General features: G+C 41.8%; 3 protein-coding genes across 5 annotated transcripts; 1 reads left to right on the top strand and 2 right to left on the bottom strand.

Moving 5' to 3' along the window:
• Positions 1-248: 248 nt before the first annotated feature.
• On the top strand, positions 249-38,563 carry LOC147222778 (tyrosine-protein phosphatase non-receptor type 14-like). The gene is made up of 20 exons (XM_086167551.1): positions 249-553; positions 10,445-10,830; positions 12,399-12,574; positions 21,684-21,781; positions 22,797-22,864; positions 23,342-23,412; positions 23,507-23,594; positions 24,456-24,544; positions 24,652-24,739; positions 24,928-25,010; positions 25,221-25,281; positions 25,874-25,952; positions 27,319-27,788; positions 27,882-29,198; positions 30,684-30,824; positions 31,684-31,902; positions 34,632-34,760; positions 34,916-35,150; positions 35,674-35,837; positions 36,528-38,563. Exons 2-20 carry the CDS (start codon positions 10,660-10,662, stop codon positions 36,654-36,656), a joined length of 3,876 nt encoding a protein of 1,291 aa, XP_086023677.1. The 5' UTR covers positions 249-553; positions 10,445-10,659; the 3' UTR covers positions 36,657-38,563.
• A 293-nt stretch (positions 38,564-38,856) lies between these two features.
• Positions 38,857-49,886, bottom strand: LOC147222777 (N-lysine methyltransferase SMYD2-B-like). The gene is made up of 12 exons (XM_086167550.1): positions 49,674-49,886; positions 46,451-46,514; positions 45,097-45,207; positions 44,961-45,021; positions 44,251-44,375; positions 43,507-43,574; positions 42,203-42,305; positions 41,647-41,757; positions 41,419-41,539; positions 40,931-41,105; positions 39,429-39,537; positions 38,857-39,199 (listed from the first exon to the last, which is right to left on the bottom strand). Exons 1-12 carry the CDS (start codon positions 49,841-49,843, stop codon positions 39,116-39,118), a joined length of 1,302 nt encoding a protein of 433 aa, XP_086023676.1. The 5' UTR covers positions 49,844-49,886; the 3' UTR covers positions 38,857-39,115.
• Positions 49,887-73,559: 23,673 nt separating this feature from the next.
• On the bottom strand, positions 73,560-104,732 carry LOC147222776 (prospero homeobox protein 1-like). 3 transcript variants are annotated; one of them, XM_086167163.1, is made up of 5 exons: positions 104,463-104,732; positions 97,751-99,811; positions 93,918-94,025; positions 88,505-88,699; positions 73,560-76,673 (listed from the first exon to the last, which is right to left on the bottom strand). In XM_086167163.1, the coding sequence occupies exons 2-5, from the start codon at positions 99,743-99,745 to the stop codon at positions 76,488-76,490; spliced, it is 2,484 nt and encodes an 827-aa protein (XP_086023289.1). In that variant the 5' UTR covers positions 99,746-99,811; positions 104,463-104,732; the 3' UTR covers positions 73,560-76,487. The 3 variants fall into 3 exon arrangements, with proteins under 3 accessions (XP_086023289.1, XP_086023287.1, XP_086023288.1); XM_086167161.1 differs by lacking the exon at positions 104,463-104,732 and adding an exon at positions 103,015-103,176; XM_086167162.1 differs by lacking the exon at positions 104,463-104,732 and adding an exon at positions 102,716-102,770.
• Between the last annotated feature and the right edge of the window lie 38,613 nt (positions 104,733-143,345).

Below are 143,345 nucleotides of genomic sequence, written 5' to 3'. Positions count from 1 at the left end.
CAGTCTCTTCAATGAAAAGCAACGCGAGATTTTAACGATTGTTAGATTTCCCACAGACTCTGAACGCAGCATGTCCTCCCCTTTCCGCTCGTCCTGAACGCCTCCGTTGAAACAGAGGGGCCACTACATACCAGGCGTCCCTGCGAGAGAGAGAGAGAGAAAGAGAGATAGAAAGAGAGAGAGAGAGAAAGAGAAAGAGAGAGACCACGTCGTTGTTATTCACGGCCAACTTGGACGACTGTTGCGACTCTTCATTTTATTTTTTTGTCGGTTCATGCTAACGCAGATAAATCACCGAGTCAGCGCCGGAGAACAAACGGGACCCAGTTCGCTGCGACGTTTCCTACTTTTTCCTCTCAGAAAAGCTGTTTTCATATGACTGAAGAGTCCCTCAGGGGTTTATTCTGTTATTTTTTTGTTTCATTTTTGTGGGGAATTGCTCTTATTCGCCGCTCCATGGGGATTATTACTTTGCTGTGAACTTCATCTCGTTGGATGGAAGAGGAGTTTTTTCGGCGGACGGTGCAGCTCGGCATGTAGCGCAGCACCGTGGGTGAGTTTCTCAGGCAAAATATTTCGAGTGATTATTATTTTTTTTTTGTCTTTCCATCACCCCCACTATTTTGCTTCAACACCATCAAAGTTATCTAGATTTGTGTTAAAACAAGTTTTAATGGGGAGGGCTGGCGTCCCAAACGTTTTTTTTTTTTTTTTTGTGCAAAGCCCCCACCCCCTCTCTTCCAAATACACAATCCCAAATCCACATCCCACTGTTTGCTGAGATGTGGAAAAGGTGATCTTCAGTAAAAGAGAGGAAAAGTAACTTTGCAGAGTTTCGAGTTGAGGCACATGTCGAATATTACTGGCCACGATCTGCGATAAGGATGCACTTTTCTCTGGACTACTATGTAAACAAACAAACCGTCAAACTTGCATGTTGCAGCTTAACCTCATGGATTCCTCCCTTATCTTATCAATAATTCATAGAACTTCTGCACTTATATCCATTGAAACTGGGAGCAGACACGCTTTATTCCTGTGATTTGTTGTTTGCTGCCTCCCAACACACTCACACACACAGTGCGTCCAAACCTGTTTGTGTGAGTGTAAAAGAAGTGTTTGGACATGTGCCAACACTGTTTAAAAAGGTGTGTGTGTGTGTGTGTGTGTGTGTGTGTGTGTGTGTGTGTGTGTGTGTGTGTGTGTGTGTGTGTGTGTGTGTGTGGTGGGGGTCCATAAAGGCCAATATAGCATCGCTTTCTGGAGGCGTAGGCCTTACACACATCTGGCTGTCTTTATATGCTCAAAGGCATACTGTGTAAATTACATGGTGCCTGAGCAAGCGGTTTGGGAATACACTGCAGTTCTAGAACATGGTTGGGGAATTTAAAGCACCAAAAGTCATGGTAGTAGGCTGCTGTGCCACCCCCCTCACTAACAGCACCACCTCCACTCCACATACACCCTTTCCCAATCTCTCCTTAAAAAACAGGCATGACCATGAGGTGGCTGGAGGTGATAGCAGCTCTGTTTGTGGCTCCTTCCACTGAGGTTGTTTGCCTTTTTGGTTCATCCTGTCATATTTCACAACAAAAGGGATGTTTTCTGGGCTAGCGGTATGTTTTCTTTTTTAAGGTCATCCCTGTAAGACTATAATAGGTGTTTAGTGCGTGATGTGAGCCTCTTGAGTGTAAAACGGAAAAGTGGCTTTTGTTTGCGTTGCCAGTGGTCATCTGTGTCTTAAGGCCATCTGATGGCTATGTGAGACTCCCATACCTGTAATTTTGGTCAGGAAGGGAGGGAGAAGAAAAAGGACAGCAGTAGTTATTGTTGTAGCACTTTAACTGAAAGCCAGGAAATGTAGAGAATCACTTTTCATTTAATTGGAACAGAGCGGTGTGCTCAGTAGAGGTTTTATTGCTGTACTACTCCACTGATGTCCCAAGCTGGGCTTCTACATCATAAATACCACAATACACTAAAAATATGGGAATCCAATAAAGTACACATAGCAAAAAAACCACAAGACACCAATACACATTCTTTGTGACAGAGGTAATTTTGAAAACGATGATTTATAAATGAGTGCAACTGTGGGATGTTTTTAGTCAGAATTTACTCTTTATGAAATATTTTAGATTTCAGATACATCAGACCTCAGTTGGTGTTTTCACAGTTTTCTTTCTGTGAAGGCTGAACATGTTAACCAAATCTAGTTCGATCATCTGGTATTATTTGCCTTTCAACATTCATACATATTAAGAGGTTCTTATTTAAAAGCTAATTTGTTTTAAAAAAAGTGTAATGACTGGGCCAGCTGGGTGTTTCACTCAAAAATCTAATCCTTTTGTTATTATCATAAAATCTCTGTAAACTTTGATTTTACTTTTTCAATGTTTGTTTTTGCATCATAGTAAACAGATACAGATTGCAGATAAAATGAGCTTTGGGAAGTTTTAGATTTGAATATACAGTACATGAAACTAGACAGTTACTGAAATATGCAAAAGAGGGCTATAGAATGTTTCTGACAGAGTACAAACGTCCATTCGACACCAACAAAGAAAGTCAGACGTATTATGTACTACCAGAAAGGCTCTTCATGGAACCAATCACATCTTAACTTTTTATTAAGATAGATCAGCATTATAGCCTCAACATCAGATATTATCAATTTAAATATGTCGATCTAACTCGGGATATGCCGCAACGTCTTTGGACTATTACCCCCTCCCTTCCCGCCCATCAAGATGAATTTGATTTATCTTTCTACTTTATGCAAAATGGTTTTGCCCTTAAAAAACATAAGGAATGAAAACCATAAGCTTTTTGGCAGTGGTCATAATGTTGACATTGTATGTGTGTTTGTGTGCCTTGTACATTCACTCATTCTCTGAGAGATGCTTACATTTGAGTAGCCCTGAATTGTGCAAGTGTGCTTTCTGGCAACCTGGCAAACAACAGATATGAGAACGTGCTGCAACCTGTCCATCTCTCCCACACTCCACCTTCCAGTTACAATGGACCAGCTGTCGATCACCGCAGGGCCCTGCCTCCTGTGGCAGGTCAGACCTTTTCTGGCTCCTGTGGCCCACATCTAAACCTGACAGTACATGTGAAGCATTTTTCTGGAATACTTTGAAAGGAATGTATGCATTTGTGTTGCATGGTATTTTGAAAGAAAAATTTTTATGCTTGATGTCAAATTTGAAATATGACGGTGTGCCCTTCCCTCACACTAATTATCTGTGTTACATGGAGGCGGATGTTGGCAGTAACACGACAAAACCAATGTGTTACTGTTTCATCAGCTTGTAAACCTAACACCAGTAACTGCTGTTAGAGAACAGACCTTGCTTTTTGGTGACTGGCTGTAGTATTTGTGTACATGGCTTTTGTGAGGGTCTTGATGTGGTTCCCTGGAAGAAAAGGGGGGCGTTGATGGAAAATGTGAACAGCATCGTTATTTTGCTGGAACAGACACGGTGGCTAATGGGCTCATGTTTTAGTTGTGGAAGTAGAGACCCACTATCAGCCTCACTGTCCATGTTTACTCACTCTTTCCCTCTATCCTGAACTGTTTTCTCATCCTGCCTCTCCTTTTCTCTCAGCCACTGAAACAACATGATAAGAGCATGAGAAAGTAAGATGTCGCATCTCTTTCCAGTCAGCTCAGCCCTACACATTCTCGCTTATCTCCTCTGTAATTCAGATGCTGGGAATACCTAACATTTTCTACCTATTTTGATGACATTCTCACATATGAAGAAACAAGATCTTGTTTAATAATTCTTCAGTCATGCAATATTGCATTTTTTTTTGTTATCATTAACAACTTTTGGTCAATTTAAGCTGTTTTCTTGCTTTTGCCCCCCCCCCCCCCCCCCCCCCCCCCCCCACACACACACACACACACATGCATAGAAGATGTCTTTTTTGATAATTTGGTTAACTCCCAGATTTGTGCAAAAACATCTGTGGATATCTGCAAAATCCACACCAATAGAATTATAATCCATTATTCTATTTTGTCTTTCTAATCTACTTTTGGGCATTTATCATTCCAAAACATTGTGAATTGGAAAACTCTGCTTGGACTGTTTCTCTTTGACTGCTCGATTCCGATTTGCCCGGATGGATTTAAACATTAATTTCTGAAATTCCACATGAGAAAATGAACAATGGTTTCTGAGTTTGATTTTAAAAGGGGACTGGCCATCTTTTGTATTTTTTGAAGAACTTTATTACATATATGAGGATTCCTTTTTTAAAATTCTGTGTTGATTTTAATGCATTTTGCAGTTCCTTGATGATTATTGCAAAGGGAATGACTTGTAATAAAATTCCTGCATCTAGTAGTGTTGTCATCAGAGCACAGACACTAATATGAGGAGGATGCAATGAAATGGTGCTTGATGGAATCATTTTACTTGAAAAAAGACAGCTTGATAGGTGTTTTTTAAGATGACTCCTTAAAACCACTGATGTATTTGGAATTTTTTGTTTCTCATCAGGCATGCATTTAAGCCTGTCGTCATCTTCCTGGGTCCATATTCCATGAAATCAGCAAGTAAACAGTGGAAGTGAAAGATTTTTTTTTTCTGCTTCAACGAAACAAGTTTTCAGTTATGTTCCTGTGCACAAAGATTAATTCAGAAATGATTCCAATATTTTACACAAATGAACTTTTGTTTTGAAATACTTGATCAAATTAAAAGTCTATTGGTCCAACTGTAGTCCAAGTGGCAGGCAGGAAGTGCGTGCCAGTCAGTATGAAACTATGGACAAGCCTCCGCAGCTGTCTGGATGTCACCTCTGTGCCAATAGTCTGCTCTGTGTGTTTGTCACTGTGTTCTCATGTAGTAGAGAGACTGTGTGTGTGTGTGTGTGTGTGTGTGTGTGTGTGTGTGTGTGTGTGTGTGTGTGTGTGTGTGTGTGTGTGTGTGTGTGTGTCTGAGGTGGAGTGAGAGAGTGAAAGAGCAGATGCACTTATAAAAAACATACTGTCTGGCCTCCTGGCTTCACCATCTGCTAGTAGCTGTGTGTGTGTTTGTGTCTGTGTGAGGGAGTATTTATTTTTATGTCGTGCAATGCGTATGTAAATTCTTTCTGGAGAGCAAAATTGTCTTCTGTCTTTTTGTACAGATGCATGAGTGCGCAACATGAATACAGACCATGGTGCAGTGCAATGTAGTGGCTTTGTTACCAAATACATCATTTATGACCTACAGTTCCATAGATACATAGATCATTAACAGCAAGGACATAGACACACACACAAAGTTTAGACAAAAACCATGACAGATAGCAAAGAGGACCTTGGAGGGTTGCCCTGCTGTCCCTTAGAAGATAATCAGCTCCTGGGAGAGCCAGATTTCTGATGTATACTGCTTGCATTGGCACATCTGCTTGTGCGTATAGTACAGTTGCAAAAGGACTGTAAAACTAGTCTTTCAGTTTTTGGAATCACACAATCTGGCTATGTCTATGCCAAACCTCTTAATGTGTGTGGACTTCTGAACCATGTTTTCTTCAATTCCTTAGTCAACAGGTAGTTCTGTATTTTATTTTTTTATAGACAACTCTGTGCATCAAATAATAAAATGTTGAAAACACTGTCTCCCTGTGTGTAGGTGATTATTTATGGTAGTGGGTTGTCAGTCTAATGCTTAGATTTGGAATTTTACTATTTGTAAATGATTTAGCCGCTATGAAATCCATAAGAACCTGTGTGCGTGCGTGTGTGTGTGTTTTAGATACATCTACTAATGCAACTTTTGGCCATCTTAGGCTACATCCGGAGCAAGAGCCAGCAAGAGTTAATGGTTTATGATATCAGAACTTCTAAAAAATCAAAAATCTGTAGCTTGAATACTTCATCCAAACCCTGGTCAGAGAGGACTGTAAAAGGAGGACGCTGGAAGAAGAATGGTTGTAGGTTGTGAAGCACTTAACCCATTTGTTTTGCGACAGCGCTCATGTGTAACAGGAGGGGAGGGGGGTTGGTGGCATTTGAGACGGAGACAAGCAACACAGATCAGATTGATTGAGTTACACATGCTACACTTGCGTCCTCAGCTCTTGGCAGCCTGTGTCTAATGGTCTTAGCAGTAGGCGACAAAGTGCTGTTTTGTTCCCTCTATTGTGTGCATGTGTATGGGGCAGAGCAACGGACTGACTGCCCTGAGAGTGTGTGTGTATGTGTGTTTGGAGGGGGGGCATCAAAGAAACCAGCTCAGCAGCTCTGTGCTGACAGCTCTACATTTGCACGATGAAATTGTTATATTCATAATAAATACTTTTATTGCCTGCAATTACCAAAGAAATCAGTCATGTCTGCATTAAGTCACTGGGACTGCTGGGCTGTTCAGACAGCCAGTAAACAGCTAATTGGAAGAGTCTGGTTTTGTGTTTGTTCTTCATCCTGCCCAACAGGCCAGATTGGTTGAAACAGCATATTTTAGGTGAAACTGCTGGTGAATTCTCAGATGGCACCTCAGTGGCACAGAAGTGACTACCTGAAAAACATCACACCCTGTTGGGGGGACTGTGTCAACATTTTTTGTAGCCCATATATATCCTTTTGCCAGCTGTTAACACACAGCATCAATTGACCCCCCCCACCCAACCCCGCTAGCTAACACTGCTTTACTTGTCAAGCTCACTGTTCCCGCGAAACACACACCTTATATGGAGTTTACAGCCGCACTGCTTTGATGCAAAGGAATGTAATTCTTTGTCAATTTCGAAAGAATGATTTCTAATTCAAACAGGAGTAGTAATAATAACAGTAAATACTTTATTAATCCCTTGTGGGAAATTCCTTCTCTGCATTTAACCCATCATGGATGAACCATGAGCAGTTGGCTGCCATCTAGCAGCGCCAGGGGAGTGGTTAGAGGTTCAGTGTCTTACCCAACAACACACTTCGACAAACTAGGAGCTGTGAATTGAAAGAGAAATGTTCAGGTCCAGGGATGATTGCTCTACACCTTGTACCACACCACCCATTACCAAACTCACTGCTAATTGGGTTAACATGGGTTATATCCCAGGCAGGTTAATTTTTTGAAACTATTAATACTATCTTAAATTTCAAAATGACAACAGCATGTTCAATAAAAGCAACATAGCTTTTCGGATTGACTTATTGTGGATGTGCTATTCAGGAATAAGTCTTTCATGACAACAGAGGAAAGTGATAGAACATATATAATAACATTTGTATGGCATATACCACATTTTTTTGATTCATTAAAATGTATCCTTTTATGACACACAGCGCAACATAGTTATTTACATGCAGGAGCACTGTATTAGTGTAGTTTGACACCAGAGTATCCACCATCCATTGTCTACCGCTTATCCTACTCAGAATGCTGGGGCCTTTCTGAGCTACCATTGAGCCAGAAGTGGGATACACCCCGAACTGGTTGCCAGTCAATCGCAGGGCCACATAAAGAGACAGACAACCATTCGCTCTCTCCTATGCACATCTGGGCAATTTTTCCAATTAACCTGCTACATGTTTTTGGAGGAAACCGGAAACCTATGCAAGGATCACTCAAAATCAAACTGAATCGAACCAAGCGCTAACCACTGCATCACTGTCACATCTTGTCATCTTGATGGCCTCTGCATTGATAAGAATTATACTCTTGAGTCTTACAAATTTAAAAAAATGATGCCAATGTAAAAAGCCAGAACTGCAAGCCATTCAGCCCAAATCTCTCTTTTTTTTTTTTTTTAGGCCCACAGGATTTTGCACTTTGCCACACTTGTCTGGAATATGAATAAAAACACATGAGATGGCAACAGTTTCATATATATTTAGCCCGAAAAAGGAAAAGCAACTCCTTTCTGTCCGTTTTCCCCTGTCGCTGTCCCCCTCCTGGGCCGCAAAATTACACTGTGCAAATTCATAAACGTATATGCTGTTTTTGCACACTAGAAATAAACATGACTTTTGAGAGGGAATGTTGCTGCAGAGCTGTAGTGGCATGGCAGCCACATTTTTTTCATCAAGGAATAGTTTTTGTCCCAACCTATTGTCTGTCTGTCTGTCTGTCTTTCTAAACCACATACTCCCAGCTGTGCCACTGATTACTAGTTTAAAGTTCCACTAACTGCTGTCTGGTCCTTTGGCTAACCTCTGAAGAACCTGGTGGGTGTGTTGTGATCTTGTGTGTGTTTGCGGTGTGCCCCTGTTCATGCCTGTCTATGTTTGTACACTAGACAGTGAAAGTATCCTCTTTGTTTGTGTCTATGTGTATTTGTTGTTGTCTGTAAACTTGTTGACAGCAATCTCGAAGCCCTGTGAACATTTTATGAGGGCTTTTGAGGTTATACTTTGCTGTGATTCTGTGATGTCACTTCCTTTAAGCCAGTGGCGGAGAGATGGGTCAGAGTGGCTGCCGTTTAGGTCAGGTAAGGGCTCGTGCCGGGTGAATGTCCCAAATCGGAGAGGCACGGCTCATGGCAGTCCGATTATTCACTCGAGTAAAATATCAAAGTAATTAGCCAATGCCACCTCTTAGAGCAGATACTTTCAGAGGTGAGGAATTTGCAAAACGGCCTCCAAATGGGGCTGTAGTGTAAAAACAAATGGGGAGTAAGCGCGATGCAGATTGTACAGAACAACACAACTTCAAGTCAGCAGTTTGCAGCTTTTTGCCCTCTTTCATTCAAGAGCCACTCAGCCTTGACAGACAGACATACGCAAACAGACACACACACACACACATGCACAAGCACACACGCAAGCACACACACACACACACGTATGTTGTGCATTCTTGTGTCAGGTGTGCACTGTTTTTCCAGTCCGGAGAGAGAGGAATCTGGGCTGGGGTCCAAGCTGACTATCAACAGCATATTGCAGGAGCCTGAGACAAGAAGCAACACATCCACTCTATCTGTACTCCTTTTCCTTCCCATCCTTTATTACTCCTCCCCCTATTTTCTCCACTTTTGATCACTTAGAGCGCTGTTGTTGCGCAGTCTGAGCATTTCCCTTTCTGGTCTTTGCTTTTTCTCAAATTCACTTTCCTTCATTCAAATCAGCATTCACACATTTTTCCTGCTCCTTCCCAATAGGGTTTTTATTGATTTTCATCTTTTTTATCAGTGGAAAGATGAGGGGGGAGGAAAGTGTTTGGGTTTCATGGTCTAGTTCCGTGAAAAAGCAAGGCTCACAAGCTGGCCACCACCCTTGAAATGTTTGTCGCTATGGGGAAACTGTACGCCTATGCACTTGTGTCAAAGATCAGTTAATAATCTTATTACCTTTTGGGTGAGGTTCTCATTCAAATATGTACAAAGGCTGTGAATCAATAAATGATCTAGTGACTTATACCAACTGAAAAAAAAATGTTTTTATTTCCTTGGAGTTTGAATATGTTGCTATATATTGTGATTTATGGCATCATGCTTGTTTTCCCTCATGCACATTTCTGCTATTTTGGAAAAAAACAAAAAAGCTATAAATAATGCACTTAACTTTAACAACAGGCACAATTAGTGGCTACAATATGTATGATACATTTAAAGAAGTACTTAGTTTTGCATATTGGCACCATTTCATCAAGTAAAATTAGTACATTTCAGGTGTAAATATGTGTCTTCCTGTCTAAGTGTTCTACTCAATAGCTGGACGTGGATGCTGAGAAATGATGCCTAAACGGTTCTGTTCAGTGATACCTCGAAATCAAGGCTCAGTGTTAAAAAGAGAGTATGTGTCTGTGATATGTGGTATAAACAGATTCTTTTTTGTCTACGGGTTGCACTCAGTTTCTTTTTCTATGGCCGCAATTGACAAAGTGTATATTCCTGTGGAAGCATTATGCCACAACGCCATGTGTGTGATCTTTTACACAACTACACTGTGTGCTACAACTTCTGGCGCTGAGCTGCTGTTGTGCAGAGAGACGGTGATAAAAAGGAAAGGCCTCCCACACAGGCAGATATGAGTCTTAGAAGCTCTATTAGTTCCTCAAAGCCAGCTGCTGGGTTCAGATGGATGTCTGAGCTGTGCTGTTTGATGTTCATTCATCCATAGCCTTACATCTCTGCCTCTGTCTCCCAGCTTTGCCGACACTGGGCCCCATGGGGCTAGAGAGAGCACAGCTGCCATAACTGCAGGATAAAGCTGTCTGCTACTGTGCCATTCCTGCCGCAGCCGCTGTTATCACTGGTGATTGTGCTGGCTCTGTCTGTTTTTGGGGTCTGCGGAGTGTTTTATGAGTGAGGTGTGGTTAGTGAGGTTTCATAGTGAGGGGGATTTTGATGTAGAAAGGATTCATTTGAGCAATGTTCCCTGATCTGAACACTATGTAGTCTGTCTTCCAAGGGGCTTAAATGAAGAGATAAAGTTTTAAAGAATTAAATTTTTTTTCTTGCTGATACCTTTCAGTTATATGTCATTGTTCTTCATCTCTCATTGCAGCACTCCTCCCCTCCCTCTTCTCTGGACCTCTTTGGGAATGGGCCAGCGCCTTGCCAGGGCGCATCTCTCCACCCGGTGGTGTGCCTGGCGTCGTGCGAGAGTGAGGAGGGCAGTGGCCAGGTCATAGAACTGGCCCACCCCTCTCTCTCCGCTTGCGTCTTCCAAAGTGACCTTTAACCTTTGACTCAGCCGTGACCTGTGTCCCACTGCCAGCGATGCCCTTCCGGCTGAAACTGCGGCGCACGCGGCGCTACAATGTCAGCAAGAATTACTTTGTGACAAGGATTCGCCTGCTTGACAACAATGTACTTGAATGCACTCTATCAGTGGAGAGTACAGGACAGGAGTGTCTGGAGGCGGTGGCTCAAAGGCTGGAGCTGCGGGAGGTGAGGAAATATCTTTTTTTTTATATCACAGTATATTATTGCTGTATTATTGAATTACACAAGTACATGTCTGGATCTTCTATATAAAAGTATAAAATGTCCAGTGCAGCTGTTTAATTTTATTTTGTCTTCTTACTGTCCTCCTCTCAAATTGGGCACAGAAATTAATTTGAAATTTCTCCAGGATATTTTCTAGTACACGCTTTAATGGTATTTTGTTCTCAGTCTGTATCAATTGTAAACATGATCAGTCCATCTTTTGTGTGGTGTGTATCATTATTTCTGCAAAAAGATTGTAATATGATTGAATATCTTCCGATGACAATTATTTTTTCTTGACTATCGGGGATCAATAAAGTATTATCTTAATTTATTCCGGTTAAATATAAACCCTCCTTTACTTCATTTTACTACACTCTGAGGTTTGCGTTTTTTTTTCTTCACTTCTGTCATCACAAGCTAGACTGAAGTGGAAGAATGGCATGGTGTGTATTGTTTGTATTCATTCAAGCAGTGGGGAAGTTATTGTGTGAGGAGGCAGTTTGTGCAGTGATCAGAGGAAGAATGTATGCCCTTTGTCGAGGGATGATTGACTTTGATGAATACGCGTGTCCAACTGTGTGTCTGCATCCGCTGTGACCACTAACTAAGTGATACGAATGGGCGGTGACATTGTGCGTACTCACACTGTGTTGTGGAATTTGACAGGTGTCAGTGATGTTATAAATCTGCAGATGTGACGCCTCTGCTATCTATCCAATGCGTGCATGCTGCCTCAGCAGTCTTTGTGCGTGCGTGGGTGTCAGTCTGAAATTGTTGTTTTCATTGTTACCTGAGGCTCTGATTTTGTGCCAGTGTGTCGTTGCGTGTGACTAATGAGTTACTGTTTTTTTTTCTGTGTGTTTTTATGTACCTTTTAAAACCTTTCACAGCTGTACTCACACTTAGATCAAACAGGTTGTATCAGACTTACATACAGTGTATTACAAGTGAGATACACAATATGAAGCCATGAGTTCTGCGTTGCTTTTCCCAATTTATTATTGGGCATATTACTGTTAGTTAAAACCCAAAATAGGTTATTTAGTGCTGTAGTGGAGAATTCAATGTATTCTATTATAAAACAGGACAAGCTTGATTTATCTTTATTTTCAGATACTTTATTTTTAATTTAAGGGGAAAATATATTAACATAAAACATGGTCGGGCAAATATTGTGTGTTCACATTGTCCAGCACTGAGTCTGTTGTATACCTCAAGGGTAATGACTCCAGCCTGTTTTTCTTTGACTTAGCTGCTCTGCCGATGTCAAGGTTTGATTATATTTAGAAGAAAACTAGATGCTAGTTGTCTGTCAGCAGCCTATTAATCTCACTTTTTTTTCCATTTGCCCTTCCTCTGTCTCTCTCAACTCTCCATGTACCTTCTTCCATTGATTTATCTTTCATTCCATCTTGTCTACACAAGGCATCTTTTCTTTGCTTCCTCCTTGTCTTATTTGTTCTTTATTAAATTACCATAATTTGTGATTTGCCCTGACCCTGTCTGCTTTCCTGCCCCTGCTCTAGACCCATTACTTTGGTCTGTGGTTCCAAGGAAAGACCCAGGCCCCGGCACAACGCTGGGTTGAGTTGGAGAAGCCCCTCAAGAAGCAGTTGGACAAGTTTGGCAATGAGCCACTGCTGTTCTTCGGAGTCATGTTCTATGTGCCCAGTGTCTCCCGCTTGGAGCAAGAGGCAACAAGGTACAACACAACATTTAAACCATCACTGCTGATTTTACATGCCAAAATACTGCTGCTTCTTTTTTTGCCTTTTTGTTCCTTGTTTTCATTGTATCTTATTGCTTTGTTAAAAAGAAGGTTTATAGATTGGTAAGCATAGGAATGCAATGGCATTTATACTGACATGAAATATGAAAAAGGGTGCAGCTGTCTTCCTTCTGCCTACTATTTTTTTTTTAATTCCTCATTGTCATGATTCCTTGGTTAAAACCCTTAGCCAGCTAATGTGGCCAAACTATCCATTTTGTGCCCAGGGTACTTGCGAGAGCACAGAAGCCATGGTCACTGACCAAAAGACCAACACTGTCATCACATTAAGGCTGAAGTATGTTTGGGCTTGATGACGCAATATAGAAAGGGGACATATAATTATGTTGTTTTTAGATGAAGGATCTGGCATTTCTTTTTATTTATCTTTTCATTGTGATCGTTAATTCTGCAAACAATATGTCAAAGGACCTTGTCATGAACAGCTTAAAAGGCCTTTTTACTTTATATTTACCATTATCATTTATTCTATAATTACCAGTTTACCTTAAAGTATGACTGCGCTATGGCTGCACAACATTATTGATGTAGCAGTGTTGCATCTTTATTGCATACCTTCCAATACCTGTACTTGTCTGCCCCGGCATCTTAATGTGTTTTGAGATTTCCTTGAACCAGCAAAGTCGGCTTTAGAACTCTTTATGACACAGACATTTGATGTTCGTTTGTGTTGAAATGTTGAGATTTAGATATAACAAAAAAAAGGCAAGTTTTGACATGACAATAATGTATTCAGGGAAAAAGGGCACATTGCAGAGACAGAATATGTTTGAAATCTGTTTGGAGTATTGCAACATATTGCAATTTGGGGGTGGAGGCGCAGGAGGTATCATCCTTGGAACATTCCTGGTTTGATTCCTGGCTCCTCCTTGCGTGTTGAGGTGTTGTTGAGTAAGATACTGAACCCCTAACTGCTCCCCTGGCACTGGTCAACGGTATGCCTACTGCTCATGGTTCATCCATGATGGGTTAATTGCAGAGAACGAATTACCCCACAGGGATTAATAAAGGATAAATTATTATTATTATTATTATTATTATTATTATTATTATTATTATTATTATTAATTAGTAAAGTACCATAATTCCACATGTGAAATTGATACTCTACGATTGCTTTCAATATGTTTTGTATTGTGAGATCTTAGCCTATATCTAAATCCAGTAAATTCCTAAGTTTGACTCACTGGCAAGTCTAATAACTGAGAAATGACCTTTAAAAATGTAGTCATGCAAGTTTAGTCTTAACCTATTCTGGATGAATATTGAGATTAAGGTAATTCCACGTTTTCTACATTTCTTGCCCCCCCAAAATTTTCAGATGAGATTTTTTGAGAGGTGACTTTGTGTCTTTGTGTGATCCATCACTTTTTGGCTGAATATGACATTTAACGTATTAGTGTTGAATCAAATGTGTGATAAACTGGCTTATTTTCATCATCAGCATCCATCTTTCCCAAACCACAGGCTGTTTTAGTGTGGCCGCCATTTAACTAGCATGCTGTCTGGACCTGAAAAGGGCATCTATGGGTCAGTGTGTAGTGGATGGTCGGTCTTTTCATATTACCTCTCATTCCTGGGTACACACATGCACAAACATACACAAACACACTCCAGGTTTGGCTAGCACTGAGCTGGTGAATTTGCGGTTTCAGCTTGGCTGGATGTGGGAAAAGTCGATTGCAGGTCACAGCTTGAAGTTTTGATGTTTAACTTATATTTTTGCTCAAGTGTTTTTTTTCTTGATTGTGTGTGCCAGTTACGTTGCAGAAATGAGTCAGTATTTTGGCAAGCTGGAGTAGACATTTTCAGTACCTCCAGTAAGATAAACCAAATCAAAATTATCAGTTGGGCTGACACACGCTCAGTGTGTGGGGTGAGGCAGGCAAGTGTATGTCCGCAGGTTCATTATACAGAGCCCAGAATCTACACTGGTCAGGGGATGGTATTCCAGGAATCCCCTGCGGGCTTTTATGGTGTGTGTATGGGGGTTATGGGGTTGTAGGGGTTATGATGGGGCCTTAGGAGCAATTTACTGAACAATAGTCCCCTCTTTTTTCATGCTCCCTCTCTTTCTCTTACTATCCTTGAATCAATAGTGTCACCCTTATCCCATTTTTTACTGAGAGGCAGATATTCACATCACGTCTTTTGCCATCTTCCTCACAGTCCTTCACCCCTCTTTCATTCAGCGTCTTTCTTTTTCTTCTCCTGAAAGTAAGGAATGTTGGCACAGCCGTCCAGCGTAGGAGGTGGACCACGCATTCCTCCAAGCAGAAGTGCTGGGGGTAAAAGGAGAGGTGGGGGATGTCTGGCTCACAAAACACATACACACATGCACACATGCTCACTCACCTCACACACCTCACACACTCTCAAAAGAATGCTCTCAGAAGCCAGCTGCAGTGCTGTCAGAAAAGTTAGTCACAACACACCACAGTGAAGAACACAAACGCACCCCAAAGCAAGATTCTAAAAGCCTCGTCCTTTTTCACGTGAAGTTGAAAGCAAACTTTTTTAAATGCGTCAACTCTTTTCATCCAGGCCTGATCACAGGACTTACCAAATGAAGACCCTTTCTTTAAATTTGAATCACCAGCAGAACCTTTTCATTCAAGAACCATCAATCAGTGTAGGAATGAATATTTTTTATGGCTGGCAGTTCTCTCTTTCAATAGGCAATGAAATGACTGGAATTAGATTTTGCTAATATCCAATCTAGGCTGTTTCTTCAAGTGTATCTATATATGGATGGTAACCTTTGTTACCTTGGCTTTGTGCATTTATTTTTAAATGGGTTTTAGCTCATTGTTTAAGTATGTCTGAAGAATTTACCCATCTTGAGATGATGGGATTGCAAAGCGTTTGTAAAATTAAATATTCATTTTACTCCTTATTTCCAAGATTATAATCATTCTGGAGTATCTTTACGATTCTGAAAGACAGTTGACCAACTTTAAAAGTAACTGAAAACGAATGGAAAATTAAACAATCACATGATAACATTAGTTAAGTATATATACTATTACTCCGTAAGCAAAATTCAGCTTACTCAATAAATCAGGGAGATGATTACTAAAATACAGAGGACAGGATAATTAGTATTACTGAGGACAGCTGACTGCTGCTAATCAACTCCACTTTGGTCACTGAATAAGTCCCAGAAAGTTATTTTCCGATAATCTAGTAAACTAAATGTGCCCTTAATCTTACCTAGATCAAACCTTTATGTATTATAAATACCATGTTGCTCTTGCAGGATTGGTCAAATACCTGTAGGCTTGCAACTGATAAATAATGGGGAAAAGACATAAACAACTCATTAAGTAACAATGGAGTCATATTCTAGAGATAAATGCATTTGTTTTTTGATGCCAGAGAGAAGAGAGGTATTCTCTCCTGAAAGAGATTTACTTAAAAAGTAATTTGAGTTTTATAATGTGGTCAGCTCTTTGAAGTTCAGGGTTCGACTGATGAGTAACTTGATACTAGAGCTCCTTCTCTTCTCATCATCCATCCATCTGTTTCTCCTTCCCACATCTACTTACTTCATGCAGCTGTGAAAATCGCCCATTTTGTGTAGTGAGTATGTATGCTCTGGCTACAACCAATGATCCAGTTATATGATGAAGACAGTCATTCAATAATGTAAAAGCCCCCCCCCTTATAAACTTTGTACTGCAGTTAAATGATTGTAGTTGTTGCAGACACAACAAATCAGATAGAAAGATAATTTGCCATCTCTACTGTCTTATTCTTTAGAGGTGAAGTAAAATAGCGTAACATTAAAAAGGGCTAAAGACACAACAGGCATGAATCATTTCTTAAACAAGACCAGCTCTGCTGCAAAATATAAGGAATGCACTGACTAGACCTGCTGGACAGAGCAAGAAAACCTACAAGATCCATAAAGTAAGCTCTGGTTGAACTGCTTAGAAAATTTAGGGCCTAAATCCTTAACCCCTGAATTTTAGGGGTTAAGGATTTGAATGTTTCTGTTTAAAGAGTTGACCAATTCAAGATGGTAACAGTTAACCCTATTACAGTGTTTTTTTTTGTGTCAGTTGATTTCGACACAATCCATAACTTTCTGCACTTTCGTTGATTCCTTGTGAAAACCTGTATAAAATGTAAAAAAAACAAAAACAAAAAAAAAAACATGTCATATTTTCAGTATTACCACTATCATTTTAAAACCAGAAAGTGAGAAAAAACTTTGAGGTTCAAGTAAATTGTGATTGATCCTGATTTTATAGCAAAGGTGAATGACCTAGATATGATTATGGGGATTATATATGAATCCAACAAACTAATTGTTGTGGTGGTAGTAAGCAAAATAAAAAGAGAAAAATAAACTATTTACCCATCATTGGAATATAATTGTATTACTTCCACAGTCTTTGCCCCATAATGCAGAACATTTCCTTAAAACCCAAACTGAATGTGTCTAATACTTTTTTTTTCTAGCAGCGCAAACAGTCATAAATCTTGTGGCGTTCGTGTTTGTCACCAGTCAAAAACTAAAAACTGGTTGGAAATATCATGATGACAAATTGTCTGTTAATTTCTACATAGATTTGACCCTTTTTCCCTTTTTTCATGGAAGGACATGCAAGTCATCCCCAAATGACTGACTGTCCCTCTCACAGTATCTCCCGATTATCAATTTAAGCATTTTATTTAAAGTTTGTGGAGATTCTCAGTCATCCAGGTCACGGGCAATTCTTGTCAGTCCTCTTCTCGTAGGAACTGGACTTGATTTTCTTTCCTTGAAGACGATTTTTCCTTCATGATTCATTCACTCATTCATTCATACGTAAACTTGCTGAATAGTTTTACAAATTTTAACTTTCTTGAAGTAAATGATAATAGCCATTAAATTGTTTAACCCATGATTATATGGAAGTGAGGTGTTAGTCATCAAGTTCTCAGATGACTTCTAAACTATAACTAGTTGTTGACACTATGTGGCTCACAGCAGGTGATATGCAAAGGGCACGGATGGAACTTTCTTTATCACCGATGTGAGGGAGGGGCAGAGTGCCTCAGAAAGGGAAAGTGGGGAACCTAAACAGAGGGCTGTTGACAGGGAGTGGGGCCAGCTGGCCTCAACAGCCCCCAAGGCTAACAGCACCAATAGCCTTGAAATCCTAGCTTTGTTCAGCTAGTTATCGCTCTGTCTCTCTCTCTCTCTCTCACACACACACAGACACACACACACACACACACACACACACACACACACACACACAGCTGTAGTCTGTTCTGCCCCTTGCTGATTCAACACATTTCAAAGTGAAACCCTCTTGCCTCCCACACAAGCCGTATGGTCTCCACAGGGTTGAAGGGGTGGTTAGGGTCATACCACTGAAGAGGTGAAAGGGTGAATGTGCACACATGCACACATTTGTGCATGCATGCAGACATGCTCGTAAGCTTGTCGTAAGGGCCACTTGGACATCTGGCAACGTGTCTTGAGCCGAGCTGGAACATGCATGGGTGCATAAAGGGCTCTTTGTGCCTGTGTGATTGCCTGGAGAGCCAACAGAACACTCTGCCATGGTGGAAGTCACCAATAACTTGTAGTAGGGAAAGCTTTAGCTAATGTCTATCAGTGTATACGAACCTCGTATTACACCATGGTGATGTCATTCTAATGTATATGGATGCCAGGTGTGGGGTTCTCTAAGGACGTCTTTGTGCAAATGAATGTGGCACCAGCACTGCTCTACAAGTGCGGACACAGAAATCCTGGAAGACATTTATTTTGACTTTGTTTAGATACATAGTTCAAAGACTTTATGGATTGTGAAGGTAAATTAAATCAATTAAATTAAATAATGATTTTTTTTTTTTTTGTCCATGGCTAAATGATACAGCATGTAGATGTTGTGCCAACTTATATTAACTGGAATATTATTTCATTCTGTTGGTAACATTAAAAATGTGTTTTTAAATGTCATCTTTTAAACCATAAAACATAATTAACAATGTTTTCAAGCAGTTTCGATTCCTCGACATAAGGTTTATATTAGGATTGAAACTATAGTCGAGAAAAAATTGTTATCGTACCATCGTACATTCTTGCAATAATGCTCTGATTGCATTTTGTTATGAAAATTCATTCTTTCTTTTGAAAGACAGCATGATAATCCTTTCATGGAAACCTGAACTCGCTTGGGACAAAATAATAGCTTTTGATAAAAGCAAAGCAAGCAAATAGTGATTATGAGTTTTTGCTAAGGCTGAGCACCCCTAATTGTGCAATGAATTAATAGTCTGGATGTAATAGTTCAAAGACCCTGTTAATTGCATATAACCTATGTAAAAATAGAAATACTGATCATACCCGGATTCCCTTTTGAAGCTCTGAGCTATAAACTTCAAGTGAATGCTCTGTAAATAAGGCTCTTTTTTAAAACTTATTGATCTTAATGACAGAAATTTGCCCAATGTCAGCTACTTTGTTGCCATACATTTGTAGTTTTGTACAAAAAACTTTTGTTCTGTAAGAAGTGATTCAAACAAATCTGAAGTTTGTTAATTTTCTTCTTCCCTAGTACATAATAACAGACAAAAACATAAAAAGCAAACACACCAGATACACTGTTTTATGCTTTTCTCTCATTTGTAGGATATCATATGAAGTATACAATAAGTGGGCCTCGAACCATCTTTAGAAAAATTGATGGAGAATGATTATCTGTTTTTAACTGAAGCTTGCACAGAGGGGTCAAAGGTTTCTTCTAAGGGAACTCACAAGTTTTGTTTTTGTGGCTCTTTTGTGTAGTTTGGGCTCTCCCGTGGGCACACAGTCAGACCGCTCTTTGCTGCTTTTCACCGTCATGCTTTCACTTGCTCATAGTTATTTCAACAGTTTGCTGTCCGCCTTTCCACCGCTAGCCTTATGTTGTTACCATTGAACCCCAGAATGTGAATCAACCACTGTCATCCTCCACATTTCTCCAGACCCCATACGAAGAGTGTTGGAAAAACAAGGAGCGTTTGTAAAAACAAAGTCTACGATCATTTGAAGGTTTTGTGTCCCGCAAGGCTCCTCCCCTCCAAACCGCATCAAGCGCCGCCCCGTGCTGTAACATTGATGGTTGGGGTTGGCTAATTAGAGGGTTGCCACGGGAACGGAATGGCAGCTCAGCCAGCGGGTGTAATGACAGGGTGAGGGAGGAGGGCAGGGTCAGATTATAGGCCCGGGAATATGTGCAAGAGGGAAGCTCAAAAAAGAAGTGAACAAGCAGAGGAATAAAAGAATAAGGGAGAGGGGTGAAAATAAAAATATGAGATGAAAAATGGAGGAGGTATAGATGGAACGACACAGCTGAAAACAGATAGATATGACAGTGAAATTACAGAAGATGGAGTGAATGACTGAGCATTTATACCTCAGTAGACATTTGTTTACCCTGGCATGACGGGTCTTGATGCATGCTTCTTCTCAAGACTCTGGTGTGTGTGTGTGTGTGTGTGGATGTCAGGAAACTTGTCTCACAGCCCACATTGGAAAGAGTCAGCCTGTGGTCACCATGGCAACAAACAGGAAACGGTGTGCAAGTTTTATGCAGCTGAGCCCAGTCACCCAGACCGTTTCTCTCTCTTTCCTCCTGTGTGGCCACTCTTTTCTTCAAAAGACAAACATCTAGCTGGACCGGGGCTAAAAGTGGACAAAAGGAGCTCAGAAATTTAAGGAGCCCTGTGTATTTCAGCCTCTTGGCTTTGGAACTTAAACCACATTGTGTGAAGGCTGCTGTAGCCTCAACAATCTGAACAGTGTCATCATATCATCTTACACTCAGCAAAACCACCAGGCCCAGAACCGCAATGCTCTGAGTCCTGGTTTGCCTCACATTTGCACAGCAATTATGATGCTTTTCTCTTGTTTAGTTTGTATTACTCTACCTACATCTAAACGTATTTCTTGTTAACATCAACCCAGCCTCTGGCTGCAGGTGAAACACTCACTGTTCACTGAAACTTTGCACATTTGCAATGCCCAGTTGCCCAGCTGCGTGCATTTGGCATTCTTCTTGAGTCAAAAGTGAGTCATTTGCATTTCAAATAGGGATGATTCACTCATTCCTCTCTGGAATTCTGCAAAAAGATTCTCTGGCAATGCATTAACCAACAAATGTTGTTGTTACTACTGTCATGACGCATATTTTCTGTGGCATAAACTTTATGTGGCGTCTCTGTAGATATTTGCAAGTGTTCCATTGCTTAAGTGCAACGCTTGAAGCTCTCCTTACATTCATTTGACAAACATTGTGACCTGACACCCGCATCATTTTTTCCAATTCAATTTTATAGAAGTGGTTTTCAGAAACATTGTGGATGTTCGGATGGGGGGGGGGCTTTTACCCACATTTGAGTTCTGGGGAGTTTCTGAAAGCTAATAAGAGTGCCTTGCTACCACCCACTTAGAGGTTTTGTGCAGTTAAGCTGGCTGAAGGGCTGCGGTGCAGTCTGATATGTAAAATACAAGACTAAGAGTCTACAGGACTTTTGCCGTGATGTTTTAAGCTAACACCCACAGTGACAATGAAAATGAAAATGACAATGACAATGAAAATTTATGTTTATCAGGTATAGCTTTGCGCTAGTATTTAAGTGTACATATACTTACATATGAAAATGCAGCTATGCATAAAAACAGCCAAAGCTAAAGGGATTGTTATTTGCGTTGCAAGTTCTTCGCCTTCAACATGGGGATAAATTGACTACCTTTACCAAGGTTAGACAATTTATTTGCAAGTTTATGCAAGGGCTACCTGGGAGTTTCTTACTTAACCAAATTCCTGATGCAGGAATGTGAAAAACTGTATTTATTTATTTACAAATTACCATTGTGTTCTTTTTCCATCAAACTGATATAGAGACTGTCAGACCAATATGATCGCAAAATTGGGGGAGATGTGGAGCAAGGAGCCAAGGAAAAAAATCTAAACAGAAATGAAAAGAGTACATCTGACTATATTGTTCTTTTCTCATCTCCCTTTTAACATTTTAGGTATCAGTATTACTTGCAGTTGAAGAAAGAATTGTTGGATGGACGTATCCAGTGCAGAGTGGAGCAGGGGATCAGACTAGCTGGTCTAGCAGTACAAGGTACGACACAAATACATACACAGACATGCACACACACAAGAACAGCTCATGCAAATAATCTAGCAGAGGGAGACAGACAGCACAAGTGAGAGTGAGAGAGCACAAACTCACACTTTCTCAGGTCATCCTGACTTCCCTACCTAATATGGCTGCATACCACAGGGAGAGCCCCGTCCACTTAAGTTCCGATGATATCAGTCACACACATACACACACAACTTAACTTCTCCCTGGTCTTGCTCCTGGATGCTGTCTGCGTCTTGGGGGGAATGTAAACAAACAGTTAGCTTATCACCAACTCCAAGGTTAGGCTTATTGCATCAGGAAGACCCTGATCAGTCAGGAGGCGAGGATCCTCCGCTGCACCTCTTTTGGTCCGACAGACACCAGAGTTGTACTTACATGTTATGGAGGGAGTATGGGTATAAGTTCTATTGCTGTTTTGTAAGCACTGAAGGAGGGAGGGAAAACAAGCAAGTCTAACAAGTTAATATTTAGCTCCTGATATGCCCCTGAATGAATGTCTGTACTAATTGGAATGCTCAAAAAGCTGCTATGTTTATAAACCTTTAACCATAAGCAATATTTTACAAATCTACATTTAAAACAGTTGAAGAAACAGATGCTTCTTTTAACGTAATGCAGCAATCGCATTTTTTTATGAAAGCTGTGCAAAGTTTTTAGCATCAGTGATCATTCACAATCTAGAAATAACATATACACAGGATAAAGCATGCTTTCGTTTTGTATTGTTTTAAAACAGGAGTTATTGTTGTATGATGAACAAGACGTTTCACACAATTATCATGGGAAATGCATACATTGCTGGTGTACTGGGACATGTGAGTGAAGCTGTTTCAGTTCACAAATTCTATTTACAAATGACAAGACATGTCTTCCAATGTCCGTGTGAGAGTTTAATCAATACAAATAAAATCTGCCACTTCTCAGCCAGAGCTTGTTAACTCGCAGTGTATGTTTCCAACAGATTAAAAATGCATGTTTCTGTTTTCAGCTGACTTTGGGGACTTCACACAATTTATGTCTCAGGACTTCCTCAGGGAGTATGTGCTCTTTCCTGTGGTGAGTAAAGAAAATTGATTGATGTGTGCGTGTGTGTGCGCGCGTGTGTTCGTGTGTGTGCGCGCGTGTGTTCGTGTGTGTGCGTGCTTGTGTGGTGTGTGTGTGTGTGTGTGTGTGTGTGTGTGTGTGTGTGTAAATGTACAAACTCTTGTTTCAAATGCGCACCTCAGTTCCCCTGTATTCCTAATCAGAAAAAGTAGAAGAATATCAGTCCCATGATAGAAAAGAAGGATAAAGTAATACATTCAATTTAACATAATTTACTCTGTAAAAAAAATAACAAATTTTTTCTGTGAAATGCAAAGTATACACGGGTTATTTCACTTCTTCATCAAGTCACACTTTTGACACTTCCCAAATTGTCTTTTTGTCAATTCTGTAATGTACCTCCCCACTTAAATCTTCCGCCTTCTATCAGTACCCCTTTTCCGGACATATTGCCTAATAGTTTGTTCCTTCTTGTTTGATATCCATCAGAACTGGCCAAATGGAGATGAGGTGTTAGACGAGTGGACTCAAAAAGTTGCAGAGGAGCACAAGAGCCACTGGTACTGAGATCTTGTCTACACTTTTACCGAATGTGTGTGTGCTTTAGTCAAATGATGTTTAACACAACAAGTTTCTGGTACCATATTTTTGCAGTCGAATGCAGACCGCTGAAGCGGAGCTGCTATACATCAAGGAAGTTGAGAAACTGGATGGTTTTGGCCAGGAGAGTTTCCCTGCTAAGGTAGATTAATCACACAACCCTCCTCCTCCACATACCTTCACTTATCATGTGTACAGAGAGCTGGAAAATTGTTCCCAATCGTGAACAGTCACTTCGAAGAGTGTTTAGATGGCAACAACATGGCAAAATCCTCACTGCTAGGAAAGTAGCCCCGTCTTCACTGTCAGAATAAAGAATAGTGACAAAAAAATCCCATCGTCACATGTTTAAACCAATACAGGGGTTAAAGAAAGCCGATGGGTTAATATCTTAACCGTTTTCCACGACAGTTTTGTTAGTGCTGTACATTGAGAAGAAGGCTAACATTATATTTCGCAGCGTAAACAAATTACTGAGTAAATGATTGCTGTCGCCTACACAATGAATGCCTTGTTTCTACAAAATGCTTCGTGAAGCTGCTGCAATAAACAAGAAATTCCAGTTCGACAGTTACTCACATTAAAAGGATTTAATATAAGATACTGTTTTCAAATAAATTGTGAATGCATTAAACCTTGTGAGTTGATTTATATTGCTTTACTTCCATTTAGAAAGTAGAAGTGGCAAAACATTTTTGTGACCACAGACCACCCAAACACTCTTAACACAAGGGTGAGGTGTAGCTAAGGATACCCTAATCTGAAATCTGTCATTTATATCATTGCATTAGTACCGATGGTTAAATTTTTACAAGATATAATTGTTTGTTCTTGGAACTTCTCACACTCCTTGCAGGACAGCAAGGAGTGCATTTGTGCCCTCCCCCACTGATGTAGATGGAAATTTAAAATGCTTTCCAGCAGTATTGAACATGTATTATAACTGAAATGTCTTTTATTATGACCTTGCTCCCTTCCACACATTTTTGTTCATACTTCACAGGACAACTACACCAACGATATTTTCATTGGTGTGTCCTTCATTGGTGTATTTGTCAAGCATAGAAATGGCAGATCCATAATGCTTCACAGGCAAGTTTTATTTTTCTTTTCCTTGCTAGCCTTCTTTTTCCTTACTTGCCTGAACTTAAAACTCTAAATTTGGAAAATGTGGGAAAATGTGTGTTTTTGTTTGACAGGTGGAAGGACATTGGTACCATAGCACACAACAAGTCAGCCATCACAGTGGAGATAACGAGCAGAGATGACACCATAATTTTTCACATGGTGAGTGTTATGTCTGTAAGGGGACACGAGGCACACATAAACACACATGCAGTATTTTTCAGGCAAAAAGGAAAAATATTCCTGGATATCTCTGAAAGCAGACAGAACATGGGAAAAGACAACCGTTAATCCAGCTGCTGTGCTAATTCAGTATATCTATATTTTCCTTTCTTTGTTTGGCTGTGCAGGAGGATATGGAAATGGCCAAGTACATTGCTCGTCTTTTCACGGCCAGACACAAGTTCTACAAACAGAACAAGATCTGTGCAGAGTGAGTCTTGAGGCCAACCAGACAATGACTGAAGGCCATGGGAGCATTTAAATTGAGTATATTCTTTACATTAATAATGTGGAAATTATAGTTCATCTACTTTTGGTAGGCTATGAAGTCACTGGTATTTTGATATAAAGCCATATTTACTGAAAAATACTAGTTTTCTGATTTTTCAGATGTGTTCCTTCATGTATATTTTCTCTATAGACCCACTCACTCACCTGCGCCAATTAGGAGGAGACCCACTTGGACTCACCGCCTCTCTTTGGTACAAATAGCCTTTCCCATTTCCCTGCTGGTTCTGAGTGGTTTTTATAGTACTTGTTAATTCTCATTTATTTGTTCAGATTTCTTCCTTTGGGTTTCAGAAAGTTGGAAGACAGAGTGAGAATTTGGGCTAAGAGAAAAAAAAATCTGTGGTTAGAGATCCCGCTACTCCCACTAAGAGCAGCACTAAATGTGCCATGGAGTCTTAATTTTAATGTGCGTTGGTGGTGTTGGAAAGTGTGCATGGGTGTTGCTTGGTCTGATTTCCGGTGCGACAATGGAGGCAGTGATTTGTGCGCCTCCATCTATGCTGCCAAACAATGGCTTGGCTAAATGTGGCACAATAGCTGTTCAGTCAGTTGGCTACTTGTTGCCAACTCAATAACCTTTAAACAGGTTAGAGCTGGTCACAATCTCCTTTTGTGAGGATGACTAGAGCAAGATAAGACATAAATCCAGACAGAATAATGTAAATGACAATATACTTTGAGGTTCCCTCAACCAGCCAGGAAATGGAATTATATGACTGCAAAATATTATCTGCTTGTCTTCTCTGTATAACGTGTTGCATCTTTCTATATACCATCACATAGCCACGGCCCCAGTCCTGTAACTTCCAAACAATGCATTCCCAGTATGTGGAGCAGTATCAAGACACTCAGAGCTCTCAAGGTACGTTCAATTCACAAAAAGCACAGAACCCCTCTCTGGGGTGAAATATCTTAAGTGTGATTCAATGTTTCATTATCCCCGATAAAAGCTGCCATTGTTCTCCCCAGATGTGCAGGTTTCTATTTTTATAATTTCCCAACCAGTTTGTCACCATCTGGGGGGCTGAATAGGTGACCTCACTCTTACTCTGGGTTTGTCACATACTTAGTCTGCCTTTAGTCCTAACAAATTAACTCATATTGGCTTGACACTAAAATGGATTAAAAAAAAACTTTCTGGGTGTGTGACTAAGTGTGGTTGTGAGATCAATCTGGAGAGGCACCCCTGGCATCAAAGGTCTTTTGAAATTATGTATGTTTTTCTGCATGTGTGAAAAATTAGATGGGAGAATACTGAATTTGTTGGAAAAACACACACCCGTCTTTTATTTAAGTCTACCAATTAATTTAATTGAATTATATGTTAATTTGTTTTGCTGACTGTCACTGTCCTTTTAGGACAATGTCCCTTTAGGACTCATTGTGAACTGATTTAGAGTACTTCATGCCTCATTGCAGAGATTTTTCCACACCCATCGAAAATATTGGAAAGATAGGGAGGATTGTTAGAAAAATGAAGAATAAAAAATCAAAGCAGTGTTTGAAATTCATATTTCAAAATGTCTCACATCAGTAAAAAAATAAAAAAAACAGAATTGAACAAAATAAGTCACTTGGACCATTCCACAGATAGCCTGTGTCTTCTCATTGTACAAAACTCTTAAATGCCTTAAATATATTCCTTCATCAGCAATTTTATATTCATTGGTCTTGTTTGAATGTGCAATGTTGTTTCTGTTCTTTTCATGCTACAATTATTTGAACTCAGTACTTTTTACTTATACTAACTTGTCATCATAATAGAGATTAATCCACAAACCCCCAGCATGGCATTATGTCAAAATAGCCACCTCACTGTGCAGATAACTCTTTAATTTTAAAGGTAACTTTAAAATAAGAATGATATTTTGAATTTCCTAACTCTCCAAGCTCACCAAATGGATGGCGCAGGGTTGTCAGATTCTGGGCACAATCACCCTTGGCTTTGTGGTGGATCTGAGGTGTAGCCGACAAATTCTGATTTGACGACCTAAGAGACACCCAGACAGAACTTGAATAGGCAATTGATGTCTTTCGATTCAATTTCTTCAAGAAATTAAAAAGATTATTACTCCACTACAATTAATGTAGTAAAGTCACTGTGACATGTGATCTAAAAACCTAGTTGGATCTGGTTAAAACCTGGTTGGATCTGAAAAATCTTGTTGAAGGGCATAGTTGACACTAATTTTATTTGATTTTGTTTGCCTCCCTTTTCTGCTCTTTAGATAGCATCTTCCATGATGACCCATACTACAAGTCGCAGACCAGTTTGGACCGCTGTCAAGTTGACTTTCCTTATCGCAATGGTACTGTGCCCAATGGGAGCATGTACAGCAGCCCAAGCCTCAGCTCCCTTAATCATTCCCAGACATTTGTCCCACCTTCGCCCATGTCCTCCAACCTCAGCATACCTGGCAGTGAGCTTATGCGCCCAGACTATATCCCTAGCCATCGCCACAGTGCCATCATTGCTCCGTCCTACCGGCCCACTCCGGAGTATGATGCTGTTATGCGGCAGAAGCGGCGTATGCTCCCTGCTCACCATGACCTCCACAGTCAGTCACTGCGCAGTCTCAACATTAGCAATGCCTGTGCTTACCGCCAACCTGAGGCTCTGGTGTATAGCCAGCCAGAAATGAGGGAGAGAAGTCTTTATCATGGCCTTGGGCCCAGCCCAGGACCCTATACTCCACAGGTATTGGTGGATGTTCTTGATAGATGTGAATCACCTTTTTTTCTACTGTCTGCTCAAACTTTCAAGTTAAACTGCTTTTTCTTCCCTTTGCAGATTAGTTACAGTAAACCAGTCTCCCATGGACCCCATCAGGGAGGCCCCGCCAGCAACCAGGGACCCTGTCATTCACCGTGCATAAATGGAAGTGGAGGCAGTGGGGGTGGTGGAGTTGTAGGAAGCTCGATCTCCCACACTGTTAGTACACCTGAGCTGGCAAATACCAAACAACAAGGGACAAATGCAGGAAACTATGTAGCTACTGCTAACATGTTAAGAAATCATATGTCACGACCTCCCCCGCCTTACCCCTCCAATTCCTTTCGACCTGCCACCAGCACACCAGACCTTGCAAGCCACCGTCACAGGTGCATCGGGGGCAGTAGTCCAGAGCTGGTTACTCGAATGGTGCAGCTGCAGGTCAAGACCTTCCAGCCAGACAGCTCAGCTGTGGTTCACCAGTCCTTGCAGGAGGTTAGTGAACCACTGACTGCTGCAGCAAAGCACCGTTCCACCTTAGGTAAGAGGCACAGTATGGAAGTGATCAGTAGCATGAGAGGAGGAGGTGGAATGGAGGGCATGGTGATAAAGGGCATGAACACTCAGCTTCATCGAAGGAATACACTAAGAGAACATGTAATGCCCCCTCAGCCTCAGTCCATTTCTCAGACTCAATCCCAAACCCCCCAATCACAACCCCAGCCCCAGCCTCAGCCCCCATCTCAGCAACCAAAGGAGTTGCCGATGCAGATGCCAGTCCAGAAAGCACAAGAAAGCGCTGTAACACCACCAGGGCCACTATCCTACCAGCATCAGAAAACTCTATCTAACGCTACCATGCTAATCCACAGTAGTGAGAGTGAGGAGGAAGAGGAGGAGGAAGAAGAGGAGAGGCCAGAGTTGGATGTTCAAATACCTGGTCTCAACGAAGACATTAGCATTAGCGCCCAGTTGCAGGCTGCTTTGGCCAAGCTGCCAAACAAGCCCCCTCCAGAGTACCCTGGTCCTCCTAGACCCCCTAGTAATGCTCAGATTCACAATCATACTCACACTCACCACCACAACCACAACCAGGGACCACAGAGCAACCACGGACCAATGGACCCAATCCAAGCCCAGAGTCGGGAGGCCAAACCGGGCCAGAGTCAGGCTGGTGTTGGTCCTGGAGCTGGCGGAGGTGGTGCAGGTGCTTCTGGAACTTTGACCAGAGGGGACCAAGGTGGGGTGAATGGAGCAGTTTTAGGCCCATCTATTTCAGAACCAGACCTGACCAGTGTTAAAGAGAGGGTGAGGAAGGAGCCAGTGAAAGAGAGGCCAGTTTCAGAGATGTTCTCCTTGGAAGACAGCATAGTGGAGAGAGAAATAGCCCAGAGGGTAAGACAATAATTTAATAATTCACCTTAAATACACATTGACTTTGAAATGAAACGTAACTATCAATACATCCACCATAAATCAATGAATTTAATTCATTATGCAGCGTTCCTATCAGATGTTATGAAGAAAATAGTTTAACACCAGTTTCCTCTATCACAGATGCTTACAATCTATGACAGGGTTTTATTTTTTACTGCTGTTATGAGGACAGTCTCAACAAAATGCTCACTTTACAAAATGCAAAACAGATTTGTCATATTGCTCCCTGTAGATCAAATGAGAAGATGAGATTGTATGCTGAAATGTTGTTTTAGGTGCCACAGTTGAAGTCTTTCAGCTGAGAGCCAGGCTTGATAGTGCACTCTATTCCTAATCAGTCAGATGTGACTGTCCTAGTCTTTATAAGAAAATGATACAACTGACTCATAAGAATATATTGATACTAATAACAGACCAGAACATGTTATTCTGTGCAGCTCCACCCATTAACCCAAGCTGAATTTAAATCATCATCATGAAATCCTGAAATATACCAGTAATATTGCAAGAAGAATGTGAAAGAACTTGAAAGAAACCCTATGCTGGTCCACTTTAGAACTTCAACCCGTTGTTTTTTAGCTAGTTTCTCAGTTCCCGATTAGTAGTAATCCGGGTTTCAGCACCTGAGAAGGTAGCACTAGGCTCTGAGTCCCGCCAGGCTGCTAAAACCTCTATAAATCCTCCAGATTATGCTTCAGGCTGGTTGTTTTGGTGTAGGTTGAAACTCTGTTAAGGCAAAAACATTTGACACTGAGTCCAGGTATAAGTTAAATCATATAATCGCCTTGTGATACCAGGGATAGGGAATCACTGTTTATGTGTGACCTGATGTAGATGTGTGATTCAAACACATTGCAACTCAATGGGTTTGTGACTGAAGCATGTATCACTTATTCCAACCATCTGGTTTATCTCCTACCAGAAGGGGACCCTTGGTGACTCCCAAGCTGTTGTTTTGACTGTCCCATAGGAATTGAATAAGGTGGAAAGGGGAAGGGAGGAGCTGCCCTGGAGGTTTTAATAGCATCAGAGATTAGGAGAGGTAATCCCTGGAGGAAGGAGGGACCAAGGCATGTGGGTCAGAGTTTGGCTGCCATAATAGAAAAAAAAGTCAGTGGAAGAAGGTGTTCTGTAAGAGAAAGACGACTAAAGAGGTAGGTTGGAATAAAGGAAGGATATAAAATAAAGGAAAAGAGACTTAACAACAAATGACTAAGGAAGTAAGATTTATAGGACGCTGTAAAACTACTTTTGATACATTTGGCATCTTTGGACGGAAAGACCCAAGTTTTCCACGCACGCGCATTTAACTTTCTCCACCCATTTCTACAAATGCACATAACACCAAAGCAAATGTTGCACTCAGGCCATGGGAGGCCAGGTAATCTTGCAATGCTGCAGGCACCTGTAACAATGACAGCGGGATTTTCCTCTCTCTTGAAGACACTCGAGCGGCAGAAGATGTCCGTAGACTCCATGAAGCGACCGCTGATGATGGCTGCCCTAAATGGTCTCTATGTGGCGCGAATGCCTGTTCCAGAGTGTCCTACAGAAGAAGGTGCCAAGGCTGCTACTGACGAAAGGGTAAGGGAAAATTTTATTGGTTTCTTGATTATTGCATGAAGTAAAATCTCAATCAAAATTTTCCCAAGATTTTGATAATCTTGTATCTGTTCTTTAGGTTAAAAATGTTGGTTTATTAATATTGATATATATTTTTGTGATTTGGGAAGTAAAATACAGATAAAATAGCAAGCTTCTTGGAGTTTTTAATTCATCAAAATAGAAACACATTGGTTAATTAAAAAATGGAAAATTGTCAGTGCCAAACACTCATGAAATGAGCCATAGCAGTATGACCTCCCAAGCAGCGTTGTATGGACTGCTGTCAAAGAAAGCTTGTTTTAACCAATTTAACTACTGGTCTCATATTGTCACATCAATGTAATACATTCCTCTTCCCCATAATTGTTTATTTGCCTGTACCCAGCCTTTGTTCAGACTGTTGCTAAGCTAACGGGGACAAGCCCTAAGTGGGCTGTGGAACGCGTGGCATGGTGGTGCTTATCGCCTGTGGGCCCACTGGTATGTTGAGAATGTGACCCGGGAGGGAGAGAACCAGCAGCAGAAAAAAAAAAACCTGACAGAAAGAGAGACTGACATAGATGTTGCCCCCCAGGGATTCTTTTCATGTTTTTTTTCTTTTTTTATCTATATTTCTGCATTATTACATACTTACTAACACAGTTGTAAACTATGACGATGGCTTAGAAATGTGATTGTAAGATTCTGTGCTCTTGTTGTCTGAATGATCTCTTTGTTAATGTCCAACACAAATGAATTGGTTATTCAGGACCTAAAAAAGAAGTCCCTCTGAATGCTGTAGATTACAATTCAGTGACTAACGTTCTTCCCTCATTGTTTCCCTGCCTCTGTCTCACAGTGTAAGACCTTGGAGTTGAAGCTGGAAGAAGAGCGGGTGTTTACTGAGTATGAGCAGGTGCCCAAAAAGAGGGCAGACTGTGTTCTCACAACAGCCACGCTTCCAGAAAACTCAGAGCGCAATCGCTTCCGTGATGTTGTCCCATATGAAGAGAACCGAGTGGAACTTGTACCAAACAAGGAGAACAACACAGGTTACATCAATGCGTCACACATCAAGGTGCGCTCAGGGGGCTAAAGGGCAAAACTCTTTATTTTTTGCCTGTGACCCAAATACTGAAGTAAATTATTAGAATGATTAAATACATTATTTTTGCTGTAAATGTTCAAATGATGTTTGCTGGCAGTTGCAGAAAATGGTAAAAATTGTTGATCAGTGCTCCCAAGTGCCCAACATGGTAACCACTGCCACATTGTATTCTTACTATCATAGGAAGGCAAAGAATGTATTTACAATTGATCATCTGGAAATACAAATACAGAATTTCTACCTTTGTCCTTTATTTTGACATAGACTACTTTGTTTATCACAGAAATAAATGAATATTACTTGAATAATAGTTAAGAAAATATTTTGAAACTAATCAAATTAAGCGGTCCTCTGTTTTAAGCTGTGCAAAAAAAACAAGCTCTTTGTTTAGTTCCTGTTTTTATTTCAGTCTTGACATTGAACATGCAATGTTATGCACTACAACCATTATATACATTAATATTTGATAACAGCACCAAATTATGTTGACAAAGTCAATACATGGAAATGGATGGACCAAAAAAGACAAAAAAGACAAAGATGGTATCAGTAGGTATTAGTAATTGCTGAATATATTATTGGTTTACGATCAAGCTGTTGCCTTCTGTTAATCTGGTAGCAATACATGTATGGCAATGTTGGATCAAAATTATGAAAAAATGAATATGTATGGTGGTAATTAGATTTAATTAGACAAAATAAATCTTTAACTGCTAAATATGAACTCACAATGTGCATCATGTGTTTACTGACTTTCATGAATTAAAACCATGGTGCTTTATCCCCAGCTATGTCCTGCCCCTAAAAGAACGTTTTTTACAGAAAGTAAAATTCTCCCACAAATAAAGTGCAAATGTAATGCTTAAGTGTAACTACATAAAAAAAACAAAAAAAAAAAACGACATGGAGTACATTCAGGCAAAAGTAGTCCATAAACACTGTTTCATTATCACAGACTGTGCAAATTATATTCTTTGCAAGCTCTCTTAGGCCACATGAAATGATGTGCCATGCCTGATTTGTCCCCTGGGCCTCAGGTTTGACACATGTTTATTAGAGTCACAAGTCTGTTCGTGTTGCTCTTAATTATAGTTTCAGACTCAAACTGCTCTCAAACAGCCACATCATACAACTGAAATGAAGAGCACAAACCTAAAGAGTCCGCTCTCCTCTCATCTTTGTTGTGGTCATTTTCTAAGCGAGGAATGGCTGAGAGGATGAAAGCGTCTATTGAAGGCTGTTTGGAGCTTGTGGAATTCAGAAGGAATGTGTTCCAAACGCCAAACCCTCTTAAGTCAACCTGAGCTGCTCTCACTAGCCCTCTATTCTTTCTCCGTTGCGAGCAGAGTAAGCACACAAGCGCTCATGTATGCATGAGTTTGCCTTTCTTGTGTATGCCTAATTGCGGCATGCGAGTGTGATCGTCGCCCTGAATCGCTGCCTATCACGGTATAACCCTCTTACTTCCCCGTCATTTAAGGTAGCTGCCGCGGAACAAAAAGGCCTTGTTTATTCCTCATCCATCGCTTAATACAGTGTTTACAGTCACGAGGCGGCCTTAGCAATCAGCAAGGACATGCTCATTATGCAATGACACTCCCTAGTCACTGCGATCCTTCTGTGAGTGTTTTGGTACTGTGTGTGGCCTTATGGTTGTTAATGATGGAAAGTAAGAAAACTGGAGTGGAGTTGTTGAAGTTTGTAATTAGAATAAACGTAAGGGGGTCTCTTGCTGAGAACAATTTAGGGTTGTTTACACCGCCGTCTTGTGGGTGAGTTAATGTGTTTTTTTCTGAATTTTGAACATATTTATTCTGGTTAATATGTGAGTTTTAAAAAGGACACAGGTTGGCTTACTCACAGTTATCTGCATTGTTTATCATTAACTCATGTAATAATTAACAAGAAATTACAATTTTGCTTGGTTTTCTTTAGTTGTTTTTTATGGCTATTTTTTTTTTATGGCTAACCTGCCGCTGGTGGGCAGCGGCAGGTTAGCGCCTCACAGTAGTAATGTCTCTGGTTGGATTCTGAAAGATTTTCTGTGTGGAGTCTGCATGTTCTCCCCTTTCCTCCTGCTTCTCTGGTGTCCTCCCAAAGTAAAAAACATGCAGTTTGTTCATTGGAGACCCTAAAGGTGACCTAGACTGAGTGAAAGATTGAATGGTTGTTTCTATTTGTGTTGCTGCGATTGACTGGTGATGGGGCCAGGAAGAACCCAATTGCCCAATGACAACTGGGATAGGCTCCAGTACCCCTGTGACCCTGAATCCAAATTAAGCAGTAGAGATACTGACAGAATAAATAATGAATTGGTGGTTTGTTAGGGTGAACCTCGCTTGGTGCTGAAGGCCAGTTGTCACTGGCTGCAAACCTCCTGCAACCCTGTGGTACAGGATGAGGGTTATCGATTTTAAATGAATTAAACTCCTAAAGGACTCCGTTTCTCAAGAAGTGAGAAAACACTCAAGTCAGGAATCTTAAAACTTCATTCCTATTCTCAAAATGTTAATGTAAAATTTTTGATTGCAGAAAAGTAAAATATTAATTGACCCATTTTTGTGCAATTTTTGTGTAAATAAATTCTTTAATGACTTCCAGGTATAAATGTTTTAGAACTACTGGTCTAATCATTGTGTGTGTGTGTGTGTGTGTGTGTGTGTGTGTGTGTGTGTGTGTGTGTGTGTGTGTTACCCCAGGTGATGATCAGAGGGGAGGAGTGGCACTACATTGCCACCCAGGGCCCGTTAGCCAACACCTGTGCCGACTTTTGGCAGATGGTGTGGGAGCAGGGAGTCAACGTCATAGCCATGGTTACTGCTGAGGAGGTAGGCACGCATGGCATCCACAGATGTGCTTTTTATCCCCAGCTGTTAGCTGGGTCCAGTTTTTGTGTGACAAATAGGGCACAATTGTTTCATTGCATTTGTGCTTCACTCACACCTAGTCTCTCATCTCTTCATTCATTCTCTGTTCTAACCAGGAGGGCGGCAGGTCCAAGAGTCACCGCTATTGGCCCAAACTGGGCTCTAAACACAACTCAGCCACTCACGGAAAGTTTAAAGTGACCACAAAGTTTCGTACCGACTCGGGCTGCTATGCCACCACAGGGTTAAAGGTCAAACATCTGCTGTCTGGTCAGGAGAGGACGGTCTGGCACCTACAGTACACTGACTGGCCTGAGCAGGGCTGTCCTGAATATGTTCAGGGGTTCCTCTGTAAGTCTCTTTTCCTCTGCTCTTTCCTCTTCGTCTTGCCTCTTCTTGCTTATCAATAATCTCAAACACTGATAATTCATAATACATTCTATTAGTTTTCCTCAAATGAGTGAATTTCTCTTGAGCCAAATTTGCCCAGTATTGTGTCACATATTAAACTCAAGTGCCTTTGCTCAGCCAGCCACTGCGCCCCCTAGTGGTCATAGTGACAGTGGAAGGAATATCAGGCCAAAATTGTCAAATGTCACTTATAATGTCCACAGTTGCCATTTGACAAAAATATTTTGTGTTTTGTACCAACACTAAAACATGTGCTGTAATGCTGTGCCACTGTTACTTCTTTATAAAGGACAAACTAAATTTGTGACTGATTATCATCAAAAAAAAAGTCAAACTTACAGGTTGCTGTCTTGATCATGGAACCCATGAGAAATTTCACCCATCCTTAAAGTTCTAACTGGGTTTTTAATCTGCGTTCTGCTTTCTTCCCTGATCTTCTCTTTCGCTCATTCTCCCCCTGCAGCCTATCTGGAGGAGATTCAGTCTGTTAGGAGACACACCAATTCCATGTTGGACACATCGAAGAGCCTCAATCCTCCTGTAGTGGTTCACTGTAGTGCCGGGGTGGGTCGCACTGGAGTGGTCATCCTTACTGAACTCATGATCAGCTGCCTGGAGCACAATGAGGTTCGTGGTTGGAATTTTTAGCTCATGGAAATTTTAATCCTGAACATGCACTTTAGATAAATGTGTAAGGGGATATATTGCATCAACAACAGTGGGAAAAGACTCAGAGAGGTCCAATTCCACCCAGGTGCAAGATTATACGAATAACAATAAGAACAACTTTATTTATCCCAGAGGAAATTGTTGAAGCCAATACAGTTTCTGATTTAAAATTAATCAATGACTCTTGTCTCATTTTGTATTTTGGCAGTCATCTCTGTATGACTGAATTTGTTCGTCTGTATGTTTTCATTGCTCAGAAGCTGTTGATGATATTGTTGTTGATAGTCATTACTTGAGTCATTCCCCACTTTCTGGTGTCATTTATAAACTTCTGTTTCATCTCTGGCTCATCCAAATCTGTGGCACTTATATTTCAATAACCAAACACCCATCAAGACTAGCATACCTAATCGACTCCTTAACACTGAGAAGTTCTAGTGATCTGACAGATTCATTTTTCTATGTAAACAAACTGCCTGAGATTGTTGTCGATCAGTAGGTTGTCTTCAGTAAATGGAGAGATCATTGTCAGCTTTTTTACTGTTAATGCTATACATTTGCAGTGACCCCCTTTGCTTCTTTTCACTTCGCCTTTTCCCTGTATTCTGTCTGTGATTGCATTCCAATGTCTTTATCTCTCTTCCACAGCCAGTAGAGGTTCCCACCATGTTGTCAGGCCTGAGGCAGCAGAGGATGCTAATGGTACAGACCATCTCACAATACAAGTTTGTCTACCAGGTCCTCATCCAGTTCCTCAAGAACTCACGCCTTATCTGAACCCAGACTCGTAACTGTTGGCTTTGCATTATGTGGTAGAATGGCAACAGATGACCACAATGGTACTTAATATATGCAGGAGAACTTTAGAAATGCTATTTTATAATTAATATCTAGTGGGAAGAAGGTGCAGAGTAAAAAGTCAGCAGCCCCTGATATCAGAAATCCCTGAGGATTTGTATGCAAACTCACCCCACAGGAGGGAAGGATTAGTGTTTATCAAACGAGAGCCATTTCTCCTCATGTGTTTATTCAAATGTGTGTTTTTTCCCTTAATTTTTAATCCTGGATCAATGTCTGATTATGCGGATCACGCACGTCATGTCTGCGTGTTTCCATGCAGTTTAAGTGAACAAGCAGCCTGTGCTGCCCGCAGACATGGATATGTTTTTGAACTCTCTGTTGGCTTTTGAGATTTTAGTGACAAACGAAATCTCGGTAAAACTTTGAATGAACTGCCTGCCTGTCACGCTTCATCAATATTTCAGCCATTATTAGAAATGGCACTTTGCTGTATGAACAGTAGGTGGCAGCAGTATTATTAGTGTACTCTATACTCTGAAAGAGTATGCCAAACAAAGGTATTCTTTAGGTCACTGTTCTAAAATAGACATTTATTTTGTATTAAGTATTGCTTTATTCAGCAAATATTTACTTCAACATTGTGTCAAATGTTGTTTTTTTAATTTATTTATCTTGAGATTGTGGTCACCTTTACCACTGAACGAAATATTGGACAGGCATGTTAATCCTTACCTGGTCAAGTTTGGTTTTTCACCTTTTGAGCATTTCTTGATTTGTACAATGTTTTTTTTCCATTATTTTTTCAAGTTGCCTCATAAACTCCATGTCTTTTAAAATCTCCCTCATGTAAAAAAAAAGCTTAAAAACACACATGTTCACAATGTACATTTTAATTACTACTTTTTAATTCACCGTTGCTTGTTTGCAGTGTGTCCATCACATCTCATTCACACAGATGATTTCAAATTCTTAATGTTTGTCCAGTGAATTTATGCTTTGCCATTCAAGCAGAATTTGAGGTTTTGATGTTTACATGTGCAGTCAGTAGATAACTGTGTTTTACAACAAACACTGTATATAGTGTAACATTGTGCCTTATTGACATATAAGACAAGGAAAAGCTGCTGGCTGATAATTCTATCCTTGTTTTTCATTCTGAATGGATTTTATTTTATTTCATTTTTTCTTACCTCCAAAGATTTAATCTTTGATTAAATATGATGTTTTGCCATAAGAACAACTTCAACATTTCAAGTAGTTTACCTTACTCTCAGGTAAGAAAACCCTAATGTCTTGGTTTTGTTTTTGTAGATAAATGAAATTAGAGAGATGCAAGTGCTAAACAACTGATTCTGAATCTGTTGCTGTTTTTACGATTACATTCTGAAGAATCTCCATTTGCATGTAACCCTACATATTCTCTTTTATCATTCTGAACCATGATGCAAATCCAGCCATGTCCATGTTAACTTTGTATATACAGTCATGGACATGTAAGAAAACAAATATTCAAATGTTTTATAGTTTCTTTTTGACTTGGTACCCAGAAAATACCGCAACAAAATAAACTATGCATGCGTTTTTATATTTTAATGTACATATATATTCGCAGATAAGTATAAGCTCTTCGCTCTCTTTACATATAGGTGTTTGTTGCACTTCTGTTGTCTTCGTGACAGTATTTTCTCAAACGGCATTCCACTGTTTGTTCATATTTAATCCCCCAAATCCCTTTTTTTAGGCAAAACCCCCAAATCCTTCAAAATATGTGTACATATGTTTTGTATATGCGTTTTCAGTCTATTAAGTCTGTTTTTTTCTCCCCAGACATGTATGAAACTGTCAAACTTGCTTATTATGCAATAAAGCCTTATTTTCTTTAAGACCGGTCGCGATGCAATTGATTTAAGAGTTTTGGTCCCTCTTCAATCTGTTGATATTTTACACAGAGAGGATTTCTCTCCATTCACAAGGGTGCAGAATTTAATTATTGAAGAGGATTTGCACAGTTTGCAGATGAATAAGCTGCTGTATCAAAGCTGCACAATCTGCAGCTTTAATAGGCTGTTTAGCAGATACTTTCTTGTACTGATATACACATTATGTCTTAAAATGGATGTCTGGTTCACTGTTGTGTCACTGGCTAATGCTAAACAGTAAGCCAAGACAAATCAAGTTTTCATTAAGAATTTAATTAATACAATTTACAAAAAGAAAAACATTTGTGTTTTTTTTTATTCTGCATGTCATACAGTACATAACAGGAAAAGATTTACAAGTGTCCAAAATCAATTCCTGCATGAAATACCAGTATAAAAATACAGTTGCATAGTTTTCTTTCAACACCCAATACATTTGAAACTACCAACAGTTACATAAAACTCCTAACCCAAGAACTGTAGGCAGATCCTATTGATCAATGTTTCTACATGTTATCATAAATTTTGTGTCATCTCTTTTTGTAGATCTCTCAAATAGGTGTGCTCTTTGCCGTGAGCCACTTCCATTATGGCCATCGCCTGGAAAAACACAAAAATACACATTTTATGAAATATGTAAAAATCTGTGGGCTTGATTGGTGGGACAAGTTTGCTAAATTTCTTCATTTATATTTCATTGAAGTGATGCTGTGTTATAAACTGGTTTCTTTATGCTTTTGAGGGTTTAAACAGTTTTTTTTTTTTTTTTAACTTTGCCCCTGTATTTATGAATATGAGTCGAATCCTGGAGATCTGCAAAACACATCACCTTCTTCAAGACACTGAGGCCCATGGAATGCCTATCCATGTGATTGTAGAGTCTGCCCATCTTCAGATACAGGGATGAGATGTTCAAGGAGTAGGCAGGATATAGCTTGCTGTATTTGAAAGGAACATTGAATTGGTTAATTTGCTCAAAAGTATTTTGATGGACATATATTGAAAAGAGAAAATTATTTGTAATTCTCTTTGTCCTGTAAAGGGATATGGCCTTATACTGGTTAAAGCCTTGAACTAGAATTGAAGGGATATATATTTAGGTTGCTTGTCAACTTGAGCACCAGAAAAAAAATCATGAACAAGAGACAGTGCTTTTGTGATTTATTGACACTCAAGGATGTCAAAATGGTCAAGGTTGAATGGCATCTTGGGTTTTATGTGCTCATTGTATGGTTAATACGAGTCTTCCCATCCGCTAAATGGACCTCTTAAAAAATACAAAACAACTTCTTTTCGTCTCAGTGCTGACTGGACTTTGGAGATGACTTAATTAATCTGAGACAGCTTTAAAAACCATATAAACTGGATAAAGCATGGATAAAAAGCGCTGAAGGGAAATCACAATGTCCAGATGCAAGTTCATTTTCTTTTTTTCTCTATGTAATTATAGGATGTTGGGGTTATTTCATAATTAAAATTGACACAAGTTATTGAATCGAGAGTGAATATGTGAAGCAACTGGAACAGCAAGGCTGGAAAGCACTTCCTTTGCTGCAAAACCAACACTTTCAAAAGTCCGTCATTATTTTCAAGATAACGTTATGTAGCAAACTTGAAGAAAACAGTACAAATCGTACAGCTATAGGCAAGCTCTCTCAATCAGACAATATCCCCCCCCAAAAAACGAAAAAAGTGAAACTGAAGTTGTTCCAATCCAACGATAACATGGTATGTCGGTATGTCTGACACAGCTCCTCCTACCTGCATCCATTCCCTCTATTCCAGGAAATGAGAAATATGCTGCAATAATGTTGTGGACATTTATATTGAGGGACACTAGCCAAAAAAGGTGAATCAAATATGGATATAAATGGTATTTTGCTTTAAATTGAGCTGTATGCCACTAAACACTGAGTTTAGGTTTGGTGGGGACTATTTTGTTAAATACCCCTGGCTCTTTAACTGTCTGCGTGCAGGTGTTTTCAAGGTACAAGTCGTCACAAGTTTTGACAAAAACTTGGATCCAGGATTAAGGCAGGTCTGTTCAGCTTCTAGGTCAGTATAAACAGTTGTCATTGTAAAAGTGTACATTTTGACATTAGCTTGCAATATTAAGTCTCCTGCAAGTCCGGTTGAAAGTCACTTCTATGTCTCAAAATGATTTTAAGGTAATTTATTAAATCTAGAACCTATACCTAGAATACAAGTTTTTTGTAATAGACATCGAACTTTATTTAAACTAATAATGTGAATGTGAAACTGTAGTCCAAAATACTGGCACTTATTGGCAATTCTGTCAGAGATAAGAATGCATGTTGTTTTTTAATGTACCTGTAAGGTTTTAGGAGCTTCTCGCCATATCTGATGGCTCCATCGATGTCTCCCATGAAGATACAAACACCCATGGCCTGGTAAATCATGTGGAGCATGTAAACATTGGAGTCGTCGAACACAGATCCCATCTCATCCAGACTCTGCTCACACATCTCCAGTAACTCACTAGGGGGTGCCACAGAGTCAAGGCCTTCTCCACACTGGATGGCATCAAACAGACTTTCAAACATTTTCACCGATTAAATTTGTGATGGTCTAATGAGAGACTCCTTTTGAGTTTTAATTTTCAGACTATTCTTTCTTCAGATGAAGCAATCAAATCTTAACTGTAGATTATAAATTACTATAAGGTCGTAAAACAGGAAAAAATCACATTCACCTTATAATCAATGTAAAATATATGCTAAGCTAATGCAAATGCTCTTTCTTGGTTCTCTCTAGGAACTGATAAACAGACAATGCTAGCCAATGACAGTGAAGGATATTTTTAGTGCGTTTGAGGGTCCCAAACTCTCGGATGGTCTTCCTGGCATAGCGCACCATGCCGCTGACGACCTCGGGCTCTACGGGGTCACTCCGCTTACGCAATTTTAGCTTAGACTTGTCCTAGAGCCAAAGACAGAAAGTTGGATCTGCAGGTCAACCAAGCTGTGAGCTGAACTTACATCTGCATTCAAGTGTCTGTCAGTCCCAGCGCAGACATACGATCTTACTTTGGAACTGCATTTACATTCCTTGCAGTCACATGTGAAATAATAGGACTCTCTCAGCCTGCTGTTGCGGTCCTCTGTCGGATAGAGGAGGTCTATGTAGCTGATGAGGACCTGGACACAAACGCATAAACATTATGATCCTAAATTAATAAATGCTTGCTTTTGTTTTGTTTTGTTTTGAAGGAATTTTTCTCAGATAGTTCTCAAACCATTTGACCAAATGAGACTCTTGAAAGAGTTGCAGCATTGACCATAATTCTTACAAAACACACACACACACACACACACACACACACACGAGGATGTCTTCTTAAAAGAGGTATGCATAATACACCCCAAGGACTTCAACCACTTGACCAATCCAGCAAAATGTGTTGAGATTTTTTTTTCACATTTCCCGATGTAAACATAAATAAATCACATTGATCAATTACAAACGGACCGAATGTGATTAGTGAACAAATCAAAATCTTGTTTGAAAGTTAACCCCCCCCTACCCGCAAACTTGATAACAAAGACCCAACCCCCTCTGTTGGCAGCTGTCCCCTCTCCTCACTTCATCTCCAGGCCTCATGTCCTTCACTGCTCTGATCTCGGCCGTCGTCCCGTTATATGTGACGATGACACTTGGGAGACAGCTGTGGTTTATCAGCGCCACGCTGTGAGGACAAACAGGAGCAAAGATCGACAGAGGGATGGAATAAAAATTCAGCCATTCACTTTTTCCTTCATTTACAGAGAAGAGTGTGGAGGGTCCGTCGTTGGCATTATGACATAACAGCAACCCTAATATAAGATTCTATTTATAATACAACTGCACATACAGAGGATTGAGTGTCTTAAGTCTTCAGATGCATGTTGGTGACACTGGTCTTGCCCAGTCAGATGATTTGAAATATCTCAAAAAGAAGCTGACGCAAACATTTTGGTCCCTGACGGCAAGGATAGAGAAGATTTCCCCATTTAACTCTGCAACTAAAGTAAACTGGGAGAATATTTCTTCTCCAAGTACAAAATGTCAACAACTATAGCAGTAGTATGAGGAGTCTATTCTGAATCACAATAATTTTATTCTCATCTGAGCACAAATTTTACATACCTACTTTGTGATTTGGACAATTTTACATTGATCTTAGGGATCCCTGGGATTTTAGCATATTGGAATAAATCTTAACCCCCCCCCCCCCCCCCTCCAAAAAACTGGAAAAAATGTTATTGTCAAAACCAGCAGGAGGGACGTTACCACTGGTTGGGCCAGGAGCCGCTCACTTTAATTAATGACAAGAGGTTGAACACTGCATCAATTTTGTCAATTAAGGGAAAAAAAAATCACAATTTGATTTGCTTTATGTTCATCTGTAGGCATCCTGGACGGATGGTCATGTGTCATAACTCGAACCAGAAATTACCTTGGTGTCAAATACAAAGCTAATGGTCCTGCTGAAGCAGCCTGTTCCCTGGGTAGGACAGATGTGAGGGTTCATCGAGATCAAGTATGAGTGGTCGGTAAGAGAATGCTGATGCAGGAGATGGTAGATATAATCTGACCATGTCAAGGACACCGGAGGGGGTTTTACAGGTCATTCTCTCCGGGGTTTAATGAAGAGATGAGGAGTGTGGGACTGCCTAGAAGTACAACCATCAAGAGAGGGCATTCAGGTGGCTGTGTGAGAATGGGCTCTTTCACTTGATCACACATGCTACTTAAAGACAAGTCCAGTCCTGTTAACCTTGAGGAAACATCAGGTGACCTTGGTACATTACTGGTGATGTGTGTCCAAGTTGCATTGAAGGGTGCCATGTGTGCCAGACTCACTAAAAAAGGGCTTGTATGTGTCTTGCATGAGTTTTCTCCCTTACTCTGGGTAGACGGCAGTGCCCAGTTGGGACAGCTCATCATCTTCGATGGTGAAACCATTACAGGCAACCTGTTATTATAGAAAGAATAGAGATAATAAAAAAAAAAAAATATTTAAAAATTAATTATTAATTTAAAAACGAAATAACGTTTCTATTTAATGGGTTGCAAAATACTCAGTCATAGATTTGAACAAGGACTCACAGGAACACAAATGTGGCACTAATTTATTCTAAAATATTGCACTTTAATATATTTTTTTTGACATTTAGTTACAATGTACAAATATTTCTTTCAGTATACTGGACTGTCTCAGAAAATTAGAATATTGTGATAAAGTTCTCTATCTTCTGTGGTGCAATTAAAAAAACAAAAAATACTTTTTTATGATATTCTAATATTTTGAGATAGGATTTTTGAGTTTTCTTAAGATGTAAGCCTTAATCAGCAATATTAAAATAATAAAAGGCTTGCAATATTTCAGTTGATTTGTAATGAATCTAGAATTTATGACATTTTTGTTTTTGTGATTGCATTACAGAAGATAAAGAACTTTATAACAATATTCTAATTTTCTGAGACAGTCCTGTATATGGATCCCAATCATTGCACAGGTAGACATTAATATGTTCAAGAACATAGCCAGAGGAATCAACAATTGCCTTACTGGGACGGTTAACAAATTAAACTATCCAACCATTGATGGACAAAATATCGCCATCTCCACAATCATTTCAGAGGTATACCTGAGAAAAGACCGAGAGCAAGTGTTTGTGTTCGGGAAAGTCCAGGTGTTTGGAGTAGAAATGATGCAGGGCCGCAATGTCCGACTCGTGCATCTCCCTTCTCTCATTATCTAGATCATCCACATCTACAGACAGAGGGACCTTGTTATTTGAATTGCAATTTTTGTTTGAATTGCAATCTTTGTTTGAATTACAATTTTTGTAAGTTGTTTTGGATAAATGACTGTAACGCAATTGTAATGTAATGTATTTGATGAATCAACCATTGCTTATCAAACATAGTTTTCATTGGTATCTTCTGTCCATTATAACGAATTATGGAAATAAGCTACTCAGTTTGGCTGTTATTAAGTCATAAATGTTGACATCATCACATTGTTTCGCACTTAAAACACAGCACATGCATAGTGTAAGTCATCTAAGATAATAATACCAAGATTAAATTTGTTACCAACAGTTATATAATCAGCCCATGTGTACCAGCTCAAGTGCTCCATCTTATTTAACTTTGTTGTGTTCTCTCAAGTCCAGTTCACCCCTATCTATATGGTATATACATTTGTATGTATATATTTAAAAAAAAAAATAATAAAAAAAAAAAAATATATATATATATATATATATATATATATAGAGAGAGAGAGAGAGAGAGAGAGAGATAAGAGAAAGAGAGAGAGGTGCAAGCTTGTACATGGGTGCTTGTCACTTACGAGACTGCATTTCTTCTAGCAGCAAAATCTTCTCAGACGTACATCTGTCCTTCTGCGTTTTCTGAGGAGGGATATTAATCCTGATTTACAGAAATGTCATCAAACATGTGCATTGTGTTAATTTTAACTCTCAAACCTTCTTTGCAAGGATTCGAGCTACCACGCGGCATATCTCTGATGGACACCACTTCTCCCCAAAGGCAGTCATTGCTGAGCATTCCAGTTTGTGCGCGGCCCAGTCTCCTTTCTAAAATCACAGATGTAGTGTAGTCACATGCTATTTGGAAATAATTCTGCAATACTTAAGGACAATCACATAGCAACAAGAGGCACATAGTGTTGAACCCTAAAACGAGGTGTGTGGAGGAAAGCGACACAACTTCAGAGTATCCCATACCCTTTCTCTTATCCTTTGTATAATTTCACTATATCACTCAACCTTGGGTTTTGCTCATCAAATAAGGGTTGTTTTATTGAAATAACACATGTAAGCGTCACCAGATTCAATTGAAATGTTGTATATCAAATTAGACTCAATGAACAATTGGACCTCCGGAGTAGAATTGCATGTGTGTGTTCATCCAGAAGTAAGTCAATAGAAAAGCAGAAAAAGCGATCAGATAAAAACTCTGCGATAGATGATTATTTATCACTCTTGTAGCAAAAATACAGTTCACCTTAAGCAGGATGCAAGAGGAATGATGTTAAACAAAACACAAAACCCCTTTTCCCTGCTTTATACTATATGACCTGCTAACTTTGATTTGAGCTGCATCGAAATGTTAACATAACAGGCCACTATTTAGCTTGCCAAGGTTTATCATGGCTCCATGCTTCTCGTGTTAATGAGTTACGATACAGCTCCGAGAAGCCGCCGTTGAATAACTTGATTGTGAAAGGAGATTGGATTACAAACTGTAATAGAGCTGAGATACAACTGGCTGGGTGAAGAGTCAGGAACTCAGAACAATTAGAATTCATCCCTTGGGGTATTTTAATATCGGTCCAAATGTCATGTCAGGTTATTTATTCTTTATCATATGTCCCCGTGGACTCAAGTGTCAGACTGACAAAATAACTGACCAATGTTCCAGACATGTGTGACCCTACACTGGACCTCAACATGGAGGCATTCATTTTGCACTGTGCTTTTTTCAGACCATTGATGGTATACAGGACTGTCTCAGAAAATTAGAATATTGTGATAAAATTCTTTATCTTCTGTAATGCAATTACAAAAACAATACATTCTGGATTCATTACAAATCAACTGAAATATTGCAAGCCTTTTATTATTTTAATATTGCTGATTATGGCTTGAATCTTAAGAAAAGTCAAAAATCCTATCTCAAAATATTAGAATATCATGAAAAATAAATTTTTGTTTTTTCAATTGCATTACAAAAGAAAAAGAACTTTATCACAATATTCTAATTTTCTGAGACAGTCTTGTAAATTCAGGTGGAGTCAGAGTTGAGATTGATTCCTACCTGGCACTTTGCATTGCAATAAAAGGCTTTCTTGCACTTCCCACATCTTGCAAGACCATCTTTTCTATAAGCAAAAAAAGAAGAGTTTATTATAGTATGTGATACAGCAATTTAAAAAAAAAAAAACATTGATGAACTTAAGAAATAGCAGGAACCAGAACTTGTTGGCGGTCAAGACCACACATCATCAAGTATCGCCGACTTGAATTTTCAACTACTTGGGCAAGTATCTAGTTGCTTGAGTTTGGAAGTGAATGTTTTAACATCACCCCTCCGCCCCCTCTTAGTCGCAGACAGGAAGAGACAGATGCTGGTGGGCTGTCGTAACTGATAGCAACGTAGGGCTTTAAAACATTCTGTGGTATTAATAGAGCTGACCTTATAAAGGGCCAGCTGTCGCTCCAGTACATTGACTCAGCAAAGTAGTTTAGAAGTTAACCTGCGTGGTTTCGGGCTGATAAGTGTGGGGTGGGTGGTCACAAGTACATCGAGCTGCTTAGCGAGAGATTTAAAGGGAGTCGTGAGAACACTGGTAAAAAGCTGGAAAACATTACATGATACGAAGTGCATCATTTCTTAATTGTTCCATCCCCAAGAGTACACCGTGTAATGGTACCATCAGAAGATACTAGCAAGCAGATTCATCTTGACCATGATCAAAAAAGATGTTCAGTGTATCTTGATCTCCTTATGTTTCAGTTATATTGTAATCTATAACTGTAACTGTTCCGAACCGTGGCGAGATTTCGTTCAAATGGACCAATATTTGAACAGCGTCACAAATCAATCAACTGTGAAAAAAATGAAAAAAATGAAGAAGAAACAAAATAGGAAATTTTCACTTACATACGATGGGCATTAAAGAAACTGTACAGCTTTTGCAACTACCGGTATTCATTTTAGTTTACAGGACTAGTATTGTTTGAGTAAGATCCAACTCCAGCAGCTCTATCAATTTAATGGTAGTGTTGTAAACATTTACAGCTGTCCCACTGAATACTACAGAGTTTGTAAATATACTTCAAATAATGTGTATACATTTAGTTCCAAGTCTTTTTGAATGGAGACCTGATAAGTTTGCTGATATATCCAGCTAATATGGGCAAAACAGAGACGTATCAGAGGGATGTAGATTGGATCGGGTCATCTGGATGGCATGGGTAGGCATAATGTGACCCAATTACATCAATGAAAGTTTTATTTTTACACCGATACAAAAAATAGCACAGTAAATCTAGAGGCAGATGCTTCTATTTTGTTCAAGATTCATCATAAATTCAACACACATCTGCATCGTCACTTCCAAGATAATGCAGATGATTTTCAGACCGCAGTGTCCAACTTATTCTGAAATTCACTTTGATCAGCTGCTGTTGAATTAACTCAGTTCAGTTTTGTTGCCTTGGTCATTAAAAGTCTTTATAAGTTTGAAGTGACACTGGGCTTTTCATGTTTGGTCATTCTAATGACCGTTTATTTTACTAGGTAGAAACTTTCAGTCTATATCGATGCAATATAAATCCCCTGCATTTGGACCGTCACAAATGCAACTACTGTTATATCGTCTTTGAAATCAAGTCTCTGACTTTTGAACTTCCACAGTGATATTTTTCTGTTCAAGGTTTAATATTTAGTTTAAAAAAAAAAAAGTAATTCCTTTCTTTGTAAAACCATCCCGTATTCTAAAATGCTCAACTGCAGCATAAAACTCTTAGGATGGTACAAACCCTATGGATGCTTATTGGATCAGTACTTCAGAGCACAAAACCACATTCTTTCAGAGTTATATTTATGAATTATTGAATGAATGGATGAATGTGTGTGTCTGGTTATCCATATGAGTCTTTCTCAAATTGAATTATTTAGGCGCGATAATTCAGCACAACAAAGCAATTGTTCTGGCACATACATGCAGCGCCGTCTAATAGCTGGACGCATAAATCCGAACATAAGCCTCATCAAAACACATTGACACATAAATCTGCAAATGCATGGATACACCCCGCACACATGGAGGAACAGAAACAAATTCAAACTGGGCCAAAAGTGGATCCGTGTCCACTGGTGCCAGTCTCATTCATCACAGTGGTCAATAATAACCAAGTGGGAGGAGATTCCTTTTTTCGACCTCACTTCTTGGTTGTGGTCAATTGTCACGGACTCAAAATAATTGTCACAAAGCACTCTAATTAAGCACTCAGTCCAAAACCAGTGTCGTAAATTTTTAAAAAACAATACATTAACCTTGAATTTTTAAAAACAATATATTAACCTGGAATTTTTAAAAACAATATATTAACCTGGAATTTTTAAAAACAATAAATTAACCTTGAATTTTTAAAAACATTATATTAACCTGGAATTTTTAAAAACAATAAAATAACCTTGAATTCCCATCTTGATCTTTATTATTTCATTGCCAATCACACCCCTGTGTGTTTCACCCTCAATATCAAGAGATCATGACAAATCATGTCAGATTTTTAAGATATTTATACTGAATAAGAAATAAGCTCACAATGGTAGTTTCAGATAGGTATGACAAGACTTATTGTTATTCACAACTTCCATGATATGAAAAGACAGTCAGGTAAAGGTACTTTAACCCTTGTGTTGTCTTGCGGGTCAAAAGTGACCCACTACCATGTTAAGCTGTAGAAAAAACACCTAAACCTATTTTTTTCCAACTTGAAATTTCATGACTTTTCCTAAAGAGACCCCATAATTAGAAAAAGTGATACTTCTTATTTGTTTATGTTTCCATGTGGGCTGTACACCACTATGGTACAAAAAATTGACTTATTGGTCATTTTTGAGCCTTAGGACAAGGGGGGTAAACACAATGTTAAGATCGCACGAGGGTTAAATAACACAGAAGGCTTATGAACTAGAGAAAAAAAACAAAAAAAAGCAAAACAAATGCAGGATTCAAATTTAACTTGATCATTTTTAACAAATGTTTAATATCATATTCAATCCAGGGAGTCTCAAATGGTGTCACAACGCAATTGGATTCCGAACTATAGCATTAAAAATGAATGCACAGAACCATTTTTAGGTGAAATGTGCCTTTATCTATCTGCGCGTCAGGTCTCTGTGACCACAGTGTGCAGGATGAAGCGTGACCGTGGAGAAGGACAGCCGGCTGACAGATCCCTGCAGGCGTGCAGGTAAAGGCCGGAGCTCCGGCCGCGCCGCAGAGGGACGCACCTTCGGACGTTACCTGGTGAAACAAAACTCGCAGTAGGCGCCTCTTTCCTTCACCGACAGCACGGAGGTAAAGGCCGGGCAGGAGAAGAGCAGCTCCCCGACTCCGACGGCACGGGTTACCCGCAGCCCTCGCCCTTTGCCCGGGCTGTTGAACCTCTCGATCCCGTCGATGCTGCCCGTCATCGCGCCTCCTCCTGCGGGAGATCCCAATCCGGAATGACGGGCCCCGCGGCGGGTTGGCGGGGGAGGTGGGGTGGGACCTCCGGGGCGTCGACCTGGCAACGGTGGGTTTCTGCCCACTCACCAGGCCCGGCTCCATATGGGGGCGCAGCGCAGAGGTGATGGCTGGAAATGCTCAGCTTGAGGATGACATGTTGAAGTGAGAGACAGAGATTGCTCTATTAAAAAAAAAAAAATTTAAATTAAGCATAAATCACAATTATTTATTTGTGTGTGACACACTCACAATGTCATTGTTCAGTTGATCAAAATAGGAAATATACAATTGAAACAGAAGTCCTGGAAGAACAACTGATGAATGTTGGGAACTGGATGAATAGGCTTGTATTCTGTGAAAGATGCAAGTAGATTTATTCCGGTAATATCAGTGCATAGCGGTTTAGTCAGGGAAAACATCCAGTTGACGGTAAAAAGTCCGTTCAATGTGCAATAGCTGTTGTTGGGCACAGCCACGCAACACAAGACTGCAATACAACTGTTCCAGGTAAAAAAAATAGATTAAAAAAAACAGAACAGAATTCCTTGCTCCCCAAACCACACCCACAACATTCCCAGCAATTCCCCAAAATTACACAGAAAACAAGCATCAACATAAACCCCAACATTCGTGACTCGCTACAAGTGACACAACACAAGCTTTTAAAATCCAGATGTTGGGTTTCATTTACTCAACAAGCTTACTGTTGATTTATTGTGTTAGATTGAATGGATGTTTAAAACATGCATTTTTTTTTTCCTTTTTGGTCATACATTTTGTAGTCATCCAGTATTTTTCACTCAGCACATCTGTGGGCAGGGTTTTCCATGCACCGCCACACATCACGTGCGCAGTAAAGGTCTGCTGCACTACACTGAAACTGTTTATATGGGCTTTGGTATCAGATTCAACAAACTATCCAGGTTTAAAATGGGTGGTTCCCTTCACTTGAAGCAGACAATGAGCTGCCGTGTAGATGTGTTACAATACAGATCATCTGTTGTGGAGAGTGACATTATTAATCATTACATAACTTTGAAACAACATAAAATATCCGTTTTATCTAACTCATCTCTACGGGACAATGCTGCCTCTTTCTCATGCCTGTGTAACTTGAGCTCCCAACTAGTGTTTAATATTTTTTTGTCACGTCACCCATCTTTGCTTTACTCATCTGTGGCAGGGTTGAGTTTTACTCCAGAGGATTCATTTCGAATGGTGTTTTTTGAGCCACAGGACGAGTCAGTTTTAACTTGGAGACCACAAATGGAAATCACTACAAGTTGATTTCAGCTTTTGATTTGCATCTTTCCTAGGATAATGTGAGGAAAAGACAGAAACCAGAGCTGGTGGTTGCAGAGAGGAATATGCTGAGGTTCTATTTTGAAGCGACAATGACAGATTGGATTAGAAATGAGCCCAGCAGAGGTGGAGAAGAGGGTTTGGACATGTACAGAGGAGGGATAGGAAATATATTGGTAGAAGGATGTCATGGTTGGAACAGCCGGACAGGAAGACTGAAGATGAGATTTATGGACGGAGCAAAAGTGGACATGAAGTTAGTTGGTGTGAGTGAAGAGGATACAGAGAACAGGGTTAGATGGAGGAAGATGATTGGCTGTGGCGACCCTTGAAGGGAGCAGCCTGAGAGGAATCGTTCCTAAAGATTGTCCATTCATTTATTGTCATATACACTGTGGATCGTGCATTGGTCAGATCTTAATATTATCAGATTTTTACCTCGACTTACTGTCGCGCCGAGTGATATTACCTGCACAACTAATGAATGTTCTCTGAATTTGCTATCCAAAAAGGAACGCAGATGGCAAAAATAAACCAAAATCTGCATGAGCTAACCATTGTCACCCCTCTCTTGCTCAGTTTTGTCTTAGAAAAGTTTCAAAATTAGAATTTGTATGATGAAAAAAACAGCGCCATATTAAAAAACATCATCATACTATTGAGAATAATGAGAACACCTTGTATCTTTTATCTTAATGAAATTTCCTGCTGGTGTTGTTGCTCATCACGGATCAATTCAAGTGGTTTCTCGCAGGTTGATCTTGATTGTTGATTCAGCTTGAATACGAAGGAGACACCCTGCAACAGGCAGGCAAATGTCAGGAGGCTTTACTGGCAGCACAGACGGCAAGGTATTTTTCTTTTCAATATTTTTTAAACCTTTAAAACTTAATTTTTCAGTTCCAAACATACTGTACACATACATATTGGCTCTGCTGAAAGAATCCTCATGTTATTGGTGTGTTGGAAAGTAGGTTAATGAGGCCACCTGGTGTCAAAAACCAAAATTGCTAATTGTGACTTGGAGGTGTATTTTGTATTGGTTTAAGTTTGTCTCCGTCCCCCTGAATGTTGGAGCCTGAAATACAGAAGATCTGGATTACGTTCAATTGACTCTTTAGAATTACGTAAATAAGAAAAGTGCAATGATGCAACTTTTTAATTACCAAAAAATAGAGAGAGAGAGATCTACCAGAAAATCCGCTTTAATTTCTTTCTCTTCTTAAGTTGCAATTAATGCTCAGAATTTGAGGAGAGAAAAATCAAGAAGTAACTAATAGACAAAATTGAAAGATTTTTCTTTTTTTCTCTACTTATTAGATCATATATTTGTGACATATAATTATTTTTTGCACTTTTACAAAATTGAAATTAAAGTAGACCTCATGATATATATTAGGTTTTCCAACTTTAAAGTTCAAATTCAGCCGGATTTAAAATTTCTATGAATTTCAAGAAGGTGTTTGTACTTTTTCTCCTCCTCTTTTTTTATAGGAATGTTCACAGTAATCATTCTTTTCCTTTTCATCGTGAATAAATTCAATACTGCTCATGAAAGCACTGGTCCTGGATACCCGCAGACACTGGCGTCGTCCTGAAGCCTCCTTCTGTCACTACCTCTGTCACATTCTGCCCTCAAGTGGGAATCAATGCGACTGCACCTTCAAATGATTTGACACCAGACGAAGATGCTTCACGTTAATATTCATGCGGAAAACCAATATGACAAGGGTGAGATTCGCCAGCAGTTGTTTTGAGTTTTGCTAAGGGACTTGCTATCGAGTTACGCAAAATATTTCATTTTCATCCCTGCAAATACATTAAATAGGTGTGTCTGCTCAGTCTTCCTCTCACAGACGTATAAACACATAGAAACATAAACCACTTATTTTAAAGACTTGTCTCTCATCTGTATCGAAAGGCTTTATCTTACCTTGGCCTCGTTTCCCTTGATTTAGTATAATTCCATTTTTCCAGTCTTTCAATCTAAAGATTTGTTCCTCTTCATTTTTAATATTGTTCAAGCAAGAGAAGCATGTCCCTGGGAGATTATTTCATCGTCTTTGGCGTCTCGTCTTGATTACATCAGAGAAACCTGATTTGATTTGGAAGAAACCCCCTGTTCTGGGACTCGATCTCTTTAGACCTCCCTACTGTGCTGATTTCTTGCTTTGTCAGAGGGGATGATCTTGATGAATATGATCTGAGCGCGGGAGGGAGAGGGGGATTAGGTGAAGGGATTATAATTTCCGATGATGAGAAATAATAAGAAACAATAAATCCTAAAGTAGATTTAGTTCTCAAGGAAAACCTGTTAGGGAAAACAGAATAAGAGACGGCACAGGAAAGAGACTGGGGAATTAAATAGACGGAGAATAGGCCTGACCTGTTTAACCTAAACTGCAATTTGTCTCACAAGCCAGAATTTAGAATGCTCCACCGAAAAAAAAAAAAAAAAAAAGCATTAGTTTTTAATAGCTACTTTGCATGACAGCACATTTTAAAACATCCAGCCCTTCAGTATCAAATAGAGACAGGAATTCACAATAATGCTTCTATTATTGGTAAACTCCACTGGCATTCTCATGGGATCTGTATCCAGACTTAAAATATACTATTTAGTATTTTAGAATTTGAACAGAGAATCAAATTTTTATTATGTTTCAGTACTAAGAAACCAATAATCAATAGCTCCTGGTGGATAATTGAACCATTTTTTCTTATCTTTGTTTAAGGTTACTGTTTATATTGTATATCCATAAAAAAATACCCTTGTTAATGAACATGGTCACATCAACTCCCACAATGACTCCCAAAATGACATGGGTCTTAGTATGTGTGAAGAAACCAGAGGCACAGCCGTGACATACATACCATTACTAACCCATGTTTTCTGAATAAGGTGAACCTGTGGATTATATTCAGGAACAGCTTTGACATTAGGCGTTGCTTATTTTTTACCTGGACAATATATCCTGTATTTATCCCCACTTTCTTAAAGTGGCATAGCTTATCTTCAACCATATACTTCAGATTTTGGAGGATGTAAGTTTTACTGGAGCTTTTAGGACACTGTGAAGGTGATGACAGTGAGAAAAAAAAAATAATTACAGTACAGTTAAGGAAACTATACACGTAATGAAATGTCATTTAATGCCTTGTTATGAAAAAAATATGTTGAGCTTCGCCAGTTTTCATTTTAACTGTTTGGATTCCACTTGTGCTCTCAAGTCCCAGTGTCTGTATATACAGAGGCAAAGTGGAGTGAAGTCAAAACTAACCTTTACGTCCAAGCATTGGCATAAATGTCTTTGTCTGATCACTAAGGGAAAATAAAAAAATGGAAAAAAATCACAGTAGTCAATAGTCACAACTGAAGCAGCTGTATGTTGCAAATTTCCTCCATGTTGTGCACACTGATTAGCAAGCACTTCAGACCACCTGCCTTTCACAGTGCAGCTCCAGGACCAAGGGAGCTGTGCTGTGGTTTCTGGGATCAGGATGTTTGCTGCAGAGTCTTATAGCCCTGTCAGCTCTCAGGTAAGGCCTGTGTGGAGGGAACTTGTTTGTCCAGCACAACTAATCTAACCTTTTTTAGAATGACATCTGGTACGTTTGGTTGCCAATCTACACCCTTATCCTGGTGTGCTCTACAAACTATCGCTGAACCAATACAGCAGATTTGTTGGAAACATTGTCTGACTGAATAAAAACACCGCCATGAGGGACTATTATTCTCATGAATGGGTGTGATCAGTCTGTTGTTTAGGTATGTTGTACTTGTCAAAGTAACAACTACTTGGTTGTCTTCTTCTCTCTATCCTGAAAAGTGACTTTTCAAGCAATTTAAACTCAGCTCATCTGCTGGATTGGACCACATGTGTTACTGGTTCACCAGTCTTCTGCTGTTGAACCCCTTTGGTAGGTAACAATCACTGTTGGCTGGTGTCTTACAACAAAATCTACAGCAGGGGCCTCAGACTAGCGGCCCGCAGGCCAAATGCGGCCCTTAGAACAATATTTGTAGCCCCCTGCCTGAAATCAAATCTTTTTGTTAGCGCCGCCTGTGCGTTTTTTTCTCACCTGCATCTGGGAGTTTTATACAGTGGGTTTAAATCAAAAAGTAACTTTGCAATGTATTTTTTGTTCCAAAATTTGTCAACAAAATGATTTTTTGATGAGAAAACATTGAGTTAAAACAATCTTTTCTTTTTTTATTAAAAAAAAAAACACACAAAAACTAAAGCATAAAAAATGGGCAAAATTAAAAAGATTGATTTAATAACCAGAATAGCCACCATTGTCCTTGTAAACATTATACCTCCTCTTATACATGCTAGCAATCAATTTTCTAATAAATTCCAGTGGCAAATTTTCCCACAGGGACAAGATTTTCTCTTTTAACTCAACAATATTTTTAGTGTGTAATTTCAGCAATCCTTTTTTAATATTCATTTTCAATATTCATATTTCATTGTATTTCTTATTCTTCCTCCTTTCTTCTATTATCTATTACTGTTATGTTTTTTTACTTGAAACTCTGGCACAACAATTTCCTTCGGGATTAATAGTTGTTCTCGTCTCATCACTCAATATTAATTAGTCATGTATTTTTTTGAGGAACAGTTCATTACATATAAGGATTTTTTATAATTTACCTGTTTACCTCCTTTACACTAAAACAAAGGAAAACTTTGGACTTAGTGTTACTTCTAGGTAATGATTCTACCGGTCCGGCCCCCTTGACATCAAATTAGGCCGTATGTGGCCCCCGGACCAATATGAGTTTGACACCCCTGATCTACAGCTTAAAGATGCACCAAGCAGTTAAAGTTGGCCTTTGTCAAAGTCACTCACATCCCAGGCTTGCCCAATTTTCTTGCTTCCGATAAATCAACTCTGAGAACAAAATTCTCACCCGCGACTTAACATAACCCACGCAGTGGTATCATCATCACACATCATATCATGTCATGTCCACAATAAGAATAAGAATAAGAACAAGAATAAGAATAACTTTATTTATCCCGAAGACATAAAAGAACAAAAAGAACAACAATGACAATATACAATATTATATACAATATAATCCATTGACTATTGTGGTTCCCTTTACATTGTTAAAATTGGTTCTGAATGCAGATTTAAGTTCACATCCTAAAAGGTAAAGTGACATGTAGAAGTATGACAGTAAATAATATTAAGTAGAAGCCTGCTGTCCAGGTGTCATCGGAGTGTGAGGTTCTCGACCTAAATTGGAAAGGAAAACTGATGCTGACATTTTATACCGTGTTAAAAAAAGATCCATAAAATGACCCTCAAAAAAGGGAGCACTATATTCTGATGTTTTATTACATCTTATCAAGAAAACAATGGTAAGGATAAAATGTTAGTGATTGAGATTTGCAGTACAATTAATTGTTTTTAATAAAGGGGGCAGCAACACAGCACTGGCTGATGTCTTTTAAATTTATATCAGCGCTGTCTTCACTCCCTTCAAGGGTCACACATCATAAGCAGCCTGTTTTTACACCCTTCGAAGACACCTTATGTATAAATCACAACCAACTGTTGATGGACACACTAGGCATTGTCACATTGGGGACCTCGTAAAATGACAGCTGCTAATGCCTCGGTGCCACGAGCGTGCCGGACAAGGGTTGTGTGTAAAATCCAGTGTGGTTAAAGACCTTTGCTACTTTCAGCCTTGCAGTAATAGCGAAGCGGGCCCTCGTCGCCTCAGATCCGTGACCTTGTCATTCCGAACTGTTTCCAGACTGTTGTACTAACTAGGGGTCACCTACAGGGCACAGCTTAAGAGATGGACGACGTGTCTTCATAGAGAGATTCATGATTATTCTAGGCTGCGCTTCAGGCCCGAGTACACGCCAAGAGCCTATGGAATTATCCGTATGCTCTCCTGCGCTGAACTCGGGCATTGTAGGGTAAATCCACTTCTTTTGGAGTTACTTGCCGACTCGCCCGAGACAATGTTTATCATCCCAACATGTCCCTTATCAGACAGTAAGAGAGCCAAGACTTAGGTCTAACCCCTATGTCTCCACTCCCGGCTGGGAGGAATGTGACGCCTGCCTGCCTGCTCGGCCGTCTTAGCCCTGTGGGCTTTGCGAGCGCAGAGCCTCATCTCCCACTGTTTATCCATGTGTCTTTGCTTTGGCTCATGCCCTACGCTGTAGGCCACTGTGGGCTGAGTGGGGTCTTCTGCCCTGTGTCACCCACCTAAGCTCTGCTTTCACTGGAGGGCTTAGCGCCTCACCCCTCGGCTGCTTTATGAGTCGACAGCTGGCCAAATCTGTCTCCCTCTTCCCTCCTCTGGCTCATTCTTTCTTTCTTCTAGTGTCTTCTCTGATTGTTGTTTGAGCTCCTTTGGCCCTCTGTTTGTGGTCTAGCTTACTCTCATGCCTTTCTGGTGCTGACACTTGGTTCTGCGCAGGAACTCAGAGCACTTGCCAGGTGATGGAAATATTTGCAGGAGCAGTCCTCTAATCAGTTGTGCATTTTTGTTTCCAGTGCATTGTTGGAACTGTGCTAAGATTCTTACTCAGACTCATGAAATGACATCGCAGAGTTGTATAGCTCAGTAAACCAACAATGCAGTGAGCAAAATTAAATCAGAAAAAAACAAAATAACATGAGATTCAACAACAATCTCTGCTAATTTTATGTGTATGTGCAGTATGTATGTATGTATCTATACACTTTATTTTTATTTTTGACGGAAGATGTTACAAAACTTTAGGGGCAATTTCTAGTCTGGACCTTAGAAGAGGAGATCAGAACATTTTCAGGGGCTCCCACCTGTTTGGCCCCTGGGATCTTACGCGAGCAGAACACATACAATGATGTGGAGACACATAGTAGACACGTGACGTATCACCTATAGAGGATTAGAGAAGAGACGATTGTTTTTGTCACCCTAACTGATGCTAATTGCTCTTCTGATCAGTTAGAATATCATTACGGGCCTGACATTTCAAGAGTGTCTGACTCAGTGAGTCAATTTTAACTTTCACTCATGCATTTATTTAGATCGGAGCCATAAATTACTTTGTGTGGGTTAATGTACCCATGCGCAATAATGTTTACATCAAGGCTTTCCCTCTTTATTCTGAATAGCTATCTTCTCCGTAGTCAACCTCTTCTTTTGGGTCATCTACCTACTCCGTTTGAAGCCGTTCAATGGTCTTCTCCTGACCATCTTCTCTTCCTTATCACATCTGTCTCAAGTCCTCTTTCGCCTTTCTCTCGCTCTCCTTAGCACCTCCTCCTTCACTTGCCGTCCCTCCTCCTTCATCTCTGCCCTGGTCTCCTCAGCCGTCAGACTAAACTTAGAGGTGACAACAGTTGCAGGGTGACACCAAGGTCTAAATAAGACCAGAACAATAGATTCCCCCCGCCTCTCGCCCTATCCTCTACCCCTTTAATAGACTACTATTGTTCTCTCCCTCCACTGTTGCTCTTTCAGGGAGTTTGTTAGCTATGCTAATGAAGGTTGGGCTTGTGTGGGTTTAGCAAGTGGGGATTTGATGCTCTTTAACCGGGCACTTTTAGAAAGGAGATGCGATCATAAGTGTGGCTGGTTGGCTGTTTACCACCTGTCAAATGTCACAGGCATTTGGAAGAGATCTGTTAGATTTCTAGGCACTTACTTTTATTTGATATGCATTCACTGAAACGGAATTACAGAATAGTCAACGAAATGTTTCAACAGAGGATTTCATGCAAGAATATGCACAGCATCCCCTGCACAATGTACTGAATGTGTCAGCGTTTCAGAGTCATTGTATAAATTAAAAAAAAACAACAAGTTGAGTAAGACAAGATGCAGGGACTACAGTATGGTACACTCAGTCATTCAATCATTCAGCCGGTCTGTAAATAGCCCAGGCGATGGCTCCTTTGAGCTTTCCTCTAAGAGGAATTCTCTTTCTCCTTGGTGTATTAATAGTGCCTGTGCATTGTTTCCTACAGCAGCACTCCTGCAATCAAAGGAAGTTGGCCTGCCAAGTATACAAATATTTTCCTTTGTCCCTATGTTTAGAAGGCATGTAAGAGTCAGTCCTATGTGTGTGTGTTTGTGTGTGTGCATGGATGTTGATCGACGTGCAAATTTGTGCATGCTCATAAGTGCTATGTCAAGTTGTATGTTTATTTATATGTGTAATCATATGTTCTGTGACACATCCCCTAATTATTTGTGCGTCTGTAAATGACTCTCACACAATGTGACCTGTTATTTGAGAGGTCATGCGCAGAGTCAAGTTGTCGGTGCAGTGGTATGCTGCTCGGTATAATAATCATTTTGTTTAATGCGCTACCGTTGTTGAACCTTTTTCTTTCCGTGCACGGGATGTTTTTTTTTTCTTTGTGCTATTTAAATCATTTTGTGCTCTTTCATTTATGGAACAAGGGCATTATAATCAGATTTGGTTGATGGCTTTATAAATGCTTTTGATGAGAATGAGATATTGGAGTCCACCTTTTAATAAACTAATTAGCTCTATTTGAATGAAAATCATTACATGTTAATGCTCTCTGCAGCCCAATATTTGATGCCAGCCAAAATGTGATTGCCTACCATTTTAGATGTCAAATGCACACTTCAATATTTGTGAAACGTGTCAAGGCCTTGACCTATTGTTCTCTGTTACTGCTGCTGTGCGTTAAACTCTCCGTTAATTAGGATTCATAGACCTTGACTCTCTCGCTTTACCTCCCTCTCTCTCTCACACACACACACAGACAGATACACATAAACACACACTAGTTTAAGGTAGGTTGTATCATTTTTCGATTTATACACAAATACACTCTTCTCCAAGTTACTATATGGCCAAAGACATGAAAATAAACAATTCAGCCATCTGACACAAACATGAAAATGATATAAGACACAGTTACACTGGAAGCGAAGCGGGTTGGTCATCCGGTGGCCAAGTGGTGGCGTTGAGGCATCATCGGTCACTTGGAGTCTCTCAGTGACTCACCAAGGGCACAATGGAATTAGTGAGATTCTCCACAATGTGACAGCTTGCTCTGGCTAAATGGTGTAATAATCTACCCCTCCTCTCACAAACCTCCACCCGCAAATGCACACACACACACACACACACACGCACACGCACACACACGCATACACAGACTGATTCCCCCCCTCCCTTTTGCCCTCCCCATACCAACTGGCACAGATAACATTGTCTTAAGCTATAAAAAAGATTTTTTCCCCTCCCTCCATTGCCGTAATTATTGAATTAATACAGATGGAGAGAGACATCTGCATGTTAAAGTGTTGGCCTCTCTCTTATGCACAGCAGATGTTCCCCTGTCATTTGCTCAAATTATGCCGCATAGATACACGGAGGGAGAGAGCGAGCAAGAGAAAGTTACTTGCCAAGGCGACATTGTCTTACAGATGTCAGTGTCAGCGATTGAATTCGGGTTATTTCTGTCCCTCAAGTAAATCCATTCCTCCCCGGAGGTGCCCCTGTTTCCTTTGTTTTTTTTTTGAATCATAATGTCTTTTTTTGTAATATTGTTTAAAAGTCAAAAACCCTATAAAACCCAAGAATTAAATACAAACCGAAATTATTTTTGAATGGATAAAATGGATGCAAAGTGGGATGAATTTGTCAAATTCATAATAAATGCACCGGAGCATATTTGAGTTGGAAGTTGTGAGCATATTTAAAATCAGCCTATTAGATTTCCTGATAGATAGATAGATGTCATCTATGTGCTCCTGCAGGCGGCTTCGTCCTGCTTAGTTTGACATCCTACCAGCTGTCTGCTTTCTAAATATTAAGGGACCTGAGGGACTTATGTCATACTTCGGGTTATTATTAAATTGCATTGAAACATGTGATTTAAAGTTCATAGAAGCCAACAAATACCCTCTCCACTGTCCAAGTTGTTTCATCAAAGACGTCATGGTAATATTTAAATATCAAAAGTTGAAGCTCAACCTCGGAAGCTTAACCTAGCAGTTAGCCCCATGACCCCTTTTGCTGCAGGGGATGTGACAGTAAGATAAGACTGAAGGGACAACATCCCCTTGAAGATTATCTGTTGATTATTTCGAGCGAGTTTGAGACATGAAGGGGGACTGCGATTGAATACATACACATAAGTGTGTGTGTGAGTGTGTGTGTGTGTGTGTGTGTGTGTGTGTGTTTGTGTCCGTCCCTGATGACAAATAACTAGGAGACCTTCTCCTTGGGATTATGTTCCAGGTTGGTTTGGCCTCATATCTCCGGATTACGTTGATAAAAACATTCTTGTATTATATTTTTCTGTGCTTATTGTATTAATACTCTCAGGCAGTTCCCAGAAAAAGCTCCGTCCCACGCCTGCTTTAAGGTAATCTTCTTCCACTTGAGCTTTTAAAATGTTTGGGGGGATGGCTGTCTTTGCAGTACCTTTTCACTCCTCTTAAGGTTAAATTTAACCTCCTGTCGTTGCCTGAGATGCTATATTACTCAAACTTATAAATAATGTATCCCTGTGAAATTTGTGCAGGTACAGTATGCCTGAATGTATGGAGACTGGAAGTTTAAATTGTCTGATTTTGTCAGCTCTTTCACATAGAATGAATTTCAATTCAGAATGAATTGGACTATCCTAAAACCCTTGCAGCTTCTCCCCGCATTCCCAGTTTCTGCATTCCCAATTACAAAGGTGCTACTTTCATCGTCACAGAAAATATAACCAACATTACGTTATTTGAGAAGAGACCTTGAGAAGGTTGTTTATGAGATGATACGAAATATCATCTATCTTAAAAGGCATTGAATTTAACACACGTGATAGCATTGTTAACTGATTATGAACATTTTAATCACAAAAATTAACATTTAAGAAGCTTCGGGACCCTTATCTGTGCAGTTTCTGTGACTGGTGTCATTAAGGGATTCAATATCTAGCGCAAGGAGCCTTCGGCGGGCGGAGAAGCTGGGAATCGAACTGCCGACCTTCCGATTGGAGAGGCGGTCATTCTACTAACTGAGCCACACCTGCTAAAATCAAAGACAATGTTGTGTGGGCGGGACCTGTACCAGCTGGTTGCATAAAAGAAAAAAGGGAAAAATATGGATAAGGTTCTGGGCCTGACGTGAGAACCGTATCCCCTCATTGGCAAGGATGAGGCATTCGTGTGTCTTAGCATCAAAAAAGATCTACTTTTAGAATGATAGCTTTAATTAAATGTGATGATAATGCTTCACACCAAATTATCAGCCCACATAGTTTTCCTGCATCCTGAAAATTAATATTTCACAATAAAATTATTCCCCAAACTGTCAGGTAATTATGCCTTGCTTTTGTAACCGATGATGTTTTTCAACTGCGTTTCACACATTTTCACACTCAAAATTGTTTTCTTCTCATGTTTTGTATGTAATAATTACATCTGGAGGTGTAATGGACAAAGAAAAATTGTCATGAAATAATGCCTTGAAGATTTACCAATGAAAGATTATTTAAATGTTTTCTGGTGTAATAAGAGGCTGATGACTCGAGGACAACAAGCATTTAACAGATGGCAGTCAAAGCAGCGAAACAAAAGTTGCTTTTGAAAATAAGTAAAATTAAATCAAGCCCTTAGATTTTGGTAGAAGCTACTGTCATCCCTGGTCATCATATTCATTGCTTATTCTCACGAATTCGTATGCTCCTCTCGCAATGTTTTTCCTCTGTGCTGTGAAATCTGGATATCAACGCACAGCTGCACACATAGAAACACTTGCCAAACCTCCCCTACAATCCAACAACTAGTGGAGTCTGTTCATGTTCCTTCTTTTCTCGGACTGAAAGCCTTAAAGCCAACAGATGCTTTTTTCATTGTCATTGGCAGTTATCACTTTTAACTCCCACTGATAAGACTTTACTTTTCTGACCCAGATGTTAAAGGAGTTCAATTTATCAGATGCACCAAAAAGAGCAGACTGGGGGGGTGTTATAGGATGAGTGAGCACTGAAAATGCCCACAGGCTTGAGAGATGAGATGTAATATGCCTTTTTTTGGCCTGGTGTTGTTTCTGAAGCCGCGTTAGTGCAGTAAGGAGCTCAGCGTCTAAAGAGGCTTTGGTATAGGGGGAAAGATGGGCCATATTACAGCGAGGCCAGAAACCTGCTTGATTAATGGGCCAGGATAATCACCTCATCAAATCACTTTCACTTATTAAATCTTGTTTAATATCGTAATGAGGGCTCTTCTGAGCTGCATTGGTAAATTCACCCTCTCTCCCATGCTCTCCGTCGTCGGCCCTCCTCTGCCTTTCCACTTCAACAGAATGATGAATGGCACCAAGTTTGTCTTTGCCCTCAAGTGTGTCTCTTCCTTGTGATGTCTTTCTTCCATGCTGTCTTGTCGTCGCCGTGCTCATTAACTTCCGGGAATGTATGTCCCCTCCGTCCGACACAATCCCAGAATTCGTCTTGCAAGAGCACGCGGTGCAATTAATTTCCGGGGGCGGGTTTGCTGTATCTACGACCACAGTTTATTCATACGTACTCTCTTATTTATGATGGATGATGTGCTAGATTGTGTCATCATAAATCGCAGTGTGTGTGGGTCACGACCTGCCTGAAGAGTGATACCACTTCCCAAGGCTTTGGTACACAGGAGTTTATTGAAACACTTCAGGTGAGGTAATATCTCCCCTGTCTCCTTCTGTGTGATTTGTGATCTCAATATTTTGTATCGGAACATGCTGCGTGTTACGTCTCAGCGTGCACGTGAGTGTTTCTGGGAAGGGCTTTGAGCTCCTTCACTTGACCTTCATAAGGCATCGTGTTGGCAGACGATCTGCCTCAGAAGAAAACAGCATGCCATTGTCTTATTTATGGCCTTCCATGTGTCACGGGGTACCTTCCCTGCAGCACAGCTGTGACTCCTCGCCGACTCCAAGAAAGGTATAAGTATATGCCCGCTCTATTTTGCCGCGCACTTTTATTTCCATTTCTATTTTGAATTATAGGGCTTTCAATACCCACCTCTTTCCACCACCCTCACCCCAAAGTTGGACCCGATCCTTTGTCGTCTCTGAAGGCAGGCAACAACTGGCTCAAGGTGACCAGATCATGCCTGAGAGGGAGGTTAGAGCTGCATCTTCCCTCTGAGTGCCTCTCATTTTTTTCCTTTATTGTTGGGCAGCAGCTGTTGTGTACCTGGACACCATGAGCGGCGCCTATGCTGGGTATCTTGGCAGTCAGGCTCCCTAGGCTTTAGATACCAGAGTGAATCAATTCTTAAAGATGACCGTCTGTGTGCTGTGTCACATGGACAAGCCCTGAGTGAAGGGCTTAGGGGGCTCTGGAGCTGGAATGCCCTTTGATGGGGGGCTGGAGAATGAGGAGGGAGGGGAGGAAAGGAAAATACAGGGGGAGGAGATGGTCCTATTGTTGTGCCAAGGAATGCCCTTGACAGAGATAGAGGGGTATTGTTTTAATACCCATGAACTCGTCTGGACTTAGGGAATTATAGATGATTCAGTAGTGGGGACAAAATATCTTAGCATCTGGACCTTTTTTTTTAAATGATCCAAGCATCTCCGCTGTTAATTCGGTTTATCTTTAACTACGCATTGAAGGATTCTGTCAAATATAGCGCGAGAACGTCTCCAACCAGGCTGAAATTCGGGGGGATGATTTTGGAAGAACATTGTCGGTTTCAAACTTATTGGATCTGTGCAGGTGATCCTGATGTGTGAGCTTCTAAAGACACAACCTTGAGGTCACCTAGAATGGATGCTGCCCAGGATGAGATTGTGTCTGACTGAACTCACCTTGTCTGAAAGTAGCATCACTGGAATGTTGAAAGAAAATGGATAGTTGATTACTGATATATGCAGTTTGGATAAAATGGCTGTCGCATAATCGAAACAATGACAACAATTTCTTCACAGTTACTTGAGGATGGTCCCTGCAAAATGTGCAAAAGCATGTTGACTTTTGGTTGTTATTTTAGTGAAAAGCTGTTTTGTAGTGGTGCACGTTGGTTTCAAATTCCTGCATCCGTCTGCGGTTACATCGGAAGTCTATCGGATGATATCGTTTTGGACGCACGCCAACTGCGCGGCCCATCGTAGCACGGCAAATATGTTGCTTGAATCTAAAATCACAAGTAGGTTAAAACCGGCATTTTCTCTATGATGTACTGCATTTTAGAAAAAAAAAATCTTTTAAGCTTTTAAAAATCCTGCTGGGTGAGTTAAGCCTCATCTTTGCTGGTTGTCAGGTGTCAACATGGAAAGACTGTATAATCATCGAGCGGCCGGGATTTTTACGCGTCATAGCCATGAAACCGAACTCAGCCACAGCAGAGATTCACAACCGAAGAGCAAGACATTGTAGATTCACCTGGTTCAGAGCAAAGCCTGACTAATGTCCTCTGGGAAACCTGATATAACCTGAAATGAAGATCAAAAAGGATGAGAGAAACCGCCTAGCAACGGTCCACCCATCGTCTCACTCGTTCTCGTTTTCATTCTTTGTTCGTCTCCTCGAAAAAAAAACCAATACCCTTCAGACCACTTCCCTCCAAGTCTCTACCTTGGAGAAAAAGCAGGTTTATTTAATAGTTCAGAGAAGGGTGCTCGGGGCAAGCATGCATGAGAAGGTTAAGGATGATGAGAGTTAACAATGTGGGCTCCGCAACTGGCAGCCACGGCGGTAGCAGTCGCAGTAGCGGCGTCCTTTTTGGAGAGTGAGCCTCATGCTCATCCCGTGTCTGTCTCCATTTCATGACAAATGAAATACCACAGGCTCTGGCCAGAAACAATGGCTGGCTGGCTGGAGGCAGTGGTGGCGGTGGGGGGCGGTTGTGGTGGAAGGGGGTATAAGACTGGCTCCGAGCCCCTGCAGCTGTCCCGGTTGTCACTCCTTGTCTTAAGGCTCACTCCTGGCTCACTGCTCCAGCCCATGGATCAAGGGGATGTGTGTTGACACGTGTGTGTGTGTGTGTGTACGTGTGCGCATCCCGAGCCCCAAGAGATACCGCGAGTCGATTCTCTGTACTCAGTAGCATCTCAAAAATGGCCCCAGACACAAAAGGCAAGTTGAACAGCGTTAAGATCCCTTCGGTATAGAAGAGACCTCAGGCATGAGGTCATCGGCCTTGGTTTAGCAGCCTTTGTCATAATGGCTGATTGACAGGAGGGGTGGTTATCAAAGACAATTTTGGAATTGGTTAGAGGCATGGATGTCAGCTACATCTCCAATAAAAAAAAAAAAATCTGGTTAAACTAGTCTAGAAATACTCCTGCGCGCATTCCAGGGGCCGGACAAAGTAACACAGTTCATATGTTCCAAGTTTGAGGCATTCTCATTATTTTTTCCATTCCGATTGTTTGAATTAGGATTAAGAAAAATTTAGGAGCACGTCTCTGGGTAACCTAATACTCACTTCACAGCACTGTAAGTTACAGCCTCCAAAATGACCATTAAGATAAGTCAACACCTCTCAAAGAGAAACAATTAGAACTAAGCATCATGATCATCATCACTGGAAAAATTATTGCAGAGGTTTTGTATTTTACTGCGTTGGCTGTGGAGAAACTGTGTATCAAATAAATTAGAGAGTCCCGGTGAAGAACGGAATAAAGTCTATTCAGGATTAAGATAAGTCAGACAGACATGTAAAGTAAACACAAACACACACAGACATTTAAGCTTGGTAATAGTTTCCCACCTCCACTGTACAGACCCCCACCTTAATATGAATTATCAAGTCTATGAATCTCCTAATCTGCTTTTCATAACAGGTGATAAACTTTAATACTCTGCTAATATTCCATGAATAAGCCTCTGTGTTTGTGTTTGTGTGTGTGTGTGTGTGTGTGTGTGCGCGCGTGTGTGTGTGTATGTGAAGAAGAGGCAAATCTCTTCCTGTCTCTCTCGCTGTCTCTCTTTCTCTCTCCCTTATGTCTCAGAGATTAGCCTTTGCTCAAACGCCTCCTGTTCATCTAAGTAATTAAAACATTAGAATTACAGGATTATGAACTGCTTTCGATTTAATCCAGCACTCATTGCTCCCACCATCTTGCCAAATGGGTCAATAGGAAATATAATGGGCCTCTGTGATTTCTGATTTAGAGAACTGGAAGAGGCAAATAATGCCAATAATGGTTATTAAAGGAGATGTGTGATCACGAGAAACAGGGAGGCTGACAGAGGGAACGACATCCCAGATCTGTTTTGCCATGCGTAGCTGTCTTGGCCACACACGATTCAGCTTAAACTGGAAGAGGACTAAAGTAGTTTAGCCTTGATCATAACCCTCGATGCGCACACACACACACACACGCACAAATACACACACACACGCCTTGTGACCTCCTCTTCGCCAGAGATTTTGAGCACTAATGTATTACAGCGTGTGTCCAGGCAAACATGGGTCAAATACACAACGTGTATGTGCACGCACACGTGCATTTATGCGCATTATGCGCTTCAAAAGACAGGTGTTTGCCCCCCGGGCATGCGGTGCCCCTCACAAAAGCTCGGAGCGATAAATGCCTTGATATCGTTTGTATATCATTTTGCCCTTCGATTGTCCGCTGACTGTATCATTCAGTGAACAATAGACAGGGAAACATGAAAGTCACAGGAATTATTGTCATTTTGATTCATTTCATTTTGAAGTTCCCTCCTTGCTTTGGACTTCCTCGGTTCTCTTGGCAGTGAGAGTAAAAGTGCGCCGTGGGGATTTACAGCTGGTGCATCAAACATGCTGTATCTTCACCTAGCCTGTCCATACCAATTTAGATCTGCGAGCGCTTGGCATGATTTGTGTGTGTTGATGTACGCGCATGTACATACTGTACGTTCGTGCAGGGCTATTTTGTGCGCGCGGTCTCCCCCGTGTATGGGAGCATGTTCTCTGTTTGTGTGAGTATGTTCTGTGTGTGTGTTCAATTCTGGGTTTTGTTTGTGTTCCTCGCAACAAGGGGTCCAAGTTGACACAGTGACAGTTCCTCGCGGAGCGACAGAGAGGCCCTGCCATCCAACAACAGAGGCTTTGTCGCTCTCCTCCTCTTGGCTTGTTATGGACTTCCTTCTCTCTCTTTTGCTCTCTTTCTCTCCCTTTTTTACTGAGCCCATTTTCTTGTCTGAAGTCTTAATTTGGGGAGCTGGCCAGTGGGGAAAGGGATGAGAAGCGAGGGGACCAAGGGAGGGAAGAAGGGGGGTAGAGAAGAGGAGGTGCAGAGTGGTGATGGCTGTAGACGGACGGCCCTTTGTTCCTCCTTTCCCAGGCTCCTCTCTTGAGCCTCTGAGGCTCCAGTTGCATTGGACGCTTCCAGTCCAAAGATAGAGAAAAAGAGAAAGAGAGAGGGAGAGAAAAAGAAAAAGAGGGGGGGGGGGACAGAGAGCTGCCGCAAGAAAAAAGGGGCCACAATGATCTGTCCACCTGGAATTTTGTAACGACAACGAACAAATCAATGTGCACAAAAACTTGAGGATGTAGAGATGAGAGGGTAGTAAAAAAATGCAAGAGAAAACAAAAAAAAAATAAGGAAAAGAAAAATGTCGAATTAAACAAAACCAAAAAAAAGAGGGTGAGAGGATTAAGACAGTTAGTGTAAGCTGCGCATTTTGACCACTAGGTGTCTACTGATGCCAAATCTGGGCAACCCACAATTAGATACCATGCCAGTGGCTCTGAAGCAGAAAACCAGATTGTTGATTCATCCACAATAGATGAAATGCTGTGTTTAATAATCTACACATGCAAAATGAATTCACCTGAATAGCTTGTTTGTTTCGCATGCTTGTTTGAATAGCATGTTTTTTTTTAAGGTTTTCGATTTGAGCTAGCTTGCGAGAGAGAGGTCCGGATACAACAGCCGAGTAAATCCATGATTAATCCAATGAGAAGATACCCACATACAAGCAGCCTACATTCAACTGTAAACAAAAGTCTACTGATAGAGGAACAACTTCAATAATATTCTGCTGTTTTAGTTTCAAGCCCACAGTCATTTTGCAGGAGTAGGTGTCCAAAGGGATCGAACGGTGGACAGCTCATTTCGGTAGTTGGTAGGAGGACCGCACACTGGAAAAATCGAAAACAGGTCCTCAGTCCTCTTTTTTTTTTCTTTGTGACAAAGGTTCCCCTCCACAGGATGTTACATCAGTGTTTGCGCGTGATGATACTCCGCGCAATTTTTTTTATTACTTTTGGTGTGGCGTCAAAACCAGGCTGCTACTTAACTGGAGAAATATACAGCTCATTAGTGTGGCAAAAATGTATAGAAAACTTTGAAAAAAAAACAGCACAGTCTCTCAGCACTGAAAATGCTCTTGAACCTGAGTGTGTGATAACAAGTGACCACGGAGAGAGGAGGGACGTGGAGAGGGACCTTGGGGATGGTGTCAACGTTTTCTGTGCCGGAGCAGGGACAAACATTGGGCAAACATTGGGAAAGGCTGGCAGCCTTTGAGATAGTGGGCCGTTGATCTAAGACTGAGGAGTTAAAGTCCACTATCTCCAGCCAAGGTCCTGCTGACACACAGAACCGCAGAGCAAACATGGATACCTGAAGATAATGACCTTTGATCCTCCACTCGGAGAAGTGGAAAAAAACAGGAAATGGCGAAAGTGACTCCAGTGACTTCCTCCCTGCAGGCCAAGAATGAATCAGGTGGATTAATGTAAGTAGACTGGTAATAAAAAGAACATACACACACACACACACACACACAAGTGCACAAACAATGTTCAAAAGTAAGAAGCACAGATGTGGTGTGTGTGTGTGCGCGCGTGCACGTGTGTGCCTACATGTATGTGTGCATGAGAGTGTGTTCCAGGAAGCAAGAGAGTGAGTCTTCAGATGTAGCGACAGATGGTATTTGATTACAGAGCAGACGGTCGGTGTTGTACAAAGATGCTGTCTCAGCCCAACCTAAGGAGCTGTAGCCTCCGGTTAAGGCAAGTGGAGGGAGGCAGGCAGAGGACAGGAGGGAAAAGGAACACGGAAAAGAGGAGAAAAAAAAAAGAATAAAAGCAGGCAAGCAAGGAAGACACACAAAAGAAGCAACTCCAAAAAATAAGCATCAAAGCAAAAAGAAAAAAAAAAAAAAGAGTGAAAAGCGGTCAGGCAAGAACAAAAGGAAGAAAAGGAACAGAAAAAAAACAAAACAGGCAGGCGTTTGTGGAAAGTACACCAGCAGTCATGATGAGTAGATAGAAAAATGATCGTTTGAAAACCTTTGTTTTTAAAAAAATGAAACACAGTAAACTGTCCGTTAAGAGTATTGATATTCAGATAAAAATCGTAATTGATAAAGTACCATTTAACATATCTATATTAATATAATTAAGGTTGCATGATGTGCAATGACAACCAGTTCAGAAGAAAATACAATTTTTTTTCCCTTCATAATGACACATAATTGAATAAAATTCATTCACACAGACACAATGAACAAGTAAAAATAGTTGAAGTCTCGATGAATAAGTTATGTTTCATCGGAATTTGTTATCCTAATATCAAAATGTTCATGAAAAATTTGTGAAGAAACTCATATGTCCTCCGTATAACACAATTTATCATTATTCACAATTTGTATGTGTCCGTGAGTCCCTAGTCATGGTGATACATTTAGCCTGATGAGGTGGCATCTGCAGTCGTCTGTGGCGCCTGTGGAGAAAACTAGAATGGGAGTCTGGCACTCTGTAGGCAAACCTCTCATTAGTGTCTTGGATCACTCAAAGCAGTGACTAAATAGACACACATTGTGATCACTGACATGGACCGTAGAATGCATTTGGAATTGTTCAGGCCCATCGACCTCCCCCCACCTCCCCCAATGAACACACACACATACACACACACACACACACACACACACACACACATACGAACAATAATACATCATAAAGCACAAAATAAAGTAACAAAATAAAAAGAGTACAAAATTACGTCTTAGAAAAATTAAAAATTCCCAACTGGGCTTTAAATACTGACTTGAAGAAGAAAGAGGCACCCACTGTAGTGGATGAAGTAACGGAGAGCATCATAAAATATACTTATGCCGACTTATTATGTATATTTAAATGGTGAGGGGACAACAAACTGTGATTCCGGCTGGAAGTTGATAACAGGATGGTTGTGCCCCCAAGGCGACACAGTCTCGGTAACAGGAGTTTCATTCACCGCAAACTACTGATGATACCGTTGTGATTGAATTGCATCAGGCAGCAAGTCAGGTTGGTCGAGTGGATTGTCAGAATCAATGCTGGTGATAGAATGATTTGGTCAGGTATAACAACAGAGTGGCTTATTCCTCAAAAGTGTGTTGCAATTCAACGTCAAGAAATCTCAAACTTCAGTGACATCAGACACAGAGTACGCTAAGTATTCTCAAAAAGCATACAGTCAGTTGAGGTGACTTGTTGACATTTTTCCTTTTTCCCCCCTGAAAAAAGCGGTTATTCCTCAGTGTGTCGATCAAGCGAAATATGTCACGTTGACTACATGTATGAGAAAAGCAAATCCAAAGGTTGCGTCACATCAAACAATTAGTCAACGCATTTTCAGAAATCAAAAATCACACTGCGTTCCGAATCCCGTCGGCACTGATACACTGATCACCAAATTATGTTATAAGGATGACAGGCAGTGTTTTCATACACTCACACACACACACACACACATTTCATAAGTATAAAACTTCAGCAAAAAAAAAAAAAAACACAACTCGGAGGTATTTTCTGCTGTTTTTCATTTTTATTTCATTTTTTTATTTATTTTGCACAAGCTTGCATATATACTGCACATACATTCAGTTCATTGAGGGTGAAGGCACGAAAGGCAATTTGACTACTGGTTGTTTTTGGGCCGGGCCAAAGCAATTCATGGGAAAAAAGAAAATCTCAGGAGAAAATACAAAACAGCTTCAAACTAGTGTCAGCTTTCCAGCTTGCCTGTGGCCGTGTCCCAGAATAAAACTTTTTAACTGTCCATTTTCTTTGAGCTGCCAAGACCTCCATTAATCATTTCTCGTAATTGAAAGAGCACGCAAGAACACTATTTTTAAATTGCGTTTTAGGTAGGATTAATCTACTGAATGAAATGCAGTACAGCCTTCCCTGTTTGAAAAACAAAAGAAAACATCAAATAAATTATGATAAATTAAACCAATAAATTACACACAATCTGCAAGACACACAGACACTGATAACAGAAAAAACAGCCAATTTGTGAGTTTTACTTTACAGCCTGTTTGTAACTTTCAGGCCATATTTGAAACATGGCTGTTCCAGTTGGAATTACTGCACTAGATTTGTATAATAATTTCATACAAAAGCATCAACAAAACACTATTTACATAACATATTGCTAAGTTATACAAAGGCAGTATTTCTCACTGTAAGTCCACATCATTGATATTTACAAAAAGAGGGGGAATTTATTAATAATAATAATGAAAATTAAAAAATGACTACTCAAAGCATAAAGAAACAAAATCCCCTTTAAAACAGGTCAGAAAACAGATCAGAGGAAATTATCGTAACACACACACACACACACACACACACACACACACACACACACACACACTCGCACACACAAACACGCATGTTGCCAATGCTTAATGAGAATCATTTACATGTCAGGATGGCACTCCCAGGGGTGGGGGAGGGGCCACAGTGTTGAGAATTGTGTCACTCAGTGGTTCACAGGTTCTCATAATCGGTCTTTCTCTCTCACACAGACACAGACGCACACACACACACACACACACACACACACACACACGAAATGCCAAGCGTACGGAATTACACAATTATCCACAAATATCTGAAGGGTTGTTTTTTTTTTTTTTGTCCAAATGTTGGAACCCGGTAAAAATTGTAAAAATCAATTTTCTCCGTTTGCAGTCTCTCCTGTTATGAAAATGTACTGTACAAACACATGCTCCTTCCATTACACTTGTCTGATAACGGGTCCCCGTCTCTCTCCCGGGTCAAATCTACAGCTATGTCGGCGGCGTCTGCCTGCCCTGGTTTTGGATGAGACCGGGTCTCGACTGCGAACGGGTAACTCCGTCATTACCTGACTGCTAGCCTACAAAGCATCTTTCTATCAGCAAAAATTAAACAGATGCTGGTGCGACTTCAAGGGCACTGCAGATGGGAAGCAGACCCCTGTTAAAGGCATGGCAGGGAAGAAAATAAACAAAAAAAAACTGTCCTGTGGGTTTTTCAAGAGGAATCGTGAGTCCAGTTAAAGAGAGTGGGTCATTGTTTCCACCCTTTTTTTAGCCACTCTCACCCTGTAGAGTGATAATAGAAAAAAACTGTACAGCTATTCTTTGTTTCATCTTGACAGTATTTACAGTAGCAAGAACAATATTTCATACTCTGAAAATGTTTTTTATTTTTACTGATCTGAAGAAGACAGTCATTCAGCACAATACAAAAAGATAAAGGAAACCAAAGGAATACTGGTCACAAAACCTGAAAAAACCTACATCTATTGCTCCAAATCTACTAACAACTCACTTATTCAGAATACAGGTTTAAACAAAGCCGTCACTAAAAATACCCTCGAGATTTTCCTTTATGAAACAAGTCTAACAGTGCCGTCCAAAGAACCTCCACTACTGTATATATTTTTCCCATAAATTTATAATGTACAATTCTTTAAAAAGTATATATATGTATTTAAATAATGTTATAATAAAAATCAAATTACCCCATAAAAATTAAAAATTGACAAAGAATATTTTCAGATGGTATTAAGATCTTCCTAATCCTTTTTTTGCTTGAATTCATCTTTTCGATGCCGTAACTCTTCGGGGCATTAAAGGAGGTTGTAGGAAAGGAGGGTGTGGAGCGATAATAATCTGTGCATCAGAAAGAAAGTGTCCTTTCCTTTCTCCTTTTGTTTGTGGTGCTTTAGAGCCCTCAGTTGGTGCTTTCAGGCTCTGAGACATGCAGGGCCAAGCCCATCTTTCAGTGAGAAAAGTGTCCAACTTGCTCTCTCAGGGCTCCGGATCTTAAGAAGAACACTGTCTGGGGAGGAGAAGAAGGGGGGGGAGATAATGAAGGGAGTAGCTCTCTGTCTTTCTCTGCCCCCCTTTTGTCGAGCGCTTTGTTTCGCTTCGAAAAGTCAGCAGGTTAAGCAACTTGCCCCTTTTGATCTTTTGTGTATCACACAGACACACCATAAGCTAATGTCGCCAAGGTGAGAGCAATCGCCGGCTCGCATGCATTCGGGAAAACACTCGGGTCATCTCATTGCATCAAAAGGAAAACTAAGACCAAATGTTTCTTAAAATTCCTAAGGGCCTGAGAGGGAAGATGGAAGATATAAAGATACACAATTCAAGTGAAAATCTGTGATTAGAATCTCAGGTAAAATCAAAAAGGAATGGTGATTATGACATTGCACAATGGCTTAAACAGAATCACACTTTGGATCTTAAAAGCTGCCAGTGTTGGACGGTGGGACACAGCGGAGGGGTTTCAGGTGCGTGTCGCTCCGCTCGTTGTGCCTTTGTCCTGCTCTTTGTAGTGCTGAGAGCTTCTCCATCTACCCCTGGGGTTAACGCTCACCTTCGACCTCGTATTGTTTCACTGAGAGAGGAGCTAGATCACTCAAAGGCAGGTGAGCATGGAGGGAAGGAGCAATGTGACTGGGTGTCGACCGTGGGTGAAGTTCCACTCGAAGTAAATTAATGAACGCCCGTCTTTCACATTTTATTCACCTCTATTATCCCTCCTTGAATTCTCTACCTCTCTATCAAATCTGTTCCTGTGGATTCATATATCCGTTGATTAAGCAACACTGTACTTGAGATGTCAACAGTATTCTGATAGATTCAAGTATCATCCACTATTGAAATAACTTCAGAATGCATCTAACACCTTGTGCGGGTTAATCACAAAGCCTCCCTTATAAACAGACTGACTTCATATCACAACATAGTGCTATCATATTAAAAACAAAAGCCTGTCAGTTGCATGTTGTGTGTAACGTTAACCGATCCTGGAACAGAAAAGTGGATTAATAAAATATTGCTAGATAAATGTTGCCTTTTGGTGGGAACAGTTTGCCAAAGCTGGATCGGCTATGTAAATTTAGCCATATAAAAAAAAAGAAAACAAATGACACTCAAAGGCTGACTAATTCTGCATACAACCTTTCTCCTGCATTTTGATTCATTTGTTTTCCTACATTATTGGGCTGAAGCGGATGATAGAGCCTGTTCTGATGGCTCCGTCAAAAAAACAAAGCCCGAATCATAAACTCCGCAGACAATCCGCCCCACACCCAAAACACAGAATACAATGTAAAAGTTCACTTCAGTAATAGACAAACAGGAAAGAGGAGATAATGTGGGCAGAGTATTCCATAATCAAATTCTTAACTGTTTTGCAATAATATTAATAGCAATAATTTATTTTTCTGCAAAGGCATTAAGAGACAAACAAATCTTGAAGTGCCAATCTTCAGCAAGCAGTGATGACAAATAATAATATTCATAAACAACAAAAATAATGATAATCCAAATAATAATGTACACCCAATAAACACAATGCCCTACTTGCAGGAAAAAAACACACTTCAAAACAAGGTAGAGCTCTGAAGCTATATCGAAACTAGTTAGAGTCCCATTGACCAGAAGAGACCAGTAGCAGAGTCCTGTCTTAGTCCAGTCAGTAACTTCACTATACCTGGTTTCTTTGTGTGTGCATGCGTGTGTGTGTGTGTGTATGTGTGTGTGTGTGTGTGTGTGAGTGTGAGTGTGTTCAGAACATCTTCAGTAGTACAGTCAATTGGACACACGCTGCAAGAACAGTTCCTGGAGAAGGACATTAACTGGGCCTCACAAGTGAAGTCTATAAGGAGCCCAGTTTGTGTTCTTAGCGAATATAGGAACTCTGAAACTCCTTCCACACACTTAGGATCTAGTTAGTGTTGATCATATAATGGGCCAAACAGATGAGGGTTCACGCGGTCGAAAAAAAAAAAAAAACAGTCAATAAGATTAGAATTTCCTCAGTTCAGCAGAGAAAAACAAAACAATAACCATCATGATAATTATCATATAAGAACAACAACACAATAGCTAGGTAACTTAGGAAGTGCCACAAAGGCAATTGGGAATGCTACTTCATAAATGTCATACATTCAAAAAAAAAAAAAAAAAAAAAAGGAAATCTAAAGCATGGTAGGGAAAAATAGAACAAAAGAGAATATTATTCTGAAATGCTAGGAAATCAGAGAAAATAAAAAAAAAATAGCACAAAGCATTGAGCAAGGGGGAGGAAAAAACATTTTACTCATGTAGAAGCTCTTGGAGACAGTTGGGGGACTTAAAGATCTCAGGGACTTCGCTGTCCAGTTTACAGATGACCTTGTAGATGGCCTTCTTCCAGGACGGGTCCACATCTTTGCCAGCCACAATGGCATTGAAGAACTCTCTGAGAGTGATCTCGGCCACCTCTAGGAAGCGATCAGGGACCTTCACAGATAGAAGACAGAAAAGAATGGTTAGCCGTTCAGTCCCGTTCATCTCATTTACTGTTACATAAATATTTCATTTATTCAACCGCACGCGTGATGTTAAACAACAGCCTTTATTTTTGCACACAACAGTGGGTGTCTTTTTAGGCAAATTATGACTTAAGATCTCTTTAGTAATATAAAAAATATAGACTTCAATTGTCTTTGGAGTCACACACAAGAAAATTTGATCTGAGCTTAGTGATTGGATGGTTTGAAATGCTTCTTGGATTTCATGGTTAACCTTGATTGACCCCGCCCTAAGCAAACAACACGACATTATCTGCCTCGGTGGCTCTTCGCTGGTCCCGAAGATCAACTATTCCAGGCGCCCAAAGTGACGGAACAGTCTCGTGCATTGTCCTAGAACGGAACGGACCCGTGCGTCATTTCATTTTGAAGTCAAATGTGATGTTTCTTGTGTGATCTTTACTCTGATATTTTCACAGTGGATGTAAAACCATAAATCTTACATCTCTTCGGTATCAACTTCCTCAAAAGTTTAACAGTCCCGGCCACTTCTTGTGAATTCTCAGGTTTCTCACTATGCCCACTTCCCTCCCCACAGCTCACCCAACGTGACATCTTTATGCGTCTCACTGTAAATCTGTGACCAAACAAGACGGCGCAGCAACGCTAAGAGTGACGGAGAGGTGTTAGTGAAAGAGGAAGTACTAAATGCTTTGGGAACGGGGAGGCGCACCGCCTCTTTAGTGTCCCTGACAGCAACGCTCACCGACTCCACGGAGATGATCAGTCTGGCAAAGATCTGTGACACCTTCCCCAAGCCAACACTCTGCCACATGCAAACATACACACACCAGTGCGCACACCTCCTTGTGCCAAGGAGATGACACATCCTGCACTGTGACAGAACTGGACATAATGCTGGCTACACACACACACACACACACACAAACGGCTATGGTGTATTTGGCTTGGGCTCTTTCCTCACTTCAGGGCGACTCAGCCTTCAGGGGTCACCTGTTTGGATAATGCTGACTGTCTCCCTGCCCACCTCCCTTGATGCTCTTGCACGCGTGCGTGCGCGCACTCGCACAAACACAAATGCCGTCACATATACACACACTCATATACACATAGCAGCTTGCCCAAATGCCTGACAGTGCGCGCTCCACTCCACTCCTCTCCTCCAGTGTCCTGCAGATACTCATCAGGAGTGTCAGGACACAGCAAGGTTAGTGGCCACTGGAACACACACACACACACACACGCACACAGAAACTCACACATACACACTGGGACATGTACACACAATGTGCAGGCATGCTTGTTCACACACACATACACACATGGGACAACTAACCACCCCCCTCAGGGTGATGAATGGAGGCTATGATGCCCGTGTGTCTGGAGTGCATATCTCTGTCTAGAAGAGGTGAGTTGTGAATAAGGAGCCTAACGTGTGTGTTATTGAGAGGAAGCACAAACTCCCCTTAGGAAAATAAAAGACAAAAAATGGATTCCTGTTTGATGGGGTGGAAGCGGATATAATTCATTGTTTGGGCTGCTAACATCTCTGGCACAATAACCCCGATGTGAGGGCGATGTTGTGCGTAAGCCCGGCTGCCAGACCCCAACTTTTCCCAGAAGACCTTCGCTGACGGGCCGGTGTAGCGCAGTGCAGCGCGGTAGCGCTCCGACACAGGGAGTGCCGCATTACTAAGAATATTCCTGCATGGAATTTCTCCTGACGTTTTGACTATAAAAGGACAGCAAAATGCTGACTGCAAGGAGAAAGCAATGTCAAGGAGAAAAGGGTATTGGTATTTCAGATCCTCTTGACTGGGCAAGCGAGGGAGTGAGAATAGGAGGGAGGGAGGGAGAGAGAGAGAGATGACAAGAGAAGGAGGGGCTGAGAAGAGTCTGAGGAAAGAGAGAGAGAGAAGCGACAGAGTTATTCCCGTCCGACGAGCCTTTGTTTTGTGAATGCATACAAGTGTGTATGAGTGAGCAGCCTCCTGACCAGCAGTGAACCTTAACTGTTTGCAACCCCTCCCTTGTCCCACTCTATTCCCCCCACAACTCCCCCTCGTCATCACTCTCTCTTTCTCTCTCTCCGTCTCTCTCTCACTCCCTCGGGTCAGCTGTTGGGCCTTTGTTCCAGCGGCATTGTGGGGGATTATCCGGTGTGGCCGTTCATTCGCTCTGCTGTCCGGTAAATGGGGCCAATCGCGTGGCTCACAATCCTTCATACATATTTCATAGGGCTTTTTAACAAGTTCTCAGCAGAGCCCAAAATTAAAGGACAGATGTACAAAGGGGGGGGGGGGGGGGAGTGTGTGATTCGATGCCTAGAAAAGGCCAAATGAAATGACTGAGAGTATGTCCAGGCGCTACGTTAGTTAAATCATTTTAAAAATGACTTTTTCTTCCCTTCCTTTTTTCATTTTCTGCATTTGCCTTTTGTCAAGTGAGAAAAAAAGGTTTTCAAAGAATGTCATAGTTGACATGTCTGCTCAGTCAGGTCAGTGGCAGTTTCTCTGACTTTAAGTCCTTCCATCACCCGGGAAACCAGATTTTAGTAACCTACGATTAGGTAAATGGATGAATGACAATCATGAGAGTGAACATTGTTTCACTGCTCCAGGGCAGGTTTTCCCAGTCCTTTTATTAAGCAGATATTTAACATTCACTTTTCAGTTTCAAGAAGAAAAATGTGAGATTACATTTTTGGAAACACACGATAGTACAAGCTTTTTTTTTTTTTTTAAATCTTCGATTGTTACTTACAAAAAAGAAAAAAACAACCTGTAAATTTTTCCGCGAATGCATGCTCACACCAGCTGTACCTCAAACGGACTGTGATTGACCTCTGCGTGACTCAAACATAGATGCACAACCCTCCATAACACAGGTGGGTTTGTTCCTCTGCCAGAGGAGGACAGGAAGACTGGAAAATTGTTGCATGGCAGAGGGTCCATAATAAAAGAACTTTTCATGGAAAGAGATGTCGTCGAAGCTGTGTAACACAATATGAAGGCAGCAGGACAGGAGACAGATTAACAGAGAAAGACAACGTGGATTGGTCAAAATATCAAGGTGGAATAAGGCCGGTGTCTACATCCGGCTCTTAGTCTTTGTTTGTTGGGTACATATCAATTAAAAAGAAAGAAGGAAAGAAAGAAATAAAGGCAAACAGACAGAAAAAGGAAAGAAAAAAGAGACAAGCGATGAGGCGGTTAATCACTCTCATTCACTGACCCCCCACCCCCTCCTCGCTCCCCACAACTAGCTTCTCCATTCTCTCCACCTCTCTCCATCTCCCTCTCTTGTGACAGGTCGCTTTGAGACAGAAGGATAAGCTCTTTTTCAGAGAGAGGGAATCGGATTTCCTGCTTTTTGATGAGATAATAAAATATGACGGCGGACAATAGGAGCCTGTGGATGGCTTGCTGGGAGCTATTCACTCCGGCAGCAGCCCCTGTCTTAAGACTGCTTAGACAAACGTTTAAAAAGGTAGCCAGAGGCCCAAGCCTTCAAATAAAGGCTACTGTTACTACACACAGTGCAAGCGTGTGTGTGTGTGTGTGCGTGTGCGTGTGTGTGTGTGTGTGTGTGTGTGTGTGTGTGTGTGTGTGTGTGTGTGTGTGTGTTTGTGTGTGTATGTTTCTGTGTGTGTGTGTGTGTGTGTGTGTGTGTGTGTGTGTGTTTCAGTTAAGCCTGAGAAATCTCCCCTCTCTCGCTGTGACTCAGGGTTGGCTGTTTGTTTGGCCATCATGTTTCTCCCCCCTTGCTTTTGGGAACTGTCAGGAGATGTATTGCACCTTCTATTTGAACAGTGTTAGCCAAACAAGACAAGACCCTGGAAGATAAGGCCGTGCGTGTGTGTTATTGAGTGAGCGTGCTGGTGAGATGTAGCCTTGAAGGATGAAATGCAGGGACACAACATAGACCCCAATTGCCAGCCAGGTTAATTCCTAACCCCGACTTGGTCTGGGAATACAAACTTTTTATATGCTCTTTGCACTTTTGCCTGACATTGAATATTGTGAGATGTTGTGACATGCCGAATACTCGACTTTTCTGCACTCAATGTTTGTGAAAATGTTCTTTTTTTCTGCTGAAAGTGAAACAATATTTTAAAAAAGTTGAGAGTGAAGTGGAACCTGCAACATTTCAGTGAGTCAAACCAGAGCTTGCCAAACACACAAACACACACACACACACACACACACACACACACACTGTTCGCCTCACATATCTGCCCCAATCAATAATCTACAAAGGCCTTGATAAGCCCTTGGCCCACACTGTCACTTTGGGCAAACAGAACCCATGTCCCCTTTCTTTCTATCCCTCTTGTCCACAAACCCCTCTGCCACTGATAAGACTGTGCCACAGCTAGAGTCCAACCAAGAGATGAGAAAAAAGAAAGTTGTCCCGATTACACGATTAAAGTTCTTAATTATCTTAATTGTTTCGCTCCTATGGCAGGACCCCCTTGTATTTCCCCCAGTCCGTCATTCATGAATTGTGGAACTGTCCCGAGCTGATGGCTGGGACAGGAAATGGGCCTTAAAGCTGAGCAAACACCAGCCACCGACACCGCTGATAGCCTTGAGAACAGGGAGCCTTGAAGGGCTGCCGTGTGCACATGTTTAATGTTTCTTGCGTGTGTGTTTTTGTGTGTGTGTTTGAGCTCCAGCATTGCTGTCACATGGGCATTTCTCAAGGTGCACCAAGTCAAGGCCAGGACAGGGACACTGTAGAAGTCCTCCTCCTATCCCATTAACCCATCTTTCTTGCATCTGCTACCTACCTTTCTTACTTCCACCCTAGACACAGACGCACACACAAACAAACACACACATGAAAATTAAGACTAATGACAGAAAAAATGTTTGCTGATGATTTGTAAACAACTGGGAAAATCAGAAATCAGGGTTTAGCGCTTTTGTTCGGAGACTTGAACATTCATCATCTCGGGTGGGCTGAGACACTGTGATCTTATTGAAAGGGGTCATGGAGAAGTGTACTAGGGCCCCTTGAGGTCAGGGAGTCAGTCCAGCTTGCAGAGTCCCAAGGAGCAGGAGGCAGAAGGGAAAGAAAGGAGAAAGGGAGTCTGGAAGATAGGAGCAGGACATCTGGAGAGGAGGAGAGCAGAGGGAGGGAGAGAGGGAAAGAATAGAAGGGTGGGAGGAAGGAGGGTGGGAGTGGGCGGGCAAACAATAAATGATGAAGCGTAAGTGGCTGCATAGAAGGCGAGACGGCGGAGGGATGGAAGGAAAATGGAAAGAGAGGCAAGTGAAAGGGGGAAAAGATGGAAAGAGGATGACTGAGGCTGGACTGAGGGTGGGATTTAACGTCAGGATGGGAAAGGAGAAATGTGTGTGAATGGGGGTTGAGAGGGGGTACTTTGACACATCTGCAGCTCTGATGCACGCCCTGGTCATTTTGGCATCAGTCCCTTTACCATGCTTCATTAGTCTCTCTCACACACACACACACACACACACACACACACACCAGACACACCAAACACACATACATACACAGAGGGAGACCAAAATGGTCCAAAAATAATGACATAATCAGCAGCTGTGCCACAGACCGGGTTGCCCCTCACAAGGTGACCAGGAACAGAAGGAGGAGGGGAAGAAGAAGGGAGGAGAAGGAGGAAGGAGGAGGGGTATCCAGATGGGAGAACGGTAGAAGAGGGAGAATCAAGCGACTTTGTGTGTGTGTGTGTGTGTGTGTGTGTGTGTGTGTGTGTGTGTGTGTGTGTGAGAGAGAGAGAGAGAGCGAGAGAGAGACAGAGACAGCGTGAGAGAGAGAGGAGGTGAGTAAAGGAGAGTGGGTATCATGTAGTTCTTTATGTTTAAGTGATTCTTTGCTACCCCTGATGCCCCAGGCTCTACACAGAGCTCCAGTCATTTAATCAGTGCACAGAATGAAGTGGCACATTCTCACATACACACACACACACACGCGCACACACACACACACACACACACGAATGCACAGGCAGACCACATGGTGAAGAAAAGACCTGTCAGGCAACGTCAAGTGGGGGGCCTCGATAGCCCCCGGCTATTCACTGAGAAGCAGATGATCCCACTCCCTATTCTTTCCTTCTAACTCTTCACACTTACAGAATTAAAAAGCCATAAAATAAGTTTGTAATCTTGATCAATATCATGCTAAAAGTGCTTGTCTAGGATTATTTAGTTTTATATCTATATCTATATCTATATCTATATCTATATCTATATCTATATCTATATCTATATCTATAACTATATCTATATCAGGTAAGTCACTATGTAGCATTCAAGCTACCAGCACATAGTTGTTACTTCTAACAGACGGGAACTGATATGAAATGCTGAATATGTGCATATTTTATTTTCTTGTTGAACTGACTCCAGGATTCAAATCACATGTTAATATTACCTTAATGTTAGTGTTACTTGTTTGGGATGAATGCCCATGTGGGAGAGTTTGCCGTTTTGGAGCCTTTTCTCAATGGGGACCGGGGGGGGGTTGATGGGTAATACATCTGGTATGAGGGGAAGAAAGTGGGCTATGGTAAGTATGTGAGTTTTTGTTGACATAAACCCACTGGCAAATTTTATTGGTTATATTTTTGGCAGCTCTAAACCTAAATCTATACTGTCAGCGTTTCATCTCTTTCACTCCATCTTCTGCGTTTTTCTGGTCTTCAATCGCTCTTCAAAGACGAAACCCTAGAGCTTTTCACTGAGAGCACAACACCTCGGTGTGTCAGCGTGTGTGTGTGTGTGTGTGTGTGTGTGTGTGTGTGTGTGTGTGTGTGTGTGTGTGTGTGTGTGTGTGCGCAAGCGTGCGTTTATGTCTTCATATGTATTGGTTTCTTTGTGTCTCATGCATCCAGTGCAACGGCCATGACCCTTTCACCTCGAAACCCTCTGAGGTCGAACCCTGGTCAAAGACACACACCCCTCACCGCATGCACACACACATACCACGTCCTTCATGGCGAGAAACCCCCCGAAAAGGCAGGGATGAAGGACTGCAGGACAGGGAGGGGGATTGCAGGAGGAGGAGGAGAAAACAGACATTAGCCTCTCTGGGTGGAGAACAAATGGAACCCCAAGAGGGAAGCAAAGAGGAAGAACGAGGGTGAGAGGGGGGAAGGAGAGGTGAAGCACACAATGCTATGGGGCATGGCAGTTGGACAGACAGCATCTGCTCTCGGCTCTGTGTAGCTGCAGTAATGGATGGAGAGCTGGGGAGACACGGGCAGAGCGGGAAAACAGGCAAAAAACAAAAAAATTGCAGGGGAAAATTTGCCAAGGAAAAAAAAAAAAAAAAGCGGATAGGGAGATCGTAAAAGGATAGGGGAAACTCGTTGAAAGTTTTGTGTCAGCTTTTGCATATATAAACAAATAAAAACACCTGCCACATGCATGATGAGGAACGGACGTTATCAACTCAAACAGCGTTTGATGGACAAAAGAGGAAAGAGATTCATCTTCCCTGTAAAGGAATGAACTGACGATAAGGGAGGCCGCAGAATACCTGCGTAGGTACGCAGACGAAGGCAAAGCTGCTTTCCCTGATATCTCCCTCTTACGCCAAGATCATAGGTGCTTCCTCTTTAAATACCAATTTGTGTGTATGCATGTGTCCCCTGTGGGAGGATTGGTCACTGACAGAAGAAACTCAGCCTCATCTGTCATATGGAAATCTGAGAGTTTCCCTGAGCCCTCATAAAACTGCCTTTTTATCAGACCCCACCCCGCCCTCTTCTCCTTCCCTCCCTCAAACCCATTACCAGGTCATACGCATTTCTGTCTTATGAAAGATGATGTGTGTTGTCATTGGGGGTTCAAACGCAGACAGAAGGGCCCGCAGACTATAAAGAAAAGGACACTAAGTGAGAGTTTTCACTTGAGTCCTAACATGAAAGTGTGGCCCGCTCAAAGTCAAGGCTTTTGGTGAGGCTGGGTGTGTTTTCGGGAGACTTTGATGGCGATGGACGGAGAGAATGAGAAGCGGAGAAGAGAGGAGAAGAAGAGAGGGGATCTGGAGGGGTGCTGAGAAAAGAGGAAAGTAGAGCCGAGGTCTAGGTAATTAACAGCAAGCTCTTTAATTACTGCTGGTGTTCATTGTGCCAGAAGGAATGTGACAATTATGCCATTAAAACTTCCTAATGGGGGAAAAGTGAGTGGGTGGGGGTGGGGGTGGGCGGAGGGCAACGGAAGACATGCAAAAGAGAAGGATGAAAGAGTGAAAGGAGAGAGGCAACAGAAGGAAAAGAGAGGGACGAGAGCAAGCGAGGGAGGAGGGATATGAAAGGAAAAGAGGAAACAATTGTGACAAAAGAAGAGCTGGGAGGGAGATGGGGAGCGTATTAGGCCAGCACAGTGACAGAGCAGATTAGCATCAAACAAGAAAGGCCACAGACGTGTGTGTGTCTAAGGGTGTGTGTGTGTGTGTGTGCATGATCACTGAAACAGAGGACATATTCATTCCAAAGACGCCACCAAGGTGGATGGAACTTTGATGATGCAGAATCTGGCAAAGGGAAAACTGTGTGTGTTTCTGTGTGTGTGCCTGTGTGTGTGTGGGTGTGTGTGTGTGTGTGTGTGTTTGCTGATTCTGCGTAGGCTCTTGTTTCAAGTGGTGGTGCAGGCAGGTAGGGGAGGAAGAGGAGGAGGTGTAGGAGAAAGGGGAGAGATCCACAGAAAAGGGCCTTGGGGGCATCCTGATACACATCCAGTACATTTCCATCTCCACATTTCCTCTATGACTCACACACACACACGCATGCGCGCGCGCACACACACACACACACGTATATAAAGATGGAAAAACATAACAAATGTGTTTGTGCACATATATAATACACACAAGTCCCACACAAACATCAAACAGCAAAAAATACACAACCCACGCACCCACACTCACAAACACACATGATCACACATGCACAAATAACACCCCCACACACACACACACACACACACACACACACACACACACACCGAAGACACACACAAACACTGACACAGAGTCTTCGTGCTCTCCAAGGCAGTTGGTTTGTCAGGGAGGTTAGAATTTGCATGGCTGGGCAAATTTTCTTCGTGCTGAACTCTAATCAGCTCCTGTATCTCTCAGACACCTGCCTGGTGAAAAAAAAAAAACTTAATATGCAAAACACCTCCCCACCCTCCGTCGCCCGTCGTGTTCCCCTACCGTAACTTCTCCTCCAACAGAAGACTTATTCACCTGCCCTCTCACACTTTTTTTTTCCTCCTCTCTGACTGTCGTCTTGCAAATTTTTACATTTTGGTATTCAAATAGTCTGTTCCAATTGAGCCTGTTTCATCAGTTGCTTCCTGGTGCCGAGAAGAATGACAGTCTTGTCTCTAGCGTGACAGGAAATGTATTCTTTAGAAAGATGGGAGTGTATAAAGATGAACTGTAACTTCGGTTTATCTTACGGCAGCAGTCAGTGTGCGTGCCAAGTGCCAAGTGCAAATCGACTGACTCTTTTTTTTCTTTCGAGGCTCCCTGGTTCATGAGTCATGCATAAAACTTTGCATTCATTTCAGAGAATCCTGTTTACTAAACTTAGAACTACAGATGATGTCAAACTGGCTATTAATGTACCGCTTTGTTTTTGTAACAACAGTCCCCCCCCAAAACAGAAGCGTGTATAACAGCCAAGTTCCGTGTTTTGGAACAAAAAAAAAAAAAAAAAAACACTTTCAAAACGTACTTTATTCTCCAGTTGTGGATGTTCACTAATTTGAAATATGCAGAGTGAAACTGTAAGATGTAAAAGAGGCTGATATTGTGATATAGCTATAGATGTGATATAGATTACAGTGAATACTGTGATATTTGGCGGACCAATATTGATGTGGATATTGATCCACATCACAACAATATCTGCTGAGGTATACTTAATTAAGAGTTTGCCATGGTGAAAACTTTTCTGAAAGCAGGATTCATAAAGGCAGAAATGTGACACAACTTTACTAATGTGACCTGTTAAAAACAATATATTTAAAAAACTTTTCTGTTATTAAAAAGATTAGAAATTAAGAGATTACACGAGATAATATTTTACACTTCTGTACTATGTAGCGCTATCACATTTACAGACCGCTGTGAAAATCTGGAATCTGGAATCTTGTAATATTAGGAATAGAAAAAGGGACAGTAAATTACATTTTTTATGCTGCGTAGCGGGTTTTAAGGCGATTTTTACTGTGTTGCATTTCAAAGCACAGCTGCTTGAATACACTTATATTTAAGTCCCATCAGTCCATCAGCACTGTCACCGATCGGAATTGGTGTGAGCACTCTACGTTTTGTCATCGTCTTTGCTCTGATGGACTTCGGGTTAACTGAGACCTCATATGTACAAGTGCTTCTGCTTGCCAGAGTCTTTCAAAAGCGTCCCCTCAGAGGGCTGAAGATGGATGTAGAGAAGTGTGTGTTTGTGTCGAAGTGTGTTTGGGTGCTCATCGAAGAGCCCCAGTGGACAAATAACAGACTGAGAGACTGACGGAAACTGAGAAAGGGAGTGAAGCACTTTAAATGTGAGCGCTGCAAAACTCCCACTGCTCGCAAGGGCACTTCTCTCCTGGACGTTGGACGTCATCCCCCCCCCTTTCTCCTTTTACCCATCTTTCTCCCCTCCCTGTTCTCCCTTGATTCTCATTCCCCCTCCATTCAGTGCCTTTTCCTTTGTCTCCGAGCTCTCACCCTCTATCCCCTATCTATCCATCTCCCTCTTCCCCCTCTCTCTCCTTTCTCTCCCCTTCCTCTCGCTAAAACAGTAGGATGCTTAACCTTGATAACAGTGAGATTTTTCCTCCTCAAAGTGACACTGACACACACACACACACACACACACACACACACACACACACACACAAGAGAAATGCTTTGCCAGCATGCGAGGCTGGTCCAAGGGATGGCTGTACCCTTCGAGGTGAACAGGACACTGGGAAATGCAGCAACAACAAAACACACACATATATACTCAATCTGGGTAACATACACACACACACACACACACGCACGCACACACACACACATATACCCACAAGCGTGCGCGCACACACAAGGATCAGTTCAGGTCCTTCTTAACACGAGCCTTTTAAAGGTGCACTGTCAACCAACATTGAGAGAGTGCTGTCAATCTCAGAATCTTAACAACATCCAGCTGCAGGCAAACACACACACACACACACACACAAACACACACACCAAGTGGCCTACATATGAAGGCAGCAAAAACAGAAGTGTGAAATATATAGAAGATGAAGTTGCCTGATGAGAATTTCAGATTAAATACTGGAAGACACTTCCATAAAAGCGTACACAAACAGGACCAGCTCACCACACATGAGAGGAAACTGAGTACAGGGAAGTAAAATGTGGTTTAACTTTCTCAAACGTACACAAAGACTATAAAACAGTGAGGGGAAATTAACAGTGAGGAACAGACAAAAGTGAGCAAAACGTCAGGTTTTTTTTTTCCTCATTCTGTGGAAGGTCCTTACTTCGGAACCTGTAATGCTCGCTGCAAAACCCCCGATTTTTACCAAATGTATTGAAGTACAATGTACTGAGAGTGCCAGGATGCTGAAGAGGCTCTAGGTGAGAACAGTCACAGAAGAGTTGTGAGAAAACCAACTAGGCACCTGGTTCAAGATGTAACAGGTAAAATAAAATGGTTTCGATAACGACTGTTTCAGGTCTGAGTTCCTCCTCTCAAAATCGTAAAGGTTTTATGGCTTTGTTTTTATAGCTCATATTGTTTACCTCAAAGTCGTTGGCCTTATTGTAGTGCATGTTGAGGGCTCGGAAAAGCTCGCAGTCGCGGCTGACGCTTAACTCCTCTGCTCCTGTGGCTCCGTCATTGATGGCCTGGCGGGCGAACTTCTCCATCTGGATGTAGTAAAACTCCCTGAAGTTGCTGAACCACTTGATCAGCTGGGAAGTTATGCAGCGGTTGAACTGGAATAACAATTGAGGATGAATTAGCGTAATTATTCTTTAGTTAAAAAAAAAAAAAGTCAGTCAAATAATGACGGTTTCTGTATATTAAAAAAAAACTGGCAGTTTAAGGGGGTCCTGGCTAAGCCTTAAAAAAAAAAAAGTACTGGATCCTTGTGCAAGTGTGAGACAAGAAGTGCCAGGATAAGTGTCATTTCACATCAGGGAGTCAAGACATGAGGGGATAACATAAAGGAGTGGGAAGAAGATAAAGACAGGAGAACACAGGTCGTGCAGTGAGGGAAGATAATAGAGACATTAGGACCGTGAGCAAGGAGGGGGAGAAATGCATGCGAGTGGGAAAGTGTGTGTGTGTGTGTGTGTGTGTGTGTGTGTGTGTGTATGCGTGAGAGAGTCCTGGGTGTGTGTAGTTCATCTTCCCCACTGGGAGCAGACATCCCCCTATCATAACCCAAAGAATGGAGGGAGAGGTGGGGGGGGGGTAAGACCGCAAACACATAATTGACCAGAAAAACGATTAAGTCATCATCTGAAGCGCCCTGGCCCACAGGGGGCTCAAACATGTACTTAACCCCGTTCACCAATTACACCCTGATTCTCCTCCCCTTTCTGCACCTCCCAGGCAGGAAGAAAGGAGAAGAATAAGAGCAAAAAGGGGAGAGAAAGACAGAGATGATAAGCCCTGGCTGTGGAGAAGGCTGTGGCTATCTGATCTGTGCCGCTTGGCTGGATTCAATAGGATGAAGTAAACCTATTAAGAGCCTCAGCCGGTCCCCGCTCTTTTTCAGCCCAGCCTGAGCAGCGAAAACACACTGTCTAAACATCCAAATACTAGATAAGGAGTCCAGGGGCTCAGCGGGGCTGCCAGGACCAGTCACCCTACAACGCTCAAAACGAAAAGTTTTCAAACTTGAGTTTTAAGCCCTCAGATCGGAAAAAACAACAGCTTCACTTTCTTTCTCTGTGATCCATAAAGATGACATCTCACTCACTGAAAGATCCTGTAACTACCACCTACACTCTTCGTCTACACACACACACACACACACACACACACACACACATAGAAAAAGACACACACAGGCCTCACTCCTCCCTCCCCTCTGCTCTTTTTGTGGCACTAGAAGAATAGGGGACAAAAACGCTACTAAATGCTGAGCGGACTGCTCGCTGGGGAGGCAGAGTGGTTTTGACATGGAGATTAGGCTCTGGCTATTGTTCGGCAAAACATTAACACACAAACATCCGCACATACACAAACATGCACGTATGCACGCTCTTCACGATTTGAGATGGCAGTCAGACTCATTCCGCATGCGAGCGCAGGAAGACGAAGGCGGGGGCTTTACGGGATGGAGAGACGGGCACAAAAGTTGACAGATCAAAGAAGGCGACTAGTTGGAGCAAGGTGGGACGGGACTAAAGGAAGAGGCTGTGCTTTTCTGGAATAATCAGAGGATGACATAATGGCAGACTGTGCAAGAATAAGTCCGTTTGACATTGTTTGGCACCGTTTTTGAGGGTGTGTGTGTTGGGGGAGAGTGTGGGGAGGGGAGTGTGGTGGCTGTCCTAAAGTGCAGGGTGTGCATAAAAGGGAAAAGAGGGAGGGTGGGGTGGGGGCAGGGTGGAGAGGAGGACGGGTGCAGGTCAGTGCTGTTGGACAATGGCGTTTTGCTGTGAGCGGGGGCGGAGGGTCGGAACGTGAGCAGTCAGCAAGCTAAGGTCATGACATCGGAGCATCAAACAAACAAACTACTGACACAAATACATTGGCTGCACGAGGCTATTCTTAAACACACACAATATAGCAGACAGTGTGACAGCGCACAAAAACACTCAAACCTTGTCTCTCCAGAGGCAGTGTGCACCTTTTCTCTAGCGTGATCTTACTGGGTGTTGGACATCGGTGTCGATGTTTCTACCTTCATGAGATTCTGAGAGCTACATACTGTGATTAAACTCAATGAAATAGTTACAATCGCACACGCTGGAGACCTCTGGTGTCACTGCAGTCGTGCAACTAATAGATTTGTCGCTTAAGACGAGGATCGCTTTATCACACTGTCAGATGTATTCGAGTCTGTTCCGCCGAGCCGAACAGCGTCTCAATCGCAGCGTGCGGTACACAAGACTCATCTACCGCACGCAGGTAGAAATTCCACGATAGCCACATAAAATTCACTCAACATGCCAATTTAATCAAATTTGGCAATTCTCCTGCAACATTGAGCAGTCTAGGTTCATTAAGTGCCTGGTGGAGGGATAGAGACCCCCTGGTAGCAGCTAAGGACAAGAGTGTAAAAGGAGGGAATTGGTTCAAAGGAGCACATCACTGCAGCTCCTTAATCAGACTTGGCAGGGGTCAGCCAGCACAGACATGAGATGCACTGTGTGAGTGTGTGTGTGTGTGTGTGTGTGTGTGTGTGTGTGTGTGTGTGTGTGTGTGTGTGTATGTGTATGTGTGTGTGTGTGAGTGTGTGTGTGTGTGTGTGTGTGTGTGTGTGTTAGGGAGAGAGGGGGGGGGGGGGAGAGAACGGCTATTTGAACTGTAAAACGTGTGTTCGGTTGTGTGTATGTGTGTGTATTCGCGTGCACACATGGCTGAGAGGCAGATGAGAGAGAGACAGCGAGAGCGTGTTTCTCACACTCACACTCAAGAGCCTGTGAAAGGTCAGTGTTAGTGCTAACAGCACAAGATAGGAGGTAACACGCATGCACACACACACACACACACACACAAACATACACGTTTGCACATGCAGATACATACTTAAGTCCAGAAAGGGAAAACTTTTAAGTAGCTTGATCGAAACTATATTTGTCACTTGCCAGAAGTATTTATTGGCTTTGGCTGTTAGTCTTCATAAACACAGCAGCAAATAAATGAATATGGCGAATAAATTGGTTTTGTCTGTATTTATTCAGACAAAAAAACTGAATAGTATTTAAATGCAAAGCCAAAGTGTGTCTCCCACCAACATTGTCTCTGACATAGCGGTCAACAATAGAGCAGAAAGCACACAGATGACCTCAGCGTGCTAAGCTACATCCAGAACAACCGGAGAGGAGAGCAGAAAGACAGAGAAGCCTGTGCGGGCCTCCCTCCCTCTCTCTTTTCTCCCTCTCTCTCTCGTAAGCCCCTTCACAGTCATCAGGGCTTTCTAACGTTTCCTGTTTTCGCAGGGGTGAATTGTGGGAGATAATCTCCGGCTGCCTATTGGCTGACTGCACACAAAAAGCGGCCCTGGAAAGCGGGCTTTTGTTACTGCGACGACTCAAATCCAGCGGCTGGCTTTTCTTTCTCCCTGGCCCCACTGAGGCACATATACTATGCCACACCATCAGCGAAAAAAAAGAAAAGAGAAGGAATGACATATAGATGAGGAAAAAAAAAAAACCCACTGAACTCCACGGGAAGAGTGGAAAAAGCTAACGAGTGAACTGCAAAGGAATGGAAAGAAACTATGTGTATATTAAAGCAATCACAGAACTGTTTATGATTAGCATCCGCAGCATCAACACTGTATCTGTTTACAAAGGCATACACTCTAACTGCCTTTATTAAGTGACTTTATCTAATCTGTTCATTAATCTGATATAATTATTCACCGTGCATCGACATAATATCTGTAATAATAATAGGGCATCTTAAAGCTACCGGGGATGATACACACACGGTCATTAGTGGCCCAGACAATGGTATTATGACACAACTGTCAAAACATTTCAAAAACACCCAAAAGTCAAAAACCAGTAGCATCGCGAGGAACAACGGCTACCGCGTCCCGTGGTTGTTGGGACAACCCACTTCCCACGTTCATTAGGTTCCCGATAGTCAAGACCCGATTAGTCGAGACCTGATTAGCCTTCAAGACTTTAGTCTGAGAACAGCCATTTGCTAAGAGGCCATGCTGGCTGAATCTAATTAGATAGTCAATCTCATTCCCATACACGTCTACCAACTTACAGCTTGAGTCTATTGTCCCCCTCTGAAAACAAAAACAAACCAACGTGACTCTTAATCCCCTTAACTATCTTGACCTTGTTTGAGTATCTGATTAGGCCATTCATGATGAGACTGCCTCTTTAAGAGCAATTAGTCAGTGAAAGTAAGTGGTTTAAACCCTAAATAGTAAGTCGTGTTACCGTTGTTCATTAGTCAAATAAAAAAGGAAACAAAAAAAATGTCGGTCCTCGTCATATCACGGAGAAGCTTGGGCATCCAGGAGTTCTCTAATGAAATGCTATTTACAGGTGCCTGCCCGCTTAGCCGGTGTGCACCCCCCTTTTCATCCGCGCCACCAATGTGCTGAGGGAAAGTCATGTGACCCGCAAATCATGGTCGGTGGCAACGGCATGCAAGAGGGGGCAGCTGAGAAAAAAGAGAACCTTTATCTTCTGATTTGAATAAGATGGCCTGGATCTGTCACAGTGTTTACCCCTCCGTATGGTCCGGAGGGGCATACACACAAAAACCGCAACAACGCGAACAAACGCGGTCGTGCAAGCTACAACGGCCTTTGTGTTTTTGTGCTTGTTTTGTTTTTTTTTGTTTTGTTTTTTTGCGTGGCTTAAATATTGTGCTTTGTTTTCTAAATTTCCTTCATTAAACTCCCAGTTGAGCTAACGCTCATCCTTGCCATGTTCGCTTAACAGACTTTCTCTCCTCCCCCCTCCCTCTATGAAACCATCCTCCCCACACCTGCTCAGACAACCACTCCTATGTCTCTAGGCTCCATCCTCCTCTCTGCCCTTTCCACCTCTCCATTACTCATCTCGCTCTTTATCTTTAGAAAACTCCTAGGCTCTCTAGCGCGCTCATGTAAACCCATTCAACTTCCTCTTCTTTCATCTTTTGCATAAACCATAACTTAGCAAGAGACCGGGCCCTGTTACAAGACTGACGCGCAAAGACGAGTAAATGAAGCTGGAAAAATTAGAATGAAGAAAAAAAAAAAAAGTCCCCCTTTAAAGGCTATTTTTTGGGAAACTGACAGAATCCCATCGACCCTAACGTTTGTTAGATGTAGAGAAAATATTTTGATCGTATGATTTTGATTTTGTGCAATACATATATAACAAAGTGGTGATAGACATACTCCAAACTCATAAATGATAATACGCACAAAAAAAAACAAAAAAACGGAAATGGCAGTTATATATTTAATAAAAGTAAAATAAACAACAGATTTCAGGGCAACAATATATTTAGACTCACCTTGACATCAGAGAAGTACATCTTGAGCATATTGGAACTTGGGTAGCGGGTGTAGAAAAACATAAGCTTGGCCTTCTTCAAATGGTTGGGGGACAGACCCTCCTGTATCTGAGAACAGCTTCTGTTAAGGTTTTTTATGAACGTTTGCAGGTATACAACGAATGGCGTATCAAGAGAATACTGGGAATATAACATTTAATTGCTAATAAGTTGCAGGACATTTTTCCGAACATTATCATTTATATGGTGGGTAACCAAATTTCCTTTTAGGCATGAGTGCAGGGTAGCTTGAGGGGTTGAAGCGAAAACCATTTGCTTGCAATTAGCATTGTCCGTATCAGGTGTGACAGCGTCACGCCTAATAAAATGTTGGCCAGCATTACAGCCGATGCTTTTACATGAGAAGACTAATTTCACAGTCAAAGTAAGCAAACGCCTTTTGCCTACACCCTGTACTAACCTCCACCCGAAAAAAGGAGGAAGGAAAAAAAAAACTCCCCATTTGCATATCGCAGACAAAGACAGCAGTTAATGCCAGTGATGGGCAAGAAGGCCTAATGGTTTGGCGACGACACCTGCCAAGACCGAATATGACAGTCTGATATTGGCTGCTGTGTCAGTGACAAAACAATTTCGAGGAGTTAGTCCCAAACGTCGGCCCATGTGACACAAAAAAAACCCCAGTCTCACGCAGGGCGTATTCAAATACATATCAGAGGCCTTGTCTTCTTAATGGATCACTTGGAATGAACAGCGGAGAGGATGGAGATGGGCCTGTGGGGGCACCTTGAGGGATAGCATGGTTCCAACCTTCAATTACATCCCCATCCTCCTCCCCCTGCTCCTCCCTGCTACCCCCCCCCCCCCCCCCCCCAGTCTCTGCCGCTGCCAAACCCTTGGAGGAGCAAAACAAGGCAGAGGAGAAGGAGAAGAGGGGCTCAATGCTTTGGACCCAGCTAGAGATGGGGGGGGATGAAACACATCTGCGCCATCGAACGGCCCAAGCCATTTCCATGGTGAATTAACGTCCGTATAATGCATCTGATAATATCAATCTGGAGGATAAGACATGAAAAAGGGGAATGGGGATGGGGGGGGGGCGGGCTGTATGTTAAAACCTCAGGCTGTTTCAACAAAGGTTTTAATCAAATGGAATCAAGACAAGGTTTGAAATTGCACTGAAGATACAGCCCTAAGTTTTCATGAAGCCCATTTACACTTGAATGGACAAAATGCATTGCTTGACATTATTTATGATCTACGGGGGTGGCTGTGATCGTTAAAATCAGTCAAGTGTCCAGATGTAGCTGTAACTATAGAGTGGGAAGAAGGCATCAGCTGCTAGATTGGATTGCCCTTGGCCTCGGGGTTACACGGCAAAGCCAGCAAACGCTGAACCATGCTGGGTTGGCTCCTTAAAGGCCCGTCTACTTTGTCTGATTCAGTGAGAGAGAGGGGTAGTTGTATACGCAGCGAGGGTCTTGTGGGGGAAACCCTGGCAGACTGGTGTTACTCTGTCAGGCCTGGCCAAAAGAGCAGCACTTCACTCTCCATACCACACCATCTGCTCCAAGAGGAGGGGATACAATGGATCCTCAGACAGAAAGAGGGAGAGAGAAAGAGAGAACCGAGGTCTTTTTTCACCCATTTGCATTTTACATATTTTTCATCTTGTTCATTTTAGTTTAATTAAGATTAGTATCGCTTTCATCTTTAGCGATGACAATTTTCCAATGTTATAAAAATATGCATAAATGTTGGTGTTTTACCTCTGCAACCGTAAATATAAAGGAACCTCACCTCAGTTGACAATTAAGAAGTTTCACATCTCCTGATGAGGCATTTTCATCTCTAATTCCCCCACAGCTTGCAAATGTAATTGTGATTGGACATAGGGGTGGCGTGCAAGGCTATTATTTTGTCATGATGGTGCACTCGCACCAGCTGGCCCACTGTTCGTCTGCCACATCTGACAAGACATGATCATTCTCATAACACTTCTGCAAAGCCAAAGTAATGAAAGGAAATGGTTGCTCCACTTCCTGATTCCAGGTGTAAGGACAAGAATATCTGGAGTTGGACCGCGAACAAATGAGGAGACCGAGGCAGACATCTGCTCAATGGTGCCCGAAGCCGGTGAACTTGAACACACCTTGCGAAGTGTCTGACACGCTGCATGCGACCTCTCAGGCTTTACAAAAACTAAAGCAGGGGATGCTTGAAAAATTTCCTCGGCGTAGCTATTGCCGACAAACGAATAGAGAGCTCAAATCAAAATAAGTAATTCCACTAAATGTCTCACTTGCTTCTTGCGTCTGCAAATTTAATTAAAGAAATCAAAAATCAAGGCTGAAAGGAAGATAAACCGACAACGTGGTAATATTGCTCCGTCTATTCTTTCCATTTCAGGGAGTACATTAGTTAAAACTCCAAATTTAAACATGATACAATGAAAACCACAGCATCTGGCATATGAGGTTATTGTTTGATTGTCTTCTACTTTCTCTCAGTCTCTGTGTTTCTCCCTCTCTCCCGTTTCTCTTTTCATCCCTCCATCGGGAGCCTGTAGAAGCAAAGGATTATGGATCTCTGGAAAGCGTTCACCCTTGGGTCAGAAGACAAGACAAGGCGAGGTAATGAAAGATAAACAGCTCGCTGCAAACACCTGTTAACGTCCGCTTCAAAGAAAAGACAGGGAGGAGGGGGGTTTGTAGGGAGGGAAAACAAAAAAAGAAGTATTTGGCTGCCAAGCAACAGCCGAAGGGCCCCCCGGGCTGTTGACAGATCTTTATGAAATGAAAAAAAGAAAAAAGAAATGACAATGATTGTGGGCTTTTTACAACAGCGATGGATGATAAGAGGAATACAAGAGAAAACACAAGCAATCATAAATATACATCTTTACAGAGTCCTCAGGCAAACCTTTTGTGAGGCACACACACACACACACACACACACACACACACACACACAAATGCATGGGCAGACACATAACGCGCACATATAAGGACACACTCACAAACAAATGCTCTGTGCTCAGGTACACAAAAACACAGCATAACATAGGAAAAAAAAAAACCTTTTTATAAGTGAAATAAGCACATTATCTTGAAATCCATCTACTGTTGCGCTGATTTCTTCCGCGCGTAATTAATGTGAATGAGGTTCTCCGAGGACAACCCGAGGATGGGAGTAAGACTTTCTTGGTTGCCAAGGTGTGCTGAGCACGTCGAGAAGAAGCGAGCAGAGAAGTGAGCGATCGGTCCGAAGTCCCCCGGGGGATTTCATCTGAACCTCCCATTGAGGATAGACCCTTTGTTCACAGGGCATGATTGGGGCACGCAGGGGTTAAACTATAAGGGAGGCTAAATAACACCATTGTGCGCCAAGTTTCTGGATGCTGTTTCTTTCATACCATTTTTTATAAAAGGTATTGGGGCAGAAAATGTCCATGGGGACTTAATAGTCGTGAGTAAGTGATATGCGACATGAGAGCCTATAAAGCGCTCACAACTGAAGGTGGAAGAAAAGATGGAGAGAAAGAGAGGTATGAGTTTAAAAATAAATGCAACAATGTAGTACAATGGAGCTGAGAACAGCAGTGGGAGGAAAAATGATTCATCACAAAATTTCTAGTTTCAGAAAGACTTGCTTTGAGGTTCGAAGTAGAGACTCGCACCTGTCTATCCGTCAAATTTCAATTTGAAATCCGAATAACGGCTAACGATGCGCGGACCGTCGGGCTCAACGGGACAGGTTAAAACATCTTGAATTTCGCCTCCCTTTCGCAATCGAAACACATTCACTCACCGCCCAAACTTTTGAAAGGATACATTGCTGCCTGAGTAGGGTGAGATGTCAGCCATGTCCTGTAAGTCGCTGCATTCGGACTTGATAAGGGACAGGGAAAGGCCCTCTGCTGTGCTGCCCGGGTGGGCTGGTGAACAAGAGCGATGATGATGCCCCAGGTGGTGACTTGATGCCATCTTGGTCCGCAAGCTGGTGGTCTCCCGAGACAGGTCCATGGAGTCCGGTGAGGAACGGTCCTTGCCCGTGTAGCTGCCAGTGGGTGCACCGAGGGGACTCTGGAAAGGGTAACCCATGAGAGGGAGAGGAAAGGGGTGTCTGAAGGATGGGGGACTAAAACCCATGGAGGCAGAGAGAGAGGAGGGATGAAGAGAGGGGTGGTGGTGACCGCCATGAGCACCCACAGCTGAGGACTGGTGGTGGTGCTCACTGGGTGTCTTCCTCACAACTAAAGGCAGTGCCTCAGTTTGGTCATTTGCAGCACCCGGAATCCCAGGCATTCCAGGAAAGGAGTCTAGCGGATTGGGAATGATGACATCGCCGAAGCACTGAAGCCTCTGGTTGGCCGTGTGGAAGTTTGGGTTGTCTCCATTTACGGCAGTGGGGAACCTTTCCGGAGGTAAGGAAAGCGGGGGAAAGGCCTGCTGAGGTGTGGGGCGAGGAGGCTTGGCAAACACCTTCACCACTGTATCGACGACCTGGGTCATCGCCGAATTGAGTTCCTGCTTCAGGGTTTCTGCCAGCTGTTTACCCTCAGCATGCATGGAGGCACCTGGACCTCCCTGTCCTTTGCTCCGGCCGAGGCCCTCTCTTCTTGGCTTCTCTCCATCCCCGAGCAGAGCTTGCTCCTGAAGCAACGCCCGTGCTCTGTCCAGAAAATGGCCCGGGTCCAGATCGGACATCTCGTTGTCGGAGCGCAAGTCATCGCCGCCCCGGTCGTCGCCGCCGTTATCGGATCTGACCGGACTATCCTCGGACATGTTTCCTATGTCATTATGGAGGTCGTTGTGGAGGTCATTGTGTTCTGAGTCATCGGTAGAGTCGTAGATCTGAAAGAACTTCTCCTGTAGCTGGCGTAGCTGCTTCTGCATGTCCTCCAACTGGAGCTTCAGTTGTCGTCGCTCCTCCTGCTTCTGTTCTTTCCTCTGGCACACGAGCTGGGTGAAGCTCTGCTGCTGCTGCTGAGGCAGACGCTGCTTACGCTTGTTCTCCCGGCTGCTACTGCTACTGCTACACACTTCGCCTCCTCGCGGGCTGCTCGGGGCCTGCTGCTGAGACTGAGCAGGTGCGCAGTCCAGATCCATTTCCCGTTCCCCGTCCATCTCGTGGTCACGCTCATGGCGGGAAGCAGCAGGTACCACCACACTTGGCGAATGGCTCATCCCACGAATAATGTTCTCTACACGAGCTCGCTTCGCACGGAGGTGCTCGTCGTTAAGGCGTTCAATGTCAAAGGTGCCCAGACCCGGAGGACGACCGAACGGCGACAAACATTCCTGAGGGGTGCTGTCATGGGAGGAATTACTGCAGGCATCCTCCTGGGGAGCATCTGAGCTTGTATTGGAGAGCCCTGAGCCAGGAAAGCCGGGATCCCCTCTCTCGCCCCTGTCCCCTCTTTCTCCTCTTTCAGGTCCATTTTTCGTCATGTTATTCTTGAGAAGCTGAGAAATGATGGTGGTGCCGGGGAAGGGCATTATGGTGTCCTCATACGAGTTGGCCCGCTTCAGCAGCTTTCGGAGTACATTGGACTTGGACTCGCTGTCGCTGGCTGATACAACACCGGGCCCACCGTGCGGTTGCACAACGGAGCACTCCATGGGGTCAGTGTCTGGTCCGTGGTGAGAGTGGGAACTCAGAGAGTTCATGGCACTGAAAATGGCTGCTTTAGCACGTGCAATGTTATCAGTGGTCGCTGTTGCTGCAGAGGAGGGCGTGCTGCCGACGGTTCTCTTGACACCAATGTCCACGCGTCTACGCTTGGTCTGTCTGTTCAGGAGGGAGCCGCTGTCATGGTCCGGCATCACGGGTTGCTGCTATTGGGCCATATCCCAAAAAGCCAGTCCTCTAGGAGCAAAGCCTCTGTGTACCTGTAAGGGAGGGGGATGGGGGGGGGGGGGTCAAAGATTCAAAGTTAAGCAAAAGGAAAACAATTTTTGGAAATATAAGACACCTACTCTCATTCATGCGCAATGTGAAAACATATCTTATACATTAAAGTTGACTTTGATTTTAAAAAAAAAAAAATCTGCTGCCTCAAGAGAATGAAATAAGTGTCCATTGACCTAACTTGTAGAGTTTTGTTCGAAGCCAGCAGGCAGTCCCGTCTAATGTAATCCTACAATGAAAGGGGCATCCATGATTATATTTACCCAGTGAAGACCAGTGATAAAGGCGTATGGGAAATGAGAGAGATGGGGTCAGAATTAGGCCTTTGCTCAACATTCCAGGGCAAAGTCCTACATTTTATCCTGTCCCCTGTTACACACCGCGCGACACTGAACCAGTTCCCACGGAACACAAAGATGCATAAAATTATGATAATTACTTAAGTACTTGTCCTCATTTCCATGTTTTGTGTGGTGTGCGCCACCATAGGGTCCATTAACTCTCAAAATAAGATAAAAAAGAAATAGGGTTAAGATGATGAAAAAATGGGAGTGTACCCGAAGAGGCGCAGCATATTGTCCGTGTCATTGTAAACCTTTTTTCTAAACCTCGTTCAAGAAATGAGCCGTTCTTGAATCGAATCCACAAATGTTCGTAATGTTCAAATCTAATCATTGGCAAATTCAGAATCAGGCCTCGTGTTTACATTGATCAATATGGCCGGGATATTTTTAGGCAATAGGCAGAATTACACATAAAAGAAAGCTTAAATAGGCCAATTGATTTTGGTGCCAGCATGAGCTCACTTCTGCGTTTTTTGTTTGCCTTTTCATCTGGCAAGGGCAGTTAATTCTGCTCAAATGAATAGGTCAGAAGGGTCAGCTCTGGCAAGGACCAACTTAAAGCGGTCTTACAAATACACAAATGCCCCCCTGACAGCGAAACGTTTTGTCATTACAGGCCTGCGTCAATAATGCTAAACAAGGAGCGGTACTTTCCACTGATAGCCGTCGTACGAGACAACGACAAAATGCGCTGAAAGGCTTTAGGGACAAATGAATACGTGTACCAAGTGTTTAATATTTAAAATGTGTAATTTATTTCTTATTTCAAGACATTTTTCATGTTAGTAAATTTTTGGGAATGTGGTAGTGTTTTGGAAAAAAACAGAAAAGATGGCATAAAGTGGTTTACTCAAAAAAGAATGTGAAAATTATAAAAAAGGAACTTAAAGGTCTGCATTTACTCTGATACGAGTTTAAGAAAATGAACCTGTAGTCTGTGAATACAAGTTGAATTGGATTATCAAATAATTTGAATATGATCTATTCCTTTATCTGATATAAAGCTGATATAAGCTATTCAGTGCAGAAAAAAATGAATTACTTTTTAGATTTAAACCATCTTCTTTTACAAATGATTTAAAGGATAAAAATGTAAAATAATTATTTTAGCAGTGTCAGTGGAAAGTAAGTTGGAAAAAAATCACGAGCAAAATTCACCAAGCCTCAAAACAAATTCACAAACATTCACTTAATTCATATGCAAGCACACACACACACACACACACACACACACACACACACACACACAGATTTTGCTTCGTGGCATTGTTAGAAGGTGTTTGGTAATGTGGATCGCATAAGTGGCGGTGATGTATTACTCCGAAAGTTTTGTTAATACAGATTGACGAATGCTATAACTTATTACATTTAAGTCTGATGGATACAATGTCAGTGCATCGGCTTTTAAGAAACATTAAAACCAGAAAACTCATATCTCTCAGACAGAAACATCACTGAATAAATGCTTTGGCCGAAGGCTCAGGAACCACATCCAACAGTTCATCTCCAAGAAAAGAGGAACAAAAGGAAGGGAAAACAAAAAACTTGATCCTTGGATCTCAACAATGTGCTTGAAATAGTCACCACCACCTGTCTTTCCTACGGCGCACCTGTCCCCCTTTGCCCATGCTCTCTCTCTCTCTCTCTCTCTCTCTCTCTCTCTCTCTCTCTCTCTCTCTCTCTCTCTCTCTCTCTCTCACACACACACACACACACACACACACACACACTCACTCTCTCACTCATTCACCCTCTCACTCTTCCTCTCAGTGAAAGAAGAAAACCTTTCAACAATTCCAAAGAAGTCTGGACTGTAAGTGTCATCAGTGTGCTTTAAATCTATTCTCCAACTTTCACTTTCTATTTATTTCCAACCCTTATTTCCACTTCATTGATTATAAGAGTTCTTTGAAACATCTGCTTAAAATAAAAAATAAAATAATAAGTCAATCAGATGCAGTCTATTTATCAGATCACTCTTTTCCTGAGCTTGTCTATGAAATGAGCATCAACTGCGTAATCTTTGAGTAATCTATGGGACCTGGCTTCTCGGCGAGGGACCAAGAAATCACACACACACAGGCACACACACACACACACACACGCACACACACACACGCACGCACACACACACACACACACACACACACACACACACACAGCTGATCTCTAGCAACCCCGACAATCTCAGCCGGACATCAAAAAAAAGAGAAAAAGTCACTGGTGAGGAAGAAAAATGAAGGAAAAGAAAGATGATGCGTTCACGGAACATCGGATATGACACACTCTGTGACAACCTGGGCGTTTTGCCAGTCTAAAACATTATTTAGCCAGCGGGACAAAGCAAATCACGGTGTCGGCGATTTGCGAGCGAGAGAGAGAGAAAGAAAGAGAAAGACACACACACACTCTCTCTCTCTGTCTCTCTCTCTCACACACACACACACACACACAGAAATAAACAACATAACACTGATTTTCCATCAATAACGAAAAATAACTGCGTCCTCGCTGCGTCAACACACGACTTCCTAAACTTACTTCGCAAAGTTGCAGATCAACTTGATCGCGGTGTTGAAGAGGAAGGCTGGGCTTCCATCCACGAGTCATCCTCGCAATAACCCCCCCCCCAAAAAAAAAGGAAAAAAAAAACAACAACACCGGGCTGCTCACGACACTCTTAACACAACCAATAACGCCGTCTGTGTGACGAGCCGCGGATCGCCGGGAAACGGTTCATCCTTATTGATATTTGATTTGTTTATCTGGATTTATTTTCCGCCCCTCGGAGCGCTGAAGGCGAAGCAGAGAGGGAGGTATCCGAGGACAAGGTTACTTACCCTGCAGATGAAGAGGGGTGGGGAGGTTGAGGGAGGGAGTTGGGGGGGCGATGACAACTCCAACGGCGGAAAAAAAATAAAAATAAAAAACAAAAAACGGGGACTATCACGGGGAGAGAGGGGGATAACCCCGGAGAAGATTTAAAAAAAAAAAAAAAAAAACAGTTCCTCGGAGAAGGAAGAGCTGGAATAAAAGTCGAGCGCGTCAAGAGAAGAGAGGGAGGGAGGGGGAGAAAAAAAAAACGTGGGGAAAATATCACCTAGAAGACGAGAAGAGCTCTTGCGCGTCGGTCTCCCCCTCTATCCTCTGCTTTAACTATAAAAAAAAAGAGCGAGAGACATAGAGAGAGAGAGAGAGGGAGACTCTAAGCGTGTGCGTCTCCGAGGCGCGCCGGATGGAGAGGACTGGATGCTGGCGCGCTCCTCCGCCACTAAGATTCACTTTAAGACGCGGCTGAAGGAAACAGGAAGACGTGCGCGTCATGAGCAGCGTGATGTAACCGCCGCAGCCCACCAATAAGAAGCGTCCGTCCAGCTCGGAGGACAACGCACTGAACTTGACCAGAGGATGGGGACGGGAGGAGAGAGAGAGAGATAGAGAGAGAGGGAGGGAGAGAGAGAGAGAGAGAGAGGGGGAGGACAGAAAGGAGTCTCCGTCCTTACTAATCATTTTCTTCCAGTTTCGCCGGCTGTGCGAGTAAGAGCCGTCACGCACTTTCCGACACTGAAAACACACACACACACATACGCTCCTCTCCGGGGTTTCCGCGCGTTTCCACACCCATTAACTTTTTTTTTCTGTTTTATTTTTATGTCTATATTTAAAATAAATGTATGGAAGGCTGCAAGGTGGGGGGGTTGTTCGACACATAAGGGTCATGAAGTATTAAAATTAATTGTGATTTTACAAGTTTGTGTTTAGCAGCAGGTGTAATGATGAAGTAGTGTATTATGGACAATGTTTAAACGATGAATTGTCGGAAGCGGATGAGAATATATATTTACAGATCGTTTTTCAAACGTTTTCATTCATTTGGTTGGAATTTTGAAGCGAGTGAACCATTGATAGCTCTGCCTCTCGCTTATTTAAGAGATAAGTCAGAGTATTTGCATTTTTTGCCAAATCTCCACGTTAAAGTAAGACATTGTAGTCCTATTATTTTTCATCGTAATAGCAATTTGAAGCCTCGATTGTGAGTAACATATATTTTTTTTAATTCTGGAGACGCAACCGGCGCTTAATCCGATGAAACCGGAACCTAAATTTGCGGGTCCCTTGGGTTTTGGAGGCGCAGAGTGGCATGTAGAGATATTTCCCCAGCAGTTTGTCGCTCGTTACAGTAAAGTTTGACTCTTTCCCTGCATCTGCGCTCAGATGATCCGAGGACGATCAACCTCCCTCTATTTGCGTGTGTGTATGTGTATGTGTGTGAGTGTATGAAACTCACCGATTTGATCCGCTAGATTATAATCCCCGAATCGAAGGCATGTTGCGCTCAGATTGGTCGTCGCGCAAGTGAAGCGTTTTTTTGTCGGAAGATCCAAAGAGTTTCAATCAACTCCTAACATTTTATTTATTTTATTTTACTTTTTTCCCGAACCCCCTTTCCTGTGACAGTGAACACTGACATCTGATCCTTTAACTCTGACAAACCTGTCTAACGCGTCAAATGAGCCGCACGATAAGCGCCGTTTTGTTTTTGTTTTTTTTTTACAAATTATTATTTGCTCATTTCTCAATTTGTTCTCTTTAAAAATCCCGCCCTGAACAATTGAACAACAGGTGATGTAGACAAATAAATTCTTTCCCCAATCATTTGATTTCTTTTTGGACTTGATTTTTTTTCCCGCTATGAAAAAAATAACCATTATGGGATTGTGTTTTTTATCGAGTCTAGATATAATGCAAATAATAGTGATAATAATAATTTTAATGATGATAATTATGAGGGTTTATAGTGATGATAATAACAATAAGTGACTTAATGTTTGTTCATATATGCGCACCTTTCCTGCGATTAAACCTTGAAATGGGCGCGCAAGAAATTATTTAAAACGTCTTTGTTTCTTATTATCTTTAATAAATATCATCATTGTTGATAATATTACGTTACGTTAAATTGCGCCAGCAAACGTCTGAACGTTTGTATAATCAGATGAACCCTTTCTTTTTTGTATTTCTTTTTAAACTTCACCCTTACTCTCACATCCATTCGTCGCGCAATCGCCCTTTTTCATCTCCTGAACAAACAGGATCCCAAAGTACTTAACGAGAAATCTTATTTTCCATATCCCCCCCCCTCTCTCTTCGGTCAGGTGCCAGAGAGGAAAAAGGCGAGTCTCTTTTCCATGTCGCAAGCAAGTGTGTTTTTGCAAGCAAGTGTGCGAACAAAAATCGCAACCCAAGTCAGCAGACTTTTTTTTTTTTTTTTTTCTTTTTTTTTTTTTTTTAGCCGTGTAGAGAGTCTTTTCCACGGCAGGTGTCCCGGCCCCGTGGCTGCCGTGGCCTCGGCTCCCCGGGGCGCCGGCGTTGCGCGCTGGCTGGAAAAACAAGGCCGAGGTGGAGGGGAGGGATGGAGGCAGGGCATGAAAGAAAGCCGTGTTTGGGAAAGGAAGACTCGGATGAGGCGTAGGAAACGTGCTGGCTGCTCTTATCGCGGCCCAGTTCCAGGTGGAACAACTATTTATTCCAGAAGTGACCCCCCCCCCCCCCCCCCCCCCCCCGCTCCCCCTCCACACTCTCCCTCCCTCGACCGGGGCTGGACACACCTCGATGCCCGGCGCTGATAAATGCGCTCTGGCGCGGCGCACCGACCGACGGCCGCGTCTATTGACATATTTATTGAAGCCGGGCCCCGAATGCTGAACGGGTGGGTGGGGGGTAGGAGTGGAGTAGGGGGCTGGAGGTGGAGGGGTGAAAACAATATTTCTCCCCGAGGTGTTTTTAAAAGTACGTCTTCATCACATCCGGACCATAATGAAGTGGCAGCTAACAAGAGTGGTGATGGTATGTCGGACTGGAGGAGAGCCAGGAGAGGTTCCCCTGCCTATTCACTGCGATCCAAGATTATTATTATTATTACATTATGATTACAATTATTATTATTATTACAATTATTATTATTTGATTGAAATTGTGGATTTTGTGAGAGATGAACGAATCTCTTGACAGCACTATTTTTTTTCCTTATAAAAATGGGCTTAATCAGATAATGACTTGATGAGCTCCCGCAGAAGCTCCATATCTTTTCACATCCTTTTTTTTTATTTAAAATGAGGGAGGGAGGAAGAGAGAGAGAGAGAGATTATAGAAAGCTATTTGTGAGGAAAACACAAGCAAAAGAGATGGTATGGTGCTAAAAGCTGTTTTGTTCCGGAGAGGTCTCCGGGTCCCTGAATAAAAAGGTTTAGGTGAGAGGAGAGGAGAGGAGAGGAGAGGAGAGGAGAGGAGAGGAGAGGAGAGGAGAGGAGAGGAGAGGAGAGGAGAGGAGGCGCCTGACTCTCCTCACAGGGCCTCATGTCCGGCTCTTAACGCCTGCATCCTCCACATGACGATGGTGATGCTGGAGGAAAAGAACATGCGTGTTCCCACTTGCTTTTGTTGTCGTCGAGGCTAAACCTCTTCAGAGAGAGAAGGAGAGAGAGAAATCTGCTGGACACCATGACGACCCCAAACTAATCTGGCTACACCGTTGTTGAGAAATAACAGCAATTTACATATATATTATTATTATTATTATGTATGATTATATCTTGGCTGTGATGGCTGGCAGAGTGCAGCTCTCCGTGACCCAGATCCATCTTCCAGGGGAGAAGTAGGGGTGATTTTGGAGGTGTGTGTGTGTGTGTGTGTGTGTGTGTGTGTGTGTGTGTGTGTGAGAGAGAGAGAGAGAGAGAGAATTGAGAGAGAGAGAGAGAGAGAGAGAGAGAGAGAGAAAGTGTTCATTTGGGAGCGTTTGTTTGAATGAGAGAATGTGTGTGTTTGTGTTTATCTCTCACTCTCTCTGTGCATGTATGAGAGAGAAAGCGTGAGACCGTCCCTCTATAGCCCGTTTTATTCACTTACACTCCAAAAATCAAATATGCTGTATTCGCATCTGTGGTGACCGGAAGTTCCACGAGCGGGGCGGACACCCGTGGGACTGTGAGCTTTTTTTTTTTTTTTTTTTTTTTTTTTCCTCACACACCTCGGCCTGCGGTGGTTCAGCTTTAGCAACGCACCGATCATGGGGAGACCTTGTTAAGATTGTTTGCTCAGAACATTAAATAAAACATCCATGTATGACCCGAGTGGAAATAATAGGCAATTAAAATAATGCTGCTCAGTGGGGCTGATGGGAACATGGCGGCAGTCAAACTCATTAAAACTCCGAATGTGTTACACATCATTAGTCCGCGGGAAATCCAGGAAGTGATCTCCTCTCCGGTAGAAGACGCACTCGTCTTTCTACCATTAATTCTCGCAAGGCTTTTTTTTTTTTAAATTTTATAAATGTATTTGTTTGTTTATTTAAGTATTTACTCATTTCATTTATTTTTTGTTTCATTAATTTAATTATCTTTTGTCGGACACCTCTGTAGATGATAAGCGTGGGCGCGCCGCCCCGCGCTCTATTACATGAGCGCGGGGCGCCTTGGAGATGCCCGTGCGCGCCGCGGACACGCGGAAATCGCTCCGAACTGTATTAAGGCTGACGTCCTTAATACAAACAATGGCACCATGAAATAAGGGCTTTATTTGCTCAAAGTCAAACGACCCCCTCAGCATCTCTCCCTGTTTACCCATTCCCACCACCCCCCCCCCCGCTGACACACACACACACACACACACACACACACACACACACACACACGCTCCCTCTCGCAGATGGTTATGGGGAGAAGCAACTTTTGCTCCTATGAACTCTCACCTGTCAACACGGAGCAGAGGACTTTATTTGGTAAACACGAAAGGACTTTAGCTGTTTACTTCTGGCTTGTTTCACTCACTGCAAGGCCACGGTCACAGCTGCTCCAGTGGGCGGTTTTCAACCCACGCCGCACTTCTCTCACTAATGTGATCATTTTAATTTGCCGTGCTCTTGGATTGAAATTTCCAACAAGATTTCTTATGATGATTTCCGTCTCCCCTCCATTGTGCCACATCCGCCATCCTTCCAAGATTTCCTTAGTGGAAGTTGATTTGACTTTTGTCTCATACACGAGTAGAGCCGCTTGAATAAATCAAATTAGACAGTCTTTAAAATGTAGCTGTTAATTAAGTGAAATCTGAATGATGACATTGTTTGACGTCATACATTATCATTTTCCTCTCACACTTCCTTTCTAAGTGTGGCAGAAACTCAATTCCATGTCTATTTCCGCTGTAATCGCCCACCAGTGGGACTATTCTGCTTTTAAAGATAAAAAGAAAAGGAGCGAGAGAGAGAGAGAGAGGGAGAAAGAGAGAGAGAGAGAGAGAAACGCAGGCGGTGGCAGATAAGCGTCGGTCTGTTTTCGCCCTTCTGATCGCTGGTAATTATGTTTGTTGGCGTGTAGGTAAGTGGTGCTCCCCGAGGGGTGTATTGTTCTCCATTCAGTCCATGTCATAAAATAAAATTACAAGAAAGGGAGAAGATATCCTACAATAACAGAGGCGAGTCATAAAATCAAAGAGTACCTAAATTAAATCTGAAAGGGAAAAAAAAAAAAAGACTCATGGAAAATACATTAAGGGTAGATGCACGGGGGCAGGGTGCTTCGAATAAAACAAATGGTAATGAGTTTTTAATAGTTGTTGAATATATGGTTGCTTAACATGTATACACGTGCAAACCTGCTTTTGACAGGAGTAAGAGATGGATTACCTGCCTCTGCCTCTTTCTGTAAAGTGAGGCTTTTTATAGACTCTGACATGTGGAAGGGTCCTTAACAACCTTACATTAATCTCTGGTTATAAGTTTAGCTCACTGCAACAGTCAGCTCTCCTGTTACAGCACACATTCACACATCTTGTACCTGTTGGCACCCTCTTGTCCAGTTCATGTATCTTTGTAACCCTTGAACCCCAGTGGGGGTATTTGGCCGAGCACCCAGCAGGCCCTCCATACCAGAGTGGCCTTTCACTGGTGACCTCTCTTGACCTTTCACACCAGAGGAGCTTTGGCAGCCTTAGGCGAGGTCAGGGCGAGGGTTACGTCATTATAATTTGGCTGCACAGAGATGTGGAGCCGCATATTGTCTGAGGAGACGGTCGGTCTGCTACCTGTTGATTGAAAGTGAAATAGAACACTTGCCGCAGTGTTTCCTATGTCATTTGAATTCTACTGATGTTTCATACTGGACTCAAAGTACAATATCTACAGGATGCTCTCTTCCGTATTTTCGGATTGAACGACGTTTCAATCGGTACAAGAAAAAGACACCTGCTTAAAGTGTTCGATGACTTACCGACTATTTCTTTTTAATTAATCTCATAAAATCTCTCACGAAGGAAACGCTAACAGTCACTGATCTTTTAAGCCTGGGCCGATATATTTATCTACATTTAAAATGAGGGAGAAATAATATTGTAGTTTTTATCAGACATGTTACGTGCCAATTCCATTTGTGCCGATGAGTGACACCGATACTGATATTTAACTCTTATCATGCTGCCCTCCAGCACTTAATGACGTAAAAATGCAGTGGTTATTTAAAATGTGCAAATTCAGCAGTAAAATGAAGTACTTCCGGCGACATGTGAAACATGCAATGTTTCTAAGTCTTCTGGTGACGGAGGTCAGCAGAAGCTGATATGACACATCATTTTAGAGTTATTATCTGGCTATACTGACTGTTTGCTGTGTCATTTTTTGCGCCCTGAAAAATACTTCACACCGATTGAGATGTTTCACTCGTTTCTTTTTTCGGTTTATAACCATTTTTCCCTGCTTTTGCGCAACGGGAACTACAGTCCCAATTATGAGAGAAGAACTATGATGTTAAGATCTTTCATCACTCTTTCATAACATCTTTTAACACATCTCTAATGCAATCTTCTTTCACATCGTAAGATAAACAATTGTAACTGTAATCAGTAAGCGGTAAACCTTTTGATGATAGATGTGAAGAGTCAACAGAGTGAAAGTCATCTGGTACTGATGCACAGCCAACGTTTCAATGCATATTTGCGGTGTGTGTACTCTTTGTTATTAATCAGAGTAGCTTGACCATGTATCCTCTGTAGGGCCATGCATGAGTGTACTCTGACCACAGGTTAATGACCAACAGCTTATGAAAATACTTTGGACACGCATACTTAAGATGGTGCGCACAAGTAAAGCAGACCGTGCCTAGATACAGACACACACGGCAATACACAAAGTGCATAAACAGACCTATACACACACACACACACGCACGCACATACTCCCGGCATTTTCAAAGACTTCCCTATGGACAGGAGTGTCTGCCAGCGCAGCTATAAATCACACTGATGTTGGTGCTGAGGGCAAGGCGCACCTTGTCCACATGGCCCCCACTCCTGGGCTGAATAAACCATAACATCCTGCCTCTCGTGCTGCCTGTCGGCCTCCGAGCATGACCCAGGAGAAGACCCTTCACCCCATGCCAACTTAACACCTCCTACCTTCCTCCGTCTCTCGCTCCATCCCTGTTAGTGTTGCTCCTCCATTTCTGGCTATCTTTAGGATCATTAACCGCTGCTGTGGATGTTCAGGCAGGGCTGTGCTTGTTTGGACCAACACATGTACTCGTGCTTGCCATAATTTCACTCTTTTCCATCCAATGACTTCCTGCTTGGAGAATGGGATGAGAGTAGATGAAAAAAAAAATGGAGAAGAAGAGAGAAAGAACAGCAAAACAGCAGGAAGCAAGCATTTAACAGGAGGATGCCAACACCCTCATCCTGTCGTGTGCCGGCTTGGTTCAGGTGCCTTGGGCCATTCAGGTCCCTTTACTCTCCATACCTTAGGGTGTGCCGAATTTGGCTTAGAAAGCGCACTTTCCTCCATGACCCCCTCTGGAGGAAGTATAATATTTCTGGAAAGAAAGGGAGAGGATTTTACAGCCTGACCATAGGAGCCAAGAGTACAGGCCCATAATAGAGCATTAAATACCCTCACCACCCAACGGAGACATAAAGGTGAACAAAGAAAAAAGAATGTGTGAAGAGTTGGGTTATCAGGTAGTTATTTCCCTTGGTTTTAACCGCTTCAGAGGGAGAAGCAAAGCAAACAATCCGGCATGTTGGGTTCTTGGCATTCCCCTTGAAAGTCTTATTATAGACAAAACCGGACAAAACCCACTTTGGAAAAGAAAACCCCGGTGTGTGTTGCTTGGCGTGAATCCACTCAAATGATGACTTCCTCTCAAATTTAATTTCCAAGTGAAATGCTCAGGTTTGCCAGTAAATTCAGTGATATGCAACAGTGTCTTTTAATTTGACAAGCCATTTTGTCAGAAGAATGAGACACGTTCCACGTGTGGAATAATGATTTCGTAACAAAATGACTCCTTGTATGAAAGTGTGTGCTCACACCAGCGCACAAGCTCCAACACACAGGTCCAAATCTCCCCCCTGACCGCCAGGGTACATCCAGCAGAACACCAGAGGAGCCTTGAGAGGATAAGAATAGAGAGGCATGTGTCTATTTGCGGCATCATTGTCATACATCTCACTGTTCTCGCTCTCTCTTTCTGCCTCTCTCATACTCTCATACGCACACTGACACACACGGCGCAGTTCTTAGAAGATTCAGTAATCTTCTCTTTATACATGCATAAGCAGCTTCTTTCACTGAGCTGCATGTTGTGTGTGTCCAGTATGCAAATGTTCCACCGCAGCCTCATTCCTTAACCATGGGCTAACCTGACTATAAATGAGCCCCACTGACACCTGTGCCGGTGCAGAGCCAGTGTTCAGCGAGTGCCATAATAGAGTGTTATCTCTTTTGTTTCCTAGTAGGAATAACTGCTCTAAGAATAATGCCCCCCTCTTCTGTCCTCTAAGTGTTTGACACGGACCTTTTCTCGACCGACCGTCTGACGTTCCTCGAGATTTTGCATCGAGGTCATCCAGGCCAATTCCTCTGAGGAGAAAAAACACAGAAGTGTAAATATGACTGATCATTTTCTAGTTTTGAAATTGTATATTTTCCTGCTTTTAGTTATTGGAGTGTTCCAGAGGAAATCAGAGGAAAATTGAATTTTTCAATTAATTTTCAACTTACGATGCATTTTGTAGCTCATATCATCAGATCATTTTTAATTTGTTTCCAAATGTAAAATTTTACAGATAATTTTGACTTATTTATGTATAAGACACCACCGTTAGGATATGAGCTATGTATTAACTACTATTTGACAATGCAGTGCTTCACAAAATCAGATGCTTGATGGGCCTAACATTTGAATACCTGTTGGCTGTTTGGACAATAACTTTGTAAATTAGGAGATTTCAAACCAGAACAGCAACTGGTGCGCATCGGTTGGGCTATGGAAAGTACTGCTGTATTTTGCTTCGGTAACAGTTTGTTTATGTCCTTTGCATATTTGACACACTAAGCGAGACACTCTTCATTTGCATTGAGTTGTCAGCGTTCAGTTTTACACAAATGTATTAATGTGTAGGCATTATGCCCATTCCCTCTAAAAGTCCCATGAAGAATTAGATAATGCACTGCAATGAGGTTTACAGTGACAGTGAATGGTTCGCAGGGAAATTACAAATTCACAAGACTTGTGCTTGGTGTATTTCTATGTTAAACACTGAAAAAATTAAAAATGGGCAAAAATAAAGACACTAATTATTATAAAAATGGCACAGTCTACAGGATATTTGTAGAAATTTAATTTGGTGCAGTTGCTCTTTATATTTTGAATACATATTAGCATGCTGTTGTAGTGGTTAGTGCTCTCACGCCAAAGTAAGTAGGTAACAGTGTTGAGTAAAGTGGCCAACTGGGGCCTGTCTGTGTATAATTCACATGTTCTCCCCGTGCTCATGGAAGTCCATTGAAGACTGTAAATTCTTCCCAAGTGGGAATTGGAGAGTGACTGGTTGTATGTTTCTATATTTGGCCCGGTGGCCAGGATTGGCGCTAGCCCCTCCATGATCCTGTCTACCACACAAGTAGTATAGATGATGATAAAAAGACAGCCTCAATCAAGGCTGTTGTTTTATTGGACTTTATGTGACATTTTCTTATTGTGTAATTTAACTTCAAGCTTCACTTTAATGCCCACTCACTGTATCACTTGTATAACTCACCCACAACTCTACTCTCTTCATATAAAACTTAAGAAACACTCGCCACTGTTTTCAGACACTGCACAAGTGATGCTTGGGGGGGCATTCCTTGATTCTCATGGCCCTTAGCTTGCAGGAATCTCCTCTTCCTGTATGGAAGTTTATTGTGGTCACCCTGCCTGTCACTGACACCTCCCAAAGGAAAGTAACTGCAGCTTTATTCACCCAATGACCTGTAAAAAGCACATCGGAAAAAAGAGGAGTATATGTGTATGCAGCCTGACTAAGGCCTTCTTTTCTTTCAAGTAAGGAGGCATAATGAATTTTGTGTATTCAGCACAACCCGTGTACATAAGTGTCCTATGCGAATGCAGCCCTTGAGCAAAATCAGTTTTAGCTTTCTTTATATGCCGTTATAAAATCGCTATGGTCTCTTTTGTCAGTAACTAGCGGACTGATTTGTGTCTCTCACTTGTGAAGTGGGGGGTCATGTTAGTTTGAAGAGGCTTGAAGGCAGATAGACATATAGACAGAGGGATGACAACCATCTGTTCTGGTGATCTCTCTCCAACTTTTCTGGCAACCAGCCTCTTCTCCATGACACGAGTCCCATCTCATCCCCACGAGACTCTGGCACTGGCCTTGTCTTGACCCAGTTTAGGACAGCCATTCCGGGCTTTGCCGACTCGCTTGCTCTGCTTGTCTTTCTGGGGCTTCGGCAGAGAATCCCGATTAGATGGTCAGCTAAAAGGACATGGGAGAGAGTGAAGTGCTGCACCACTTAGTTATAGATTATCCTTTAAAAGGAAGGGATGTTGGCGGAGATGGAGGGGAGAAGGAGAAAAAAAGACATACTTAAGAGGTGGATGGAGGGAGAGATTGCCAAAACGGGCGGTGATAGAAAGATAGCAAATGAATCATATGGTGGTAAAGTGTGTGTGGGAGAGGGGTTAACACAAAGTGAGGAGAATAGCGCGCTTTGAGGGAAACGTCTAAATGAAAAGCTGAGATGGAGATGAGGTGACAGAGCTTGAGCGCATGGTGAAAGGTCAACAGAGTGAGGCAGAGATGGAGAGATAAAGTGAGGAGCAAGCAGGAAGGATGAGGACAAGAGCTGGATTAGCAGTAAAAACAGTGATTACGAGGTGTTTGCAATCATATCTCTGCTTTTGCTGTGCTATTTGTGGGGAAAGAGTATTTATAGAAACTTGCACTTTGTTAGACTTCCATATAGAATTTGCGATAATGGTGTGAGAATGACCACCTGGGGTTGACTGTGTTGTGTTCTATTTTCAGTTAAAGTGGTCATTTTTAAAAACCTCTGTCATAATAGCTATGATAACATATAATCATTATATTACATTATATTACATATTATAACATATTACTGCTGGCTAAATACCAATTAAATTAGTATTATTATTAGTATTGGTATTGGTATTGGTATTGGTGTTAGTTTTGGTATAAATATTAGAATGGGCATAAGCATTGACAGTGGTTCCATTACAAATGGGCAAGTAAAGGTTTTGGTGTTGCTGATATTGTTTCAATTGACAAGCTGTGACATGCAATATTCAGTAACTTCCTACGTTTTTTCATTAATTATCTCTAACGCTTATCCTTCATTCAGGGTGCAGAGGGGCTGGAGCCCATCCCAGCTGGCCTTGAGCAAAAGCTGGGGTACACCTTGGTCAGTCGCCAGTGGATCACCGGGACACATATAGAGACAAGACAAACAAACAATGCCTCTCACATTCACACATTTGTTTCAATGAACCTGCTGCATGTTTTTGGACTGTGGGCGGAAACCCACGCAAACACGGGGAGAACATATAAACTCTACACAGAGTTCCTGTTTGAACTGAAACAGGAACCTTCTTTCTGGAAGCAGAAGCACAAACTACAGAGCCACTGTGCCACCGAGGTTTTTAACTAACGCGATCAATTGTCTCTTTACGGCTTGCTCTTAACTGTCAAAAGTATCATTTTTACCTGAAATCCAATGTCCTATTTTAGAGAAAACATCAATAAAGCTACTCTACAGTTTGAATGGATGGTACATGAGTGCTCAGATGATCAGCCTCACTTGATCGTTAAAGCCCCAAAAAGTCGATTCACAATTTTATCAATAAGAGATACTACAGTCTCATCCGTGCTCATCATGCAGGCCGACCTGCATCCTCCCAGACATGTAGTATCGTGCAGTATTAAAGGAGCCTGAAGCACCTGTCCACTCTTCTCCCAAGCATAGTTTAGCCTCCTCCTCCTCCTCTTGTTGTGAGCTCTTCTCATCATTTCAAAATAATATAGCATTGTTCACACCGTCTGAAAGATTCAACCTCACGGCAATCAATTGGATAGAAGATAAGAAAAAATAACACACCACACTAGAACCCCCCCACTGGCAACTAATATTGTTGGATGAGAGCTCCTCTAACACAACATTACACAAATAGTACATAAATGCTCATTGCACTACACTTAACAGAAAATATAGGGTAAACAGTCAGGGACAAATAGGGTAGAAACAGGTTGGGTTAATAACAATACACTACACTTAAAAGCCTATCATAATTGCAGGTTAATGAAGAATACATTCATCTTCATGTATGACATCTAGTGGTAAGATAACGAAAAATGGCAAAGGATCTCCCGCAGGGGAAAGAAATACACTATATGGCCAAAAGTATTTGCTCACCCATCCAAATAATCAGAATTAGGTGTTCCAATCACTTCCATGACCACAGGTGTATAAAATCAAGCACCTTGGCATGCAGACTGTTTTTACAAACATTTGTGAAAGAATGGGTCGCTCTCAGGAGCTCAGTGAATTCCAGTGTGGAGCTGTGATAGGATGCCACCTGTGCAACAAATCCAGTCGTGAAATTTCTTCGCTCCTATATATTCCACAGTCAACTGTTATATGTATTATAAGAACATGGAAGTGTTTAGGAACGACAGCAACACATTCACGAAGTGGCAGGCCATGTAAACTAATGGAGCGGGGTCAGCGGATGCTGAGGTGCATAGTGCAAAGAGATTGCCAACCTTTCTGCAGTCAGTCACTACATCCCTCCAAACTTTATGTGACCTTCAGATTAGCTCAAGAACAGTACGTAGAAAGATTCATAGAATGGGTTTCAATGGCCGAGCAGCTGCATCCAAGCCACACATCACCAAGTGCAATACAAAGCGTCGCAAACAGCGGTGTAAAGCACTCTGCCACTGGACTCCAGCGAAAGGAACTCTGAAAGTTTCAGCAAACTAAGACATTTCAGACAATTCCATACTCCCAACTTTGTGGGAACAGTTTGGAGCTGGTCCCTTCCTTTCCCAACATGACTGTGCACCAGTGTGCAAAGCAAGGTCCATTAAGACATGGATGACAGAGTCTGGTGCGGATGAACTTGACTGGCCTGCACAGAGTCCCAGCCTCAACCCGATCGAACACCTTTGGGATCAATTAGAGCGGAGACTCAGAGTCAGGCTTTCTCATCCAACATCAATGTGTGATCTGACAAATGCGCTTCTTGAAGAATGGTCAAAAATTCCCATAAAAACACTTCTGAACCCCGTGGAAAGCCTTCCCAGGAGAGTTGAAGCTGTTATAGCTGCAAAGGGTGGACCGACGTCATGTTGAACCCTATGGATTAGGAATGGGATGTCACTTAAGTTCATGTGCGAGGCAAGGGATTAATCATAAACTGATAAACTGAGAACAATTTTTTTGGTAGACTTAAAATAATTGTCATGTATATATCAAAATGATAATTCCTTGTTTTTCTTTTATAATTAAACATTCCCATTGTTGTGTCATCAGTACATCATGAATGCATTCTCAGCAATGTAGAAAAAATAAAAGAAAGCTCTGTAACATTTATATATTATTACCAAAGTATAATATGCCTGTCTGTCAGGGGAGAGAAAAAAATTTACATTTGGGGACCTTTCTGTGTGGAGTTTGCATGTTCTCCCCTATGTCAGCGTGGGTTTCCTCCGGGTTCACCAGTTTCCACCCATAGTCCAAGAACATACAGCAGGTTAATTGGAAGAAAATTGGGAAAAATTGCCCTGAATGAAGGAGTGAATGATTGTGTGTGATTGACTGGCAACCTGTATAGAGTGTACCTGCCTCTCGCTTGATAACAGCTGGGATAGACTCTGGCATCCCCAGCGACCCTGAGAGCAGGAAAAGCGTCAGACGATGGATGATGTATCCTTCCAAGGTAGGTGGTAAATACTTTGCAAAAGTGAAGGGACAATCATGGCTGCAAAGGTAGGAAGTGGTTTTAAAAGTTCCCAACTTGCAGAAAAGTTGCTAAAAAAAAAATTCTGGTCTGAATTTTTTAAACGCTTCATTCACCAACAACTTTGCTTTTTTGATAGTTACTTCCTGCAGCTTCAAAACTAGGAATTTGATTCTGGGGTTGAGACTGTATATATATATATGGAGAGAGAAATAATTTGAAAATTAGGGCAACGGAATTACAGTCACGACGTCAGGGACTTTTGATGTCAAAAAAAGCGATAAAATTGGTCCCCAGCCAAGCAACAGAAAATGTAACAGGTTAGGATTTTTGTTTTGACTTTTTTCACACTTTCACATTTCGACATTTAATTGAAGTTCAAAATTAACATTAAAAGAACTTCTATCTCTCCTCACCACAGATCTTCGTATACTGGAGCAAATCGGGATTGAAATCCAGTTGCAGTAAAAGCCTTATCATTAGTATTATTTTGATAAGATAATGTTCGTTTGGGTATGAAAACAATGATAGCAACCGAGCTTTCTTCGATAATGTTTCTGCCACTGATGTATTCTTGTTTACCTCATTTTCATCCACTAACTGAAACAACATGGGTCAAGTTTTCTGAGACTTTTTCTGAGAACTCATTTTAGTGTATTTTCATGTGTGTGTGTGTGTGTGTGTGTGTGCATGGTAAAGGGACTGATGACAAAATGACCATACATCGGAGCACACATTCATACATTCATGTATATGCACAAACACACACACACCACACACATACACACCACACACCACACACATACACATACACATACACACCACACATACACATACACATACACATACACATACACATACACATACACATACACATACACATACACATACACACCTGCACACAAACATACAAGTTTCAAAGCACACCTGGACACATCTCCACATGTGTATTTTGAAAATTCCCGACAGAGGAAAATTCCAATTGATGAGGAGACAGGCATTCACGTACGAGAAGAAAAGTGAAAATTGAGAAATGGGATGGTTGGTGGTCACACCCGCACCCCCCTCATGTTAATCTCTTTTTTTTTTCATTTCTCTTACCATGTGGGATTAGAATGATTTTATTTAAAGTGTCAGCTTGAGCTACCGGATTGAGAAATCTGGATTTCATAGGGATTATTATTGCAGAGAAAATGCACACTCACACACGCACGCACACACACACACACCCACCCACACACACACACACACACATAACAGATTTTTCTTCTCTGTCATTCTTTAATGACCTACTTGACCAACAAATGGTATTTATGCTCAAATTCAGTAAAGTAGAGATGAAAAGACATTGTGATACACTGAAAACTGTGTGTGTGTGTGTGTGTGTGTGTGTGAGAGAGAGAGAGAGAGAGAGAGAGAGAGAGAGAGAGAGAGAGAGAGACATGCCAAACTACTCTTTTGAACCAGTTTTGAGGTTTTACACTTTTTGCACCCGAGTACAGCATCAAGACTTGAGCGGTGAGATCTCTGTCTCTTGCTGTCTGCCTTCATCAGAACATACAGTCTCCTCTCACCCTTTGCTGGGACAAGTGAAACGAGGTGAGCAGACTCTAAAGCTTCACCCTTCTGTGATTCAGATTTAACATCCAATCTACATTAGGATAAGGCTTTCACCACTCAGTGAAAAAAGAAGAATAAAAAGCGCCATCACCTTTTCATCCGAGGTTCAAACCTTTTATTCCGCCTCTTCTCATTACATTAAAGGATGAGGGAGGCAGTACAGTGGCTGAGCAGTATTTAAAGACACCATCCACTTCATCTGTTTAATTTCTCTTTATTTAAGAGACTCCCTCCTCCCCTTTGCTGCTACCTCCCTACGTTTAATTTCTCTTCATCTAAAGACTCCCTCCCTTCATCTGGCTGATTGATCATTCTCACTGCAAATGCCATGGAGGAGTTAGTTACCGCAAGGCCTCGATTCCAGCCTTTGTGACAGATGGCTATCGTCTCTATACAGAAACTATAGTCAACCAAACTAATCCATTAACAACAAAAAAAAGCCAACATAGTATTAGTGAGATATGTGAATAAGATGCACCCCGTAAAATGTTTGTTATTACCAGTTGAGATATAATTTAAGACAGAACTATATATTAATGGAGTCACTGGAATAAAATACTAGCACTGGGAAAAAATAAATGATGACTATTGACCAATATTAAATAACCCTGACATTAACCCATGATTGAGGAGTCTGTTAAGAGAACGCTTTCCAGAACATCTGACTGTGCTAGGAAAACAGAGAACATCAGGATTGGCCCCTTGCTGTAAACGTTATGAACCATGGATACTTCTAATTTGCATTTGTTACACATCAGTATCTTATATGAAAGAAATTGTGTTTTCTTTTTCAAAGGATGACCAGACATCAGAGTTCTCTGGTTATTGGTGGCCTGATGTAGCTGTCATTGAATTTCCCTGAATTTCTCTCTCTTTTTTTTTTTTTTGCTACACATCAGTTTTAGGTTTGATCCCTCAGTCAATTAACTCCAGAGCATAAAACACAAAGCAGCCGTGTTTTCTTTTAGGGTAAAAATGTGAAAAAGGTGTCATGGTTTCCCTCACATTCTTTGCATGAATTCACTTATAGACTGATAGAGTCCTGTCAAAGCAAGGGCTGTTTCAAAGTAATTGAGAAGTGAGCTTTAAAACGCTTTTGACGCTTTCTCCATTTCTTGTATTTTTCATCATGTTAATATTTTTTATTTTTCTCAATTAATCTCAGCGTCAAAATAAACTATAGCAATAACAAGGATGCCTTTTCAACAAGAGATGTGTGCTGCATCTACACATTCTACAAACTATTATTCTATTGTCAGTTAATGAATGAAGGAATTAATTGATTGTAGGGTGTTTTACAAATAAAACTGTCAGAGTTCTGTCAACATATTCCCGTCATTCTTGGTTGAAAACACAAAAGAGACATTTGAAAAATACATGGGTAAAGAAGGGGAAGCACATCAAGTCAAAATACCCATCTTAGAGTTTGGCAATTTTTGATTTATTCATATTATTTTCTCAAAAAAGAGGAGCTCAAAAGTTTAGGTATTAATAGAGAATATTAAAATAACCTTCTGGTGTGAAACCATGAGAAGACATCATTTGAGACAGCGATAATTGGTAAAAGCATGCAGTTTAACTGAAGGTGAACTAAAACTAATTCTTGACAAATATAATGTTTTGGTGATTTTTATGACTTATTTGTATATATTTTTGGTAAAATTTCTGTCTCATTAGATTGATACGAATTGTTTGGCACATATCAGTGAGCTTATACCAGTGAAACATTTACTTTTTTCTGTTTTTTCAAGCAGCAAAGGTTTTTTTGCCTGATGAATGGCTACTAACAAACCCATTCACATAGGTGTCAATGGGGAAGTAGGTTACACAGACGAGGAACACCTCTCGCCTTTTTCCTCCAACTTGGAAATGAGTAGTGCTTGATTATCAGAGATGGAGGCTGGATGGGGGAGAAGGATGGAGAAATCTTCCACAGGACATCTGTCACAGTGTGCAACTTGTGAGCTGCTTTTTTGTCAGCCAGCTCTCTGAGCCACAGATTCTCTTGCATGACTGAACAAGAACTATGAGTGTTAGATGGGGCCTTAGCCCCTGCAAAAGACCAGGGAGACCCCATATAGACCTGGTTAAGTAAAATCTCCATCATTGTCAGCTGACAAGAGGTCATAGAAACTGCACCAACATCAGAAATGCATGTGTATCATCAGTTATGTAATTGGAAAATTCAGGCCATGGTGGAGATTGCCAAATTGAACAGAAAGACATTCTAGTTCCCGTGTCATTTTATCAAAATCCCACATATCTGCTGGTGTTGTCACGTGTCTGTTTTTTAGGATGCCATTGGTGCTAAATGAAAAGCATGGGAAAATTCCTCCCCCCGACTGCAGGTGTTTAAGATGCACGGTAAACAATAATGCTTTCATACACACAAATGCATATACACACGCAAAAAGACAAACACAAAAGGCTCATTGTGTCTCTGTGTGTATGCTCTAACCCATCCACTTTAATCTGGGATTATGGTATTCCCATTGTGAAGGCAAGAGAGAAAACAAAGCTTTATTTCATAGGAAGAAACGTGCAATAATGATGTTAACACCTCAGTCTGTCTTATTTTCACAATTACAAAGGTTGGAATCTGTTTGTGTCCAATACACACATATGCTTCTGCATACGTGTGCGCGCACGCACACACACACACACACACACACACACACACACACACACACACACACACACACACACACACACACACACACACACACACACATGCACACACACACACGCACACCACAGATATATTTGCTATTAAGCACTCTTTGCTGAGCAAACATTCACAACACTAATAGAAATTTGAGTTTTGTTCTCTTATCAATTCAGTTATGTGTGAAAATGAGAGGAAAAAGTGAGAGAAAGAGAGAACACAAATGATGGGGATAAAAGATGGTAGAGAGTGTGTGAGAGAGACAGTGAAAGAGAAAGAGAGAGAGCTTTTGAGCTTTATCGTTAGTGTTCGCTTTACAGCATCGATGTTCCCATGGAGTGTAATCCAAAACTGAAATTGTCCATTAACAAACTATTAAATCTATTCTACTCTGTTGTGTCGCACTTCCAATGAGCAATTTATGGATTTAATGCTTTGGCTATCTGGACTCTTTAACATAGTTCACGGTCTGCAGTTGAAAGATGCCAACTTTTAGGAATAAAGCCTTGCTCACAAGTATCACCTAAAAGCTAAAACATGGACTGAATGACTTGAAATTTAGCAGAAGAATTGAATTGGAAAGTTACTGATATCAATTTTTAAAATCTATAGTTCTTGAATGGGCATTTCATCCAGAAATATAAGAAAATCAATTTGTCTGTACTGTGCTTCTCATCACCCTATGGTTTCATGTCAAACTTTAATTTATAGAGAAAAGAAAAGTTTAATAGAATATATTTTTCGGGAAAATATTAGATAAATATATGCATCTCACACCAAAATGATCAACAAGTTTGACAGAAGTGTTCTGGGCCAGGAGGTCACATGAGGCTTTCCTGTGTTTGAAGACCAGCAGCATGTCAGTGAATAAGACCTCTGATGATGGCTGTATTTTTATTGTAAGGCCCCAGGTGCAGCCACCATCACATATGGACTCCCATGGCACCAGTATCCTAACATACATCCACCCATCCGTGAATGACCAAGATGGTGTGTGTGTGTGTGTGTGTGTGTGTGTGTGTGTGTGTGTGTGTGTGTGTGTGTGTGTGTGTGTGTGCGAGGCAGTGAAAGAGTGCCTCGATGAGTGTGTATTTGGGTTTCATGGTTATATCCTGTTAGTGTGTGTTTGTGTGTGTGTGTTCTTTTGACTAAAGGATACCCAATAAGGATCTAGAATGCATTGTGATAATGATACATCCCTTTAGCCCCTCTAACATCACTGCGCTAAAGATCATCTGTCTATTTATATTAAAAATCTAATCTTTGCTGCAGGACATACTTTCTGTGGGGCTTTCATCATTTAGGATCATTTAGGTCATACAGCATGTATAATGCCTGCTTAAATAAATGATTACAACCGGTGTAATATATCTCTCTATATATTTCATAGCATTTTAATGTAAAGAATTAGGTGCAGAGCTTCTTAAAGCCTCATATAATTACTTGTAGTTGTTTGTGCTTGACCTTTACATTGGTATGTTTCCATTTCAGACGCATTTAATTACAGTAATAGTGCAGTTGTGAGTGCTTTTGCAAATGCATGTTTGTATGTGTTTGCTCATATGTATGTGTGCAGGTGTGTGTGCGTGCATGTGTGTGTGTGTATGTGTGTGCGCGCCTGTACCAGCTGTCTGATCAGTAATCAGTTAGCAGTCAGCTAATGCAGCTTCCTTAACCCAGGGGCCCCATAAGACTGCCTTTTGCCCGGCCCCTCTCTGCCAGGGACAAATCCATTACCTAAAACAAGGACATCAAATGTCAACACGCACACATGCGCGCGCACATGAACGCGTGCAAGCCCACAAAGTTTTTGAACAATTGTGTGAAAGGGTCTCCATGTTCTAATTACTCAAAACATTAAAAATACTAAAAATACACAACTTTCTAATTAGGTCAGAAGCAGATTTTTAAAGAGAGATGTTTGTTTCAGATGTTGTATCAACTGCGCTACCATTATTTTAGGATAATTTCAGATCAATTTTGAGTTGCATAATTTAAGATCGGATTTTCCAAGTGGTGTTTCAACAAGAACCCCCACTTTTAAAGTAAAGTAAGGTTTCAGCATTTCACACACCACAAAGGTTGACATAAATACGGCAATTACTGCACCGATAATAAACATTTAGAAGTGGTTCAAAGACTCAGAGGGATTCCAAAAGTGTCTCATCGCGAGCGGCGGCGTTTAAATATCAGCGGCGTTCGTAGTATGTACAGTGATCTGGCTGGTTGGGTGGCTTTGATGCTCTTTCACCCAGCAGGTCGGATATATCGATCCCCAGGGTGGTGCTGCTTTCTGGGCCGGCCTGTTTGGGTGACAGGACCCCCGCCTGCAAACCTCCCTGGTGCCTACACCCACCAGATGGCCTCAAAGAGGGACCAGAGACATAGGGCCAAAATCCAGCTCTCAAACAGAGGAGCAGAGGAGCAAATGGCTTGTTAATATTTCATACAAACACTCTCACTCATCTCAGAATGAGGAAAGACACGACTGAGAGCGCAGCCCGAGTGTGTGAAGGGGTAAGTGTATGTGTGTGTTGGCCTGGGTGAAATCAAAGACATTTTGATAAAATATAAATAGTTTTCCCACTCACAGAAGCTTTACACATGAGTCCCTTTTGAATAGCAATCGGGACTCACGTCCTGAAAGGTGAGGCTTCGGCCTCAGAGGAAGAAACAGCGGACCGCGATCACAAACTGGTTTTAAATTAGGATAATAAAACCTCCCCTCTATTAATACATGATTCTAGTTTTACATGCACACACACACACACACACACACATACACACACACACATCTCCCCAATTACTCTCAGCACCAGATCCTTCCTTGAGCCTGTGCTGTATCTTGTGTGCGTAACCTGCTCACTAATAGCCCATAACCCCTGTACAGATCAGTGGAGGTTATGCTATTTGCTGGTCCGTAATTGCCCTCTTCATCAGTACTCTGTCTGCGCAAGCAGCAATGCTGCCAGCCCCGGGGTCCTCCTGATGTCATTAATGTGTGATTAGGGCCGGTGGGGAGCAGCAGTTAGGAGGTTAAAAAGCCCCTGACAGCCCTCATCATCGGCGAGGAAACCCTGAGACTGATGTCGGGGCCGCGCAGATGGGCGAGAGCACGCGGCTGCCAAAACCCTAACTTGTTATTCCTCCTCATCTCCAAAAATCAAGCCACGCTAATAAATGGCAGTGACACGGGCGTTCGTGTGTAGGCCCACAGCAACTCAGGTATACACACATCCATAAACAAACTCTGCGTTTTACTGTAAAAAAAAAAGAAAACAACCCACATTAATATTTTCATACAGGACGAAAAGTCATTTCGATTGGATGGAAACCAGTATAAGGAGATGATGAACTGAGAAAGTTGACATTTTTTAATTATTATTTTTTTTAATAGTGGCACAAAGTTTTCAATGCCTTTAAACTCAGTGACACTGATTGGATGCAAAATGATAAGTTAGTCCAGGGAATTAAAAGCTGACAAGTTGAACTTGACACAAGCAATCTAAACTACCACAGAAAGCGTCTACCTAAGTGCTCAATCATGTCAGGGCTTTAGGATTCCTTTAAGTTGTCATCTTTAATACATGAGACGATTTCCAGCCCTGACTGTGCAACAAAGTCATTAGACTGGGAGGAAAGATGAAATATAAATCAAGCATCCCTCTTTGCCCCCTCCCCAGTGAACAGGTGGCTGAGTCGAATGAGAGGTTGCGCTAACTTGGCTGTCACCATGTTTTCCAACAAAACCGCTGCCTTCTAAAGCCAAACCACTGTGAATTATACATCTATGGCAGTAATTCTCTCAGAGGAGAGAGCGAAAGTGAGAAAGGGGCTAAGAGAGTTAGAGAGATTAATGGCTGAAGCGGTTGTTTTTGACGCAGCAATCCTTGGCTCTGCTTCCCGCCTGCCGCTTATTGGCTTTTCAGAGCACATTTATTTATTTCGTTAACAAGAGCGAGCGGCCACGTCGCTGTCACTTTTTTGGCTTGCCCGTTGCCACGGCAGACTTGTCATCTCCTACACTGTGGCGTGAGCTTTTGAACCCTGCCGGGGACGACAGAGGGAGAATATGAATAGTGCAACAAACAAGACTTTAGAAAATCACAGGGTTCTGTCAAAGGCTAAGTGTGACTGGCACATTTTGTCTGAAAAACTGAGCAATAGCACAGAAAAAGTATATGGAAAAAATTCACGTTACACGTCAATCAAAAATCATTACGTTGTATGGAGAAAATCTAACGGCCACCGTATCCTGGTTAAAGTTGAACTTTTTTATGTGCAATTAATTCAAGTGTGGTTGAGGAAAGAAATGCTTGAAGCAGGTGAGAAAACAGCTGCGCAATGTGTTGGCGTTTGAGTTTGTCTTTGCATTTCTCATAAATGATGGCATTATCAGTTAACTGCACGAGACACCTCATGTGATCAATGGGAAGCCACAGCTGGGGCGTTTTATAAAATGATTCATTATAAAAGATCCATATTTATTCATCTTAATATCCATACATACTTTATTATAAGCCACTCAAATAGATTCAGATATTTAGTGGCCTTTCATCTGCCATTATTTCAGCAATTAAACATAGGAGACAGTCCCTAATTGAATTGACTTGAATTGGACACGGAGCATTATTTTTGTGTTAAAAAAAGGATCAGCCATAATGAAGCAATCATTTGATTTTAGTAAAAGAATTCATCAAACTCCGATAGCAGCATTAGTCAAAACTGACCAGGTACAATTCCATAAGAATGAACCAATCCATGGCCTAATCTGTATTCCGCCTCCTGGGGGAATATGCACATTGAGCTGTCACCAATTTAGCCAATAAACGTGCTGAAGTCAGTTTCAACACAGCGCAGCGTGTTCCAACATAATCTGTCCGGGAGGTCGTGACCTCCACATCCCCTGCCTGTGGAATAAAGAGGACCTCAGGCTGGGATGACAGGAGAAGTCTTCCAAGGAGTTCATGTTACCACATGTCATAATAACAAGAAGGTACTGTTCCCCCGCCAGGCTCCTTCCCCCTTTGTCTTGGAAGGGGCTCTGGACAGGGGCAGACAGGACACGCCAGCAGAGCTGAAACTGAATATTATCATTGGGGGGAATCTTGTTTCATGTTACAGAGCAGCCAGACCAGCTAACTGCGGTGAGCGCTTGCTTCACCTGCTCGCTCACTTCAACAGGCAGGAACAAAAAACTCAAAACCGACTTTCCAAAAGAAGTACAAATTGAAACAAAGCAACAAATTCCAGATTGTGATTGACTGTCAAGCTCCGAAAAACCCGCGCGTCTTTCAGATGCTTTCGTGCACAAGCGCCGACCGGTTTACTACCCCATCTCACACTCCCCGGCAATTGAGAGGTCAATATCTCACTTTACGCCCGCTACAGTTTTCTCTGTCACTCAGAGTCCACTCCATTCAAACTGGAGGTTAGTTCAACAAAGGAGACTGCAGGGGAGCTGCCCTATCCTCCCGCTTACACTCGCACGCACACAAACACACACATACACACACGCACACACATAAAACAAACAGTGCATGCTGCCAGCGCTAGAGCTTGACGGGCGCTTTGTGCTCATCCGTCAGCTGGTCCTTGGGTTCTGAAGATACCTTCAGTCAGCAAGACCTGCTCCGTGAAAGAGGGGATTCACACAGCCCTGAAATATTGATGCCAAGAGGCAACCTGGAGCACGCCAACCTCTTGACCTCTCCCTAGCATTCTTAGAGGAAGAGCAGAGGAGCAGATGGAATGAAATGCAGGTGGCTAGAAATAGCAGGTGCGACCAGGTGGAAAACAAAAAAAAAAAAAAAAAATGCAACAGTGATGTTCTGATTTAGTTTCAGAGAATATCACAGAAACTTTGAGAAATGTATTTGACCGAGAAAAAAAAAAATCTCAGGTGCTCTCCAGAGGTGAGACACCACAGTGGGACAGGAAAATGGATTGATGAGAGAGAAAGACGGTGAGGTGTGTGTGTGCGTGTGTGTGTTTGTGCGTGTGTGTGTGGAGTGGGGGGGGGGGCTCGGAAGTTTGACATTCCTGTGGGCGATATGTGTCTCGTCAGTGAACGCGTTTGGATTCTTTTAACGGGAGTCGATACCCCCTTCCGCTTCCCAAGCACTCACTGTGAGCTGAGCCGGGGTAATACCATTGAACAGGGACAATGGGGCCTCTTAAAAGGCAGCTTTTAGCCGGGGCGTGTGTATGTGGATATCAATACAGCCGATAGTTTTCTATGTAGGAAGATCAAATGCAGAGACACTGTTTGACTCTCAGAGAAGAAGCGGACAGATAAATACATGAAATGACCAGGGGGAGTGTATTTTGATAGAAGAGTATTTTCTGTTTTGTTACCGTGCAACATACAGGCATTTACTCCTGTCCACCCCCCCCTCCCCTTTTTTCTCTCCGCCCCTCCCTCCCTATGCGCTCAAACACACATGCTCCGGCGTAAGCTCTTCAAGTTTAAAGCATGCGTTTCAAAGGCACTTGGGTGCCTGTATCTCTGCTTTAGAGAGAGAAAGAGAGGAAAAAAAAAAAAAAAAAAAAGCAACAGCTCTTAGGAGACAGAGGGGACATCTGAGGCGGAGAGAGAGCGCGGGATGGGTGGGGGGGTGCAACAAAAATGAAAGAGAAAGAACGAGGAGGCAGAACTGGGGTTAGAGAGACAGAGGGTGAGAGACAGAGAAGTAGAGACATAGGGGGGACAAGGGAAGAAGAGAAGGACCAGGCGCAATTGCACGCTTTCAACTGCCTTTTGTGGGCCTCTCTGCAGATGTCACCAGCTGTTCCCCTGCACGGAGGGTTCCAGAGCGTGGAACATCGCCTCCGGCCCCATCCTCGGCCACCTTTCAAGTGTCAATCAGACGGGAGGGGTCGGGGGGCGGGGGGTGATTGAGGGGTGGAGGACCAGTTGAGGGAGGCAGGAGGGACAGGGGAGGAGGGGAGAAGGGGGGGGGGGGGTTCGGTGGAAGGGAGGCAAAGGGGGCCAACAGACTGGGCTTCGGTCACTGTCCTGAGAACAGCGCCAGCGATTCGGCATTGATTTAACCCCCCTCCCGCAGCCCGCTCAATAACAGAGAGAGGATGAAGCCAGCCGTGTGAGGCGTGCAGACAAAAGAGGCCCGTGGGCAAGGTTAGCTGGAGATCACACGGCTGCTAAGCTACTGCTTCCACCGTTATCCATAGTGTAAGTGATTAGTGATAGCCAATGCCCCCAGCCCACCCCCCTCCTCCCCACTGGCGCTCCTTGGTTCAACACATGCAGAACCGTGAGGGTGACCTACGATTATGTGTGTGTGTGTGTGTGTGTGTGTGTGTGTGCTTGGATGTGTGTGCGAGTGTGTCCGTGTGTGTGGGGAGGTTACAGCAGTGGGAGCAAGAAAAGTTGCCATTATGAATGAACAGGCAAACATAAAAGCAGCTGACATATGGTGTGAGTGACACGGAGACAAACGGCGTCTAACTAGGAGGACAAGGTATGCTTAACACCGCTTAACCTTGGAGCATCGAGTCAGCTGACATAACTCCAAGACACTTTTATTGAAGACATCAATATCTTCCGTATGCCACTGTCTGGACGACCTTCTGATCTAGTTCAGGATAATGGCGCTTAAACCTGCGGCACATCCATTTAATCACCCCAACGGGGTCAATTGTGGAAAACCCACAGACGAGAACCCAAACAATTCTTCTGTGGTTTATTCTTGCAAATACCGAAAACATGGTGTCAAAGTCACATTGATGTGATATAATCCAAAGCGTGAAAAAAAAACACCCTGATATCCTTGTCTTTACCGACAGCCCGTAAATGACTCTCAATGCATCTTATCGGCCGATGTAAGTTAGTCTATTATACACAGTTATTGCTGCTGCCCTGCTGATAACCTCTTTGCCGAAGCTGTGAAACAAAGGCCTTTGAAGAGAAGAGGAACCAGCGCATTTCATGTGATTTATGTCTTCTGAAAACAAGATGGCTGAGCAGAGGTCCCAGACCATAGCTGACCTTGGTGTTTCCTGTAGCCTCAACTTGCATGAATGTATGTGAGTGCGTGTGTGTTTGTATGTGTGTGTGTGTGTGTGTGTGTGTGTGTGTGTGTGTGTGTGTGTCTGTTTGCCAATAGGCAATGTATACTTTAAAACATCATCAAGCAAAAAGTCAAATTCCAACTAAATTGGAGAGGAGAATGAATCAGTAGCATATACTTACCAACTTGGGATCCGCCAACATCCAAAGGTGAGAAGATTTTGTATTATACGTAAGCCTGAAAGTTGAAAGATCAATTCTCTTTCCCTTCTCATGAGATTTCTAAACATTTTTAGGAATGCATGTAAATAAAAAAAGAGTGTTAAAAAATCCCTTAAAACACATCTGAAATTACACGGCCGTTGCCAAATAGGAAATGTGTGTGGAAACAAATAAGTTTGATCAGACATCAATATGTCTTGAACAAAGCAGCTCCCTAGTGCTAAGTCTATGTTATTACAGATTAATTGCAATGGATTTTTTTTCCAAAACTTCTTTTTGTTCCTTTGCCATTACCATCGTTACAGCTTCCTTTTAAACTCCAAGTATAAATCTGATTTCACAAAAACAAACTTATTTAGACAATGCTGCTCTCTAACAAGCAGAACATATTAAATGGCTCTCAGATCGGTAGTTGCCATCATCTGTGCACTGTTCCATGATCATTAGCTCATTAAAAATCCATATTAAAGATATTTCCTGAGTGTGAACAAGAGATGACCCCACTTCATGTTGCCGTTATAAAAGAAAAGGAGGGCAAATCACTCCTGCCTGTCAGACGTGTATCAAAACACAACTTTACTCAAGGGGCCAGCAATTTTCCAAGAGGTAATATCCTTAGGCATTAATCACCCCTGTCATAAATCAAAAGACTGTGACCACCTCTCCACTTCAATGTCCTGCCGCATCTCTCCTTTACATTCCATCCCATACGGCCTCCCCCCCGTCCCCTGTCCTACTCTGCACTCCCCACAGTTAGACAAAGTTGAGAAATCATAAATCAAACAAATGACCTCAGCTATCCTGCCACACGCCATCACCCTCTCATCCCCCACGACCCTTTAATTCATCAGAGTTCATCAAACGCGTCAGAAATCAAGAGTGCCTTCCTCAATATTTCCCCATCGGCCAGCCACCCACCTCCCGGATTTGTAAACACCACTGAGTGAACCGAGCCCACCTCCAGTCTAAGGTCACGGGGTCACCGCAAGGTCCTTTGGCCAACAGGCTGAATGCGTCTTTGTCTGAAGCTCTGCTAACTTTGGGAGCTCCGCTTACTTGCAGAGGTGGCCCCCTGGTCACAGCATGCTCTGTTTTTCTGATGCCCTCCTGCAGAAGTTAAAAAATAGCAGGAAACGTATATCTGTCATTGTCCATTCAGGAGATCACCTGTAAGGAAACGAAGCCGCCAGCAAGTGCTGACACAATCATCCCCGCGCCTAGCAACACATCCTGGTTCCGGCCCAGACACGAGGGACTGTACAGTACGTCTGAATTGCTCCACTTCCTGCCTCAAAAGGCAGAAGGAGGGGGTGGGGATGGACAGCAGGTTATCAGGGGCTGGAGGGGGAATTCTGAAGACAAAAAAAAACCAACTTTTTGTGTTATAGGATGAATGAAGGACTGAAAGGTCAAACACACTGAAAGATAATATTGAAAATGCACGCCTCTCTAAAGCTGTGAAGAAAACAAATTCAAAAATAGAAGCTGTACGGTGGCGATAAAATGTCTAAATAGAAGGACGTCTGTGAAGGAAATGATGAAATATCACATGAACTGTGTTAAACCATTTCTTTCAAACATGGCTCATGCTTTTTGGGATTTCATACCTGCCACCCTGTGCTTTTGATTTCCCTCAGCCGGGCATGTTTTGAGTTTTCTGCTGCTTCTTCTTAAACCTGACTCAGCAAACAGACACTATTTGATCTTCTTTGCTGTTGTGACGTCGAGTTCCTCTCATTACAAAGAGTACCAGGAAATGGTGGCCCCTGGAGAGATGAGAGAGAGAGACCCTGTTTATCCTGAGCAGAACGCTTTCTCGTGATTACAACCCAACCCTGCACCTGGCCCCAGTGACATGCCAAGTACACACACACCAAAAATGCTCACCCGCACACACAGTTACATACAGAATCACACACATACGCACAGACGCTCACCCACGCACACCCAAACACACACACAGATTCACACACAAATACACACACACATGCGCTCATATATTTGCACTATTAAGCCATTACCCACACTTAATGAACCAATATTGAAATAACTGTCTATAACTGGTGCTTAAGTGCATATAGATGAAAGAATAAACATTAAATTATTTATCGTTTTCCGATAAGTATTGTTGTTTAAATGACAGGGCAACTTGTAAAACCATTTGTTCGTGTGATTTATGAATTCATTCCTTCTTATCTTCAACAATTTTCGGCTAGCGCCATTGCTATCGTCGGATTTTTGTTTTCCTCCGAGACAGGCGTATTATAAAAACGCGGGACACGAAGGGGCAACAACACTTTGGAAATAAGAGAAATGAGCATGTTCACAAAAAAGGTAAATTGCAATGGCATTATTTTATGTGTGAATATCACAAAAACCAAACTAACTGTCTAAAAAGACAGAAGAAAAAAAAAAAATCATTTTGCTCAGGCATGAAAGCGATTTGATGCATTTTGAGCAAAGCAAAATCTGATTGTGATTCTCGGTTAACAATGAAGAAACTGCAATCGAAAATGTCCGGCACAGAAAAATGCAGTTTTCCTCCTCACTGGCCATTAGGCTGACATGCTGTATTCCTTTGTGTTGTAAATTGTGGCTTCAGTTGTTTTTCTAGCTGATTTAGACAACAGACAAAAGTGCAAAGGGACAATGATAGACAAAATTTACAAGGCATCAATATTCAATAGTCAATACATTGTCCAAAAAATATTAACTTCCCAACAAGTTCAGACAGAAAACACACATATATATTGAGAGACATAGATATACACATATATAAATTTACACACACTTATTCATTGCCTGTCTTAAGGAAACGTTCAACTTCTGTCCATCTCATCCCCATACATCTGTGTCTCCTGCTTAGTTGTAAATTTTAAACATTAAATTCAGAAAAAGAAATCAGCAACATGATGACAGGTCCCCCAGCGAATCCAGGGATGTATTAACAATTAGGCATCTGTTGGCACTTGGGCTAACACTGGTTTTAGGACACCAAATTTAGTATTTCAAAGACAGCGGAAAAAAAATCTAATTTCACCCAGATAAATAAGCAATTATTTGTAATTAGAAAGCTTCTCAGAAACATGTGTGAATTTAACTCTGGCACTCTCATGCACGCATTGCAGTCTGTGTGTGAGCGTGTGAGTGTATGTGTGTGTGTGTGTGTGTGTGTGTGTGTGTGTGTGTTTGTGAGCTCACAAAGGAAACATACATTACTGTCTTGCTAAAAATACACTGTCAGAAACATTTTGAATCTTTTGAATCTGGGCCATAGAACTCAATTTGGCAGCACAGGTTTGTGCAGTGTCCGGTGCAAAAATAAAAAAAGGAGCTCTTGTCTCGTTTTTCTGCCTGTGAGGAGTCACATTGCAAACAGGGGGAATCAAAGACTTGCTGAAAACCTTCAACACTCTTTTTATTCCCCTTTTGAGCTGAAAGAGATGTGAGAGGGGTCTAACTTCACATCTTTAATGTTCTTTCTTTAAAATGACCCCCCTATCTTTTGAAGTGACACTCGAGTTTACACCCTCCGTCTCCATGTCTCATACTTACTGTTCCCGAAACCAGCTTTTTTCAAACATCTTACTGAATATAGAGAAAACTTGGGAGAAAGGAAGAGATCTGCAGTCTTTTTTTTCCTTCACCTATCTTTATACACACTCTCACACTTTCTCTCTCTCTCTCTCTCTCTCTGTCTCTCTCTCTCACACACACACACACACACACACACACACACGCACACACACACATACAATTACAAATGCCTCTTCTTTTCCTTTGGTGTACTGACTGCCAGCTCTGGAGGAGCTCTATTGTCTCTTCGAGCAGCACCTGTCACCACAGTGTTAAATTGCAGAGGCGAGGAGCTGAATGGAGTAGGACGCCCTCAGCAGGCCACTGGATATGTGTGTCAATGCCTCAGTTTGCCTGCACACACACACACACACACACACACACGCACAAACACATATGGATATGAGCCATAAGTTATTCCTTGTTAGATTCGCAAGTGCCATTGAGGTCACAGTAAGCGTGTTCCTAAATATTTTTCTAATCATAATAATGATATTTATGCCATCTGCTAACAATTGTACCCGCTAAATGTGTGTATGTGTGTTTACCTGATCACTCATATGATACATGACTTTTTGAGTGTCATTAACGTTGTGTGTGTATATGTGTGTGGGTGTTTTGTATGTCAGTCCAGGCACCACAAGCCCTTATAACAGCCCTTTGACACTCAGCTGTTTAACAGCTCAAACTGTCTTTGCTTAGTGGATTAATCACACACACACACACAACCGCATGTGCATGAGCATGCTCATGCACATGCACACATGCACGCATGTTCTACTTGGCTAAGGCGCTGTGGTTAACTCAGCTGCTGCTACTTCTCACTTTCAGACTACATGACAAGAGCATGTGATGGCGATATGCAACGGTAGTGTGCATGTGTGACGTTATTAGGAAAAGTGCCGCACATTTTAGTCAGTCTCTGCGACCCTGTCTTTCTTCAAAGCTTTTATGCTTTAAGCTTGTTTTGAGGTGTGACAAACAATTTTCCTTAATTTTCTATGAAAAGGGTATTGTAAGAATCTGTTTTTCAGCATAACTGACAAATGCAACGCATGTTTATTATTCGTTGTCATTTCTAAGGTTATGCAACTCTGAATCACAGTGTTTTATCACTGATAGGGTGTTCACATAAGATAAGATAAGATAAGATAAGATAAGATAAGATAAGATAAGATAAGATAAAACTTTATCGATCCCAATGGGGAAATTCCTTTGACACAGCAGCGTAACAGTTATAAAGTGGGAAAAAAAAGAGGAAACAAATATGAATATAAATATAGAAGACAGACGCGAATAAATAGGCAACAGCGAATATATAGATCGCAGAAATGCATGACAGTAACATGTATGATGAATCATCCCAAGAAACCCCTTTTTTTTTTGATAATTTGGTCTCATGTAGCCATCATGAGGACAAAAGACCAATGATCAACGAACAATAATGGCAATCACATGTCAAACTGCCAACTGCCTTCCTAAAGCACGGTGTAAATGTGTTTTCTTCTATCTTCTCCTGACATAGAGTTGAGAACACATCAACTGCGTTGTTATTTTTAGGTCACCTCTTGAACTTGATTAACTTAAGAAAAGTAAATGGCATTGGAGTCAATGGAGTGGAAACATGATAGAGAAAATAGGATACAAACACGTCTGGCGCTTGACAGACCCAACAGCACGCAACACACAGACTATCTTGAGTTCACAACATTGGCTGCTGCATTCATCCGACATTGTTGATCTAGGGAATACGTCTGCCAGGTATGTCCGTGGAACTTTGTATTGCTATTGTGGTGCTGCCACATAATTTTGACACATACCATCCCACCACCGTGTCATACAATGTCAAGAGGCTGTTTCCTGTTTTTAAAGAGATTGCTCACCGGATTAGACCAAAATAATCGCATGATGGATCCTCTGACTTCGCTCCTAGCTGCGGGAAAACTATTTGATTAGGTGATTTGACACATCTAAAGGTTACTTACTTCTGCATTGTCACATCATCATACCTTACAGTGGTTCATGACCTGGCATACCTTGACACTCATATCCCCGAAGACAATGGCAATCATTTCTAGTCTGCTATTTATATCAATTTCCTTATCTCAGCACCAAAAGAGTTGTAAGATAAACCGGTGGCATCAAAAATCTCACTGGTGGAATCATTTGATTTCAATGTTAGCTATCCTGGACGACCTTAACAGCCGCATACCTGCAGCAATCAGTTTTCCACAGACAACACAAATCTGACTTCACAGTGACTTTAGTCTGTAGTGGGGAGAATCGGGGGGTCATCCCCAGAGAGCTCAGTCTGGTTCCTGTTGGTTCAGACTGTGCATTAACTCATCTTCATTCAAAGGGGACAACCCGATGAGAGGGGGCAGAGTGTGACGGTGACTGCAGGACAGGGTCAGGTGCCCATTTCACAACCCGTTGTCTACTTTTAGATGCCACCACTGACACACTGCTGGGCTCAGGAGACAGACGGGAGCTTAATCCCGGGGTTGGAGTTGGACATCTGTGCTGAGCCCCTTCACCGATGACTGATGTGTGTCTTTATTTCATTTTTAACTACAACTGAGAAATAATTTGGAAAAAAAAAGCGATGTCTGATTGAACTCTGAGCTGTGAATCCCACTCGGCACATAAACATGCTCTAATTTTGTACCGATAATCAATTTGATAGTTAATCAGTGTGTGTTGTCTTGTGTTTGTTTATGTAATAATTAATAAGAAACAAAATTAATTTGTTATGTTGAAAATTACAACAATGTCAATAATGAAGCCCTGGTTCCAAACGAGAGTTGCATTGTGTTGACCAAGGCGGACGTAACAACTTCCCTGGATAAAATAAGGAAGAAACGGGTAACAAACCTCTGGTTTAATTGAATTTGAATGGTTTGTGTGGTTGTTTAAGTAACCTCATAAATTAGTTTTATAGGGATGAACCATGAAAATACAGAGACCTGGCAAAAAACACGTTTTTTTTTACATATTATCTATGTCCTAATAATAGGGCCATAAATCAAGAATTCCCTGATTTATCATTGTAGATCTATTGTGTCTTTAACACACACATGCATACAGGGCAGATGTGCATACAGAGGCTAAGGCTCTCCCACAGATCACAACACACAAACACTTGCACAGCATATACCCCCCTCCACCCCCCAATGTAACCCACATCTTTATCAAAATAATGCCCTGCTTCAGATTATCATGGTAATGCAGAGGCATTGTTTACCAAATCACTTTCCTTATGCTTCCGAGACCCCCATCTCTTCTTCTCCCCTCCGTCCAACCCCCACCTCTCCATGGACCTCCTGATTGTGCATTTACAGCCCCCAAGTCCGGCCATTATCTCCTCTTATCTCTTTCTAAGTCCCTGTCGTCCCTGCCCACAAAATGGCCTCATATTGTTGCTTAGGAGGAGTTAAGACGCTCTTGGCCTTACTGAAATGCTCCCAGCAGATGTTTCACCATTTCAGCATGTTTTATTGCCTGGTCTTTCTTCCTTTGAGGGGTGGAGGGAGGGCGAAAGAATAGGATAGATGGTGGGGAGGTTTTAAACATTAGAAGGCCAACAGCTGGTTGCTTCTCTTCCTCCCTGGGTGCATTAACCTCGTTGGCCCTCTTGCAGCAGTGCCAGTACAAGGAGCCTCTCAGCATCTGGAGCTTAAGTAGGGCGAAAATATCACTGTCACTAGGGTGAGAGGATGGTGAATTCTGGAAACTAAGAGACAAGAAAGAAAAAAAGAGCTTTATTTAGTCACATACAGTTATACATGCAGCGCATCATCAGCGAAATGAGACCACTGGATTGAACCCATCATGGATGAACCATGAGCAGCGTGCTGCCACTTTGAGTTCAGTGTTCAGAGTTTAGGGGTTCGGTGTCCGGCTCAACAACACCACAGGTGGGGAGGAGCCTGGGAATCCAACCAGGGAACGTTCAGTTCCAAAAATAAACTCTCTTACTACCTGAGGCCTGCTGCCCCCTAGCTGTAAGGAGGAGAAACAGGTTTTATTTATACTAGCAAGACAGCCCAGAATGTAACGAAGCTATTTCGAGAAAGCAACCAAGAGCTTTTGGGAAATAAGTGGCAGCCTGTAATTTGAGGAAACATTTTTACTCATTGTCTCACTTTCTATGTTTGACGAGAATGGTTTCATTAATAGAATAGAATAGAATAGAATAGAATAGAACAGAATAGAATAGAATAGAATAGAATAGAATAGAATAGAATAGAATAGAATAGAATAGAATAGGGACCAGTGTTGTTATTGAGACAGGCTGCACCGTGTATGGTAAAACATAGAAAATCTACAAAACAATTGACCACTTGTTAAGTTAATGTAATGTTAAATTACATTCAAAATGTAATATTGATGTTTGGATAAAAAAAAAATGAATACTAAAACAAAAATTACCTTTTAATTTAATTTGTGATAACTTGAAATTGCTGTATATTTAATGTTATACTTTAATGATTTAGAAGTTAATGTAATTGAGTCATGGATGGAGAAATTCGTAGAATACTAAAGTGGAAAGTATGTTCAGTCGATGAAGTGGGCTCTAGATCATGACAGCACCCTCAAATGAAATGAGACCGTGACCTGTCAGATAAGACAAGAACCTAAAACAGTCGTCGCAGACTCTAAGGGATCAATTTCCACTCCCACACCCACACCCACATACACACACACACACATACACACACATCACTGTCAGTTACCATTCAACAGCCTCCACTTTGAACATCCAAAGTGTACCTTTTCTTGAGTAAACAATGCCAATTGTCCCTGCCTCTCAACCCCTCGGCAGCTGCTTCTCCTCAAGCTATTACCATCACGGTCATCACTACCGTCGTAGTCGTCGTCGTCATCGTCATAAACATCCTCATCACAATCACCAACCCTGCTCAAACACAACATAACAAAGGCCAGGGTCCACAATGGGCCTTGGTGGCTTTGAGGAACATATCAAGGCCTAGTAAAAGAAAAGACAGAGGGTGTACGTCTTTATTTGAATAGGTGGCCTTTGCTTCGTGCAGGGCTTGGCCCTTTCTTCATCTTTACTCAGTATTAGGTGTTGTATGCTCAAGGGAAAGGTGTGCGAGGGTGGGTGGGTGAGTGAATGACATAAGGGCAGGTGCTCCTGAGTTTACCTTGATATAGTTTGTTAGCTCACGGTGGCACAACGTTCAAGGAGAAGCTTTCTCTGTATGACACTTGCACACTTACCTGTCATCGGTGTCATCGTTCAACCGTCTGAGAGTCGAAGCCCTGCCGCCGGCACATACAGCTGACAGGCCTCTGCTTCACCTGTTCAAAACACACATGACACACGTAATCAACGCCAAATTATTTCTCTCTGTCGTCAGGCATAATTTTGCATTGCATTGCCTTTTAAAAGGTCAAGTTCGAGTTGGTAGATGAACCGAGTCAAATCCGATCAACTGAACTTAATTCAGCAAAAATGCAATTTTGACTTGTCATAACAATGGCAGACATGAAAAAGCAGGGAATTATATTTTGTAACAATCTTATTAATCTGATTATACCTTCAGTGTGAGGTTATTACAGTTAAACACAAGTTGAAGGATGGTGTGCAATAGCTGTGCCCGGTGGTTTAGTCAGGAAAGTAGTTCTGGCTGTGTGCTTGTTTTGTGAGTTGCAAGGTCTTGATTCAAATTGTAATTTTACAGTGTGGTGAGCGGAAACGTACATAAGAGCATTTTGAAGTTGGAATGTGTATTTCATGTCTTTGACATTTTCTGAAGTAGATGCACAAGATCACATTCACAAGATGAGATAGATTATATCCGTTCATACATGTGAATGTTACCCAGAACTATGTGGCAAAAGGGGACGATTGCGCAAAAGAGATGGGGTAAACAAGATTTCTCAAAGCCTCTCATGTTCATAGAAAGCTGTAGAAGAGTGAGAGAAATGTTATTTTGGGGCGAACTACTCTAATACATTGACCTCCGGAGTCTGGTGTTTATTTATAATGTTTGAAAATCAAATCAAACTAACTAGAAATCTTGATGGTTTCTTCACACACGCACCCCTCCCTAAATCTGGACATTGCAACATGATACAATAGATCAATCATGACAGTTACAGTGAAATCTCCGGAGGTTTTATTTAATGTGATGTTTAAATTTCTGATCTATTAGAATTTAGAATTCATAGAGAAATATGTGAAATGAGAAGTATTTTTAAAATGAACGATCTTTAAGATGATTGTACAAATGCAACTAAAAACGTGGACCTGCCAGGAACAGCAGACTGTAGTTTTAAATTTCAAGTTTGCCTTCCGGTTTAAGATATACTTCAACGTGCTTCTTTTTTTGTCTCTTGTTTATCTCTCCTTTAAGCTCAAGGAGCACCGAATCATTTTCTGGCAAGAGACGAGGGACGAAATTGCAGGAGCAGACACTTCCGCGGCCAAGTCTCATACGGTAGCACAGCTAGAAATTAATTAAAACAGGGCATGAGAGTGAGACAGAGCGGGAGAGGGGGATGCACGAGAGAGCGGCACCGAATGAAAGGATTGGGAAGAAACTACAGACATGCAGAGTGAAACAATGCCGTGCAAAAATCATTGATGTGTATGTACATGCGATGCCAGTTGTCCTCTCAACTCTGACACAGACAGACAAGGGGAACAGTGCGATCCTGACACAAATCCTTGCTAAGGGTCCTTTTTCTGCCCTCCCTCCCTCACCCTTTTCTCTTTGCCATCAGTAAATCCGGGTTTCACCACAACTTAAGCACTTAACTGTAATCCCCATGAAGAGGCGATAGCACTGCACAAGTCACTTTTCGACCATTAAAGGCATACAATAGGGGCGTGTTAGAGACTCACTTAAATGGATTGAGCACAAAGCCTGTGCTTGATAAGTTTTTAGCTGGGAAGAATCCGCCATTTACACCCCTCCTTTTGTGCATTCTCTTAAATGTACTTGTCTCAACAGTCTAAGCCGATTTTATCCCTTTTTTTCATTTGTCTAATTCGTGTAGCACAGAAAAGCATCAGAATATGTTCCATTTCCTTCTTTCTCCCACTTCCCTTTTTCAGACAAATGCCACAGTAAAGGTTTACAATGGACTATATCTGTATCCGTGTCCTGCAAACTAAACACGAGGGATAATAGCCTCTTCTTGGTATTTTCAAAGCTCCCTTCAAATTAAGCCACTGTTTCTAATCTTTAAAAATGGCGCATCAGCTCGACTGAGGGGAGGTATTTTGATAAGCTCGTCTCCCTTGGATAAAAGCTGTGGAGGAAGTGGACTCTGGACACTTCAGAAAAAAAAAAAAACAACCTAATACCCATCATCCTCTGGGGGCAAGGAAGAATGTGTTCTGATACTGCTTATCGAAGCAAGAACACTGAAGCATAAGCAGCCAAGAAAAGAGACCAGGGACAAAACAGACATTGTGACAAGTTGTCATCCGAACACTGGCTGCAGAGAAACATTTCATAAAGACAATCCACAGTTGTCGCATGTGAAATCAATTAAGAAACCGGTCCATGCAAATGTATAGGGGAAAACACTGCGGGATATGTCACTCCCTTATACACGTTCCAAATATTCAAGGACATAAATTGGAATTGGGGGATACATGTAGGCTGTTTTAATACAAGTTTACCAATGTGTGTCCTAGAGTGCAGCTTCTACTGTGTAGCTGGACCAGAAGTACAAATGGAGTCTGCTGGTTGAAAAGAGAATTGTCCCAAATTGCTTTATTAATAGTCCATGATGTGCAAGAGGGAAGGTCCGACTCTGTATGGCTGTCGTTTTACCCCTGCTTGTCTATATTTACTGTATCTTTAAAGTCCATTAAAGAAAGTACTTTTAGTGCAACGGTTAGTCGGATAAAACCCAACAGAGGGGGAAGAGGGGTGAGAGCGAGCGGGACACTTTTAAGTCGATCTAATCCAGAGGTTTGAGATTTTGGCTGCGCCACCATGTCTTAAAGCGTATCTCAGTAGGAGGTGGTGAGACGCTCCTCAGAGCTCAGTGCTCTAATGGTTTGATTAAGCTCATTCAGCCGGGCCTGCGCTGCTGAGACTAAACCTCCATTTAAGGACTAGACAAAGACAGGGCCGCAGGGATGGCTAAGGGTATTAAATCCGACTGCCAGGCTCAAAAACACAATGGTGGAGATCATACATGTACACAGCGAACATTCACGGGGAGCCAATGATGGCACCGTGTTTGTGTTCGACGCATTTTCTCCAGAGCGCATGATATGTCTGCTGCCACGGTGTTGTACACTTCTGCAAAGATGCAGTCACGTTGCATTTCATGAATTCCTGACATATGTCAGTTTGATTTTATTTATTCAATTATTTTTTTAATGTTGCGATCACCCTTGTGCTTAAATTGATAGACCAAGTCTTTGCCGGATGAAAAAATAAATCACTCAAGCTCTATGTTTCATGGACAAGCACCACCTTTAACATTTAATTTAATTTTTTTTCACCACTCTCCTTCAGTTAGCGGTTTTCATGAAGGAAAATTTGTCAAACCAATGCTTGTAATAAAAACAAGATTTCCTATTTTTTTTTTAATTTTTAGATTTTCTTTAGAGCGCACGATAACTGACCACACGATACACAGGACATGTTAGTAGGAAATCTCATAAGTATGATAACTTTGCAGAAATGTATTCAGAACCTTGAAAACAAAGGGTGATTTCTGAACAAAATGCAAATTAATTTTCTAGTTCCATTTGTACATTCATTTATGGAGGGGGGGGGGTCTCCAAGGGGTGCACCCTGAGCCGGTCCCAAGTCGATCACAACACAAGGCCACGCATAGAAAGACACAGCCATTCACTTGCTTTTTCACACATCTGGGGGGTTAAAAGTGTCTAACATGGAATTGTGGGAAGAAACAGGAGAACCCGGAGAGAATATGAGAACATGAGAACATGCAAGCTCCACACAGAAAGGCCCACTGGCAGAACTGAACCTTGCCACTGTGCCACCCATAGTTAATTCCTAATGCATTTTTTTGTTCAATGCCAAAATCATTCACTTTTTTCCTTGTAAATGCTGGTTTGAGCATCTGCGGTGTTTTGGGCACCAGAATACAAAAAGACCTCAATATGGGTGGATCTTTTTGGAACCATTGTTCACTGAGGACAGAGTGCTGCCTTTGGTATTTATTGATGCTCTTACAAGCTGGTCTCAATAATAAGCATAAAATAATAACAAAACACCAAACATTCCCAGTTTGATTGATGAAGCAAATTGTATATTCTTGTGCTAACTAGTAAATGTCCTAGTTTGTTCATAATTTTCATATGCAAAAACTTTAGGTTCTCACGGACACAAGATAATTGATATGCCATGTTAGGTTATAGAAATGACTTGTTGATAACACTATCACTTTAATAAATTGTTCACTTCGCACAGGTAGCAGGAACTGATACTCACCGAAACAAGTTTGTATGGTTTGCAAACTGAACATACAGCTGCGCCCTGCGTAATGGACTGAAATAATTCTGACAACACAAACCAGATGATACACATGCTACTGACACACGCGCATACATACACGCACATACACACACATGAAATCATGAAATAGGGTAAGTGCGATTATTGTTTTGGGGGAAAAAGGGTTAAGTCTGCCAGCTTTCTCACTGACTTCACTGGCTGGGCTGTAAAGCTACTAAGTAGCAGCTGTCCACCTGGCGAAGGAAGCCTGTTTTGTTCACAT

The sequence above is a fragment of the Fistularia commersonii genome, chromosome 20 (assembly GCF_037954325.1).
Source record: "Fistularia commersonii isolate RoL2024-O1a breed Wild chromosome 20, RoL_Fcom_v1.0, whole genome shotgun sequence".
Classification (NCBI taxonomy): Eukaryota; Metazoa; Chordata; class Actinopteri; order Syngnathiformes; family Fistulariidae; genus Fistularia; species Fistularia commersonii.
This window is presented reverse-complemented; position numbering and strand designations above follow the sequence as displayed.

What these genes read in the sequence shown, in the direction of transcription:
- LOC147222777 (XM_086167550.1), bottom strand. Translation starts at nt 49,843, where the DNA reads ATGACGGGCAGCATCGACGGGATCGAGAGGTTCAACAGCCCGGGCAAA. An exon ending in ATTGCAATGCAAAGTGCCAG is followed by an intron (nt 45,208 to 46,450) that starts GTAGGAATCAAT and finishes CTGTGATTTTAG; the next exon opens with AAAGGAGACTGGGCCGCGCA. An exon ending in GCTAGAAGAAATGCAGTCTC is followed by an intron (nt 44,376 to 44,960) that starts GTAAGTGACAAG and finishes CTCTGTCTGTAG; the next exon opens with ATGTGGATGATCTAGATAAT.
- LOC147222778 (XM_086167551.1), top strand. Translation starts at nt 10,660, where the DNA reads ATGCCCTTCCGGCTGAAACTGCGGCGCACGCGGCGCTACAATGTCAGC. An exon ending in TTGGAGCAAGAGGCAACAAG is followed by an intron (nt 12,575 to 21,683) that starts GTACAACACAAC and finishes TTAACATTTTAG; the next exon opens with GTATCAGTATTACTTGCAGT. An exon ending in AGGCTGCTACTGACGAAAGG is followed by an intron (nt 30,825 to 31,683) that starts GTAAGGGAAAAT and finishes TCTGTCTCACAG; the next exon opens with TGTAAGACCTTGGAGTTGAA.
- LOC147222776 (XM_086167163.1), bottom strand. Translation starts at nt 99,745, where the DNA reads ATGCCGGACCATGACAGCGGCTCCCTCCTGAACAGACAGACCAAGCGT. An exon ending in CACCCTACTCAGGCAGCAAT is followed by an intron (nt 94,026 to 97,750) that starts GTATCCTTTCAA and finishes AGCTGTTCTCAG; the next exon opens with ATACAGGAGGGTCTGTCCCC. An exon ending in TGTACTTCTCTGATGTCAAG is followed by an intron (nt 88,700 to 93,917) that starts GTGAGTCTAAAT and finishes TTGTTATTCCAG; the next exon opens with TTCAACCGCTGCATAACTTC.